The sequence below is a fragment of the Anopheles marshallii genome, chromosome 3, assembly GCF_943734725.1.
Source record: "Anopheles marshallii chromosome 3, idAnoMarsDA_429_01, whole genome shotgun sequence".
Taxonomy (NCBI): Eukaryota; Metazoa; Arthropoda; class Insecta; order Diptera; family Culicidae; genus Anopheles; species Anopheles marshallii.
In genome coordinates, this window is record NC_071327.1 from 35,078,341 (window position 1) to 35,214,487 (window position 136,147).

General features: G+C 40.7%; 4 protein-coding genes across 4 annotated transcripts; 3 read left to right on the plus strand and 1 right to left on the minus strand.

The window, feature by feature from the left end:
* The first annotated feature begins 319 nt into the window (after positions 1 to 319).
* LOC128711728 (cyclic nucleotide-gated cation channel subunit A) lies at positions 320 to 43,391 on the plus strand. The gene is made up of 12 exons (XM_053806613.1): positions 320 to 423; positions 623 to 1,016; positions 27,895 to 28,140; positions 31,565 to 31,727; positions 35,548 to 35,816; positions 35,903 to 36,173; positions 36,720 to 36,838; positions 36,945 to 37,139; positions 37,224 to 37,434; positions 38,689 to 38,829; positions 39,047 to 39,197; positions 43,127 to 43,391. The coding sequence occupies exons 1-12, from the start codon at positions 326 to 328 to the stop codon at positions 43,389 to 43,391; spliced, it is 2,523 nt and encodes an 840-aa protein (XP_053662588.1). The 5' UTR covers positions 320 to 325.
* A 5,178-nt stretch (positions 43,392 to 48,569) lies between these two features.
* Positions 48,570 to 49,177, plus strand: LOC128712535 (uncharacterized). Its single transcript, XM_053807428.1, has 2 exons — positions 48,570 to 48,861; positions 48,927 to 49,177. Exons 1-2 carry the CDS (start codon positions 48,570 to 48,572, stop codon positions 49,175 to 49,177), a joined length of 543 nt encoding a protein of 180 aa, XP_053663403.1.
* A 7,481-nt stretch (positions 49,178 to 56,658) lies between these two features.
* LOC128711489 (lipopolysaccharide-induced tumor necrosis factor-alpha factor homolog) lies at positions 56,659 to 59,194 on the plus strand. The gene is made up of 3 exons (XM_053806367.1): positions 56,659 to 56,887; positions 56,963 to 57,098; positions 59,092 to 59,194. The coding sequence occupies exons 1-3, from the start codon at positions 56,659 to 56,661 to the stop codon at positions 59,192 to 59,194; spliced, it is 468 nt and encodes a 155-aa protein (XP_053662342.1).
* A 2,062-nt stretch (positions 59,195 to 61,256) lies between these two features.
* LOC128712537 (lipopolysaccharide-induced tumor necrosis factor-alpha factor homolog) lies at positions 61,257 to 62,029 on the minus strand. The gene is made up of 3 exons (XM_053807429.1): positions 62,026 to 62,029; positions 61,828 to 61,959; positions 61,257 to 61,507 (listed from the first exon to the last, which is right to left on the minus strand). The coding sequence occupies exons 1-3, from the start codon at positions 62,027 to 62,029 to the stop codon at positions 61,257 to 61,259; spliced, it is 387 nt and encodes a 128-aa protein (XP_053663404.1).
* Positions 62,030 to 136,147: the final 74,118 nt, after the last annotated feature.

Genomic DNA, 136,147 nt, shown 5'->3' on the forward strand with positions numbered 1-136,147 from the left:
GCATCTCTAGTAAATGCTGGTAGTGCTTTGTAATTTGTAACACGTCAACTTGTAGAACCGTTCGGAAAGCGAAAGATACGGGTCTGGCTTCCGAAATAGTTGACGTTGACACCCATCATTAGATTGTAGCAGTAGCAATCTGTCTACCGTGGAAGACATAAGGTGTTTCGTGTAGCACACTGCTTCGTGCGATAAATTTGTGTTCCGCCACCCCTGGAACGCGGAGTTCTATCTTGAGTTGTAACCGTTGCGGAGGCACTGGTGCATGAGGCGATAAGCAGCGTTCTCTTGCATACCGACCCGAAACCCGATGAAATGAGCCGCTATGTGGACCTACATGATGGCAGCGGCCCGAGGTGACCGGGCAATGTCATCGATATCGTCACGTCATCAGAGCAATCGGAATGAGTTTGACTCACCAAGGTAAGCCGGGCAAGATCAGCTGTCCATCTGTAACCTTCAGGCATCTCGATCGGCTTACCGTGCGTGCATTTGCACTAATATCACGCAACTTGGCTCCTTTTATGTACAACCCAGCAAAGCAACCCAACCCGTTCGTGAACATTCTTCTATCGGTCTCTTTCTATTCTTTCTTTCTACCATGGGCTCGTCGCTACCAAAGCATTTACCACTTCAATCGAGTGCAACGACCACTGTACAACACGACGCACCGGGCACCACAGCTCTCCAATGGACCCGTCAGCATTAGTACGACTCCGTTCGGGAGCAACACGATCTATCAGAGTTACATGCCGCAAACCGCCTCACTCGACAGCTTCAACAGTGTGGCCACGAATCCCAGCTTCTCGACCACGGGTGGCACACCGCCGATCGGTGGTTCTGGTCGAGTTGCGCCGGCCACCGGAAGCGGAGCCACACCGACGACCGGAAGGCAAACGGCAGCATTACCCTTCACGACGCGCAACCGCCCTGAGGTAGCTACGGATCTTCCGGTCACACCGAAGAACAACCATCTAAGCCAAGCTGTGATAGAAAGCGAGAGGGGTGATGTTCAGGTAAGTTCCGTTCTGGAATAAATCCGTGAAGGTGTTCAAATCGTATTTGTGAAACGTGTTTGTGTAACTTCAGTATCATTTGAACATTTACCTCATATTACCCCAACTAATTACCTCAAAACCCCTTTTTTATGAATCAAACGATCAGTTCCATTGAATGTGCTTCGTGTAATCGTATCCCTAATTGTATCTTTTACTATACCGTCGAAGTTATCTAATGAGGAATTATGCATTCATGGAACAAAACCAACTGTCATACCTATTTACAGGGTTTAAGAGCTCAAGTTCGGACCCTTTGTTGATTCTTTTAAAGTTCTTGTAGATATAGATTCGTGCGGATCCAATCTGTGAATATTTAGATTCTGTTGATTCTAAATGTATTTGAAATGAAATTGTGTGAGATAAGAAAACTGTGTCCAGAATCAACCTTGCCAAAGCTCGAAAAAAGCAGAAAGATTCTATATCTACCACTGTATGTTTTTCTACCACTTTAATTTGAAAAGAAACATGAAATGGTCGTACCGGGTTCAAGGTCTATCACCTACCTCAACACATTCTACTTGCATGGAATTTATAAACCATACTTCGAAAATTCACAACGGTTTAGTTTTAACAACAACAAAACGCTGTACAAATGTTACAGCATAATTGATAACAAACAGAATATCTATTTATATTTATTTAGTTGTTTGATTATGCCGGCATTTGCGGTATTGTCCAAACTGAAAATACAAATTTTCAAATTTTAAAACAGAAACTTTTATCTGCAGGATGGAAAGTGTTCAAATTCTATTACAAACTGCTTGTTTTACAGTACTTGAAAGTTAACAGATCAGATAAAGCATTCCTCAAAATAGGCCGCCCTATGCTCAAAATTCAAGTAATCAATCTTAAGCTCCGTGTTCACACCACAAGCCTTTACATGTATCCATAATTGATCATCCGCAATCACACGCAATCAAACCTTGCCGGTTAAGCAGTAATCACTAATGGTCAATACATCACGACCGCACAGCATCATTTAAATTTGCACATCATGCTAAACGCCGACTCCATTACCGTGTGATTAATTTCTCACCGATTGAAGCCTACCTCACCTTACCATACGCAATTGCGATAAAGACTGTCCAAGACACCGATTACCGTGAAGTTTCATGCAGCCTTCGAACAGTGTGTGTAAGAATAGCGATGTAGCAGCTGGCATAACCACGGCCATAGGTTATGATGCAAGATGTCACGATGCGAAGTTGTACGGCAAGTAGTACGTCTTTTATAAATTGTATGTGTAATATATATGCTCAAAATGTGCAGATACCAGTGGTGCATTCGATGTGTTTTTTTGTAACAACACAAGGTAGATGCAGTGCATATTTATGTGACGAATAGACACACGCCTCCCGCGTACCAGTGTGGCACGTGTTTTCACCACAATGAGCCTCCTAATGAAAAACATCAATTTGGTAAATTCAACGCCGCGCATCGTGCCGGTTCGCGAAACTGCACAAGACCACACGGTGGAAGGCCGCGATCGTTTCGGGGGTAGCTCCTGATTAGGTTTTGACTGTCGCGTAATTGGTGTGGCACGCTCTGGGTACGACCGCAACGCGTAAACGGGGACAGGGTTACGAGGACACGGGGACGTGTTTGGATTTGCAAATGCAAATCGTAGCATCGCCCGCCCTGAGGCCGATTCGCATTCGCTGGCGGCGGTTTGGTTGGTGTTAATTTGCAAATGTCATTTGTGGCCGCTACCTCACTGAGAGGTGTTGCATATGGTGGCGGGGAGGGTTGATGTAAACCGGATAGTTCAGTGCACGCACTGCAATCAAGCAGCGAGCATGAACGCGTATTACTGTTGGTAACACTAAACAAAAGACAACACAACTGCATCGAAAACACTAATTTAAACTAATCGCAGATATCAATCGAATTGGCACCAAACGCAGGAGGATGATAAATAATCATTTGATTAATCTGTGCCTCACATTCGAGAAAATGGGTCACGAGAAAATTTAATACATCATTTATGATTTATTTCAAGGTGTTTTTTGTGGTTCATTTCTATTTCAGAAATGTATTTTCAATATATTGTGATTAATACATAGCTGGTCAGTAAACTCGTATTTTTCCAATATCTGAAAGCTTCCCGGAACAAATCATCACTGAGTTCTATGCCACTGTTCGCTATTCGCTGCAAAACAGACCATAATCAACCGCATCACGTGAGCTAGGAATTACAATGTCCTCGTTTATTATCCTTGTTCCCGTTAGTAAGCGAAAATTTCCATTCTATACCGTCACTGCTGAGAAGAAAACGAACTGAGTTTCGTTAATTAACAACATAACGCTTGTTGACGACCTCCATTCCAAGACCCGCGTTTCATCGCGCTGGTAGCGAACAAAATGCATAATGAATGACACACGTGATGTTACCGGTTTGGTGAACGCTGCACAATGTTTACATCACACTGTCATCATTTGATTAGAGTTCAAGCAAAAGATGTACGCGTGCAGCAAAAAAAAAACCCACCACTTACCTCACCCACATTGCTATGGAGCTCACCAATTCCGCTGAACCGGCGGCATGCAATTTAATGGGCATAAATTACGACGACATAAAGCATAGTAAATTTCCATCTTTATCCATACCGGCAGTACTATGGTTTCCGACTCCCATACTAGAGAACGGTACATTTTGCAATGCTTGTAATCATCATTTGTATTGGCTTATGATAATTTTCCACTCGAATTTTTCATTCCGTCCGTTTTCTGCTGTATCTCACCCACGCGCGCACACATGACGCCAACCGTGTGCAGGTGTTGACATAAACGGGAAAATAAATACGTGAAGGCATTAACTGACGGTTTACTTTTGATACACACCGTACCTAACCGAATCGATCGATTGATCATACGCAAGGTGGAAACGTGTGGCGTAGACGGACCCTGTAAGTGTGAGGGTGTGAACATAAATTTTCGTTATTAATGTTTCACTGATTTCCGATATTCCATTCCATCTCGCACCATCTTCACGCTACGGAACTACATTGTTGTAACATACTGTTAAGGGTAATCATTCACCTTTTTGAACCGTTGCATCCACTTGACTCCCATACAGACACCACCGAGTGCAAATAACCCATCAGCAGTGTTGTCCCTTTGTCGTGTTTTGCTGCACGATGGTAAAATTGGATGCATACTTTTATGATGTGATTTTGTGTGTATTTGAGCTACCCGTTTAATTTATTATGGAATATTTTATTTTATGAATTCCATTTCAAGGCATCTGCCTTTGTTATGAACGATTTCAGCTCCATAATCAGTGCTCAATTTTTCTTTTTTGTGCTACCATACAAATATGTATCTGTTATTGAACAACTCATTCCGTGATACAGTAGGTCCAATATGACAAGATTTTATTAATGAAATGTTCCTTAATTGCGCATGCTCGTGGTGACATCGCCATTATCTATGTTTTGTTTATTTTTTATTTCTTCGTTGTATTGCTAGCAAAAAAGAAATGAATGAAATAACCAGTTGTTGAATGAGATCCGTTCCAACGATGGTGACATAAATAATCTCCGGTTTTTGTTTGGCATATTGTTTTGAAGATATTTCTATTCTTTTAATACTACGCGTACTTCGTTTTATTCAGTTTTAGATTAATAATTTGCTAATAAACTTAAATAGCATACAAGATACGTAGGATATTACAAGATTCTACTGAAATGCTTCTAAATAATCTTTTGCAGTCTGTTGTAGTCGTTGCGTTGGACAGTCGGACGTTGGGTAAAAACGAATTTTGTTTCCTTTTACGCATTCAAATTCAAACGAATATAAACACGATTGCACTCCACTTGAAAGCATCCTGTTCGTTTCGTAGCTCCGTAACCAAATTGCATTTCATAAACGTGCTTACGATAGCGTATGTTTGAACGGTTCGTCGTAGCAACTTGCTGATATTTGTTTAACAGTCGATGTGATTTGCAGAACAAATTGTAGGTTGCGTATCCGGAATATAAAAGTTTAGTTATTTCCCCGAACAGATCAAACAGCGGATGGGAAAGTCATGATTTATTTAGGCATCATGGGGAAAGCAACAACAACAAAAAACAATATACTGCTTGCGCTAGAAGCATAGTATAATATTTGAATACTATATTGTCCGCAACTCATGTCCTGTTTGTATACACTGCAGGATGTTCGATTTAAATAAAACAAGAAAAAAAGCTGCTGTTTGTTCAGAGTTTGTAATACCAGAATAGATATATTTCCGTTCCCATATGGCACGTTTGATAAAAATAAGTTGAAGATTCATTTATTTGCTCTTGAATACCACTACTTCTTAGCAAATTGAGGATATATAACTACGTGATACTAGAGGATGAATTCAAAACGTCATATAAATGACACGTGCTTTGATTCAAATGGAAAACTCTGGTCTGTGTTTCAATGTTTCAAGGTTTTGTTTATTCTCAGAAATCATTTAGCTGCTCGCAACAGGATTAGTCTCTGTGGTACGCGTACGTATTTTGAACCCGGCCGGAAAAATTGTGGATGAATTTTACCAGGAACACAACGGTTCAATGCTGCAAATAACAATGCCCTTATGTTGCCAGCAATGTTCGTCATTATGCTTCGCTTTCATTATCGTTGTAATTTATGCGCGAGAAAGCATTTGTAGCACGGTGCGAACTATTCTTCACCAGATTATTGATGCCAGATGAGCATTTTGTCGGAACCACTCGACGCTTCAGACTGTTTATACATTCTTCTATCCAACAATCGGACGAATAAATACGATCGATCCTTCGAGCGTGATTATTAATAGAAACGGTTCCGAGTGATGGGAAAATTAGCTGAAGTTTTCGTTCGAACAAACGAGAACATACAGACTGGATGGTGGCTGCTCGATAGATTACCTTTCGTTTAACGTGAGTTGTTGTGTCGTAATACACGCATTATGTCTATGTTTGGATGCTCTTAATAAGTTCCGTGAGGTGTGTACTGTTGTACAGTTTCCAGCGCGTAATACCCTTTACTATAAATTGGTGTTTGAAAGTCTGGATGATGGAAATGACTGCCATGCGGGGAACAGCATTTTTAATAAACACACCATCAAAAGGCTCATTCATCATTCATTGTTGTGGCTTCCTTCTGTTCGGATGATGGGATTGAATCTAAACTGGTGTTTAAACAATCTACCTTTCGTTAAAAATAATTTGTGAAACCGCATTGAAACTCTACACATAAAATTTGGATTCACCACATTCACAATGTGATTCAATTATGCCATTAGACGTTAAACAGAATTACCTTAGACATTGTTCAGGAATAAACAGTATTTTAGACCGATCGAAAGATCGCATTTGTAGGAGAAGGATCACATGCATTTATCCTAATATTTCTTGACAATGAGAAACTAAACTAAAGCCTAAAGTTCGTTTATCTATTTGTTTAGAAGGTTGGCTTTGAATCGTCATGTCTATTACACGGGTAAAGATGTATTCATTTCTGTTTGACGTCAGTAATTTGATTTGTTTCAAATGTATTATTTTTTGTCAGTTTTCAAGTCTAAAACGACCTGCCTAATGCACCATTAAACAAACATAGCCAATTTATGTGATTATCTTTGCGTTTATAATAAAGTTCATTTATATGGTTTACATCCTCTACACCTATGAGTTCCCACAACACAATCAACACACACTTATTTAATTCATTGCAAGCAAACAAACTACCAGCATGAGCGTCTGATACAAAGGAGGTATAATTTTGAACCCATAATATTCACACACCTTTGCCAGATAAGAACCTAAGCAAAACCTCATCTAGACTCATCTTGTTCTAATGCTGTGGATGAGATGCAAAGCTTCTTTGCAACGATAAATTGCGTTTCCTGTTCACCGTCAGACCGAATGTCAACTGAACAGTTGGAACCTGTAGGAAATTGTTGTCGTCACTCGTAAGCCTTCGTTCCATGCAGCTTGAACGCATGCTGTGGTGACTTCTTGCGTTAAGAAGCTTACGAGAGTGTGTCCATTCATGAGTTTAGCCTGCTGGGAGAGATATTTATGGTAACCAGTATCACGTTAACTCGCCCAACCTACGGCATAGTCGTAGCGCTAGTGGTGTAGTGGTCTATTTTATTTCTATGGTACTCATTACAGCCTGTGAAGCTACGTGGCTTAGATGGATTTATTTCAGTGCTAATGATGGCTCTTACGAATGATGTCTGTGTACTATTCTAATGAGTGAAGATCTTTGTAAATACATCCATTAAAATGCGTTTCAAAACTGTATCTCATCTAAATTGTTTACTCTGCATGCATTTGAATAAATCTAATTCTGTAGTAAATGATTCTGACATTGTTAATTAGTTAAACTCTTTTAACTAACTACTTTAAGCTTTGGGTTAGTTATAACTTATTGTTTCACACTGTTTCAAAGGATTATTTAGGACATGGATACGATTAGTTAAGCATCCTTGAATCGATAAAAAAATTGTGTTATACTGTCTACTCCTTTCTATATTGTGTATATAATGTATGCTTCATATCTATTTCAAAGATACTGAGATTTCAAAGATTGAGATAATTACCCAATTGAAACTTTAGTGATGAAAAACACTAATAATTGTTTGCAAATAAACTCATTAATTGAGATAGATGGACATGAAGCGTCTCTTTAGCGTAAGCAGGAAGCATCTCTTTTATCACTGTAAACTAGAACATTTCTATATTATATCATAGTTTTGTTTCATGCGATTTTGAAATGCGGAAAATGCATGGCTTATATCAAAACTGTCAAAATATGAGCAAACGCGCACTCACACACTCAATAACATCCGCATTGAGGATGATAAATAGTAATGGATTGTTCCATTCACGCTTCGCAACCATCACCCAACACCATTCATCAGACAGTGAGTTATCACTTTTCGTGCTGCAAGTGCACTTGCCTCGAATGTTCACCGAAAATCCACCCGCTGGCAGGATTCTTTCGCCGGGAGTGGAAATAGAGATAATTTTAACACACGAACACATTCACGCTCGCTGAATCTGGTGATTGGCTCAGAACACTTTCAAGTCTGTAAAGTCGATAAGAAGCCACCGGATGTTGGTTCCGGCATGGCGGAAGCCTGACTTCCACTCATTCGCAGCTGCTTCAGAAAACCCCCACAATCACTATCAGGAGGACTCAGGAACCGGTGACGCCTTTCCTCAGTGCCTGCAGCTCACCACTCCCATCCGAGCCCAATCCTGCAGCGCATACTGAACGACGAAATGAAACGCGTCCGTTTGAAGGCGAATGTGTAGTTGATCCTTTCTGATGAAGATTAATGTTCCGTTGTTTGCGTTCGATTTTGCACACTCCTACACCGCAAGAGCCACATGCAGCGGTGAGGACAGTGAACTTTCGCTTCCATTCCCCGATCGATGTTTTCTTTACTGTTCTTTCAAAGTCTCCGGAAGACGTAACGTAGGTACTACTGCTTCCAAGCGGTGTAGGTCATGGGAGGCGACTCGCCCGAAACTCAACATCATCTTACGAGAAAGAGACCGGCGGGCGTCCTTGGCTACGAAGACGAAGATTTGTCGAGGGAGGTAGAGATAATTCTACGACAAACAGTGCCTATCAACAACTTGACTACTGCCGTCGATTGGGCCTCAATATTCACTCTCTCGAATCTCCCCAACAGTCGAAAATCGACCGAATCAACTTGTCGAATGAATGGTTATTTCCACTTGCTGGGCAGCCCCGACCAGGACACAAGTTCTACGAAAAGGAAAACATCTCGCCAGTCCAATCGATTCCGATACGTCCTCGAGCGTTAATTGTGTGTCCTTAAGCGGCTGCAGGCAAATACAAGCTGTAGAGTCTAGCTTTACTTGAGAGGGGTTTTCCCGGAAAAAAAGCGCCCATTGCAAATCCAACTCGCGTTCGATTGCCTTGTCCGAAAGCTTTCCGATTGATCGCCCTCCCTCTGTTCTGTTTACCCTGGGTGTTTAGCTGTGTGCGTGTGTTTGTGTGCCTTTCCGATTGTGATCATTTGTGGTAAATAAACTCAAACTCGGAACGCCGCCGGTCGGTGGTGTGGCATTTTCGTGCCGGGGCATTGATTTTTCGGGCGCCAACGCGGCGCTCTTTTTGTTCGCGATGAGATTCGCAAGGAAGAGAAAAAGGAAGGACGAGGAGGGGGCGAGAGATGGCTTTCCCACCCAGCACTGTCCGAAATGATTGACAACAGCTTGATGTGACTGCGGCTTTGCAGATGATGAATTCCTATTCGTTGAGTTGTTTGGGCGTTGCTGTTGAGCTGAATGACCAACCGTTGAGGTTTTGCATAGGTTGGATGAATGAAGTCTGCAGAGAACTACTACATTTTCTATAACCATTTTGTTTATTTTTAATACAAATGTCAATTGAACATGTAATTAGTTACTTTTTATTGGATGTCTGCAAATGAGAAAATACAAAAAAACGAAATTGGAATATTAGCAATAATTTTAAATGCAGTTTTTCTTTAATCTTATCACTTAACGCCATTTTTTACACGCCGCTAACTTCTACTAAAAGCGCCATTTATCCTGCTGTCTCGAATGACACTGCATTCCATAATGCTACTTTATCCTTACGCTGGCACTGATCTTTTGTTTGATATGCTCTCGACAGAATGGGACACAGTCGTAGGGAAGCATTGTCCCACCACTGCACTGCCGCCGCGAGATGTCCCACTTGGGAGCCAGATATTTGAGACGGAAATTCCTCCCCAAGAGGACTAACCACCATCCGCTAGGGATGTAAGCCTTTCTGTACCAAAAAAACGATCATGCTGACCAAATCGTGCTGGACAAAAGTTTCGACTGCTGTCATTGTCTATTTGTCTGTCCATCGGTCTATCTGCCGTTGCCCTGGCGATGAATTTCGGTTGCCTGGAACACACACACACACACACACACACACACACACACACACACACACACACACACACACACTGTTCAATGAGTCGAATCCAAAAAAGCAACGATGAAGAATGGCCTTAAGCCGAACCAAACTCGGCCAGCCACATGGAATACGGCGAATGGCGTGGAAAATAAGTGGTATGAATGGATGAAATATTTTGCAAAGAAAGCAAGCATAAAATATTATCCAACCTTTCCTACGATCTGTCCCGCAACCGGGTTGTGTACCGTGCCGAAGCTCGCTGCGCTAGTTGGAACAAACACCAAGTAGCCATTCCATGAGCCAGTAATCGTAAATCATTTCCAAATTTAACCAGTTCACCCCTGAGCCATTCGCTGTCCAATCGTGGTGGATCGGATCGTCTTAAAATGCTTTCGGTTTAAAAAGAGATGTCTAGCAAAGACGTAGTACGGAAAGCTTGGGCGAGTCAGAACCAAACAAAAAAAAATGTCTAAAAGCTGTCATCCTTTCCTCCGACCCACCAGCCAACCATTCTTAACTGACGACGCATAGAGTTTCTACTCGTTCTAAAAAAAATCATCGTGGCAAAGAAAAATAGTTTGCTCATGCTTTTTGGAGCGATCGTATTCACTGGTACACGCCCGTAAGATCAATTTCAAACTTCCCTCTGTTTACCGGCAGTAAAGATGTCAAACGTTCGCATACTACTTCGACTAGCTCCGGATGCCAAACATGCGGAAAGGATTTGTGCCGAGTGGTCCAAGTCCCAGGCCAGACCGTACAATGTTTTCACTGGCTATAGGTACAGGTCGTCTTTCGGGCAAAACAGAAGTAAAACGTGCTGGAAAACCATCGCATCTAATGGCTGTGGTGAAGCTAGATCTACAATTGCTTGTCAGAGTTGGCGGCCAACGAAACTATGCCAAACCGTTTCACCCGTGCCAAAACATCCGAGCGCCGAGTAGAGGTTGTGGTTTTTGGGGGGAAAGGGTGAGGAAAGTTATGATGGCTGCCAGTCGAGGTTGAGTTGCAAACGGTTATTACAGTTCCGTTAGTGCCATTACCTTCCGGGGTTTTGTTGGCAATCTTGTGTTCCTAATCTTTGAAATGTGTGCTATTCGAATGATATAAATTAGCTGAAAAATATCTATTCATACTTTTTAATTATTCACTTTATGCTCTATTGCTCTTGGATTGCTTTTGAACCGAGGCTCAGTCTTAAAGCCTTGCTTAATCAAAATTGAAAACTAATATCGATATATTTAAACAATGTAGGTTCTCATTGTTAAAAAAACAAATTCAAACACTCAGTGCACTTCTGAAGATTCTCCGAGTGTAGCTCGTTTTATTTAATTCGTTCGTATATTAATTAATGAAACCAAACACGCGCCCGATGCGTCAAGAAATCATAAAACCATACCATAAACTTTTGCCGATTGTAGACGACTTTACTGCTCCTCCTGCAACGTCCCACTGCACAGACATCAAGGACTCAAGCGGCGGGTACATAGCAAATGGATTTTTTATCACTTTTCCCTTGTTTTATAAAATCTGGCTTTTACGGTTTCGCTCCAAGTGCAACCTGTTTCCGTGACAACCGTATCCGGAATTTTAAAACTTCTCCATTCAATTAGAACTTTTTCCTTCACCCTGAAGTGCTCCCACGGAATGGTATGGAATAAAACAAAATGCCATTGAGTTTTCAACCTTTCCTTTACTGTGTTCCCAGCTAGATGCGGGAATCAAGGGTCACATTTATTCAAATGGTGTCACGGGAACGACTTTCCAGGTCTCGTTATCCGCAGGAGACAGATCACCGCATATGGTGGTTCCATGGTCTAAACGGCATAGTTTCAGGCGTACGTATGAAACCCGATTTCAACATCTGGTTCACATTTATCTCATGCATTCGTTAGGCAGCAATGCATGGATTATTAAATTAAATTAAGGAAAAAGAAGCATTACGAAGAATGCTATTTAACTTTTCATGATCGACCTTAAACTATTGCATATTCCTTCACTCGACTTGGAAATCGTATTCATATTATGTGAATATCGCACTGAAGAATGTAGAAAGAGAATATTTATTCTGGAATTACATAATTTTTTTAGATCTAATTTTTGAACACTTTAAAATATCTTAAATACTTCGTACACAACAGCACAGAGACTATTTCAGTGTACATTGTGTCCCAAAATTTTATTAAGCGTTTACATTTGTCGTTGCTTTTAAATCCTGATAATAAACATTTTTTTCTCTCACCATACAGAATGGAAGCAATTTTTCAATTTCAATCACTGTTTCCTTTGTCTTTTTCGTTTTGGCTCCTTTTGCAAGTACCTTTTTGCACCCAATTTTAGACTGCAAATAAAGCAACAACAAAATAATGGTAAGCACCACATATCACATCGCTAAGCGTCGCCCGACGTTACCATCGTAGGATCCCACCGTTACGAACCAACCGGCAGAGATGGGAAATGGATTTATATCGGATGAAACGCGAATGGCGCGTGCGGAGAAGCGGCGCATAAAGTTGCGTTCTGGCGATCCTTGCGTAAACCGTGCGGCGAACAAGACGGAGTCAAACATGATGGCAAATGTTTTGTTATCCTTTGCCGTTCACGTCACACTCCTACGCGCACTCAAGGATACCGCATGGAAACGGTTAACTGGGGTAAGAAGCGTGAAGCCCAGTGCAAGGGGTTTTGTCATTTCTGGTCCGTTTCCCTTCGGTGAAGTTGTTGTTTTTACATCCTTCGGACGCTGATGTAAGACCAGATCCAAACACACACCCAGGCACACAATCTCTGATACGTATCATACACAAGCTCAATCCCAGACCTCGCTCACGTACGAATGCCAGTGTCAAGGCAACGGCTTTATTTGCATACACTGGTACCCTGGCATCACGTGAGACGGACGCACATTATTTCCATAATAATCGATGAGCACATTTTTCAGCTTCACGCGTAATAGGATTTTTCCGGGCGAAAGCTTCTCTTTCGGAGGGGAGGCCATTTTTTGTTGTTGTTGCTCAGCCTTCACGGTCGTTTTTCACGCCGTTGCTTCTCTTGTGCTGTACGATATCTTCGCAGCTGGAAGGAAATACCGTAAGCCAGTCGTCTAGCATCTTTCACATTCTAGTGAGAGTAAATAAGGCTTTAAGAAAGAGCCATACAAGCGGATATTCGCAATTGTAAATTAATCAACAGTTTTTGTTCGAAATAGGCTAAACTAGACCTAGGAAAAATGTTTTCGTCGTTTTGTTATTAAGTTCCTAAACAAATGGTTGTTTTGGTGGTATTTTGGTATTTTGGTGGTAATGGTGTTCGCCTTTAATATTTCGATTTAAAAAATACTGATAATATTCAGCAAAGGTTTCTTTGCAACTCAAATTTCATAGAAAAATATAATATAGTTGTGTTTTCAACTAAGAACATGTTAAAACACTAATATAAGTAATTATTAGCACTTAGGCAACCCAAGGATATATAGTTTGGACACAAAAAATCCATGAATCATATATTTAGAAGTATTGAGCAAAAACATATTGTTTCATTTCATTTACTGAAAAAACGAAAGTTGTTATTAAATTGTCCCTAGCATTACTAGCCCATATATATTGATATGATAATCCTTGTTTATTGTACATCTAATTATATTTTTTTTAAACTCCTCACACCTGCAATTGTCTAACAGAGTGCTAAGAAAAACAGTAGACAAAAATAATACAAAAATTTAGACGAAATCTGACAACACAATTACAAAAGCTGTAAACGTTTAACAAACGTCACTAACGGCTGTTCTATGTCATAGTACTGTTCCTTCCTAATTTCTAACCTCAATTTCCTCGTCAAACCTCAAAATTCCTAACATCTTATAACTTATCAAGCATGTCATGTAGCTTCTACATTGTATCAATATTGATGCATTGACATGACATTCAAGGCTTGCTATAAAATTTTATAGTTCATTGAAATCAAAATTTATAGATGCAAATTTACACACAATCACCACAATCATCCAACAAGAACCTTGTGAAGCTCCGCGCTCATTATGGCATTTGAGACAATTTTTGCTCAATACAATATGCTCCTAACCAATATGCTCCTAACCAGATTGTCTACATAAATTCCATCTAAATACCCATCAAGCAACATCTGTAACCATCGGTTGTAAATGTGGTACAGCATGATTTCAATCGATCCGATGTAGCTGCACGCAGTACATTGCGCACGCTACCTGCCGTCGTGTCGTGTGAGCTGCATTCAAAGTGTAGTAATTTTGCCGTTCATTTTTACGGCCCTCCTGTACCGCTGACCGTCAACGCACGGCCCCCAATGCAGTCGTGCAGTTTTACGATTGCCAATTGCCGATGTCGGAGTGCTGCTGCAGCGAGCATAAGTGCGTTCAAGCAAAAGAAACAAACAGCCAGCGGCTTGGCCTCCCCAGGAAGATCACCCCACCAACAAATCGCTGGTATCGCTGGTGGCCCTCTCCGGAGGTCAGGTTTGCTGGTTATGTCCAACCGATGGACGAATAAATGTTTCCTTCGACTTTACATGACACGACAACACGATCAGCTCTATCGCTTGGTTGATGAATTTATAGACGATTGCCACTACGCTTCAACCACAGTATCGCCACCGCCAGGGACGTCGAACCGGGACAGTTCGAAGGTCGCTCTGGCCTGGTCGAAAGGTAAACATTGACCAACCGGAGGCAACACCCACGCCCCAAGGCGTGCCAGAAACGTGAACAAAATAGCGTCGCGTTCAGGGCACTCAGCAAATGCTTCCCGTCATGTCGCTCACAGGGCGAAAGCACCCTTCGGCAGGATACAAGAAAACAGGCTGGCGATGAAAAAAGATGCGCCTGACAAAGAGTGAAAACAGCAGCAGTACGAAACTTGAATCGTGTCTAGAATGCTGTAATTGAACCGCTGTTCGCGCACAGGCTTTCTATTTTCCGTTCCGTTGTTGTCGTTAGCCAAAACCCGACGAAGAATGGAAAACAAAACAAACCGCCCCATCCGAACGGCAGATAATTAACTTCCGGTCCCATCTTTTGGGCAACCATTTTCCCTGTCCTTCGTCCGTCAGATTGGCGAGGTTTGTGTTTCAGTGCTTAACCAACAAACGCTAAAAGAACAAAATAAAGCTCATCAAGTCAAACGCCCCAAGTCGAGCGCGTTGCTACGGCGACACGTCCCACGAGGGTCGCCTATGACCATCCCGGGGCGAACCATGGGACAACCGAGCGTTGTGGTGAATCATCCGGAGGTGGGGTTGATGGTTGAACTTAGCCCACTTAAAAGCTGCTGAACCCGGGTATGGACGAAAGCGAGACAACGATGGTGACTACTGACTAGTATCGGTTAGCCTCGTTCTAATGCCATCGTTGAAGTCATTCGCTTTTAATTACTCCCTCAGTTGGTAGCCCTGTTTGTTCGTTTGTCCACGCGTAGTGAGCAGATGGGTGTGTACTTTGGGCCATCTTCTTTGTTTCCTGCCAACTTTCCGTTCGAATGTGTGCGGTCAGTTGCGTTGGTTGCGTGCCATTAAATACTCTAATGATGATTATGAATCGTAACTAATGTTTGACGCGTTAATTTTATAGTATTTTATATACATTTTAATAAGTGGAAGCAGCAACGAAGGAATTTTTCAAAATATTTTCACGAGTTGTTTCACAACGAGTTCTACCGTGCGTGCCAGTATCGTCTGAAAACCCCCATCAACGCGACATGACAAATTAACACTTGCTTTGACACAACCCTCATTTGCCATTCGGTTGTCACAGGTAGTGTCAAAACAACCGATTGCGATAAAATGGTCTGGCCCGGCATTAATTGGATTCCATAAATTAATTATCCACCAATTTGCCCAGCAAAACATAGCTTTACCGCGATGCAGTTGCAATCGCAAAAGTGCACACGCACTTAGAAGTCAGCCCGTACCGGTTAACCCAGACCGAAATGTAGCGGCAGGTAGAAAATTATGACTAACACCCTGCCACCTTCAGTTCGTGCGACCGAGCTGATGGGATATAAAATTTTATTACATCTTATTTTCCTACCATCATGGGCGCCAATTATTATTGAACGTCAAGCTCGTCCGTCGTCTGGATTGCCTGTACGCCTGGTCCGGTCTCATCTTTATTCGCTACGTTCAATTCAAACACCACAAATACACCTCAAACACGAAGACTTTAGTCTATTGTATTGGTAACTTTCTACACTGTTCTATCACGAACTAATATTTAAGCAACAGAATGACGATTCTTAAGCGCCATCCTACCTACGCAAAAAGAATTTCACCGACAGGAAACAACCCACCGATGGCTTCCGAAAGTCACGCGCTCCCATCGACATTCAATTGTTTTTTTGCCGCATTTTGTCACAGAAAGGGATACCGCAATTAACTGCCTGTGAGGAGCGCAAGACGAACGAATTTCCGATCGTGTTCCTTCATTTCTCTACCATTTCAGCTCGATTGGTTTTTAACCCCTCTTTTCTTAAGGTTTTGTTGCTCGTCGACTATATTTCGACCCCTCAATCATTTGGAGAATGATTAAGAATTGTGAGCGGTTCGCGGTACGTTTGGAGGAAGGAAACGTATTATAGTTTCTTCTATTCGATACAGACTTGCGTACGAATCAACCTACCCTACCAACACAGAGCCAAAACACCTGTTCGAACGCGCGAATAGCAACGCACTTAACGATCGGATCCATCCTGTCCGCTGCGCCATCTGGGTACACCCACACCCAATCAGCCCCACAAGGTCCGTGCAACCGTCAGGAAGGTCGAATGTCCGTGTCGCGTTTATTCGACAAGGAGGTGAAGGTGTTTGGCCGCTACCAATACCCGGACAACGCCAGGGCAGTTTGAAGACGCCACCTCAAAGGTTTGCGGCCGACAAAAACTACAACAGCTAACGCAACAACGCGACAAAAACTCGCGCCACAACCAATCGAGGGGGGGCTAACGGCGAGGAAGATTATTTGCTTAAACACTGCCGAACAGACAGTGCCGATTCGATTGCGTTTGGTGACGACCATTGCGTTCCGTCGCCTGCGGGCAATGCAATTCATTAGTTTCACTTTCGGCGTGCACTTGAATGGATCGCCGGAACAGCGATGAACAGTGAGCTGGACACATTGCAAAACAAGTAGCGAGGATAATTACAGTTTCGAACCGTACAGTTAGTTAATACCGCAAAGGGAATGTTTTCGAGGTGTATCCTGCCACGTGGGAAATAAGTTTAAAATGGTTTCAAACAGTGTGGTGTTAAAAGAAGATGTTATTTTTACAGCATTTGTCAAGTATTTTCGAGCGAAAGCCGTAGTTTCGTGAAATTTGTAGTGAATAACATTTGTTTTATGTTTTTTTTTAATCGATGAATAAGTGAGATAACTTCGTGTTTCGTAGTGTGCTGATTTTTGCATCCACTGAATGTGAATATTATTCTGCTCAAAATTGAGCCGATCGCTATATTTGCTCCATAGTGTTCGTGTTACCAGTGACGAGTAATTTATCACGAGCTTAAAACTCCTCTCAAACAAGTGATTTATGTGGCACCATGTTTGATGTGCACTCGAAACCTCTCAAAGTTATGCTGGGATACATTTTATGGTGGTTATATTCAATTATTCTTTTTTTTTATTTCATTGGAATACATTGTCTGTTTAAAAGTGTGAAAATGTGAAAAGTGTTTTTACCAATGACAGCAAAAAAAACAATACAATCAACTTCATATCACACACTAAGTAAACGCTAGCCAGAATTGGTTTCGTGTTCGGCAATGTCACACTGTTGGCCGGATAAAGCCAGGAATGGCATGAAGAGATGTCTAAGTGATAGTGATTTACGGGCTAACGCTTTTTCATGTTGTACTACATTGCTGCTACCACAAAAATGGAAATTGAAACATTGTGCCACCGGTCGACATGGGTCCGTTTAAGCTAGGCTGCTTTGGAGTTTGGAAGGAAGAAAAAATCCCACAAGTGAAATGAAAAAGCCGGTGTAGGAAAGCATTTTGCAGACCACTAGGCTGCCACCGAACGATCGTTTTGCTGTGCCGAGATAAATGAAAGCGATTGTTCAGAAAGTTTTCAATGCAATGAGCTCCATGTTTTGCTCTCTTTGCTCCAAACGAAACATTGCTACATTATTAATTGTTTCAACATCAGCTCGCTAAAATGCAGCTAAACGCCGATGCGCAGGTATTCTACTGTACAATTTATGTCGCCAGATCCGCTCCATTGGACCGGTAGACAGTGCCGTAAGAAGTAGGACAAGATTTTTTCCCAGAAACAATTAAAATTTATGATCTGCCATGACAGTTTTTTTTCTTCGTGACAGAAATGAAAACTTATCTCCAGTTACTCCAGTTCTGTCGGACATTCTTGCCTGCTTGCATGGAAGCATGTCACAAAAAAGTTGCTCAGTGGCAGATATTTCATTTGGGGCAGCCTGAGAGGAGAATGACACTGTGTGAGGAAGCCGGATGATTTGTTGCTAATGAATTCTATCACAGGCCAATCCTTAACATGGTTTGGCTTGGCTCAACGATTTTGAGCATAGGATCCTCATCGTCTAACTTCAAGTATTGCCTCTCTGGCGTCAATCCCACAGTGCAGTAAGTGCGGTACGGTGCAAACAAAGTAAAATTGTTGATGCATTTGGCTGCGATAAGCGTTCCGGTAAATTAAGCAAAATCGGCACAAGAATTAAGTTGGACCATTCGCACAGCACATTACGATGCAAGTTTCATGCATACCCCTTTTATAAGTTCAGAAATTTCAAAAACTGAACGTCTAGAGTAGTGAGCTAGAGATTGGTTGCGCAAAACTAACTCAGTTCACAACAAAGTAATAAAATGTTACATTTTTCATGAGTCGTCCTCACCGACCCCATAGCAATTTAAATGTTGTGCAGTGTGATCCAAATCTTAATCGATTTAAAATTAAATCATGTACATACATTCGTAACGACCGACTTACTTCCGAAGCTGAGATAAAGAGTGAAAAAGAGATACGCGCGTACAGTGTGCCTCTTCGCTAATGCATTCGAGATGTTCAAACTGTCGGTCAATATTTGTGCCAAATAGATTGGGCAAACGTTATCTGGCTAGACAAAGTGCCGGAAGTTTGTAACATTGGTTTGTTCATTGTCTTTAATAGTCTTGTAGTTAGTGTGTGTTTATATTAACTCAAAATCAAATAAAAAGATGCTCATAATTGGGAGGTTTAATGTGTAGTTTAAAAAAAAAATGATTTTTAAGAAAATAATGAGCGGTATTTGAATGAGATTTTAATTTGATGCAAAATTTTGTGAAATTCACTGTAAAAATCACGACCAATTATGCAATTCGTGCTACTTGAATGTCCGGACAAGAAAATCAAACACTTATATTCTCAAACATCCTCATGCTAACGAACGGATACGATGAATCAATGATAAGTACGTTATTATCATGGCATTTTCTTTCCCCGTCCTGTTGGTACACGCAATTAGCTTCAAAATCAATCACCACCAAGAAAATACTTATCATGACATTTAGACCAAATATTTGCCACCCACGGCCTGTTTACATTTCGATCGGCCTTTTGTCAAGATGGTTTTGTAAGCAGCGACACACGTGCCATTCTTGAGAAAAGCGTTCATCAAGACCGCCATGATTTATTGCAATTCGATCGTAACAGTATGCCACGGACCCCGGCATGTAGCCGGGTGGAAATGGTGTGTAAATTTGAGCAATTCACCAAGATTAGGCAAGTAATTAATCAACTTGAGAGCGTTGTTCAAACTGTTTGGGTTTTGGTGAGAGCTTTGGTTCGTACAAACAGCATCCGGTACACCTCACACATCACACATCGAATAAACGAGCCTGCTACATGGACATGACATGGGGTGAAAATCGTAAAGAAATCCATCTTTTCGGTCGACAAATAGCTGCACAAGATGGATTGGTTAGTTTTCCTGCGAATATGATTGTGTCAACAATTTCGGGCACAGTATGTATTGCCGTCGGCCATAGGTTGGAGTAAGTGCGGGTTTAACCATTTTGTGGGAGTTCTTTCGATTGCTGATCTCCCATTTGCTAGATATTGCTGGTCGTATACGTATGGTCCGGAATATGGTTGCAAGATAATCTTCCAGATTGATAGAATCGTTATTCGGAGGAAAAACAACATCACGAGAAAGATTTCTGAGAAAGATGTGCGTTTGAATTGTGCGGTGTTTTTTTTTTCGAATAACCCACAAATATATATCGTGAACTGTCATTTATGCAGCCTCTTTTCTAGTTCTCCTTTCCGAGGATGTTTACCTTTGACCCATATTTTCCAAATCGTAACTATAGTACAATTTATCATGATACTATCATTAAAAATGATTTCATTGGGAAATGTTTTTCGAACAACTGTTCTGATACTTACGAGATCCTGCTTGGTGTTCGTTGAGACATCCCCTTTCAGTGTCCACTTTTAGTCATCATTGCAGACTTGCAATAAGAACAATTTAGCTTCATTTAGCTTATGAAAAAAAAAATCACGAAATTAATGTGTTCAGCAATGTGTCAACAAAACACAACCACACACCACAAACATTTGAATGCAAAGCTGTACTGCTAGTTTTTCAGAATTTTCAAATTGAAGTAAGGTTTTTCTCCAAAACAAGATAACAAAATGTCTTACCCTATTGCACTAGATTGTGGAACGCAACTTCTTGACCTTGTTGCGAATAGGAAGCAGAAAAAACCCTGGCGCAGTATATTGCTAGTTGCTTCAAACTTATCGCAACGGTAACGAAACTCATCACCCAACCGTGGGCCAACACTTCCATGTCTAATCACATTGCGAATGCTATTCATGTTTGTTGGCACTGGTCCACCGTTGGATGGTTTGTTATCCATTCTCCTTGCTTCGAGCCGGTTGCTGCTCAACACCAACCGAATGAGCTTGCAATGGCAAACAGGTATAAAATGGTGAAGTGAAAACGAACGTACCGGTTCGAAGCGCTGAGGGAGAGAGAGGAGTAGTTGCGGGCAAAACCCGCAAACAAGACGACGAACCGTAACATAATGCAACGCAACATAAATTGACAATCTTACCTTGTCGACAACGACGTGATCATGTCATTACGCTAGCGAGGTAGCAACTCGCTTGGACAGCCTCATGGGGTCCTGCTGGTAGGAAGTCGATTGTGCTGCCAACGGTTTTTGTAGTCGCTTGTTTGTCCACTCTCGGTTGCAGAATCTGGTATCAGCATCGTGTTTTACCGTGCTTGTTGTTCGCTAATGTTGTTCGGAAGTGGAAGCCAAAGAGTGTCCATTTTATGCGACATCAGTCTTGGTGCAAAACATCATTTTTTTAATATGTAATCTAAGAATACATTGGACATTGGTGGAGCACAGTTAGATTGAAATTAACATTACAGTTGTTCAAATCAAAGCAAATATTTATAGAAATACAAATGATAAAACTTCTGCTACAATTATTCTATAGACTATTAATAGATTCTATAGAAACGCGTTTCTATTGCGATGGTTCTCTAAGATCGCAACAACCATTTACAAAAAAGTAAACATTTACTTTAAACCAAACTCCTCTAATACAGGTAGACTACCATCAGCAAGAACTTCTCGTCGCTTATCACTGGCCACTCGATAAAATATGATTGAAGAAGAAAAATGCAATAAAATAAAACTTTACGACCATTTGATTTCACACAAAACGTCAATGATGGCGTTTGAATGGGTCTCCGTTCCTGATCACGGCACCACGTTGTCCGTCACTCTTTCTTTTATTTTTCCATTCATCTCCCTTCTTGCCAACACCTCCGCTGCTCGGAATGGTTCAAGATGGTCGTTGCGCGGTTACGGTGACATTGAACGACTGTACCAACGGCTCCGATTTGCGTTATGTCCAGGGAGATGATTTTTACGAACCGCGGATTAAGGCCTTCCCTGTATTGCAAAAACCAAAGCGCAATGGTGAGTGGTGTATGTGTGTGCTTGCAGGATGATGGCTGGGGCAAATAATATAATACGCTTTTTAACTGCAATCCTACCTACGCTGCCAGATGAATGGCGGAGACGAGAAAAAAGAACGGGTAAAATGATAAATAAATAGCTACAAAATGGAATGCCTCGCGATGAACATTTTCATAGTAATGTGTTTTGATTCTTGCTGCTAGCCCCCGGTATCGGTTGCCGGGGACTTTTACGAGACTACCACAACAAAGAGACACAATACACCATTAGCAATTTGTGTCAATTTTAATGTTTATTGGTTTATTCTTCCGTCCCATTTTTATACGTTCGATTTGACGTGTGGTGCCGCAGTCTTATCATTCGCATGCTTATGTTTCGGTATCTATAGCATTGTTACTGATTCATTGAAATCAAATTGATCATTTTGAGGTTGTAATTGCCTGAAGTTGTAACGTCCCCCAGCCTCTTCGATGAATGGTAAATTGTGTTGAAAATGTTAAAAATTGGATGAACGAATTATATTGCCATTTTCTGCATCTCTTCGATGCGATGTAATTTAACATGTGCAATGTTCAGTGAATGTTCAATATTGCCTGCTTTAATGCAGCACACAACTTTAAGTATCTTAGCTTGAAATGTCTTTACTTTATTTTAAACCATGATCAAATGCATATTCGTACGCATTAATTGGTTTGAGAGAAGATTTTCACTTTATTGTTTTTGTTTATTTGCGCATGCTAGAAGCATCAAATTATGCTACTGTTTGTTATTTTAAAGCACAAAATGTATATAAAAATATACAAACAAACTTGTGAATAGGGATACTTAAAAGAGCGGAATGCACAGGGATAGTTGAAGTGTGTGTGGTTGTTATTGCATACTTTTTATTTATTTTATTTTTACACTATGACGGTCCAAGGCCGTATGGTCCCCAGAATTTTTCGAAATTAAACGTCGCTGGGCGTATCATCCCAGTTATGAGCCATATCCCGGGCTTGTTCGGTTGTTTCATAAACTAGTTTATAACTACGGATTGTTGTGGCGAGTGGCATATGGTGATGTGGGCTGGGTTATTGATCTTATTATTGCTGGATTGGTGGTGTGGATGGTTGAAGCAATAGTGGTGATGACAATGGTGATTTTGTGAAAACTCTTTACACTCTTTTCAGATATTTTGTTGTCTGTTGTCAGTATTATATCTTATCCTAGTGTGTTGGCATTCACTAGGACATGCATTGTTGCAGTTTTTGCACTATGAACTGGAAGACTAGAATTAGAATTAAATTCTAATTACACCAGTGAGTCAGAATTAATGTTCCTAATCCTAGCCCCTTTTATTGCACCTCTCGTGAAAAATATAACTCGGTCATTTGTCTCACGATATTAAAGACATGCCTTGATATTATCATCATATTTTTAAAGCAATAAAACAAATATATGCAGTAACGACAGCTGCAAAATGTAACGGTCTTTGTTAAGAATCCAACAAACCACCAGCCAGTGTTGTTACCATGCACTTATCAAAGCTTTTTTCATCACACAGCGTCCTATAGTTTGCTACTTCATAATCGTAATGGTTCATTCAAGCGACTCCATGAAGTGGTCCTTCCGATGGAGAGATCCATTTTCTACTCCATTTGACGTCAGCTCGATTTATCGCCTGCCTGTGACAGAGCCGACAAAAATCCAACCTAAACCTAAAGCTTATCCAAGTTGTCCACGGAGCAAGTTTCCCGTTACAAGAGAAACGCAAGAAAACGGGAAGAAAAACAAGAGCCTTAGCCGTGGAATTCAAAGTGATTTGGCATGCAAATGGATGGAGGCATAATCACTAGTCAGAAATTAAGCGTGGAGAAGACATTGGTGCTATCAGTGTCTTTTTTTTTTTTTTTGTTACAAGAAGTTCGTTGTTAGCATTGGGAATCGTTTGTGATGATGGAGTATTTCAAAGTGATGGAAATATTTCAAGATAATTACCTGATTCGATGGCGTCTTGACGAAGGATTTGGGGAATGAAATTCAACCTTAATGGAGCCTACAACAGGATTTAGACCGCGAGCGAATCTGCCTGCGGTGGATTTGGTCGTTTTCTTTGAAGTTGAAGAAAGTGTTGTATAGGTGAAGAAGTCGTTGGTTTCAACTAAATTACAACCTGAATAGTATTTCAATTTTAATGCAGCACGGTTATCTCGTTTATGACAAATGTTTGCTTCTGACTTATTTATTGGTAATTAGCTACAGCCAACTGAATACGTCTACTATGAATATATGTACTACAGCAACTTGCCGGACATGCAAGTGTAACTCATTCAAACAAAGAAGAAGAAAACACAGCCGAGTGCATTAATTAGCTTTTCCATTAACAAAAACTCAAACCATCCGTTTACCGGAGTTAGTGCAAACGGAAAACGACACCAACAGCACCAACAATAGCAGTACAAATAGCAGTGTGTCCAAACGGTGTGCCAAAAGTATCACGCAAGCAGATCCACCCTTATATTTTTACAAAATGGTTCAACGGATTGACATATCTACCATCTCCGGAGGTGACAAAATTCTGGTATGAAAAGTTAAATTATGTTACTAGTGTATAAGTAATGCATAACATATTTGTCAAAATATTTTTAACTCATTACATAAAAGTACTATTTATTCAAAGAAGTTTATTGTGCAATGCTTGTATGTCCTAACGATCAACAATATTTGTGTTTGCTTATTTACCAGTGTAGTCGAATTTTGAATAAGGATGAAGTATTCAGCTTAGTGTTTATCGGGTCAGAAGTTAGAGTTCAAAAAATGACATAATCTCGTTAATCCCTCACAAAGGAGAACATAAACTGTCTGTTATCCAATAAATAAAGTAACTGCCTTATACTAATTAACGCTACACGTATTTATACGAGATTTTGTACATACGACAATCCCAACGGGTATCTATAACTATCATATTTGAGAGATTTATAATTGCTAGCAATTGATCCACAAATAAAGGCACAAAAAGCCTAAGAGCTTCCGCGATTCCGAGAACGAGGAAAGGAAATCAAACAAACGGTAATACTCTTTATCTTTGAACGAATTTCCCTTTGCGCCTCCAAAAGTCAACACAGATGCTCTGAACAAATCCCAAAGACAACCGTAGCTGTGAAGAACACTAACTTGTTGTACCGTGGGCTCTAGTCGTACCCAGCCACACATTCTATCGAGCGCGCAACATAGTTTGGGAACGGATCGTTAGAGGTGATCAAAGTTCATTGCCATCCTTACAATTGCTCTCGACTGGTGCTAGGGTGTGTTTGTAGCGCGCTATCATCTAGTAACGCCCACCTCTACGTGGCCTTTAAGGCGAAATCCCGGCGAAAGTTCGACCGCCCCGATCGGAACTGAGTGTGTATTCGCTTAATTAAAAGTTTGCCGCACTACAAAGAACGCAAGACGGCCTAATTGATTAAATATACTCTTGAATGGGAAGTTACTTACACCTAATGCGCTACAGCTAAAGTGGGCGCAGTGCGAAATTAAGTAATTATGGCTCGTAATAGGACTTTTTTGCACGAGTTGTGTGCATTAAGAAATTAGGATAATTTTTATTTAACTAAAAGGGGTTGATAAAAATGTTCAGTGGATGAAGAATCATACAGATGAACGGAAAGTTTAAAATGTTTTTGATGCTATGAATCATGTGGTTTTCGAAATGTTGCTACTTTATAGTGTTGAATATCCCCCATTCTTCCTCATCATCACTGCAATTTGTTGAATGGAACCGTCAGCCTATCGATCAATCATCATAACGTGCTTCCATTCATGTAGAATAATTGCAACGAAAACATTGAGTTCGGCATCCGTATTCCAGCACAAATTAACAACATAGCTTTAATGGGCCAAAAAGTTGTTGGTTTATCGATATGCTCGCTTTGGGCGCTATTTTCTCGTTTGATACAGTTGGTGCTTCTCCATACACACTTCTAATTGTCTTACTCGGTGGGTGGAATCGTAATCAAACTTAATTGAGCGTACCTAATCAGGTGGGTGCAATTAGGAATTACTTTAGCACGAGACGCTTTTGTTGATGGTTGACATTCGCTCCGAACGGCCATTGTTGATGGGTATGTAATGAGAAGCGGCAAATAATTATCTTTCTTTATCATGATTTTACTTAACTAATCGATCAGAACGGTTACGGTTTACTTCTCATTCTCTTCCTACACCAAATGCCTTCAATAGAAATATTAACGCAATTAAGGCAATCAAACGATATTTAAACGATTCAAAATTGTTCGATTCAAATGCATGAAATCTTGCTGTGAATAAAAGCTAGATTGATATTATTTAGCATATTATTTCCAATAGAGGTGAATGGTAACCACGACCTAGGTCATACGCAAATAAGAATCCTCAATGGCATTCCTCACATGTTTCAAATTCTTTAGATTCCATGCACATTTCGTCTGAGATCGTCAGCCTTATCAAAGTCTTGGGCAAAAGGCTGTAAAATTCCATTGAATCATCACACTACGCAACACCACTCATGGTGCCACGAGTAGCGACAATGCCATTGTGAGATAATACCTCTCGCCGGAAACGACACGTTCGATTTAAGGGTCATCGAAAAAGGTTTTCCATCGCTACTCCCATGATTCCCGCTCTCTCGTTAGCCAAAACCGCCCACACTTGCTAAGCATAGGTGACGCTTCGCTTCATGTGGTTTCGTGCAGCTCCCGAGACCAATTATTCCGGGCACGTCTACCGGTGGATATTCGAGGTCGTGCGGTTAAGCGGGACTTTCCAGGCCCGCCAAAAGCAAAACAAGAAAAAGAAATAACCTAACGAGAGCAAGGTGTTAAGGGTGTTGGTTTCGCATGTAAAACGTGTACTTTGGGCTAGATCGAATTGAAGACACGTACCACCAGTTAGCGTACGGCTGATATACGAGGAAAAGAAGGGATTTATTATTGCGCCCAATGTGCACTGGCGTTGAAGCTTTACTGTCACGTACCAATATTTCAGACACAATTCAGCAGGATAATTTTTTAAAGTGTCTGTGACCTTCATAATTGCTTTCATCGATTAAATGTAAAGCGTATTTTTCGAGGTTAAACAATGCGCTGCATTGTTTATGTATTGCCTTCTAAACTAATTGAAATGTTACTCAACACTCAAAATAATGTCTGAAGCTTTCAAAACCCGCAAACAGCCATGACTCTAAAAGCTTTTCCTCGGAACCGCTTTTATCCGTTACATTCCCATCTATAAACTGGCGCTTTTATTATTTAATGACAAACTCCAAATGGGAATTTTTTAAAATGCCACTAAATCGTTCCTTGCACATTCGGACGAACATTCGGATGTCAAAATAATAAAACAAATACCAGAAAAGCCTATCGCAGTCCTACTCCCTCGCAGGGATCAAGCAGAGTCCGATGACAGAAACGTTCCATCATCCGCGGAGGCTACTAATGTAGGTTCGATTTTGCCATCATGAGTTATATTTTATTCAACGAACTCAAGTGGAAAGTCCGTCCGATTGTGGAAAGTTGTGTAATGAAAAGAAATGGAACAAGAGGAGACACACTGGCAAGGCTAACGAAATTCAGTTTTATGAGTCAATTGCGCCAGCGGAAGTAGTGGCGCTCATTGTTTGACGATAAATTTCATCAACGTTCCACTTACCCTCTCTGCTCCCGGTTCAGTGTCTCTCGACAAGGCCAAATCGCGTGCTGTCGTGTTTTGTTGAGTTTTCCCTTTCCGAGTCGATTAAATAAATGCCTCCGAGTGGGATTCGAACGAAGCCAGCGAATGACAACGGGAAAAATGATACGATCTAAACGAGCGAAAAGATGAACCATTTCCTTTCGTACCATTACCTCGGTGCTGCCGCTGTTGTGTAGCATGGCTAGAATTTTCTCGACTCATTTTCTTCCTTATTCCTATCGTTTTTTGTACCACTTTCCAGGAACCATCCACTGGCCGGCGGGGTAAACTTTCCTCCTTACGCCGTTCGCTGAACGCGCTCCGCTGTAGGATATCGAAACGAGGCCGCTCGAAGCCACCCGACCAATTTCTGGACAAATTTTCCGCCGCTTCCGCCACCTCCGATACCCGGTTGCACCAGGCGGGCTGCGTTGCGCCACAGGCAGTCCCTTCCGATGGGGTGTGCAGTCGCCTGTCGGTCGATCCGTCCCTTCCATCGCACTATCGGGTAAGTAGCCAACCAAGCGCAATTGATTCGCACAGTCCTCACTCTGCGACTTAAGGTTTACTGCCCGTGAAGTTTGCCATTGTCGCGTTCGCTAATTGTGAGTTTAATTTTTATTTTTTCACTCCCATCAACACCTCCATACCTCATTAAACGCCGTAAATGAGTAACAGCCTGATTGCAGTCATTTCAATTAGAAGAAATCTGGGTAATTGGTTTGTCACTCTACCATTGTATTCGAATGAAACGAACTGAAGCAATTGTTGTGTTTTATTTGCTGGTAGGACGTTGAAACTAATTGACGTTCCGATTTCTTCAACAAACAACGGCAAACAATTCTTATTGTGCTGTGGAGTTGAAGATGTTATATAAACCAAAAATGTGCAATTGATATAAGCTTTTCTTTTCATAATCGTTGGCTATTCAACTATTCACACAGTTTAACACAGTTTGAACATGGTCCAGCATGTGCGAAGATTTGAAATTCTACTACGGCACATTATGGTTAAACTTGAACGAAATCCACGAATTGATCCTACTTTACCGTTGCTCTAGAAACCCTGTATCCATCTAAAACCCTGTATCATCTCAAAAAACTTATCAAAATGCAAGGAATTTTTATTTTGTGATAATTGGTACCTTTTCTAGTTTCTTTTCAACTGCTACTAGAATCTGTGGTGATTGTTGTTGAATCCTTCATGTTTTCTGGAATTAACTTCGTATGTGGAGTTAATTTTGAATAAAGCTTTTTCAACTTACATATCTACCATGTCGAAAAGTTTAGCAAGTGTGCGAGTTAAGAAAGGTTTGGGTATGTAGTATGTATGCAGGAAAGTATGCACACAAATATTTATGTACATATAAGGTATTTTTATTATTGTAGGATTCACATTAGTCCAAATTAAAAAAGTTCTAGTACTACTTTAAAATTAAGCAAAAATACAGACTTGAATTATAACATGCTGTGGTTGTATTCATTAACAATGTTATTAAAACTCTGCAAACTACTCAGCTTCAGCATCCTCTTCTATTGTACGATGGATAATAAATGATATCCAAACTAAACAAGAACTTCTATGTAAAACATTTTTCATGCAGTGTGTTAGGCTCACTGTTTGTTCTAAAGGCCATGGTCCTTTGGAGATCATATTAATCTTGCTCATTCATAAGACGCACTGCAAAAAAACGACCCCATAAAACACAAAAAATGAGAGTAATTTTTCTTCGAATGCAGTTGAACCCTCCCTTTCATCGTACGCCTACAGATCACTATTAATTTTGCCTCAGCGTAAAGCACATAAGCAAAGACAAGCTTGCCAATTGGAGAAAAATAACATCAGCCCTTTGAAAGCTACAGGCAATGTTAGCCTGAACACATTCGTAACCACGGCGAAGGATGTCCGTTGTTGTTCTTCACCATGCATGCAGAGTGCAGAGTCCCTTTTTTGCCAGTTTTTATCGACCGGAACCCCTATCCGGTACGGGCGGACGTGTAGTTCCGTTGTAGGCCCGGTAACGGCAACGAAGCGTGAAATACCGATTTCCGGATTTCAGCGCAACAGCCAAGGAATCAAACGATGCCTTCGTATCAATTTCATGCTCGCTTGAATGGATTAGTTGTGAAGCTGGCACCAGTTCTAGCAGATGTGAAGCAAAATCTTATTAATTTCACAAGACACATTAGACAACAAATGGATAAGTGGCTCAATGTCGTGGTAGATACATGCTAAATTTATTCACATTAAGGAACGTTTTCGCATTTTTCAGCGTCATGTAGTTACTGAATAAACATGGATTAAAAATGAAAAATAATTTATTAACATGACTCGTTTATTGACCAACGGGCTAATGTATAACTGAATATAACTCAATACATGTTATAAGATTGACATATTCAAGTAATTCAAAAAAAAATAATGTACTTTAGGATCGAGAAGATCTTATCTGATCGGTCAATACTATGATTACACCAATAAACGAGATACATTCTACTGAACAATGATTTCATTAACTATATGGAAAAATCAATTAATAAGATACTACTCAGCCACGAAGCATCAACCTAAGCAAGGAACCACCAATGCTTCTACACAAGGTACCCAAATTCCACCGCCCACCAACAAAATACAACGCCCCGTTTCCAAGCGAACGCGAAAGCGCTGTTAAAGTTTCCCGGATACCTCTGGTCTGGGTCGTCAAGAGTGCGGTAAAGGTGGCAAGAGTGCGAAGATTCCCTCGTTCCGAAAACATTAGCAAATAGGAAATATTCTCAACAAACTCATCGACATTGATGGTCGCTCGTTCAGTGGTATAGAACGTGTATACGGTTTGGTGGTAAATAATGAGCGAGAATTAAGTACCCTACGGCTTAGTCGGTGCTGCTTGGTCGACGGGTTCGGTTTAAGAGGACTCTCACTGGTTTTGCGGTTTTGCCAGCTGCGCTATCGTCTGTAACACTCTGCACAGCACCAAACGGTAGATGGAGAAGGTTTTTGAAGTTGACTTTGCTCACTTGTTTGTCTGTTCAAACACAAGAAGTCAAAACATTGGTCTGTGTTTCGGTATGGTAGCTTTACACTGCCGCGAATACACCCAGTGACGGTGGTGTACGCAAAGGGAAATCCCCATTTGCGTAATAATATTGTGGCCCACAGATACTTGCGTCTTCCAAACATTTATAATGAAACATCAACGAATGCGAACACTGTGTCGTACCTTAGGCAGGATGCTCCACATAACGCATCTTATTCTTGGAAAATCTTGGAAGAGTCAGACAGAACCGTGAAAGAAACCCGTGAATAGGGATTTATGTTAATGTTAGATGCACAATCATGATGGTTGAAGATTCGCTTTATTGATTAATCATGCCAAGTTCGTCAGTTTTCGATGCTAGTGAATACTATCCATTATGTAGATGGCGTACGCGTACGTGCAAAATGTATCGTAATTGAGGTTCATTACCCGTACTGAATGCAAACAATTGTAAAAACTCGGAGCACATAAATAAATATGTAATACAAAACATTACGAGAATATAACGCAATGTAGTAATTTGCGGTGTGCAAGAAATTGCAGTGAATATAAGAATAGGATTAAAAACTGTAGAATTTAAAATTTAAAATGCATAATGTTCTGAAGTTCAAGGATTCTGTACAAGGCTATGAGGATATTAAAAAAAACACGTGCTTTTTTATTGGGATTTTCCTTAAAACTTTACATAAATTCAAAATCATTTTTCACACACAAATAGATGTGTTAACAATTTTGTTTTACTCTTTACACTCACAATTTATTTTTCACTTACCCCAAGCAAAAATATCTGTAAAATAATATTTAAACATTTTCAAACGTACCATGCTACCCAAGGTCTGCCCATTGCCATATCATGGACTTATCAGATAAACACTTCTCTTTCATGGTCGTCTAGTGGCTGTCCGTCGTTTCGCTGGCTGTACTATACAATATCATATTTGTGATAGGACGAGCGGTCTTCTGGGAGCTGAACAAACAAGCCTCCGTGCTTTGGTGGATCCTAGACTATCTGTGTGATTTCATCTACTTGACCGACACGCTGGTTCACTGTCATGAGGGTAAGTACAAAACGAAGTTGCTACGATATGTGTAAATAGTCGGAAAATTGCGTAGATAAAATCTTTTGCTTTGAATGTCTTCATAAGTTTAGCATCGGAAAAATGCATCCAAATTATCTACATCTACAGAGCAGAAGACGATCTTTCAAAACGTTCCACCGGCATCTTTCTTCATAACCCCATAATCAGTGTAATCCCTCGATGATCACCTTTGTTATGCGGTAAAATCGTGGCTAATGCTTTCTTTCCTATCAAGCACTAGCATCATCATTGGCACGCGCTCCAACCAACCCGTCGTTTACCGTTCATTTGCTAAAAGCTGCAAGTCTTTCACAGGCCCATAAACAACAACATCCCACGTTCAGCGTTGCTTCTTCGCATCGTGATACTGCAGGGAATCCTGCACGTATGGTTTCGTCCATTCGTTCACCTCGTTCCTTCGGCAGTGTCGAGAAAAAGTTGGACAAACCACAAAAACCATCTCCGAGTGGGTGTGTACGGAACGGGCACCGTACGAAGCTTATTTTCGTCTCGCAAAGAATGCGCATGGGGAAAGTACACCAAAATTCCCCGTTCGGCCGCAGAATGTGGCATAACTCACAAATTATCTGTAATCTCGATGGATCTTGCTTTAATTACCGCAACAGCCATCATTTCCACGTCCAGTACCCTAACGCGGGTACGTGTGCGAAGGCGTCCGGCATTTTCAAGGAGCTGCATATTCCCCACGGACGACTTGGTGCCGTACCTACCGAACGATAAAGTCACGGAAATACTTTGCTCATCGGTTCGGGATACATTGACAATGCGCTACCGGAAGCACATTTGTGCCTTTTTGTCCTGTTTGCTTCCGACTATGTTTTGCCCATCGTTAGACTTTCGATCAAGCGCACCCAGCGAAACTCGACCAACGAACCCGAGAGGCTAGAAAAAGTTGCTTGCCTTTGAAAATTATACGAAAACTTCTCCATTTTCGGCCACTCCGATGGCATCTGCGACGCGCCGCACACTCCTATCTTCCCAAGACAATATGCGAGAGGCTCCGGTGTCCTTTTGTACGTCCGAGCGCTCGTGCGTTTCCTGCATCCATAGCTACCACGACATCCTGTTCGGTGTGCTCGAGGATTGGCCGGTAGTCCCCGGGGCCGGATCCAAGAATTTGTTGCTTAAGCTAGAAAATAGGTTAATCGATCGCCGGGCCAGATAATTTATTTCCTGCTAGCACAAATGTTCCCGCCCGTTTGCACCATTTGCCGTGGGAACGAAAATGTTGGAGACAGGACATAGCTGACAAGCACCAGCAGAAGCCATGCCAAGTCCGGAAGGTCATGCCGGTTTCTGGATTGGCTCGCATTGCAGAGATCCGCCGGCGGAAGGATCCGACATTGGCCTGACTTAAATGCAGGCAACTATTGTTCTTCCGCCACTTTCCGGGTGGATGCTGCCCTTCACCGCAAGCTTACGGTTGTAAGGCTCTCTTCGAAGATTAGGAAAATGAGATTGGGTTAGAGGCGAACAATGTTGACGTCGGTTTCCGGGGAGAGACACCCGAAGGTGCCCTCTCTTTATCATGTTGTCTTACTCAAGCCAAAGGAGATGGAAACGAGTAATTCATTAAATTGTACCCCGGTCAGCTTGTAGTATTGGTACTCGGTTGGGAAATCCTTCTTCCCAGCATCCAATCAGATGTGAGGGAGAACAAGGTGTAGCGGAACATGTAGTGATTTGTGGTGGCTGTCTCCCCTGAAGGGATATGCTTCGATTGCTACCGGACCCTCACGTAGCATGGGTACGAAAAACCCATCTCAATCGCTGGTAGGTTGGGAAATGTTGTTTTAGTAGCTATCAGACGACATCCCCAGCTGCTTGCAGAACTCAACCGTACGGCCATATGTAATTGTTTTTTTTTTTCGATCGTTTTCATCGAATGGTTCGTAATTGTTATTCCTGCCCTTGAGATGTGGTACCGATTGTAAAATACTTACAAGGGTTTATAGTGGTTTAGTTTGACCAACGCTAAAATGAAACTGGCCCGACTGCTGCAATATTGCCCAGGGAACAGTTGAACCTTTACCGACATGTGGGATTTCTTATTCGCCCTGAGATAACGAAATAGTGTTAAAATGTCCATGATAGATTTCCTATGTTCGTCTTATTAAAAAAACGGGCGTATTGCTATAACTCTAATACTTGCTCGAACATTTATCTACACCGGAAAACGCATTCCCCGGCAGACAAGAACATTTCGTAAAAATGATCTTATGGTCAGTTTTTTTTTATTAGCACATTGTTTTGCTTATTCTTATCCGCTTATTTTTATTTTGCTTTAATTTCCCTAGAACAAGCATTCGTATTAAATTGTGATGATCGGACCAACACGTCGTAAAAGGTCACATCATCATCGATGACGCGTGTGAATGATACGAAAAAGTCTCCAATTACATACCCGGCACCATCCACGCCGTTTGCCACGAGTTAAGCTTTCGTTTTCAATGCTGCTCACACGCGTCGATCTTTCCCAGCTCCGTGTTACGCGTTGCCTGTTCTTGCACAGCAAACAAGCAACCTCAGGACCGGTGACGGCGTGGTTACTTGATCGAAATTAAAATACTACACGGAGGGGCTGCATGTAAGTGGGAAGCAAACAGGAAAATCAATCAATTTATGGATGTGGCTCCCGTGAAACATCGACCCCCATGCAAAAATCACCCCGGTGCGGTAGCATATGGAGAGCAGCCTTTTGTGACGCACGAGATATATTTTATTGATTATCCAATCGTCGAGGTTGGCTTCCACATTTCATCCCTGGCAACGGAATGACTTTAGGCGGGACCAAAACGTTAACCCTACCGGTAGTCTCGGAAACGTTAAGCATGAAGAGGCATGAAGTGGCCCCTATCCTGGAACGCGTAAGTCTTTTACCACAACACTCGAGATACTTTGCAAAGGCAACCTCACGCCACCACCGGTCTTAGTCATCTGTTCGAATACTAGAAATAAACCAGTAAAACACAATCTTCCTCAAATCTCGTCATTTCCCGAGCATGTGCTTCGTCAGAAATAGCATAAATCAAATCAACCCGAAATTCAATTCATGATAGGGATGGTGAACGACGAACGTGAAGGAAGCAACAATTGACAGACTTCAAGCCCACATCGATGAACAACACGATGAATACATCGATGCGGTAGATCCTGTCGCTATTAGGAATCTGATTTTTTCTTCACGTCGCTGAGAGATCAATGCAACGGCTTACACTCATTGTGATTGAAATTCTCTCTTTGATGGCAAGCATTTCCCGAAAGGCATTCCAGTGCTTGAAGCATTTGATATCTCCGGGATGCAAATCAAAAGAATATGTCACAAGCAGCTGGAATTTGGACTTCCCTTTTCAAGGAAGCCATTCATCCACTTGCGGACTTAGGATACTACGTGTATATCCATGGAAACGATACATGTTTGCTAGTGGGAAGTAAAACCTTTCCATATGTAATAACAACATTAAGTCAGAAGATCTCGATCGGATATTTAAGTTCCTTTCATACTGTAATTCGGGCGTGAAGAACTTCACTTTAGCTGTCAGTTACAAATAGCTGAATTGCTGTGTTTACTATTGAATACCGCAAAACATTACTTAAATGGTCTGGTATTCATCAGGAACGCCATCAAAATTCGCTTCGCCGTAACGTCTGCTTCCGGAGGAATTCTCATTTCTGATACAAAGTACTTTGTTTGAACTAGTTTACGTGTAGATTAAATCATTTGTTTGGCGTGAATTAATATTAACATTCCATCAATACCAACTACTTTCATCCACAGGGTACCTGGAACAGGGCTTGCTGGTGCGAGACGCGCCCAAACTACGGAAGCACTACTTTTCCAAACAGCGCTGGTGGCTCGACATCGTCTCGATGCTACCGACCGATCTGGCCTACATCTGGTGGGCGCCGAGTTCCTGTGCCGCCACACGGCTGCCGTGTCCAATTATAGTTAGAATTAATAGGTTACTGCGTCTTCCAAGAATGTGGGAATGGTTCGATCGTACGGAAACGGCCACCGGCTATCCGAACGCCTTTAGGATATGTAAAGTGAGTGTGCATACCGTACCGTACCTAGCACCTAGGGGTTACCTAACGATACGTTTCCAACCGGTATTGCCAATGCCGACTTGCAGGTTGTTTTAGCTATTTTAGTACTCATCCACTGGAACGCGTGTCTGTACTTCGCCATCAGCTACGCGCTCGGATTCAGCACCGACAACTGGGTGTACAACATCAATGGGCCTAAAAATCTGACCCTGTCGCGGCAGTACATTTACAGCTTCTACTGGTCCACGCTCACGCTGACCACGATCGGTGAGACGCCAACGCCGGAGAACGATGCCGAGTATCTGTTTGTCGTGGCGGACTTTCTAGCCGGAGTTCTTATCTTTGCCACCATCGTCGGTAAGTGTGACGAAAAGATTAAGTGGTGAAGAAAAGAGAAGATTTTGGGCTATTAATTAAACCTCTCAAATTAAAATGACTGCCGGTTGATTTGAACAAATTGCTACAAATTTCATCCACTTCGAAGCATTCAAGTCAAGAATCAAGAACCACTTTTCACCTTAAATTCCTTAACAGTAAAAGAGAAATGGTTCAATCCAGCTCCATGTTCTACTTAGTAAATATTGATTTTCTGCTTCAAACAACAAAAACCACCTCAAAGTCTGCTATATTCATTGTCGTCCAATGCTACAAAAGTCGTTTCTGATGAGCGTACGCCTCACTACTTCGAAGCAAACAAAACCTCGCATCCCAATCTGACACCCTAACCCTATCCTACTCGTCCCTAAAATCTACGCGTAGATTAATCACACTAGAAGAAGCAATCGAGACCGGATATCTCCGGCTGTATGCTCGTAGTTGTTCCATTGCATTCATGTGCACCGTATTCCGTTCTTGGATGTGTCAACTTACACCTTTTGCCAATGCTATCGCTTTTACCCGTAGGAAACATCGGTTCGATGATATCCAACATGAACGTAACACGGGTCGAGTTCCAAAATCGGATGGACGGTGTGAAGCAATACATGGCCTTTCGGAAGGTTGGCGGTGAGCTGGAAGCACGGGTACGAACACTAACCGAGAGCGATGTTTCGTCCGGCTTATGATCTTTACATTTTTTGTCACCCACCGGTATGATGATGTTCGGGTTCGCGCTGTATCTACCCACAGGTCATTCGTTGGTTTGCCTACACTTGGGCGCAAAGTGGTGCACTGGACGAAGAACGTGTGTTGGCCGCGTTACCTGACAAGCTGAAGGCCGAGATTGCGATACGGGTACACATGGATACGTTGCGGCAGGTCCGCATCTTTCAGGACTGTGAACCGGGTCTACTAGAGGCACTTGTGCTGAAACTCAAACTACAGGTATGTGCGAAAGAATCTGACGAAGAACTAGAATCTTGTGTCATGTGTAGAGCCAGCATGTAAGTATCCACTTACTCTGTTTAGGTGTTTAGTCCTGGTGACTACATCTGCCGGAAGGGTGACGTCGGCAAGGAGATGTACATCGTGAAGCGTGGTAGCCTTTCGGTGGTCGCGGATGATGGCATTACAGTGTTGGCTACGCTAGGCGCTGGTTCCGTTTTTGGAGAGGTGTCGGTGCTAGAAATTGCGGGCAATCGCACCGGAAACCGTCGGACAGCTAACGTACGCTCCATCGGTATGTATTAGTTTCGATAGTTCATTTCAGAATTGTCTTAATTACATTTAAATTAAGTATAATGCATAAAACCACTTATCCTTCAATAATGCACTGCAAACCAGTTATTGAGCTTTGCTTAAAATACCAAATCTCAACGTTGCGCCTCACTACCTCTATACAATTTCAAGACCATTTATAAAGGACATCGTACCGTAATTTAATCTCCAATCAAATATTTGGAATTAATCTTAACGTAACAACATGACTCTTGGGCTTGGACATGTTCTTGGAAAACTACAGACCAATTTCCAAGAAAACAATAAATCCTCTAATTACAAACCATTCCAATACGACCATGGCTTCAAGTTCTTTAACCATTCTGTGTGAGGACAACGCAATCTTGTTACGTAGCCAATTCTCTTTTTCTATTTAATCGTCATCCTCATTGCGGGGTGAATAATTCATAAGCAATCTTGGGCACAGTTTACAAAGAAATAAGAAGGAAGCATAGAAAAAGATGTGACGAACAATTTCAACGTGCAGTCGTGTCCATTGACCCGTTAAGGGCCTTAATTTTGGAGAGCGGACGTGAAACATTTAGACTGAAATTTTGTTGAACGATACGCAAAACGTAAAGATCCTACCCTTTACGTTGCTACTGCTTCCTGCTGAAATCAGTACCTTGCGTAAAGTTTACTTAATTTAGTAGCTCGTTTTTATAAGCTACTCTCATTTTCTTATTGAAGCTTGACTTTGACTGAGATTCTTGATTATTTTTGCCTTATTTACTGTTACTCTTAAGAGAGACGATAGAGCCCCCCACGACGATCTAAATGTAGATTTATAGAATCACGAACAAATCAATATTACATTCATGTGGATGCATTTTTCGCTACTCCCATGTTCAGCTAATGATAAAACGTAATTATATTTTTATGCAAAATCCCTGGTACCATCTTACTGAGGATTGTTCCTTCCCCATATAACACTGATGTTCATAGTAGAAAAAATATCATAAATAATTATAAACATCAGAACGTGCCTGAAGCACCATCAACGGTCGTTCGCTGACATCGAGCATCGGATCAAAAATTGCCAATTAAAGCAATCGAGCTGATCGATACTGTACATCCACCTCCGTTCGTTGCTGGTTGCCATCCTGTTCAAGGACTAGGATAATTGAACTCGCAAGCAAAATCCTGTGCATCACCCCGGACGATTTGGAAGTGTACTCACCTGTACCAAACCGTTCCGCTTACTCTCTTCCCGCAGGCTACTCCGATCTGTTCTGTTTGGCGAAGCGTGACCTCTGGGAAACGTTAGCGGACTATCCGGAAGCCCGAGCATCGCTGACCGAGCGTGGGTGTCAATTATTGCGAAAAGATGGCCTGCTGGATGAAGCAGTCTTTGCCAGTGAGTAACCGTTGCCGTGTGATAACATTCGACATTTGCATAGTCTCTCGCCTACTGTCGTCCAACCCGCTGGACAAGCAAGAAGCTTTCTTTTTTGATTGTGTTTGCTTCTCTCTTTCACTTTCTCTCTCTCTCTCCCTTTCCCTCTCTCTCTCTCTCTCTCTCTCTCTCTATCTCTCTCTCGCTTTCATTCGCTTTTATATCACCCTCCCAACAGATGCCCAACAAACGCAAGATTCACTGGAAAGCGGCGTAGCCCGGTTGGAGCAGACGGTGGAAAACTTGAACCTCCGGTTAGCCCGCCTGCTAGCCGAATATTCCGCCAGCCAGGCGAAACTGAAGCAACGCATCTCCAAGCTCGAGGACAAGCTCGAGGACAGGTAAGCGATGGCCCCGCATAAGCTGATGGGTCCACGAGACGTGCCAGAGCTCTGGTTCACCGGTGGTCTTTCAGCTTTCATTAGCATTAATTACTCCCGCACGGTTCGTTTGCCTCCTCTTAAATCTCATCAAAGCTCTGTGAACTGTCAAGTGGCAGTCAAAACTCAATAAAAATGGCCATCATCATTATCATCACCAGGCCACAGATGTCCACGGGAGTTTGTTCATTCAGTGGACCATTGATTGTGTAGCGGGTGAAGGGATAGTTTTCCCCCTCGGAAGTGCTTCGAGAATGTACCCGGAACGTTCGAGCCACGAACGCGCTCAAGGATTCCAAAGTTCAACGCTCCACGGTCATTGGACATTGGACACCTTCACAAAAAAGGGAGGTCTCTGAACTGAAAGTTGTTGATGTTCCATTAGTGGTGAGCGGCTAGTGATATTAAAATAGGTTATAAAAAAAACCCCTACGAACCACATCCTGCAGTTTGGCCGGTCAACGATCTGAACTGTTTGGACGAGGATGGTTTTTAGGACTTTCGTTGCAGTCCACACTGAGCTGTAATCTAAAAGGTCAAGAACAATTTTAATTTCCTAAACGACAAAGCTGCTGGTAAAAGAGTCTAATAGGTTCTGCTGAGGTTATAAGCGCAGTAGGAGCGATCGAGAGGAATGCTAGGGTTACACCAACTCCACGGAAGTGTAGTTATGTTTCACCTCAATCCGGACAGAGTGGTGGAACTCAGTACAAAGTTTTAACGGACAGCGGGGAACTAGATTTGTAAGAGCTTAGACATCGTAAAACAACGTAGAAGAGAACCAATGTAGCGCGGATTTGTTCTGAAGCACGTGATCGAAACTGTATTTAGAAGCACTGCAACTCGCGTAGGATGCCATGAAACGAGTGCTTGCAGATTCCTACAATGTTCATTCTGGACGCCTTGACTAGAGCTTTCTTCAACTGTAGGCAGCTATTATTTCGCGTATTTTTCACTCAGTTTCGGTCCATTGCCTTCAACGGGATGTAGTTTCCACGCAAAGCTCCCGTTAGCTGGTCTCCATTCCTACAACGTGCCCCTCACTTCAGGGAGCTGTAAAAGCGTAACATAACCGACGAACATAATCCAGGCTAAACGTGTTGGGTTGGGTTTATTATTCGATGGCCAGGCACAGGTTGAACTGGTTACAGCTCTTGATGCAGGTCACGTTCCTATAGCAAACGGAGCGCTCCTGCAGCCGGATGCGCCTGTTTCTGGGTTTTTTCTCCCCTTTTACCTTCACCGAGTGCATTCCACCAAAATGTAATCGCTTTCAAAAACGGAACGAAGAGTTCTGTTAACGACACCAAGCGCGAGACAGGGGAAGCGAACGACGGTGAACCAATTCGGTAACCAAAGTCCTAACTCTGGAAGCACATTACACGAACGATGTGAACTAGCCCTTGCACCCTGCTCTTACTACTTTCCTTATGACACACTTCTACCGGAACAGCGGCGAACGAGTAGGTATGAGTGAAAATCCTTGAAGACGAAAGGAATGATGAGAAAAGGATTCGTTTTCTGTGAAAGCAACCTTCTTACATAAACTTTGCAACGATTGTTTCAATCCTGCTCACCAATCACATTAAGCACAGTTGCACCGAACCAACCCCACAAAGCAGAACCTCTTCTGCATTGCAACCCCCTAAAACCAAGCGGAGCTTACACGATAACTTTTGCGGCCAATTGCGAAACCCAGACCGCAAACGATCGGTGACAATGTGTTTTACGAGAATGTCTTACAATTTGCACGTTATTACTTTCAAGCTGTGCTTTTTGCAAAATGATTTTTCAGCACTGAAGCCGTAGAAACGAACGAATCATGCTCCCACGACTGTTGATAGCCGTGTTATTACTATCGTGAAATGCCTGTTTCGGTCGCAATTGAAGTCAATTGCTTCTCCATAAATTATGAATATTATTCCTTTTCTATCAATATATTGCAAGTTATTCATCACGAAACTATGACCTATGTTCTCCTTTTACTATGAAGTATAAGATTCTTCTATTTATTGCAAGTATTGCAAATATATTTAACTAATATCTTCTTTATCTTCTGTAACTTGGAATCTCTGCATTATGTTCAAATTTAATTCATTACCTATTTGTTTCATTCCTTATTTATTACTTTATACATTTATTTCCTGATTATTTGTTTGTTAAATTATTTCATTACTTATTCAATATTCATTACTTTAGCACATTCTTCATATTTAAAAATTGTGATGAAGTGCACTCAGTTAACAATTTGTAATCGTGCCTCCATTTTCATGCAACGAACAAATTATCCAGACTGATCTCCATTGTGAACCTTTCAACAAGAGCTGTTTCATGTTTCCATAATCTTGATTTAATTTTTTCATATTTTCCAACCGTTCAGTGGCTCAGAATCTAAAGAATCTTAAAGCAACAGTGTGGCGAACAATATGATGGAAAATGTGTCTGTTGAAAGCAGATGAATTGCTTGACAATAGGGAAAAACTTCAGCTCAAAGGCCAACCAAAAACAAGGATAGAAAAAAATGGGAACACCGAATGGTACAAAACGAAGATTAAATCGGAAAACGAGCTTCGAATTCTAAATCATGCCTGCCTGATCGTACGGCACGCGGGGTGACAGCATACCGTTGGGAGATAGACTTTCAAGCAGCAACACAAATCAAGAGTGCTTTTTCGCGAAAAGATCCGGAAGTGAAAGAATGTTATTTTTGCTGGCAAGAATTTGCTAGAGATTCTTTCCCTGCCGATAAAGCGCTCGGCTGTAACATTTTCATTACACCTCGCTGTTGAAGCTACTTTTCTTGGTCAACTATTGAACCTTAATTGAGTTTAAACTCATTCAATTATTCAGCGCCACCTGCCACAATGATTTACAGAGTTTAAGTCTTCCTTATTCAATCTCGGTCTTAATTTATGGTGCTCTTCCTTGAAGTAGCTTATTTCTCATTGTTTCATTGGGGTGCACAGAGTTTAATAAAACTTCCAGCTTTCGCAATCAATACTGTCTAATGACCGATGGTGGTAGACATATCGAGATCAAAATGGGTTGCAGTACAATAATCAAGCATCAGGAAGCCTTATTAATCACAATTGGTAAAGGGAATTTGCAATCATTTTGAAATTAATTTATTGGATTACACTGTGAGAAAATTCTTGAAAATATGTTTTTATTTACAACTTCACTTTAATCAACCTTAAATTGTTATTTATCCTTATGTCATAGATACATTTTTTTTGGAATTACATTCATGAGTTTGATGTATTATTAAGTTAGCGCTTTATAAATTTCTTATAGTAATGGCTAAATAATCTCTACTCTAGATCATGATCGATACCAATCGACTAGACTCGTTGCGAATGGTTTCACACAGCGACGTTCGTTTGCTTCTTATTTACGGTTCATGTGCGGAAAAAAATCGCCCTGAAACCCATGTCATCTAACCACTTCTAGAACGCGGAACCGCATGGAGCGTTGACGTGAAACGTGAGCGCAATAATATGCGAATGCTGCACATTCTTCTGTGTCAGCGGGAGAGTTCCCGATATAAAAGAGACGTTTGGTAGCAATAAGATTGCAATCATTCCTAACCTACTTTTCCTACTAACCATTTTTTTCACCTCATTTGCAAACAGTTCTATGGTGTGAATTTTTCATCTTCTTACCTCTTTGTCTGCTCTTGTTCATGATCGTTCTTTTTTTTGTCTACCCTTTTCTAAAACCGCTGGACATCCGGATGCTGCCGGACCATCGTCATGGATTATCCTGCTATCCCGAATGAACCCAAACCCAACTTGAATACTGTTCCCTGCACTGTGGGTGGTTGATGGCATAATAAAAAAAACTAAACTCAAATAAACGAATACAAACCCGCTGCACAGAGTGCAAAAGTCGCCATCCAGCAAAGGCGAAGGCAAAACACATCTCCAACAACAGCTACAACATCCCGGTTCCTCGGTATCCAATGCAGCGCGCCTCCGAACGCAACGACGCAAATCGCACTCGTCAACGACGACCACAACGGCCGCGGACGAATCCTTGACGACGGTGACGGCATCCGGGACGACACCGACGGTGACCGGTGCGGGGGGTGGTAGTACCGGCAGCAGCGGGAACAGTGGGCCAGGCCGACAGAATACGTTATGAATATGCATTCACCATCTTCCGTCATGGCACATTTACTGCTAACGTGCACCGGGTGACGCGTGACGTGAGGCGAACGATGAGCGAGCGTTTGGGTTTTGGAGAAAAAAAGAATGATCGAAGATGTTTTGATTAAATATGGGTCCTTGCTGAAGGGAGTGAAATTCAAAACGGGTTATACCACAACGGCCAAACACAGCACAACAAGGCAAGTGGAGGCAGTCCAAGATCTGCTGTAGATTCTTTGATACCCCAGCAGGACATCGAACGTGCCGGCTTCCATTCTCACATTCTGGTACGACTGCGGTAACTGCTTCGATTGGGAAAGTACGCAGCAGAAATTAAAATCATGCACAGATCCTGGAAAGAATGGAAAATATTTTTGCCTGATGCTGAACCTAATATTATTGAATGAATTTGAATTGAAAAAAAAATAATTTTGAACTTGAGTTTACGGCTCCATAATACCATTCTAATGCTTTATTCAATCATTCACATTGCTTTATACATATTATATAATGTTTACAAATACCATTAGGACATTTCCACAAACGTATATTATATTTGCATGCATCACAAATGTGTGTGTCTGAAATGAAGAAACTAAAAATATGTAAAACATTGGACAATTTTCATACGTTTTCTAATGTTTTCTTTTTTTTTACCACACTACACAGTGTCAATTGAAGTAAACGCTTCTATTGAGTTTCATAAACGTTAAATATCTTCCTTAAAGTAAATGCCGAGCTATGTATCCTCGATTTTCTATACTTTTTGTCCACTTCTTCTACCTTCACTTAAGCTGCAAAATCTCTCATGTTTTGTTGATGTAATTACTTCATATTGCTTGAGGCAATACATTCAATTACAACTTTAACGGAAACACTAAGTAATATTTGAAACTTGATGAAATATACAATTTCTTCCTTCTCCCGTTGGGTAAGCATTCACTAAAACAAAATGGCCATCGGGGCGAAACTATGTAACCGTAATGTAATTGCTTGATTTGCATCAATTCAATTCAAACCCCCTGTGACTACCTAAAGTTAAGTTGTAACAAATAAAGTTAGCTAAATAACTACATCTAGCCAGATTGGCGCTGGTTTAAACGGTAAAGGTAGACAAGAAATGAAACAAAACATTAAACGTGCCTCGAAATGACTATTTAGTTTTTTACTTAATGATTGTGATAAGAGAAGTAAACCAACCACACATACACACAAACACATACACAAAACAAAACAAAACAAAACCCATTAGTCGTAATGTCGGTATTGGTGGTAGCGTTTGTACCCAAGTGATGAAAGTGCGTATATTGATCGCACGTGTGAAAGATGTTTGATTAAATCTAAAGCTAACCATCATTGGTATGGAAAACAAATTAACAAAAGAAGCGTAATATTAAAATAAAACTTAACTCAAAGCAAAAAGACACACGGAATAAACTATCGAACATTAAACAAAGAGAAATTAACTAATAGCGTTAAACGAATGCAAAACCCAATGTTGATTCTTAAACATTTTAAGAGGAAGAGAGATGAAAGGAATTTGATAGAAATCTGATTTCCAACAACATCGGTGGGTTATTACGTTGAATGTTTATAATTTTGCCAACATAGTTATGCAATTATCAGTTAGTATTTTTTATCGAAACAATACACAAAGGTAAAGTTCATGTTTCTTTTAAACTATTATTGTACTAATGTGTAACGAATACAGTCAATATACCCATTAGGACCGAATTAAAGCTCACTTTCACACCTCTAATTATCTCTCTCTATATCTCTCTATCTATCTCTCTTTCACTCTCTATCACCTCTCTCCTTCACCAATGCCCACTAGCTCTCTATTACCCTTCTAGTTATACTATTGTTAGCTAATATCAAAACATTAACGTTCGGAAAGGGTTGAAACTTTTCTCCATAACACTATACCACACACTGTAAGAACAAACATCAAGCAAATGCAAAACTTAAACGCGTTCAAACGACGCCCTACGAAGGCTTGTCGAATGGCCTGAGTGGACTATTAGCTGTTAGAAATCAAGTAACAACAATCACAATCGCATCACCACTTCGCACCCGGCAGTCTTTATCAACAGCCCCCACACAACAGTGTAAAATAAATGTAAAGTAAATGCAAAATTTTAAGCCGTTCCTCAACATAGTGGAAAACAACATCAACAATGAGCTCGTTGGCAGCATTTCCACTTGAATGCTCGAGAATCGAGGTGCTTAAAGCGCCTAGCACAATTTTCACTCGTAACCTCCGTTTATGACAGGTTACATCAATCTTCAGGAAAAGAAAAATCATCCTAACAACGTCTTTGACAGTGATGTTGCGCTGAAAACCCACAGAAAAGGGAAACAGTGCAATCATTCCTAAAATGACAGAATCCACAAAAACACGCACACCTCAGCACGAATGGTAAAAACAAAATAGTTGAACCATAGACCTCATTGCATAACGGCGCACCGTAGCCCATTTTCCATTGCCATAGTAACGGAGATTTTCCATCAACACCGCACGCAAACGTTGGACGGTCGATTCCGAGTCGATGATGCTGCACGAATGGGGAGCATATTTCAACAATAACCTAACAATATATTCCCATGAATGTCGAAGTAGGCTCCTATTGGGGCGATGAGTTGTACATTTGGCTTCAGGTCGATTTCATCGGCTGAACCTGAACGTTCAGCCACGTAGCTATGGAACAAGGCCCAAGGAAAAAGGAAAAACATTTTGACGGCCACTCGTTTTAATACGCAAATTTTAATAATGCACATGCTTTATCATTCCATTCGGTTGGCTTTCGAGTGACGTTCAACTATTCACCTCGGTGGATGATTAAAACCTTATACCATAACACCCGAGTGCAAAAAATTTGGAGAAGCGAACAAGGTGACCGTGAACCAAAACATATTATCATTGGTGCTTTTGCTTTCCGACCGAAAACTTTATGTTTTGCTATCATTTTTAGTTTTGTTGTTGTGTGGTCAAAGCGAAAGGGTCATGCGGTGGCGAATGTTGTTGCAGTTTTTAGTTTGTAAGAATGAACACAATCTATCGGTTAAACCCCATGCCCTACCGGGATGATAGATTAGTTTTTCTGCGATAAGCGACGGACATAGCTTTACGGCGACGATGTGCGATTTGAATTTATTGTATGTGTTCCTTTGCTGTCGCTTTCAGTTTCGGCAATAGCTTTGGAATATATAATTCATCATCCGTAAGGTAAGAGGTTAGACATGTTCTGGCTTTCTCTTCTCCAATGTTTTTAGCATCGAATCACATATCGGTTAGCTGTGCTAGAATTTAGATTAGTGGATTGGTGTGATATTTAATATCAGGGTTTCTATTTTCTTTATAACTATGCTTCCTTTCAACATCCTTAAAAGTAATTGCCATAACTGCAGTAAAGCAGAACGCATGTTTCATAAGTGTCATAGAATTTGTATCTAATGATTCACGATGTACACAAAAGTTCACGTATACAGTTCCGTACTACAAAAAAAATGTGAAAATTATTAGCAACGTTTTTCAATGAAAAGAAAACCCCAGAACTAAAAGAAGGTATGCGCAACAGAAAAAAAGAACAATTTCACACACAATGAACGGCTAAACAACCCTAGCTACAAATAATTTAGTTTTCTCGATAAGCCAAGTAGTAATATCACGAAACACTGTTGGATTACACTCTATCCAAACCAAACAATGCTAGCGTCTAACTGAATAAACACTTTATCACTAAGAATCAAAACACACTTTTCCTAACCTGTAAGCCATCGATAATGATTGCGATACGATTAGTAACCCAAAAGAATACTGTGAAATGTTGAACAAGTTGATATTGCATACCCACACTAGTACGCGATGTCCTCGTTCGATGTAGTTTTTCCTTTTTGTTTCATTATAGTTTATTCCATAAAACTTTATAGTTTCACCATGAATTCCATGAAGTACATGTGTTGTGCATAATTATTTGGGCATTTTTAGTTATAAGTGACTTCCGTTTCCGTCATACCCAGTTGAAGGACAACGTGAAGATAATTGGAGGTATAATAATCTACTGTTTTTGACCTAGATTGATATGATTTTCTTAAAAGAGAAACCACAACGTCTTAATAGAAACTAATGCATTAAAAACACAAGCAAGCAAGAAATTTAGTGCTAATGGTGGTAACACATTAAACAAAGCCCTGCTGCTCGTGTGAACAGCATGTAAAACTCACCACACCCCGAGGGCAATGTTCTCGTGGCGATTGATACAACAAATCAATTCCTATTTAGCAAAACTACTAACACACGATGAAGGGGAAACAATTATTGTAAGCAGCAGTAGCGGAACAGTTTACACAGTATAACAGCACACTAAAGTGCAGCATACACTTTGTGCGGAGGTATAGCAAGGGTTTAACGAACGATGACGACAGGAGCTTTGATGGTCAAACAGAAGAAAACAAACAAACAAATGAAGCTACGGATGGTGTGCGTAGCCGAGAAGCGGAACTAACATAGGGTATATATATTTTTTAGCTGATAATGAGGCATTAGGGACGAAACCAATTGTGTTAAACACGAATATGAAGTTTGGCGGAAAGCTGAAGACACTAATTAAGTACTGAGATGCAGATGCTTTACTATAACAATTTAGTAAAGTGGACGTCCACGAGAAATCGTCTAGGATGGGGTATGGTATGCGTTCGTCCGTTCGCGTTGAACGTTGAAGTGCGACGTGGAATGATGTAACGCAAGGTGAAAGCAAGTATTAGTGAATTGTTCTCAAAATGTTGGATAATAAAAGTCGTGTTATCGGAAAACATAGCCATCGTCGGTGTAATTTACTTCCGTGCGGGAAAGACGAATGGGAAAGAAAGTTAAATATAGCAAAAGTCATCATTAGACGTTGAGAAGGGGCATATTTGCGAAATCGTAATTGACAATTGTGGGAAAATAATTATCTTTCGGTAAGTGTCATTTAATATCTTTTTAGTGTAAGCTTTCGAAGCCGAGACATTCTCCACAATTTTTTCCCATATGCGATACCCTTCATCAAAGTAACCAGTGATACATCGTACCTTCGCATAAACCGCCAATTGCTGAACATTCAAATAAAGCTACAAACACGCTGCCAATTCGTGGCAAAGAAGACGTTATACAACTCCGCACGGCCTGAGTATTATGAGCCTAATTGCAACCTGTATCCTCTGTCAGACCAAATTGCCGTACGAAAGTTCGAATACGTGGATACTAGTGCGTCATTTGCTCGATAATCATCCGATGGAAAGCATGCCGCTGGCGTCCAAACAAAAATCGGAACGCAAAACAGGGCAATGTATCGAGACATCACCACCACGGCCAATGGAAAATAGCAATGAACAGCAAAATACCATGCCAAGTATCTCTACTAGGCCAAAAACTCGTCCAAAATCTGCACTACTGCGCAATAAGAAAACTATCTACAAAACTACTGGTAAGTTCAAACCGATGGATCGGTCTGGTACACCCGGAAACGCTTATCCTTGTTTCTTCCTGCAGTCGCCCAATGGAAACCGGCACGGTTCCGTGTGAAATGTAAACAGTGCGGTGGACGCTTCTATCCAACAATCCGCAATGCAACGAGTCGCATCTCTAACGGCTTTGGTGCGGCCTGTATGCTTTCCTGCTGGCCTTTCTGTTTCCTGCCCGCCTTGTTTACCACACCGACGAAATATCATCTACACTGCTCGAACTGTAATGCTTACCTAGGCCTTTATGATGTACAGCGTGATTGTGTACAGCAGGATTAATATAAATCAGTTAAAATGATCTTACTGGGAAGTTGTTGTGATAGCTTTAACCTCTAATTCGATGGCAATGAGTAATATTTTTTGCTTTTAAATTCTTCTTCTGTAACACATCGTTTAAAAACAATAATATATGTCGAACCACCACATTGTAACTTTATTCATATCTGCCAGGTACGGATTGTTTCACAAGAGCCTTTCTTTTCGCAGATATGTTTGATTATTGAAATAACCGTTTTTCCCGTGCTGTGCAATAGTTTTTGAATCTCATGTAATGGTTTGTGTCTTGGGAGCGTTACGTGTTTACAGCGCCATCTATTGGATTTTCTGTGACGCAAACCGAAACCACAATTAAGATAACGTCAAGGGTTATAACGATATTATGTTCAGGGAGAGCGTGGAAGATATATTGAATGAAAAACAAAATCGTCTACCAAAGAAAACAAATCTTCTGTTAATACTACATTATCTAAAGTTTATGAGGTATTTTTTTGAAAGTACTTCTTCGCTTGTAGCTTCTGTAACTATAACCATGTTCATTATTGCTTTATTCATCAATGATGTGGAATTTATTATGGAAGTATACCCTTGATGGGATTTGTTACCGTACCCCCAAATTATCAACTTATCTGCTGGATTGATATGTATATTACTTATGAGTTTATGGACTTATATCCTGTTTACTTTTGTATTCGTAAAGAATGGCTGGGCCATATCGCTAACCTACATCCTATAAATGATATAAGAACACAGCATATAAAATCTTATCTTATCTGTGCCTAAATCTATTAATAATAAATTCTCTATTCTAGTTCAAATCATAATAATTTATAAATAAATGTAAAATGTAAGTAATGGAACAAAAAGAATATTTGTCAAAGTTTTTCATTTGTTACTCCATACAGCATAGCACTCCGGTATAACTCCATGGATTGGGATTTATTTTGTGTCATTTGAATATCTTCATTTATTTAGTAACATCTCTATATGGGTTTTTAAACATACAACAACTAGGCATGCTTTCATTGTATTTATGTGTTTGAGACGTATTGAATAAGCTGTGAAGTAAATTCTAACAGTGCATAGAATGTATACCAGTGGCAATTGATCGTAGACAACAAATATTATCACAAATTCTTATCTTTCGCATCACTAAAAGCAGCAACTTCTTTTCACTATTTAAATTGAAATTCAACATGCCATTAACTGAAATCTTGTTCTTGTCCCTAATGAACTTATTCTACCTTATCTTATATCTTGTACCTTTTACCTCATGATTATGATATTTTCTTTTTTTATGCATTCAATCAATTGCATCTACTCCTGATTATACTCACCATTTAAGTTGCTTAAATTTTACCTAAACTATTTAGGTTAAACAATACTTTAAAAAGCTTTTGCAAGACTTCATCAAGTTTTTTTGTCTTTGTATATCTTATCTGAGACTTATGACTGAGATGGACAAATACTTTTAATTAATAAACCCTGTTTTGAATAATCAATCCTACCTCCGAGGGTCCGATTAATTAATCTTATGCGGTTTATATAGTTTCTTAATTACTAGCATTTCCATTTGCTTTGATTTGATTAATTATTAAAAATAAAGCAAGAAGAGCAGAAAAGATTTTCTACCAAACTATCACTTCGAAGCAACCGATTCAAGATTACATTACTCGCCCACTCACTTTCGCTCAGCTCAAGTTCCGTTCGAATCAAATCATGCAGAACGTCATGTATACGAACTGCAGTGGTGGACTGCCTCACTGCAAGGCGCCCTTATGTTCATGTTTGTCTAAATCAAGAACTAGTTCTAGCCATAATTTGGCACAAGGCTGGTCAATGATCGGTGGGTCCCTAGCAGCAAATGTAGCAATGGTTGCTGCTAGTTGTGGTCCCACCACCATTAGAATGGCACACTGCCTTTCAAGCGTTCGAACGGATGTGAGAGACATCGATGCTACCGATCACACGAACCGACCCGTGGGATTACAGGCGCAAAGTAGAGACTGAGCGTTGGACACGAATAGAATTGTGCTAAATTTAATGCGAAAAGAAACTAAAGCGCATCTCCTATACAGATTTGTTTTAAACAAATCGTTAGATAACCTTCGAACGCAAATATGTTGTTGAAAAGCGAAAGTGCAAGTCAAATTTTGTCATACCTGCTTTCGTCTTGTTTCGCCGTAGAACCGGTTTCCCCCCCAATGAAATGTTAAATTTTCCCCTTTGCTAACCATTATATGGCTCAGCGAAACTGATTCAGCATTCCTTCATGCCTTCGAGGCATACTTCTTTCCCGTTTCCTTGAAGAGATGCAGTTCTTGTTCTCGATTGGCCTCGTGCCTCGCAAACTGGCCAGGTGGATCGTATCGCAAACGATGTAACTGCATGCAAAGCTGTAGCTCGCGATTGTGCAACAGCGGCGACGATGCATCGCGTCAAGATCAATTCCATTTCGTAATCGAAGTCTGAACTCAGACGCCGGTCGTCACGGTCAGCAGTGAGGTGCAAGATCTAACCCTGAGAGCTGCTGTGGTAGCACCGAGCCTTTAAAAATAGATTATCAATCTGTAGGAGCGTGTGGTCTGCGATTAGTAGCGGCAGCATATAGCAGAAAGGTGATGAGAAAATTTGTGTCAGTGTTTACATTGTGCGAGCTTTAGCTGATTAAATCCTCCATATTCGCAGCTAATTCGCTCAAAAAGTAGTTAATTAAAATAGTGAGAGATTAATCGAAACGTTAAGAGCCATCATAATACATTTCCAAGAGTAGTAAATAAAAATGGTAAAAGGTGCGTGAAATGAATGAAAAAGGTAATTCCTGGTTTTCTATTTTATTAACATCTTCATTATTCTAACCGTGCACCAAAATCGTCCTTGAGTTAATCGGTAACTTCTAACACCGGAAACACCCCATGGTGAATTTGTTTAGTGAAACAAAAACTACTAATAACATGGAACAATGGTGTGGCGAATAGCCAACTACAAACTTCATAATGTGCGTAACAATCGAGCGATTATTTACCATCAACTTTTGTTGCAGACAGAAAAAAACAGTACTATTCTACCGCCACTGACGGCCACAGAGGGTGCTTCCCTGCCATGACGCACTCAGTTCAGAACAAAACAGAACTCTTTCATGTGTTTCTTTTTTGTTCTGCTGGCAGTATGAGCGCGCGAAATTCGTAATAATCTCGCCATTACCAATGGGTTCGTCGAAGTGTACATCAGTCTGACCTTCTGGAAGGGGAGGTAGGAAGAGAGAGAGACATAATGGCATGTAACCATCAGCAACCCCTTCCGGAGTGGTCAACAGATGATTACGAAAGAACCGATATTAAGTGGAGCTTCAGTGCTAGTGAGATGAACAACGAATAAAGTGCGCTCAGGCCGGCAGCAAATCGAGATTGGGAGTTGCGCACTTAAAACCAGACGTGACGTGACGTCAATGACCGTAGGGTAAGTTTCAACGTTAATAATGTAAACCCATCGGCCACTGTAAAGCTACCGAAGCGTTCGATTTCATGTCCGGCAAATGATACAAGCAAAGCATCGCACATACGGTTGACAAAGTGTACCCATCTAATCACGATTACTGTTGAAAATGATTCATCTTTTAGCGGGCCACCTCACCAACCACCACCTCACTAAAAGACGTGCAACTCATCTACCACTATCACTAAATAAACATGTTAGTGGCTTGAAAGCTGGGAAATGAGGTTATTATAACGCTTCTTGGGTTCCAGACTTGTAGCTCTCGCATGGTCAGCCCAACCGCAACGGATCACAATTTACTGAAGGATTAGTACCTTGACACGGTGCGCTATTTCTGATGGCATTTGACATTTATAGTAGCGTAATGTGATCTTTTTCACGTTCTTTACATCGCGTATAGGGATGCACCTGTGACAAACTTTGTGGTCGTTAGATCAGTTGTGTTGAATTTATTCTTTCGACTCTTTTGAATTGAAAAAGAATGTCTTTGGGTCGAATCGATAGGCCAGGAGATCATAGAAATGAAGAAGGGATTTCCCTTTTCTGCACCGATAGAGACATTGAAATTTGAGCACATGAGCGAAAAACTCATTATCTTAAAGATGTAAAAACTCTAGGTCAGATGATCCAACTCAATTTATCTGGTTTAGGCTTAACTCGTTCTAATTATATAAACTTTCAGATGACTTTACTTGCTTTATACCAAACGTGCTACACAAATGACCTTGACCTCCAGAGTTGTTACCTCTTTTCTCATAACAAGAACTGGAATATCCTATCTTTCTTCCTGTTCTTCTCTGTTAACATCGAAATGTTGTTTAGCTATGTTGCTACCACTTGGCTGTCGGTTTCATGTTTGAGTTGAGTGAGGTATTTTAACTCCTTTTTATACGAGTAAGATATTTTCTGACTGCGTAAAAGTGTCTTATTCTAGTTCCAAACTGTACACTCCATGCGAGGAATGAATATTCTGGCTGGTATACTTCCGGAGTAACAGTGCAGGTAGGCTTAGATTCCAAGATTTTTGGTGCAAATGTTACGAGAGCAAAAACCAAACATATTTTTATTTGGGTCCAATTTGGATGTAGAAACATTCTTCGCTGCCGCTTTTGTTTTGCTACCAAAACCTGTTGCATTTTTTAATGTCAATCTAATGTCAAAAACATTTGCAAACTTTTGGTACTGACATCTAAAACGTTAGCCAATCTACTTACGACTGTGGGGCGCTCAGTAGACTGATCTTTTCTAGTTTTATTTCACAAAAATATGATCTGTTTTTAGGGGTAAACAATATGGATACTTAAAAACTAAATTTCGGTGGTCAAGGAAGTGGATAAATAGAAAACAAGGTGGTCACAAAGAAGGATTTGAAAATGGGATACCGGAATATTTATGTCGAACTGTTTGTGCAGACAGGGGGGACAGAGATCTGGGAGACAGATCAAGTCATCTGCCAAAAGCAAAAAACCATCCGGACCAAGTATAGATACACAACCGTTCACAAACAATAGGAATTGCAAAGAATTGAGCATAATGCCCACAAGGCGGTATCTCACAGCATTCACCATTGAACTATTGATACTTCACGATTTGATGGAGGTTTTTCCATTAACCTTTCTGAGTTTGTATTGGCCACACTGCGTCATTTCAGTATTAATTGTAGCCGACTTGGTGGTCCCAAACTCCTTTTAAAATGTCTTTCAAAGTCATGGATTTACTTCTAAACGGTCTATCTTCTTCTTCTATATCGTCACCGCAACCTCAATAGGTCTAGGCCTGCCATTTCAGGCTTTCTTTGGCTTTATTTACCCTTAGACGGATAGTCAGTCCGTCAGTCAGTTAGTCCGGATGGGATTGTCGGGTGAGCCTGTCGGGTGAAGATTGGCGCTGCTACCAATACACCAGGCCACCCATAACAAACGGTCCATAACACAGGCAAACATGATGCAAAATAAGTTACATAAAAAAAAACAGAAGCACTTTTCACTTTTAATTGATTGTCATAAATAGTTTTTTTTCCGGAAGCAGTGTCTTTGCGACTATGTTTCATGCATCATATTATTTTTATTCGCTGATGTAACACTTATTTCCTACAGCCATGCCCTTGTAGAACTCTGTTTCTGTTAACCGTCGTTATTCTGCTGTTGCTTTCCTACACGAGAACTTTTATCCGCGGTTCGCTTCACGTGTGTATCGTCATGAGCGTTGATTTCGGATTGATTCCCATCCCTTTTCTCTACGAAATAAAAACAATCGCTCAATCGCATAGCATGTTTAATCATAAACAACAACGTTGAGATGCGTGTTCAAGCGATACCAAAATCACAATCTATAAAGCGAACTGCAGCGGTCACGAGTGTTGCGATACAATCGCCAAATCATGGAGAGAAATGCCTGCACCGCACATTAGCACGAAGGTGGCCCAATTACCCAACCTGGCTTGGGTTGATGGTAAATGTAGGTGTATAATTTGCCACCGACGCCGCTATCCCATCCGCCCATCGCTCAAACATTTTCTTCCGTCCGTACAAACACACGTGCCAAAACAATGTCCCATCGGACGCGAAACGCCCAGTCCAAAAGCGTGGGGTTGCATTTTGAAAACAGCTTTAGCATTTAATGACACCAGCATATTGTATCGATTGCTAGGGGGAGTTGTGTCCAATACACAAAAAAGTAACTGAAAAAAGCACTCTTCACACGTCATTCTCACTCCGGGTTTCCGCTACTGTTACCACCACACTGAAAGCCTTTATCAAAACACTCGAAATGAATTACAAGCGTGTCACATTGTTTCGTTATGAAATGTAAGCTGTTTTCCAATGGTTTTTTTTTTTTGTTCGAGTATACAGATAATGGATGAGTAATGACTTGACTCATGTACATGCAGAACTTTCCTACACTGCTGTGTTCAATGTCATATTAATTTTAACAATAGTAATAAAACTTTCATCAGGGAATAGTAGACGCATTTCAAAGCGTTTCATTTAATTATTCAGTTTTCATTATATGCAAATTCAATTTTCATTATACTTTACGTCGATTTTGTGTACATGATTAAATTAAGTTAAAAAGTGTGGATCCCAAAAATTTTAAACGAAATCTAAACGATTGGAATATATGTCCACTAGACATCAATTTTCCACTTTGATAAACTCCGCAACTAAGACGTAAGAACGAAACAAACATTTCTGTTACAAATGTAAAACAAACTGAACAAATAAAGCGTACCAAAATATCGAACTCGAACTCCCATAACGACGTGTCCAATCGCGCGGTCGACACAATCTACCCCACGTATCGTGTGCCGAGCATAAAACTCTTCATACTACCACGCATCGCATCGCACCCCAAAACGCACACTAGCAAACCGGTGCTGCCCCTACAGTAAAAAGCCACCATCCATCAGGTGCCGGTACGACTTGGACGCGGCATTCAGTGAGCAACGAACTTTTGATCGCGCAGCACGACGACCGGGTGTGCCGCTGGAAGCAAAAAATCAACCATTCGACTACACCACCAAAAAAAAATCGCGGTGCATCTAGTGCAACTGCAAGTGAGATTACAAAACAGGTATGCATACCTCGTGGGTTGCGACCCTGTTTAGGATTGCACTGATATGCTGAAGAGTGTGTGCAGAAACGGAGTGAAAAGGGAAAGTGTTTCGCGAATAGCGCCATACATAAACCGGTGCATTGGGCTCGATCGGCTGAAGATCACTGCCGAGTTTGCAATACCGGGCACGGAGTGAAAGTGACGAGCAGTTTGGTGTTTGTGTGTTTGTGTACCATCCGCATGTGCTTGTGCTGTTCCTGTACATCATGATGGAGCTCTTGCTTTATCGTTAGATTTTCTCTCAAGTGTAGCTTCTAAGTTCACCTTTTTCAGTGTACATGCAGCATACTCACGTGCCTATTCCGATTCGTTAACTTACAGTTTGGCATAGCGGTGGTAGCATTTACAAGAAAAACACACCCTCACATACCAGTATGAACCCCGGTGGTAAGGGATCCGGTCCGGAAGGATTTCAAACGCAGCCATTAAATCAGCCACCCTACCCTGCACAGTCCCCGCCCTACCCGGGCCAAGCAACCAGTGGCTATCCTCATCCCGCAGCCAACGTACCCAACTATGCGCATCCACCGCCCCCACCACCGTACGACGCTAACTCGAACGTAATCCCGCCGGCACAGAATGCATCCACGACTTATGTGCAAGGTAAAAAGGAGGGTGATCACACATTTTTACGCCGAACTATTGATTACGATACATTCTCGTTCCGTGCCAATACAGTTGTAACCAGCCCACAGGTAGGACCAGATCCGGCCTCGATGGTGTGTCCCTCCTGTACCAAGCACGTGATTACCCGTTTGGACTATGAAACTTCTACCAAAACGCACATCGCAGCCGGCCTGCTATGTCTTTTCATGTAAGTTACCATGGTGTTCCGTAGATGTTCACTTCGGAGTCTACTAAATAAGCTGGCAATCAATCCGTTATGAGGAATGTACTGGATCTTATTAGTATGCAATACGTGTTTACAAATACTACAGCAAGAGACAGTTCGCTATCGAGATAAAGAGAGCACACAGTTTAATCTTTAAATATACCTTCATCCAAGCTTGACTAAGCACTGATAAATGATAAGTGTGAACAAATCATGAGAGATTATGGTACGAACAAAAACAATGGCTCATAGAGCATTCGTACAGACGTATTATATTTGTGTTGCTCTATTTAGAAAGAGCTTCCTAATACCACATTTGGTCGTTCTACTGCCGCTCTATCAACTTCATTTGATAACTGCCACGATTCCGGCTGACACAGCTAACGCCCTCGAAACCGGATCTTAAGGGAGAAGAACACGCCTGTTTAGCAGTCGATAGAAAAAAAACAACAGACCCAAACGTGCCGCTCCGCTCAAGACAATGTTCTGACGCTATTTACAGACTGGTATTGTACGACGGGACACCTCGCTGGTAGACGACCCGTCTACGCTCGGGGGGTAAATCCGGTTTAGATTGGAGATCGTTAAACTTTTGTCGTCAAGCTTTTATGATCGTACATAATTTTACACCACAGCTAACAATCAAAAGCCGAACAGAAGGACGGAATTTTGTTTCAAATAGACTTTTGTTTCCATTTCAATACAATTGCCTATTTCGCAGTACAGTTCCAGCCACGTTCCAGTGGCATGTGAGCTTCAGAACCACTGAAGTAGTATGGTTGATGCTGATGGCAAATGTTTACTAGAAATATGTACACTGCAAGAAATGAGTTCATGCATGAGTATGAAGTACCCGTTGGTGCGGTGTTGAACCAAGGCAAATAAAAATACCACTCGCACTCCGTGTGCGAAGATGGTGGACACTATTTCCTGTTATCTAAGTACCGTCAAGTGATGCACAGTGCAATTAAAGGCCAGCTAATACGCAACCTCCCGGAAGGTTTTTGCAACTTAAGTGTTCATTCTGATAACAGTGGACCGGAAATTTCCCGTTGAGTAGAACGCATACAGCTCAGCTTAGGTAGTGTAGTTCCAATAATTTTCTAAAAATCAGAACACTTTAAATACTTTTAATGGGTTTTAATCAGTCGCCACGAATAGTCACATTTTGAAGACCTTTTCAAAAAGGTCTTACCACAACAATCATTGTGATATATAACGTTTACACCAACTTTGTACCTATTGCAAATGTTAAGTACAAACGCGACTGCTCTGTTATCTTATCTTATTTACAAACCTACATTTTTCCTTTTCCCGTTGGTCCATTGGTAACAGCGTGATATGATATCAGGCGACGACAAAGAAGCTTTAGAGGTCAGTTGAGTTGGAACAAAAAGTACCCCGTCTCATTGCCTACCAGCTATTTTAACATGGTACAATTTGTGCGATTTGTTTCCTCCGCTTCAATTTACGAGATAACAAATTCCTCTTTCACCACCCTCACTAAAAGCCATTATTGCCTCGACCAACAGAAGGTGGAGTTGGGATAGAGTGGTGTGTTAAGTGTTGGGAAAGTCTCATTAAACGGAAATGAGCAGCCTACCCAATCGTTCATATTGCACCATTTGCGATCGTTATTGTGTACCCTGTGTGAGCTGTCTGATTGATGGACATATTGGTGTGTGATGAATGGTACACCAAATCAACCGTCTGTACGTTGACAGGGACTGACGTATTATCTATCGAGGAGCATTAATCCTTCCTTAGGTAGTGGTGCACATGGTTATGTTTGTTTTTTTCTTCTTTCGTCAAGTTGCTATTTCTGGAAATGCCAAAACAAGCGTGCATTTCTTACATTACTTCCCATTTATCATAATCTTATCGAAAATATTAATTTTAGCTTAAGAAGTATCATAACGGCAAGATGCTCCATAAACAATAATTCTTCTTTGCTTTGTTTTCTTTTTTTTCCCAGATGTTGGCCATGCTTCTGGATTCCGTACGTGATCGATTCGTGTAAGAACGCTAATCACTATTGTCCGAACTGTGGGGCCTACATTGGAACATACCGTGGCTAGGTTTGTTCCGCCGTGTTGCCATGTGTGAACAAACAGCACAGCTCACCAGCCACCAATCCTTCTGCAGATGCGCACCACGTCTCCCATGCGCCCATGGTCTCCAAAAACTATTATTATGATAATCCTGATACACACTGGCACCAGCGTGCCGAGTGCGCGAGTATTGTGATGTAATTCCCACCTTTTCCTTGCGTTCCTCTCAGTACCAGCACGCAATCGAAAGAGGATGATATGCGTCACCCAGAGTGTGATGCAGTGACGATGGTGGAAGAGTTAACAAAAACTTGAGAAAAAAGAAAGTGCCTGCAACGATAACGTATTTGTAAGAGTAGGTCGGTAGGAAAAATAAACAAAACAAAGCGCAAACGGGAGAGCGAGAGAGTGCGTATGGAACAGACGCAGCAAACGAGCATAGCTTTGTCAAGACGACTGTTATTATTTTTTATTATTATGTATTGAATATTGTTGATTTCTTCGTACGTAAATTGCATAATAAATGTATTTACAATATCAACTCTTCAAACACGACCCGGATTGCGTGGTTTTCGTATTTTTTTTTTGTTTTAATTAATGGACATAATTTCATGTTGGTAAAACAACATTATTCAAATAATTTATAAGAACCGGTCAAAATCCATGAAACAAACGGAACCCTACAAATATCGCCGGGTTCGTGTCTTGGATTGCGCACATCACTTGAGCAGCAATATGTTTTCAATGTTTCTCATTACACTGTCTTCTTTTTAATCCTGGCCGGAATGAAAGTGAAAATTGACCAACATTGTATGCCTAACACTTTCTGTGTAATAAGATATACGGCCCAGCCGTTCTCAAATGAATTGAAAAAAGAATCTTACTGAGTACCACATGTTTTCAAACAAAGCATACGTTTGATGTTATGACTTTCGGTTGAAACATGAAACAATTGATTTACGATCACCGAATGGGTAAGGGTGTTTCCATTTATTGTAAACAGATGTCACACAATGTTTGAACACTGATGTTTATTTAATTTCACATGTGATCAGTTTTAAGGACAAATCTTGGGTGACGCAGACTTTTTTTATTTCACATGGAATAAATCTACAGAGACTACAGGGACCACCCCTGCGGTCAGGCTTCTACTGATTAAAACCTACATGAGCCTTCACCACACATGTCCAGTTTACCAGCTAGGGTATTAATTCGGAAATGGCTGGTATAGACGCTTCATCTCGCCTAGAAAAACGTCTCGGCGTCGCGCTATGACTACTTGATTTATTTAGTCGGGCATCTATGCTAAGAGTCGTGTGTGACGCAAACTACAGGCCAGTACCAAGTTTTTTGTTGATTGATTTTTTGCAATATTTGTTGAAAGTTTACTAATATGATTACAAAATTAATTTATTGATTGAATGAAGTCTGACGATTGATGGAGAAATTTTTGTTTTTATACATTCAATGTAATGATATCCTACCTTATAGGTTGGTACAATAAATGGTAGTTTACATTAAGAATTCCTATTCGGATATCCACATAGATAAGGGAGGTGGAATAATGGCGTAAACGGGATTGCCAAAACGGTTAGGATAACGATTTGATTGCAGGCGTTCGATCGTTAGTGGTTTAGAGGACTAATACAGCAGGACAATTCCAAGATGCGGTTGTAGCACTGGGTAAATAAGTAAGTTACTACATTCTACAAATTACCACGGGAACTATTTTTTTTCCAAATATCCAATTGAGCCTTATTTTTTGTTACAAATCAATCATAACCTAAGATATGGTACAAATTTCGTATTCCATCGGTATAGTAGCTATCGTCCTGTTGCGTATCGATAAAACTGTTCCCTATCTTATCTACAAAATGTGTCGCAATGTTGATTTCACGTTCCGCTTTACTTATGGGTAACGATCTTGAACTCTCAACACGACATTCACTGATAAAGAGCCATAAGCACTGTGCGTACACTGTTACGTACAAAGCACAAAAACACACACACACAAACACATATTAGTATAAAGAATGGGTTTGGACTTTCCCTAACGTAATAGTAAAATCGTTAATCGTTGCCATGTTCCCTACTTTCGGTACGTGCCGATAAAGGATCCACAGTTCGGGCAGTAATGGTTCGCATCTCGGCAGGCCGTCGAGCAGTAGGGCACGAACGCACATGGCCAGCAAAGGAAAAGGCACAGCAAACCGGCACACAGATGCGTCTTGGTGGTGGTTTCATACTCCAGCCTCGTTACCACCGTCGCTCGACAGGACTGACAGATGATGGTGGTGGGATCCGGACCAACCTGAGGGCTCGTGACGATCACTGTGGTCTCTGTTGTGGCGTTCGCATTAAGACCATCGATTAGTACCGAAAACAAAAGAAAAGATAACATATAGTACTTTATGTATGCCGCACCTACGATTAAGCTACGAGGTTGGAGGTTCTGTTTCTGTTCAACAGTACCACAGCACAATAAGACCGACAGGTCTGTGACCAGATCCGCGCATCCCCCACGTCTACGACCCGGCAGGTTCCACGGCGAGATCCAGGAGTAAGTTTCACTCTCACGAAGCCAACATCAAAACAATCCCAACCACAACTTCATAAAAGAGACAAACAAACACGATTCACCAGTAGTGTACGGAACTTACGCAACGATGGCGGTTCCTGGGTGTGCAAGTTAGCGGACTTGAACGGATCGGCCGTTTGCTGGTGGGGATAGGCAGCCGGTACGGGGCGATTGATCTGATCGTACGGCGGCGGATCTGCCCTGCCCGTTCCATCTGATCCGAACGGTTGTTAGTAATAGCGCAATTAATCGGCGTATTTGTTCACAAGTCTACACTCACCCATGATACTAGCTTTCGACTATTTCCACTGATTACAGTCCACTGGTCAAGAATGCCTCCGATCGAATAATGTCCAGCGTCCCACCGGCTCGTAACGTGAACTTCCCCAAGTGAAATGGTTCGGCAAACTGACGTCCGTGTCACCTGTGTAAAAAAGGCGAACGGAAATATGGTCTAACTTGTCTCGTCTAAATTATTTACCAGTCGGAACACCTTCGGGAGTTCTGGTACGGGGTATATGGAGTCCGAAGGTGAAATAATCACAAGCGATAAGAATGATAAGATTGCATGTTCGGCAAGTTTTTCCCCGTACCCAAAAGCATTTGAAGCCGGTTGAATATTTAAGCGGCTGTATTTGCCGTACCGCAGCTCGGTGTTTCATGATTCATTGATTTGCACGCACCCAAACACATACCTGTTTTCGATTGTGCTCGACGCTGATGTGAGAAATGAATGTGTGGGCATGTTAACTACTGCAGTCAAACTGTTTCACTATCTCCATTAATTCATTTACAGCTAGTGCATTAGGTTTGTGTTTATTTTGTACAGCGAACGAAATAAAAACAAATGCCACAACTACTGTTGCACGCTGAGGGTCATCTGTATGGGAACGAACACGCTTTACTATATTTATTTTTACCATGATATTAAAACGTATTAATCAAAACGGCTCATAGTTAGCTTCGTCAAAGTGATGTTGCTATTATTTGTGATTTGTGAGCTTCATAATTATTGTTGAGTCCTTTAAAAGACAGATACGCGAAGAGAAGGACCACTCCCTTTAAAATATATATACCGTAATCGAGGTACGAGCGATTTATACAATGATAACCTAATGCTCACCTTTAAACCCCCAATTGATAAATGTTTGCCAGTAATCATAAATCTGCGTAGATAGGTACGATTTATATAGAGATATAAGAAAAGGAATTGGTAGAAACAATTTAAAATTCGTTGAAACGTTCAAAGGAACAAGACGTAGAATCCTTTCGATTTGTCGTCAACTTTGCGACTTAAGTGACCATATTCCAAGATCTCCTATGCAATGTATGGGCCACCGTTGATTTCTTTAATCTACAATATATTTCTATTTATACATTTATTCTATTTATTTTATATTTTGATATATATATATATATATTTACTCCTAGTTTATCTATATACAGTTTTGGTGAGTGATTTATTTAAGGTTTGAATCCTCAATTTACTATAATATTAATTAACTTTTCCGTATTCATGTATCTAAAAAAATAAAGCTTTTCTCGGTCGAGTCCCAAAGCATGGGGAAAATAAATAGCACACATATTGCTTAGTGATCAATAATTTAAACCACCGTCTTCGCTTAGTTGGAATAGGCTTAAAAAAATGTATACAACTACTGCAAATGAATTACAAGAATATTGCTTTTAATAAATCCTTAATCGAGTATAATTCACAAAATGTGTTAATATATCTCATCAAAAATATAAAATAACTGTCTAATGTGAAAGTATATCTAAGATTTTTATTACTTTGCACTATTATACAAACAATTACAAAAAAATCATTTTACCTTAACGAGCGATGAGATCTTTGTATCTTATCCCAAAGTTCCAGAAGGTTGGACTTTATTATAGCTTATCAGATTTAATTCTACCCTGTGGGTAACAGTTGAAGATTCCCATTTGTGTATTAAAGTTAAACCTGGCGTATTAAAGTTAAACAGATAAGAGATACCAATAAATTTTGTTTGCCAAATAATAAATACCCAACAGATTGGCTGTATTCTAATCACTGCAAAGAGACAACAAGCGGTTTATTGTACTAGACTATCATATACGGTCATCGACGACAGAATTAAACTCGACAATCGACATGCAAAGGCATTGCCAGCGGTGTGGGTGGGTTATGTGAACAGTGTGACGTATATTAAATCTGTTCGCTTTACAAGTGATAGCCTGAGCGTATGGGTTGCAGATTAAACATGCTCTCTAACCTGAGCCTAGGGTCACGGTCAATAAATGAACGGCATAATATGCCCTTGTCTCTTTGCAATAAAACATTAATCTGTTGTTCTGAACATGCACATCAGTCGACAGACCATTGACCAATATAGATCAGTATTGGAATGGGTTGTTTCCTGGTGATATAAGACAGCAAATAGTAGAGATGTTGAAGAATTTAAAAAAAAATATGCATAATATGGAAATAAGCGGAGTGAATGAAAAAGAAGTGAATGAGCTTTAGCTTTTTCTTCAACAAATGTTCGATCAAATGAGGATACCAACCGAAAGACACCTAAATTAACATTCCCAACACTTGCAGTCATCGACGAATGAATTATTTTGGGCCATCGTGTACGTGCGCTTCCTGTCCAAACGACTATTCAGTGCGCATCTAATCAAGCACATGATTCATCGACGGATGCTAAATGACTAATACCAATTTTGACGCAGAGCACATCTTTGCATTGAAAATGATTCCAACGTTTTCGAAATAGAACTCCACAACAGTCGTATTTTGATAGCCCTTATCAAAATGCGCCGTGAGAACTATCTTCATTCAACGACAATAATGAATCATCGGACTTGTGGAGTAACGTGCAAGAGTGTATTTGTTTGAGTTGGTTATCAACACAGTAAGATTGTACGTTTCTCTGCTGTTTGAGAAAAGGTTTGGTAGCTGTTAACACCTTTTATGAAAATTTTCACCTTTTTTATAACAATCTTTAAGAACGAATCGACCATACGGTTCGCTGTATACGGTTCCATTTTGGATTGAGTTTATTTTTGGAGGGGCTGTTTAACAGCGCCATTGCAATGGATCGTGAAGCAAACACACGCGAAACCGCTAGGTGTTTGGCATAGAAGCCTACGATAACCTGCCGTACAATATAACAGACGCTATTTACAGTCAAACGACCTAGTTGATGTAAAGCTACAGCCGAGTGCACAACGTAAAATGAGTAAGTATATCGTTCCGCCACCAACGCGAGCTTTTTTGCTAGTGTTACAAGCGCATCTGTTTGTCGGTGGCATTGCAACTGTTTACATTTTCCCACACATCCACAGCGACCATCGTAGTGACGAACCCGCAGGTCGGCCCCGACCCGATGATGATCACCTGTCCATCCTGCCATGCTACGGTACGCACGAAAGTGAAGCACGAATCGACGACGTCGACTCACGCCTGCGCCCTACTGCTATGGATCGTGTGTTGGCCCTGTCTCTGCTTACCGTACTGCTGTAACTCGTGCCGGGACGCCAACCATTACTGTCCAAGATGCAACACATTCATTGGCTCGTATAAGCATTGAAGGACGATCGATGTTAACGCAAGCAAAACCCTTACCTAGCCGTAAATGAGAATCAGCAATCATTATTTTGTTGCCTCAGTTAAAAGTGAAAACTGTATCGTTACTTGAGGTTATTTATTTCATTACCAAGCCGTCATGGTACTAGCCGGTTACTGATAAAAACGAAAACTCGTTAGTGATTTTGATAACAAAAATAGGTGTACGATAAAACAGGAAACTATTACTTTAAGCTAGAGAAGATTCTTAATTCGCCTAACATGCTTTCTTCACCTTGCTTTGTTATACAGCAAAATAAATTGTTTCGACTGAATCACATGTTCTCAATGTTCATTTATTTTTATGGATAAACCTGTTATTTTGTTTATTGATTCGTTGCAAATATTATGTACTTTAATTATTCTAAAAACTATTTTTCGCTAAAAGTTGTTTATCTGAAGTCAGTGTTTATTAACACTGTATTTGTAGAACAACAATAGAGATGATGATACAACGACTATCTCTATGTGTTCACTGATAATGCAACAAATAGACAGCAAATTAAATTCGACCCAGTGGGCCTATCATATCATTTTACATTAAAGTGTTTCCTGTTTTATTACTCCCTCTGTTTTATATACACATGTTAATTGCTCTGTATTTAATATTTGCATTAGTAAAATAACCGATATTAAATTTGGTAACACCTGTTTACCCAACACATATTTACCAAATCTACTAAGCGTACTAAGTAATTGTTAAATTAACTTTTATTACTGTAAACTATATTGTTATATTCATCGTTTTGTCGAAAACCCGTTATGTCCTTCAAAAATAGGATGATAGAGTCATTACTCCCACCAATTTCCGAACGATCGATTGCATTTAGTTTTATTTAGATTTCCTTTTTATAACCATTGCTATTCCAAACACTTTGATCCATATCATTGTTTAATGTTTCCATCAACTGTTGGCCGCTAGTACTCCATTCGCCTGAGTGATTGTTGTTATCATTTTGTTAATAATAAAATGTATTCGTAAGCAGATAACTTTATTGTGAGTTTACTCAATCGATAGCATTGACACTGTTAGTTTCACTAACGAACTGCCTCGATGATGTGAATAATCTCACCATGGTCGAAATCACTCGTAATACCACGTTCTACTATTTTGTTTTGTAGATCGCCGTATTATCAACCGCATATGGGCTTAAGAAAAATTTCACAAACAAAAACAAATTTCTCAAGGTATTTCCTTCTTATCTTTTGCCTTATCCCGGGCATGCTCGATTAGTTTCAAATATAATTGTTATCAAATTTTGTTACACAGCAATATTATAAAGACAATACGGTCGATACATAATCGATACATCTCTTCGTAGAACTTTATACAATTTCCTTTGTGAAACATATCCTTCAGGCATCATTAACACGACAGATGAACGGTTTGATCGTTCTTACTAAAGGAAAACAATCCCTTCTCCTTCTAACTACACGCATTTCATGACGTACCAGTGAATAGTTTCCATTTGGTACAAAGTCACTGGATAAAAATATACAAAGCCAAACCCAGAGCACATTCAAGATTAACTTATCATTTATTGTTTGGTGTTGTTATTGCGACTTTGAGAGTGACTGTATGCATCACTTTTCAACTTGGCAGTTCCGATTGTAATACGTTGCCGCTCAAGAAGAAATACATTGTAACGATCACTTTGTGCTGTGCAAAGCATATGCTTTTTCCTCTTTTTTTATTTTCGTTCTTGTTCGATCGGAATAGCATACTTGTCTCTTTCTGCCACAGTGAACTTTGCATTTACAAAACATAACATTTATTTTTGTCAAAACCGCTGATGCAAGTGCTTTGCAGGGAAGTTCTAATGCTGGAGTATGAGTAAAACACTGTATGATGTATACAATGAAACAGGCGTAAAAAAGTCTCATTAAATTTTCACAACTGCAGTTGTTCAGCGTCGCTCCAAGAGATCAGATCTGTTCTTCCATATTTCTACACGATCATTCGTTAAGCCTACGATGGATAAAATTGGTTAGTGCCGAGTGTGATGTGCATCGTTGTGCAAAGTGTGGTTTTACTAGTGCTACTAATACCAAGTATTTTATTTTAAGAAACCCCTCTCGCCTACATTCCTGCTACACGTGTAGTGTCAGCTTCGACGGGTCCTGAACCAGCCCAAGTTGTCTGTCCAGCTTGCCATGCGGAGATTGTTACGCAGATAGAGCATCAGCCAAACACCAAAACGCATATCTATGCTCTGCTGCTGTGTTTGGCATTGTGCTGGCCCTGTGTCTGCCTGCCGTATTGCTGCGCCTCCTGCCGGGATACTGTTCATCGTTGCCCTCGCTGCAAATCATTTATCGGTGTGTACCGGCGTTAAAGTTAGGCGTACTGCAGATTCATTGCAATGATGCCAACAAAAAGCTTGAAAGTGCCATATTTTCGATAAGGGTACGCTGGATATTTGCTTTCATTTTTCATAATTATTAGAATTCTTTACGAAAACAACATTCATGATTTTTTATTGTTTCAAAAATCAACATTCAATTTTCATTGTAACAACAAAAGGTGTTTTTATCCGCATCATATTGTAATAAAGAATTTCAACATATAAACTATTTCAGATTTATCAAATAACTTTAAAAAAACACATGATAACACTTTGAATAACGCTACGACACTGTCTAACTTTGTTAATTACTAGTTAATCGGCCCGGTTACAGGGCTACGCAAAGCAATCTTCATGGCATACGCAAATTCAGAGGTTCACGCCATGTACCATGAACTGTAGAATTGTTGTCCCAGCGGCGACGACGGTACTCTGTTTGTCGCTTGCGGTTCAACCGTGCCTTCCGTGCTGCGGGCGTCTCTTCGGGTGGGGTGGCATATCATGCCATCCATTCTAAGTTTGACCGTACCGGTTCTGACATTGACTAAAACCAACACCAAAGCTGATTAATTCGTTTAAGTATGAATGTGAATTTCTCTAGCAAACTTACCTGTTTTTGGAATTGAGCAGAAATATGTATCAACGAATGAAAATATCTATGTTCTATACGTTTCACAGCAAACAATTGAATTCGCCAATAATCGATTGAATTTCGAAGAATTATTACTGAGCAGAATAGTCTAACTCGCTTGTCGCTATGAATGATTCGTGAAAATATACGATTGTTCCTTATCGTATAGCACTGCATATGCGATTCATTCATTTTATATATCCGCCATGTATTATGGTGTGAATTATGGTATGAATTATGTAGTTTAAAGTTTTGACATGAATTAAACAATTTTCTAAAATATTGTAGAATTTCAAGGCAGTATTTACTGAAAGTATTAAATTTAGAATCGGCATATTCTTCCACGAAAGCTTTTGTTCGAGCCTGTTGCAGAACATTTAGCAATAAACGTAAATTTATCTTAAACCAAATCATATTCATATCATCCAAGTAAGATTAGATTTGTACGACTACCAAAAACGACAACAATCTAGTTTGCATGCAGGGTTTGACGACCGAGCTTACGTAGCACAAATGCATTGGAAATTTAATTTTTTTAACTTTCTCATTGAAAAAACCTATACCTACCCTGCAGTAACGCTCCGTTACTCACGAGTAGAATTTATATAGCGACTAGCTAATAAGACCGGTTGCAGGACCGGTAACGTTACCATGGAAACGTTACGGCGTAACGTTACTACCAACTACAATTTGTATAGTGCGGTGCGATCTTTATTTTTTATTATTTTTTCATTATATTGATTTACATTGATTAAATACGACGCACGCTGTCTTCTCGAGGAAATGGTGTTCCCAGGCAGCAATTCCACCGTATGTGAATTGTTAGTCAAAGTCTACACACACGACCATACAATAGTTCCAATCTCTTGCGACTGTTACTATTATTACCAATCACTGGTAGTATAAATGCAATAACTATCCATCCTTTACTCTCAGGGACTGGTCACAGCTTTGTCGCAGCTGCATCTGCCGCATGCCTTTGTATAGAATTTGACGTTCATGACAGCAGCTCTCATGTTGCCGTACGGCAATATCAAACCAGTTTCATATGAGCTGCATCCGGCGGATGCGGAAGATGGGCAGTGACAAAACTGAAACCATTATTGGCTGATAAAAAGCCGATTAACTAACCAAATACCTAACCGAAAAGGGTAGTACTAAATGCTAATATTAGAAAACTTTCTTGCTCGAATTCGTATTAACTTCTCCATTCAGTCAATTCAAGTTTCTAAAATTAGATAGACTTTGATCCTTGTATATTTAAAAGCAATTTGAAATCTAATTTTGTCTGTTTGTCGAGGGTTGACGAGTATAAAATCCTTTCATTAATTCACTGAGTGTTCAAGTTCAAATCAATAGTCAATCAAGCAATACATTGTCAACGAGGAGTCGCTGAACGATACTACAACTCTCCTGTATTTGTTATGCTGAAATGGTTGTTGTCTATGGTGTTGAATGGTTGTAGGTTCTAGTTACAATAGACCTCCGTGTGGTAGTCGGGTACGTTGAAGTTTCCTCTCCAAAGCAGGCAACGAACTGCAACTTAAGTGAATCGTCGTTGGACGGATTCAATCTTTACACAAAACTAAACTGTTGTTTTAACAGTTTTTTAAGAACGCCACACTGTGCAACTATACTCAAAAATAGATATTGCTCGTCTACTCGCACAACCCATCTTCACCTGCTTTTGTCCACTTCGGATCGAGAGTACTAAAGAGATCAGTGGTTAACTACATATACGTATCCTCGATAAGACCATAGCTGGTGAAACAATACACATTTTACAATATAATTGTTGTTCTTGCCTTACGTATTCTTTTCAATCTTTGCTTTATAATGCGAAAGTTAGTGTAGTCATTACAAATTCATCTCAAGAAACAATTCAGAACAAGAAATTTACTGCGTTATGCATTAATTGCCATTATTTTTTCTATACAACCTGCATGCACATACTATGTCATAAGTATACCGAAATTAGAATACAGAAGAAAACAAGAATGTTTCAATAGTCCGACTGTATGGGGAGGGAGACAGCTATATGAAACAGAAGAAAAAACGTAAGTTTTTCCATTCACACTAGTTTAACCGTCGCCTGGGAACGCCGGCTACCCACGTAGACAGTGCGTAGAAGATCAGCAGAACGAAGATTAACGCTCGAGCATGAGCAACAGCTCGAGCATGTCCATAAACGTTTTTGCTCACTGTAAACACTAGCGCTAACGCTCACATTTAAACACGCCTCGTTCGAGTAGACGCTTGTACGTTACTTGACACAATACAACTTACCTCCCCAATGCCCTTCATTTGCGTGGACGTGCAACTGTTTGGTTTTCAATATGCTTCAATTTATTAAAGATATAGTGGTGATCGTGTGGTTTCGAAAAAAAAACATGAATGAAATGGCATCAAATACAACTGTGCAATACTACAATGCCGTGCGAATGGTGCTTAACATTCCTGAATTAAACATATGCAAACGTAATGCAAATCTAACAGAGTGCATTCAAGGACAACTTATCGGGTTTTAGTGCTTGTTTCGATAAGGATTTGGAACATTTGGACATTAGTGATCAAAACTTCAGGAATAGAGAAACACATTGTAGTGATCAGTTGCTACTGGTTCAAACAAACTGGCTCTTCTACGTCTTTTGGAAATGGCTTGCTCATTCCGATCTCGCATCGCGTTCACAGAGCAGAAAATTTATTTCTGTTGGAATCTATGACTCAAGTGCTTTTCAGAGAGATTTAGTGCTTGCGGTTGCTGGTGTGTGAGTATAACAGGGTTTTCCAGTACAATTGCAAATTTGAAACCACTACTGAATTCTGCTAAAATTGATCTTTAATGCATCTAGGTAGATCGGAAATACTTGACAATTACCGGAACTTTTGCGAGCCGTAATCGATTCTGTTCCAGCCTTTGCAATTTACACACTAGAAAATATGGATCAGTGGGGAAAGCTTTGGAACAAATCAGTTTCAAAATGCATAAAACCCAAAAAAGGAAAGAATTCCAAATTTACATCGATGCATTCTAGTCAAACTGGAACATAATATAAAAAACAGTCCCATTTTTGCCATTTGGTCTTGAAAACCCTGCAAAATGCAACACTGGCACATGCGTAGATAAGTATGAATGGATTTTTAGCACTTCAGTTATTCAGCATTGCTCCAAGAGATCAGAACTGCTTCAGTACGATCATCATTCGACAACTAAAATGGGTTAGTTTCGAGTACTATAGTACAGTGTGAAGTGATCGCTTTCTTGTACAGTGCTGTTAAAATCGTACTCATCCCTTACTTTTTTAAGCATCTGGTCCTGGTTTCATTTCAACTACATATGTGGTGTCGGGTGTGACCGGTCCGGATCCGGCCCGTGTTATTTGCCCTTCGTGCCGCGCCGAAATCGTTACTGCGACTGAACTTCAGTCCAACACCAAAACGCACATCTATGCTTTACTGCTGTGTTTGTTCCTGTGCTGGCCCTGCGTCTGTCTGCCATATTGCTGCACCTCTTGCCGGGATACTGTTCATCGTTGCCCACGCTGTAAAACATGTATCGGTGTATACCGGCGCTAAGGTTAAGGCATATTGAAAATTGTTCACAATGAGGCCTGCAGACTCACACTTTCGATGGAAATTTACTAATGTTTATGATTATTATTATTTGGCTTTTTTGCGGAAGTTTTATTAAAAAGGTAATGTTGATTTGTGTTGGTTGTTCAATGTTTAAAACAACCAAAGATCCATAGATTTACATCACCGATCAACCATCATTGAGTCACCGTGCCACCGTGAAGCATTAACAGCGTCCGAATTATTTTGCATTTATCAAATAAAGTAACCAAAAAATGTAGTTACCTGATGTTTTCCATTACATCTGAATAATATCTAAATATTCATTACAAAATGTTTAGATAGAAGAAAATATGAATAGAAATTAGTTTAAGAAGATAGTTTAGCATGATTTTAACTCTGTGCTACTGCAGTTAGTTAGTTACCCAAAATTGTTGCAAACTATAATATTATTGTAAGTTATAACATACTTATATCGAATATGATTGCTAAAAGTATTCAAACAAAAGGCAAAGGATTGATTTTGGATTTGAATGTAAATCTTTACATGCGAGTGGTATAATTCAAATTCAAGATGACTGATTTTGAATGCCTGCTATTACTTATGAAGGATTTAGTGTTTATGCGGTAGAAATCATTGTAGTCTATAATGTGTACGTATTTTTTCTTTCAGATTTCATCCATAATTGACACGATCACGCAGAGATTAGATTTGTTTGAAATGTAGCATTAGATCACGCAGAGATTACGACTGTCAGGGAAAGCCATTGCATCGATGGTTGCATCAATTTCCGCGTATTCGTACGACACTTATCGCTGAATCGCTTCCTGAGTCGATGCTTGGCTCAATTTCTAGTGGGCTGAGCTGCACTTAGAAATAAGGTTCTGTGCTAGTTGGGGTTGGATAAAAATGGGTTTTTTAGAAAGGACTATAATATTGCTATTTCAATTCAACACCCTCTATATATTGATAAAAACCGCCTATTCAAGGTTAACCGGAAACTGTTCTTTCGATCATATTTTAGAAACCTTGGGAGGATTTTGCATCATCTCTTCTTGGTTTCTCAGCATAACTGGAATAATGGGGAAAAAGCAGCGACAGACCAAGCAATCACATCCTTCTTATCGTCATATATCCTGACGAAGGCAACAACTGCCGGAAGAACCTTTGAATCGAAGAACACGACCATTTGTCCGTAAAGAATAGACATTGTCTAGAACCGCTAAACAAGCTTCATTAGTAACTTCTTATCTTTCGGTAGCACCCGGGCACCCGTTCTCGACTGCAATCTTTCTCATGCTGTGTTAAATAGATCTCGTTATGTTTTAAGACCATGACATCATGCGTTCATCTGTAAGGATTTTTTATCAGAATTAACATCCGTTTCTTGCATATCTTTAAAAAAGCAACTAGTTTGAAACTGCACGGTAAAGTAATAATGCAATAATAAGTGCAAGCAATGTGAGATTAAATAAATAATGGTGATTTACATCAAGCTCAGTAACAATATTGCCACACCATGTAAGCTACTTATATCGCTCGCCCTTGCAAAACCTTATACAAAAAAAGGAAAAACGAAGTACAAAAACATAGGAACTCAAGGCGTAAATAACTTGTAGAAAAGAGCTTAAATTTCAAAGCCTTGGACCCTTCGTCTATGACTGTTAACACCCATTAACAGGCATTAACATATAAGTGAAATAGGTGAAAAGTTTAAAATTAGTTAAAGTAACAAACATTAACAAAATGAATTCTGCGAACCCTTGGGGCTTAACCTTTCGGCAAAAGCTAGCAGAGTGCTAAGGGTTAAATAAAGTTTTCAGAAGCGACATCTAGCGGCTATTGCGGGTAAAAGCACTCGAACCTTAAAAACTTTCGCGCATGAACAGTGGTTCGCTCATGGAAAAAAAATAATTCTATGTGTTTTAACAATTACGATGCTAGTATAGGATATTGGAGGTTTAAAATACTTTAATAATATTGTTTTTAATTTCATTTACAGAGATTTATTTTTGTAGATTATGTATCTCATAAAAACTCTACCGCTGAATGTCTCCAGAGAAACAATTTTGATTGTTGTTTTACACAGAATGCGTAAATGTTTAATTGCTACAAACGACGTTTTCATAGTGTAATACAGAATACTATTCTTTGGTACGTTTATTTTGTTAATTAATTCAATTAACATACACCAGTTAATTAACGTAAATATTTCATTTGAAACGAAATTCAACTCATTTTCGAAAAAATACAGCTCCGAGGAATTAACTGTTTCTTTGATGCGATGTATAGCAATTATATACATGCCATTCGTAAAATGTCCTCTTCCAATTCCTTTGCCTGAATAGATTAAAAAAGCATGAATTCTTTAAAAAAAAAAACATTGCTACTTTTTCCCATGGATACGATTAATTGATTGTTCAGTGCTGGATTCAAGGTACAACCTCGCATTTTTTCATTCGTTTGTTCTTACATTATCGACACTCAAAGCCTTATTACTCCCATCATCTTGTGCATATTACACTTTCCGTGCCACTTAGCATGAGTGTAAAATACACCAGAATGAAGGAGGCTTGTCATGGGAGTTTATTGATCCATAAAAATAATTGATACCTTCCGAAGCGGAAGAGCAGCCAAGAAACAAATCGTAATTCAATCGTGTGTACACTCCCAAACGCATTATCATTGCTATCTTACGGAAACTGTGTTAACTTTAATCTAAACTCGATCTGCTTCCCAATTCGAACCGGTCCGATAAACCACCGGGCGTCTCCATTGGCAGCTACTCACACTCTTCCGATTTTCGGGATCGGAATATTCCACCCGCGCTTACAAAGTTTCTCACCCTTGTTAAACATTGCATTCTTTTCACTGTTCTTCCCTAATTCCGCGACCAATGGTGCTGCTGAAGGAATCGCAAGACAGTATATTTTAATAAAACAGCATGCTGATAAAAGAAACAAAAACACAACTTCCAAATACATAATCAAGTTTTCTAATGCCTCCCTTCCGTTCGCTCCTCGCCCGACGCGGTTCATCCTCAACTTAGCTTTTAGCAGAGGGGGGATAGGAGCAAAGGAAGATATGAAAATTGGAGAGAATCGGAAGATCTTTCTGATTTGTCACTGCCGCCCACCGCGGGCCTGGCTTCATGCGGAAGGTAGCACCAACACCACGAACAATTTCTAACGAGATGTAGCGAAAAGAAACGAAGACGGGATGGCAGGTCTAGCTCCAAAAAAGGCTCGTTCATCCTTGCAACAGCACTGCTGGAATATTGACATGCAAAAGTGGATCAATAATACGAGCGTTTCGTTCATTTTTTCTCCTTTTCTTTGTCTCATCACAGTCTCCGTGTTAGTGAGTACCGTTATTCGGTAGTTGTGGAAATGTTTCACCAGCAGCACCGTTACTAACTGCAAAAGCTGGCCACGCGCACAACCACCGCATGTCGAAAGCATAGCCTGTGATGGTGTGCGCGAACTCGCACATGCGCTCTCGATCCATTTCCCACACGCAAAGAAAGGGCAAACGAACTAGGGAAGGACTTTCACCATCTCCGAGAGGACAACGGCCATATTTCTGTGCTTGATGCCTCGCAATGTGCAGGTGTTGGTGCGATCGACGGAAAGTTGCGCAACCGACCGTACCGACCTGTTTACCGCACCTACACCCCTATTCCTTCCTGCATCTGCTCTCCCCCCCTCCCCCTCCCTCCACACTCCACCCGTGCTCCCATGGAGAAATCGGGAAAGCTGACTCAGCGAAACACGTGCCACGTATGTGTTGGTGTGTTCGTGCCATAAGCTTTTTATGTAATCGATCGAATTCATTTCGCCCTGCCCGATCCCGGTGTGTGTTTTCACCCACAACCTCCCATAAGCGCAGGGAGAGTGGAGATAATTTTCAGCACGACTGTTAAATTGTGCCTTATGTAAAACAAGTCCGCTTACTTCTTTTCGCATCGGGACCTCACCCGCCTGTTGACCTACTTTACGGGCACCGCAGTGAACGACACCACTACACCGGAGCGGGTGGAAAATGTGACAACGAATACGGTTCGTTAACCACCACCGACCGTTTGCTGCAACAAACACACCCTATCTTTCGCGAGTGTTCAGTAGATGAGGTTCGAAGCAAGAACAACGGAGGGCGGAAATGGGGCGGAAACCGGAGGGACAGTTCCCACTCGTCAGAAGTCATCCCGCTAAGCTAAAACTCACACAACGTTCATATGTTCCTCTGATGGCAATTACTTTAGTATTGCCGTTCGTCCTTTCGATTCCATTTCACGTTCGTCCTATTTGTCCTTTCTCGGCGCTCGGGCGATGTTCGGTAAAGTTCCAGTTTTGCTATGTCCTGTCCGGAAAAATAAGGACACCGCCTGACTGTCACGACTGTGCTGCCGGACTTGTATCCCTGCTGTTGGGATTTTCAATTGATTTCATTTTGTTCTAGTTCTATCCTCCCTTCCCAACGCCCACAGACTGCCCGTTATGATACCAAGGTTCTTGTCGCATATGGGGGCGTTGGTGAATGGAAATAATGGTTATAAATTGTAGCTTCGTGAAGCACGAAACCACCTACCGTTTTTGTCCCAACTGCTGCATTTTCCATCGAGCTTTCCGTGGCCTGTTTATCATTTATTTTAAGGATAAAGTTATGACCATTCCAATTGTGCCACAAAAGCGGCACAAACGATCGATTCATTTCGATGTCGCTGTGAAGACTACATGCTAGAGAGTATACAGATGAAGTATGCCAACGTGGCCAATATAATACTTATCAATGTGTGCGAATCTGCTTCTAGCACGTGTTTTTCGACCTGGTTCGTACGCTCCATTCCGGAGGCCGTCCAGTTGACGGTTATCGGTAAAGCGGAGAATTTTCCCATGCACGGAGACGATTGTTTTCACTAGACAATAAATTATCTGTCGCGGTGCTTTTTTGTGCCAAACCAATTTAATGAATTGATTCTACTGCAGGCACAGTTGTTCGTTCACTTTTGCAACTCTAGTTCGTTGTGCGGTCTATTCGAAAACAATTTACCGTACTGTTTGTAGTATGGAGTTATATTATGAATATATGCTTGCATATCTTATGAGAAATTGAATCCCTTAGCTATGAAAACTTATCTGCTCCACCATGCAAAACGATTGAGTCAGGTGAATCTCATCAGTAGGAGAATTTATTTGAATAACCAAAGAGCAATTCGTATATGTGCGTAATGCTCACGACAAATTTTTCGTGGTTTGTGTTATTTCTGAGTTTTAAAATATATTGTGAGTTGAAAAAAATGTGTGACTTAGATTGAGTATGATGAGCCGATTGAATTATGATCTCTTTTCATTGACTAAAACTCATGCGATAGGTAAATAAGAACAATTTTCTTGTTATAACTCTTAGGTGTTTAAATACCCTTACCACGTATTATAGCTCTTCACAGACATGGATCCAGATTAATTTTGCTCATAACGATAGGCTTAAAAATATTAAAACTCTCTCTTGATTGGTTCTGATAGCCTTCTGAGTTGTAATGCTCATTATTATAACACACTTACTCTGATTTAATTAACTAATTCACAAGATTTATTTTAAGAAATGGAGATGGTGGTATAAAATTTCATTTTATGATGTGGCAGGTTAGTAGTGGCACCAATTTTACACATTTACGCACATAACTTTGAGTAAATATAAATCCAGTCCAACAGATCAAGACTCGCGAGATTCTATTGCCATAAATAAGAATAATCAGCATTATGTCGAGCAGTAAGTCACTCATGATAGATTTAGATGTCCCGACTAACATGACGTCCTATCAAAACACAAGACCAAAATTATAACTAGATGATATTTTCCCTACTTTAGTGAATAGTTATAATAAAAAATTATTAATACATTGGAATTCTTGTTTCGCATTTGTGGCCCAATGGAACTCATCAATATTCCTTTCTATCACTGCAACATCTTCAAGCCGAGCATTCCCAGAATAAGGTGCTCTTTTACATTTTGAAGAAGGAAAAACAGGGCAGCATCCAATGTGAATTGTTTTTAATTCAGTTTTAAGTTTTAAACAAAAAAGGGGCGTACGTAATGAAATAAAAAATAACTAAAACTTCATTTGTCTTGACTAATGGCTGATGGAACATGTCTAGAATGGCGAATCAGAATAACATTATTTTGAAGAATGTTTTGTGATGTACTGCATTTTTTGAATTACACAAAGCCCACTATCATTATGGTTAAATGTAGTAACATAAAATTAATAAATGGCGCAATCCTGTGCTTAGCAGACATAACCTAGTAGACCATTAAGCTAAGATTAAATAGATGAGAAAGGGTGTTACAATATTTGAATAATTCAGTTTGTTGCATCTAATGTCTTTTCCATATTATCAATACATCCCTCGGCACAGATCTTGCAAAACACAAATTAATTAAACTTATTAGAGCATCGAAAGACATGCATCAAAAGGCAATTATGCGCACCACCATCTAGCAGAAAGGCTCGTATCAATATTATGTATCATCCTTCGCTCTTTTATTTGTCCGTGCACTGTTTCAAAAACACATCTTACAACCCGCACTGCCATGATGAACCGAATGGCTACGTGACATAATCGCAATATTGCTCCCTTGTGCGAACATGCTTCACACCTCGGAAGCGCTCAAACTGTGCACAAGCTGCCACCGAAACCACCGTTTCGAGTGTTACCATCTGTCCGTACGGTGTGCCCACGCCAAAGTGGCGCCCTCTTCCGGCTTGTTGTGTCCTGCTGCATCGTTCTCGAGCACGTTCCGGTACCCAACGCACCATCATCATGATCATCGTCAGCACCATTGCCATTATTTGTCAGGGTGCTGGCGCAGGACCATCTTCAACCAGCACGGCCACCGTTAGCCGTTCGCTAATTAACCGAAAAGCACTCTTCTTCGGGATGACAACGTAAACCCATGTGAGAGTGTGAGCTTTTTTAATGACTTTTGTGTTGCTCCCGTTTGGTGGCACTTCTACCGATAGCAGTGAACGAGCGGTCGTCTTTGTGCTGATTAAAAACTAACTCAAATATTGGGCCAACTTTAACAAGTTTGCACAGCTACGAAAATACGACGCTGGGCTGCTGCACGTACAGTGCCGGGCGCGATTTCGCTAATGATAGGGAAATTTCAAATTTGCCAAGATTTAACACTTCAATACCGTAACGCAGTCCCGTGGCAGGTCCAACGTTCATGGCTAGTACACAATCGGAGCATGAAATTAACTGCAAACTTTTGGTGTGCCCGTACCGCCTGCACGTCCAAGAGTGAATAACGAGCTGGGCGGGTGGAGGTTAATGGGAAACAATGGAAGATAATGAACGGTTGGGTCTGAAAAGGCATAAAATCCTTTTGAAAAGCCGGGATGCTTCCGGGCAACACAACACAAACGACTTTGCCGCAGCAAAGACGCGAAACTTTACAACCACTTCCTTCTGCAACCAAATCAGCCTGTCGCGATATCACGTGTGGTGTTTCGTTCGGGGCCGAATGTGAGTTGTTCCACTGCATTAATTTATTTCGCGAGTATTTTCAGCATTTCCCCAATATTGTAATAAAAATATATTTTGTTTTGTTTCAGTTAAGTTATTCTTTCTTTTGCACGATTTCCACTATTCAATGCGTTTCCATTTAATTAATCAAACAATACCCAACATTCCTTCAAAATCGTCCACCAACATTTTCTGCTCTGTGCGCTCCGTGGCCACACAGGCGGCTTGGGTTGGATGGGACGGTTTCGGATGAGGTCGAACGAAAAACATAACCATGGCCATGCTCCATCATAATATGCTACGCGGCTGCGCACCAGGCCACACAACATCGTCGCTTCCGGTTTGCTGTTCGGCGAGCTGTATACGGAGGATTTGAATGGCAGCAAAACAAGCCTCCTCTGACCATCCTTTTGTACAGTGTTGGAAAACTGTTCACCAACCACTTCACGCACACTCGAGAACCGATTGAGGAACGTATGCAAGCGATATCGAGCTGCGGAAGGAACACGTCATTCTGTGTCTCTCTTCCTGTGGTGTCATCCTGTGCAGTGTGTGCCCAATGTATCTTGCTTGCCACGGTGGAAATGCAAAAAGCATTGTGCAAAATCCTACACCCATCCACGAACACTCCGACGTCCTGCTTAGCGCACAATAAGGTGTGACAGTTTATAACTCGCATTTCAATCCATTCGGCTTAGAAATGCTTTACAAAACAGACAAACGGACAAATAAAGCAAAAAACAGCCAGCAACAAAAACATTCAAACGCTACTTACAACGATGTCCATTTGTACGGTTTCTTAAATCCCGCTTGAATGCCTTTTCTGCATACGAACCGGTATGAGGAAGACAAACATGAATGGATGAATCGAAGAACATGGGGATCAAAGTGAAACTGCTTAACGCTTTTCCATGGTGTGATATTACTAACTTTGCACTTGGATTGGGTTGGCTCCCTTGATCCCTCTGTATGCAAAGAATGGCGCATTGCTAACCAGTTCCGTCATACGACAATCTGCACACAAAAATCCCCATAACACAATAACTTTCATTTCACCTGTACTCAGTGCCGCTTTTCTTCCAGATTTTCGTTACATCTGCAATACAAAAATAATAGCAGCAATGCCGTACCATGCCACAGCATTACATCGCTGCAGGTTGTACCTTTTTAAGCAGTTCTGTCGCAAATGTTTGCAGGCTTTACACTCACACCAGACGCAAAAGGTGGTACCCGTAACGCGGCCCTGCGTTCCCAAGTGTTTCGTTGTGTTTGCCAAAAGCATTATGATGTTTGCAATCGACTGGCCGTCAGTGTACCGGGGTCTCCTACTACACGAGTAAATCCTTGCCCGTTCTTCCTCGCACCGGATTTTCATGCCTCAAGCCAGCTTTATTTAGATGGGCCACCATTCTGCTTTAGGTTTTTCCTCCTCTATCTCTCTTTCTCTCTCTTTTTCTCTTTCTGTTTCTCTTCCCTTTTTGGGCAGGTGTTATCGATTTTTTCTCTTTTTTTATAAATTCACTTTCCGCACGATTACATTTGCCGCAAGCAGTACTGTTTTGATATTTTTTTTTCTAGTTTCGACTTTTTTCGACGCTCCCAGTCTTAAAGGGGGCATGGCACTCACCTGCCCTCACTTGCTCCGATATCCAATCAACTCAAGCCCGATCGACAACGGTGGGTTTGCGAGTGCAAACGCGTGTGTGAGTGTGCACCTTCTGCTATCCCTCGGGGTACGGATGGCGAAATGTGAAACATACCATCGTGCAATTTAAAAGATTGACAAGCAATATGTACCATGCGCCTCCATTTGGGTTTTTGTATGGTTTTCTTCTTGATACAAACCTATTCTTCAACAATATTTTTATTATAGTATGTTTATGAAAGCTGTTTAATGTCTTTTAGGATATGGAGTTACGCTATAAACACATGTTTAAACAATTTATGAAAGCTAATACCTGAATACCGTGAAAAAGGCTCTCTAAACTCCAAGTATCCATTCGTTCACTGTACGAAGTAAATATGTAGAAATTCAATCAATAATTGGCGATTTCTACTAAGTTAAGGTGATACATTAGGGCTACAACCATTTTGATAATTATGCTATACTGAAAACGTTTTCTTTTTATTCGAGAGTTTATTTATTCGTTTTTATTTCGAGTTCTCGACCGTTACAACTCATTTTAAATGTTACATGAAATGTTACATTAAATACATTGCCTTACAGAATATTTAATGCAGGCAAAGAAATTATATCGCATCAAAGACCTATCAAACGTCCATACGCCAACTGACGGATTTTTTAGTGTTTTTATGGCCTTAGATATCAACTGTCACTCCAGTTGGTTTCAAAGCTCAAATTCTGTCCACCACCATAAGGGTGATTGGTGGTCTTCAGTTAAATCTTATAATTTACAATTCTAAGCAAATTTTAAACACTCACTCTTCCTGGGAGATCCCCTGCTAGCCAGAAGCTATTGGTTTTGACAAACACTTTCACAGAATAAAGTCCATCTTGTACAGGGACTTATTAACTATTTGGCCGATTGTTTCAACCTTCAAAATTCAAGGATCTTTTTAAGTTCTGCTCCACGTTACGATGGTATCTGCTATCGCGGAATTCTAAGCTGTGTTGGCCATAACGTGGTATTTTGGCTTTTCTGAAGATAAGGTAGATAGATAAGTAGAAGAAGACATGAAAATCCAGATCGAACGATTACGAACATTTTTACCAAGCAAGACTTCCTCGCTTTCGCGTGTGATATATTCAGTTTGAATAAAACCTGTAAAACAATTGACTATTATTTTTGTAGTGGCATATAAAAGTACAGCCATAAAACATAACACAGTGCTGGATTTTCCACTAGGTTGCAGAGTATTAGCATGCAAAATAGTTTAAATTTGTACATTTTTTCACAATATTCACCGCACAATTTTTACCGGACTTAGCCTGTGACTTCTTTGTGACACAGAATTGAAATTGCCACACTGCGAATGTCACTTCGTGTCGATTAAAGTTATCAAGAAGAATAAACCGAAGAAACAAAAGTATGGCAATAATATGAGGGAAATAATAAATGTTTCAATGAAATAAAGATGGCATACATGCATTGCTTCTATTAACGTCACATGACACAATAACATTTAAAGAACTGTTTTAAGATTTTCGAATTTCTAAACAGAAAACCTGCCTCGTGCATTGGATGAGAAAATATTCCATTTGAAGGTACATTCAAGAGTATACAAATTTTAACACTAAAATTAAAGTTTTTTCATGCTTCTATAAAATAGTACATACTTTCTTCTAAAAAATAGTACATTTTTTTTACTTTTCGGATCGTTATTTGACATGTTCAATTGACGAAACAATTTTATTCATCAACTCATTCTGACAATAATTACCATATTTATTAAGTTATTTGTAGGAAAACATTTTCGTATATACGAATATTTTCGGTTTATGCAAGGGGATACTGGTATTCTTTGGGCTATTTCTTCGTTTTCTGTGGCAGAATAAAATAGAATATTGACGAAATAGAAGAAGAATAGAGTAGAAAAATAGAAAATATTGAAAATAGAAACCTAGATTTATTCTTGAAATCCCGATAATCCTGAAATCTTGATCTCCAAGAAAACACAATAACATAATTCCAAAAATTATTCACTCATTTTTTCTCATTTTCCGTAAAGCCTGGCTTTATTTCTCCCTTTCAGTCACTTTTTTCCTTCGATCATAATTCAAATCACGCACAGTCCCCTAAATTTACTTCAGCCAAGTCGATTACTGGAGAGAAAATATACCCAGAGAATTCGTACCCATTTATGATTAGGTGAAAACCAATTTTGTATGCTTAGAAATTGTTAAAAATGGAATAAATAACAATAAAAAATCTCCCTCTTAGTTCATATTTCTCGTACGAATATTAACTATTTTATATGTTGATTTTTAGCAAATATTTCTTCTCTTAAATGTGAAAATTAATCTTCTCTTAAATGTCCAAGAAATGTTTTGTTACTATCCGAAAGGAGTTACACTCGATTCACAATCTATGCACATCACGCCTCCCATTACATCCCTTTGACCGTATCGGATTTTTTTCTAAGAACGAACTCGATAGGCCAGATTGCTAGCAAAACTGCCTCTCATAGTTAAAATGCATGTGCAACGCTAGAAGAGAAAAAAAAACACACATTAAGCGAGCAGTAACGTAATGTAAAACAAAAAACACTCAACAGATCTTAGAAAAGCCCCCTGTGTACGTTTGTGTCGTCACCTTTGCTGACCTTCCGACGCAACTTCACACTCCAACTTCCCGGCTCGCACATTCTCCTTGGTGAAATATAATCATCAGATAATTAATGCTTGTGACGCGGTCGCCTTTAAAGAATGCTTGTGTAACGCTTGCAATTAGCACCGGGTTCGGAGTCAGTGGTGGTAGTGGTAGTGGGGTGTTCGTCAATGGGGGCTACAGCTTTACCAGTTTCCGACGATGACACGATGCCATCAGCACTTGGTTCATATGCACAGGCAATCTTCATCTTGCAACGGTCGCGATTCGACACAAGAAGGAAGCAAACGTTAAATAAAACGTACGCTCAGCTAACAACTGCGACCAGCAAGCAAACCATCTCGGTTCCATGGGAGAGCTTCTTCACGAGTCAGCACTAATTAGCGGTCGCCAATCAGACCGTCTTGGGCGGCCCACCGACTCGCTGCATTATGCAACGCTTGATTACGACTCATGCCAAGATGCTCCAAATCGAACGGCTCAGCAACCATTTATCCGGGTGTCTTTTGCAAAATATACAAACAAATCGTGGAAAAAGAAACACGCGGGCAAAGATATTTATGGAATACGCGCAAGTGAATTCATCGGTTAGTGTTTAATTTATTTTTACTATCCCCACCAGAGATCCCACTGCACGGCAGCCCAAGTCAGATGAAGCTCCGAACTGCAGCGCTTGTGGCACGTTTGATGGGACGTAAACAAACGATACGGACAAGGAAATGTGTTACTTGAAGCACATTAATGCCTGAAACATCTCCACTTCCGTCAACAACAGCCCTGATGCCTCGCCCATGGACGTGTATCGTATTCACACTCGTTGACGTCAACAAGGTTGCATTCTCCAGTTGTTCCCAGTGCATCGATTGCACAAACGACCATTTTCCTCGCAAATGTGGTGGATGCTGGTACAATCGTTCGGCTCGCAAACAAAACGACGAAATGAACACCATGCAATTTGCATCTCGCACACAAACACACGCACAACACCGTTCTTCACGCGCGAAACAAACGATCGCGATCATGCGGGATGCATTGCATCATCGATGGAAATTTTATAATTTTTATAATAATTTACACTTTTAACTGGTAAGTCAACATTAATTTTCTTCTATCTAGATTTTAATTGGATAACTGTTGGTAAACAAGAGAAAATACTTATATTAATTATTAATTATTTAGAATTGCCTTCTGTTCAAAGTGGCTTGGATTATTATATGTGCCATAAACGAACTAATTTCAAACAGATTGCAAAAAACACCTCTTTAGCTAAATTTTATAAGACACTGTATAAAACACCAAAAGGTCAATTTCAAGGTGATAAAACACTAAGGGAAGTGTATAACTTCAGTTTTATGTCGTTGAAATGGTTGTGTCAAGGCTCCAACTTATTTTCCTCATACTAAATATTTTATCTGCACAAGCACATACATCAAAAGAGCGTAAATTAATGATTACTTAATTATACACTCACACACACACACACATTCATCCATACTTTCGATATCGAAGCAAGTTTTCATCCCAAAAAAGGGTTCTCTCAATCAATTCCCTCTCTAAATGGTCACGTCTTCATTATTATGCGTTACAGATCCGAAACGGTACCACATACTAATGTCGTTCCATTTCATTCTCCTCCCAAACTAACTCTCAACACGATGAATCGCTGTTCTTGTTGCTTCTACACTTCCAATACAAACGGCGCAAAACGAGAGTTTAGAACAATTTAAGCTTAATAGGCAGGCAACTCCTAAACTACAGTGCTCAACCAAACCCGCCGCATACCGATCTTTCCGTACATGAAACCATGAACCAAGGGTCGGTTTGAATGGGTCGAATAGCATCTTCGTCGATGCCATCGGGGTGGCACGGGTTTGGCCCCGGGATCGAATTCCGATACGCATTCAGGGCGTGCACGCAACCACGGGAATGCGGCATGTGACCGGAGTGCGGTGGTAGTGACGGCATGTGTTAGAGATTGCTACCAGCGTGCTCGGGTGCTCGAGTACGACCCGCCAGAACTATGTGGCCATCTGTTAAAGGTCACATACGGGGAGGATGGTTTGAATTACGCGGCACTGCACACGCGACTCTCGCGCGCGTACCCAGCTACGGGATTCGATTTTATAAGTTACGTATTACGTCACTCGAGACATCAGCGTGAATTCGCTGTGACTGGGCATACCGCCATATAAAATAAGTAATATTTTGTATTTTTCTTTGATATAGCAACCATTTGCTTTTGATTAATGTATAGTTGATGCTTCAGTATATAAACTCGTCTTATGGAACTCTCACGTAACATTTCTAATAATTTTTAATAGTTGAAACAATTTTATTAAACAAGTTGCAAGATTCGAATATCCGAAGTACATGTTTTAGTTAGGAAGTAAACAACAATTCGTACAACAATGTTGTACATCTCACCACATGTTTTACAGTGTGTTCCAAAAGTATGTATCATATGGTTTTTGCCACTCATTTCCCTCTAATATAAATAATCGTAAATTACAAGTCAAAATCATTCATTATTCATTAAAGTTTCATAAAATAAATTGTTGGTTGTTCAAATAAAAGACAAACCTTATCGATTAAATACAAAATGCTTGCTGCTTAGAAACGGTACGAAATCATATTGAACTTTAAAGTTGTCATCATAAATGTTTGGCAGTATCCGTTTATTTGTGCTTTCTTTCTTGAATCATTTGTATGTATGATGCAACGATTTTTCTAGTAATTACTCGTAATGGTGAACCCATTGATTACTACATCATTACTTTATAGTATAACGAAGATCTTTTTTAACAATATCAACCTATAACTTCAAATAAAACTTATATTTTCGGACATCTTTCAAACAGGTTTTCATAAAAATTACATTCTGAAAATGTTTACTAAATCCACCCAATCATGTGTAATTACCTAGAATGCTTCTATGCTCCATCTTGGCTTCAGATAAAGGAAAAAAATAATGTGATGCTATACTTTTGAAACGTACTGTTGCATTAAGTCTCAGTTAAAAAGGGAAAACCATGGTGAGTAATTTTAACTTTCCGGATAGTAAAGCAAAAAACACTAAACTTTGATATAATTCATACAAAAGTGATTAATAATTGCTCATTCGGTTTACGCTTCTTTATCTTCGTGGTGTGTAAATTGAGCCTTCGCTGCTCCACACCACCGCTTCCTTACCCTGTGTCCCTTATTGTACTGATAAATTTCACAATCACGAGAGGTCAACGAACCGGATAATATTTCGCGCATACAGTCCGCGGTGCGAGCAGTTTACTGTTTTTCGCTTTCTCGTTCTATTCACTATGCTCGCACGCGTTTGTCGGACTTGCAGTGCGTTCGGGGCGCGTGGGGCAATACGTCTTACTCTAATTGTTGTTCCACTTTTGCTCTATGCGAAAAGCGGATCGTATCCATCCTGCTCATACCCTTGTTGGGTCCTTGTGGAGGGACCCAACAGGCCTGCCCGCCACTACACAACACGCGCGCAGTATTCTTGCTTCAGCCCAACCGTCCCACCTTCAAATAGCGCCAACGGTAACTTATCTAAAATTAAACCCTACTCCGAGGGTATTATGAGCCGCGCGCAAATATTCTTATCTATTCTAACGAACAACTAATGAGTGCGTCCCATCCCATGGTCCCAGTGCCGTTTCCCATGTCGGGATGGCGAAACGTTGTACAAATACATGCAGCTCCCGCAGATCTTGAAGAACGAGTTATAAACTACAGTGCCGGGTGTGTGTTTAGTAACTATTTTGTATGATATAAAAGGAAATTAGGAAGTTAATAAATAAGAAGTGTCACAAATATTTACAATATTTATGAAATGCTGATTTTAACGAACTTTAAGTAAATGTGTGAATTGCAGGTCAACACGATGGCTTAAATATGACCTAGCAGTGTATGACGACCTCTTCGCTCATGCTGCCATTTAACGACGCAAACTTCAGCATCCGGCTGGTCAACAACGACTCTACCTCGGAATCGTCCCCGACTCCAAACAGCTCGCAACGACCATCCGTTATCTAATCATGGGACCTCCATCTGCAGCGATATTGCATGCACGTATGAGCACGATAATAGCAGTAATAGCACGGTAAGTGCTGGATGGAAAATGAACTTGTCTCATACTTTCCAATGGTTCGCTTCATGTTGAACCAGCGGTAGAATGCGTACACCCTCCTCGCGATTCCATATCATCCGCTCATTTATTTTTATTCTTTTTTGTGCCTCATTTGCATTTACCGTGCGCGAAAGGTACTTGAAAACACTTTGGGAATCTACACCATGTTCTATGGAAACACGCCACCACGGGGAATGTGATATATGATCCAGCGCATTTTGGTCGATGATAAACCGATGAAGTAATGTGAGCTGCGAACGGATGAGACGATGATGTGGTGATGAAGTGACGTTGGGTACAACATCACTCTTTACTTTCATCCCTTCTTTAATGCACCCTTCAACAGAGGGTTAATGAGATTTCTCTATCTCACGCACCCTGACGACAGGCAAACACGGAAGCAAAGTGACAGTACGATTGACGCTCATTTTGCTCCGGGGCAATTACTAATGCGGGTGTTTTTATAATCAGCCCGCTGGCATTAGAGCTGAAAAATGAGAAAGATTTTGCAAAACTCATTTCGATGTGCTCAAAATGAGCCGAAAACTTACCCATGAAACATTAGCTCCCAAAAGCTAAGCAACGCGAGTCTGCGCGAAGGTACATAATTGAAAAATAACAACTTTTAGCCAGTGTGAAAAAAAGAAACTCCCACACCTAGCGCTGGCCATGAGCCGGACGTAAACCCCTCTTGATCTACGTACGTACCCAAGGAAAGGAAGAAGAACGATAGCCCCTACCGATAAGGGCAAATAGATGGAAGGGTGGCAATCCCTGGGGGAGGAGGAAGGAGGAAGGGGGTCTAAACGAAATGAAAAAGACGCATCCGTTAGCCGATAACAAATCATAGGTTGAAGAAAAAGGACGGAACCAGCGAGCCAAACGACCAGTCTTTGCTCGAGCAATCGTGTTTAGTTTGACCTAATTTTGAAGCCGTTGTTCGGCTGGTACAGCTTAGAGCTGGTGGATGATGGGGGCGAGGGGGGTAGAAACAAGGGTAGCAAGGGAGTGAGAAGGGAAGTTGTTTTTCACTCACATGCACACAAACACACACACACGGTCCCCCCAAACGGTGGGGGCCTAACGCACACCGAGGCTAGTTCACAATCGAGTATGTTTACGAGCTTTGTGTGAATTTGATTGCCCATTGGCTTGAACGGCTGCGTTCTAGTGCGTTGTTGCGTTTTTGGCCTCGGAATATATTTTACATAGCAAAATTTCCGACATTTATGTTATTTTTTTCCCCTACTTTTATATTAACGCATATTTAACGAGTGAAGTTTGTGCTTTGCATAGTCATTTTTTTTGTAGTGTAAGATTTTAGGTACTAATGTGTAAAACAACCATTAAGGCAATGATTAACAATATAAACAGTTTGAGACGATGTGTATGCTGTGTTTAAAAATTTGTCCTCAAGAACAGATTTTGCAGAATCGTAAATACTATTAAAACCGTCCATTGAAGTGAAACATTTCAACGCATGTTTGGGACAATTGTTGGCTTTCGGGGGCTTAACATAAGAAACCATAATGTGGAGGCCATTTAAATTCAACTAAACTGTTTTCTTTTTGGCGAGATTTAATACGTTCTCGTGATTTAATTTCAATTTATTACTTCTCTATTATTCGTACTTATATAAATACTAGTATTCAAAATTAATTAGTTAGATTCTTTTGTTTCGGGTATATAATTTCCAGATAATTCAAAATTTATCGAGCCGTAGATGACAAATTCTTCGATAGTCCCCATCGTCTCCACGCACAGCACACCAAGAAAAACATATTTAGAAGTTTGTTCTGTTTTGGGAGAATCTTCTGCCGGAAAATATGATTTGATTTGCACCCTCCCCAAAACACGCGATTCCCGTAATGGGGACAATTTTATTACCCACCCAGCGACTCCAACGCGAAAAGGGAAACGAATCCTTTCGTACAACTTTTGGGGTTTCTTATTAATTCTTCCCAGTGCGATGAAGCTGCTTCTCGGCGGTGAAGAAGCAACAAGCACGGGTGAAATAAAGGGATGCGAAAAGAAATACGAATCGTGGCGTAAATAACGACATCTTGATCAAAACACACAAACCGCACACAAGGGTCCCATCTTTCGGGAACAAATGACGTTTTACGACGCGGGTGTGTCGGTAATAAACGCCTCCGACTTCGAAAGCTTGTTAAGGAAGCATCTTCTCATGGTGAACGATCTGTTTCTGTACCTACTAAAACCCGATCGAAAGATGTCATCATCATTCTCATCAACTGTGGGTGGCTTCCTGCGACGGTTCGTTGCACGGTTCCAATTGTCGTAAAATCTGTCACACGCCAACTGACACCCTTCCATTAAAGCGTATTGGTGTTAATGGGTTTATCTAAATGCTATCCGCGGATATTTTGCCGAAACACGTGCTGCAGAACATGATAAATTCAGCACGTTGTGTTAGGAACCCATGCAGAAAAAAACATGCTGCAAATGATGTCCTCATTCAAACACACCGGATAGATTATTAGCAAGTGGTTCAATTAATGTAACCCCACTGATAGCTAGCAAATAAATTATTTGAAGAATATGTTGAAAATTATTTCGAGAGTTATGCCATCGAAAGTAATACTACAAACTCACTGCATAAAATAACAATGTCCTACCTCCAAACAGAAACCAACTTCATAATCGTGTTCGCTAAACCCAAAGCGAGAACGAACGAGAATTTCCGTGAAAATACAGCGTCCGGTGTGCTCGCATTTTCCCAATTTTTTCCATGGACGCTTCCATGGATCGGCGGTGATGAAACTTTTCCAATCGCCAACCAGTCTCAGGCAGGAAGGCGCCAGCGAAGATAATAAATTTAAACACCCTAAATTTGTTTAAATCAGTAATCGTAAAATCGTGACCACCCTCAGAGGGGAAAACTTTCCCCAAACCGAAAACTCGTCCGGCAAACAGAAGCCAAAGCAATCTACGCCATTGAGTAGATTAAAAAGGCAAAGGAATGAATCTGAGAAACACTGGGAATACGATGGGAAAGCATTAAAACCAAAGAAAAAAAAACCTAGAGTCCACAGCAGCGAGTCGCATGGATGCACACTAAACGCTGGCTTACAAACTAGCCGACCGTTGGCCGCGTTTGGGAAATGTTTATTTCATGCTGTGGTTGGGACCCTAGCCGCGAACGGAACGAGCCAAACTATCAACAATCGCACCATGCTCGTCCGATTTTGCTGTCTCATCGCATTCGCTCGCTTTCCGAGAAGAGAAAACATATCCCGAACTCAGCGATCACAACTTATCCGCCTAGCGCTTCAGCAACTTCCTTCTTTGTGTTACCTTTTCTAGTGGAGGTTTTTTGTTTTGCTTCTTTCAATCGTGAAACATTACCCTTCTGATGCCTTCCCGCCATATCTTCGTTTCCCTTCGCGACAGGGGATGACAAATGGCGACCAAACGTCGTCGCTGGGTGGAAAAATGGGTCACGCGTAGATTTGACCCACTTCTGCCTATTCGATGTACCAGGTTAGGGGATGAACGAACGAGAGAGGAAACGGAGCAGGCTGTGTAAAGCACCAATTCAGATAAGTAGGAAGGAAAGAAAGGAACGGGATGGTGTAAGCAAGACGGTGAAAAGCTTGAGTAAAGCTTATTTGTTGTAGCTCCATGGTAACAACAACATTAGACAATTATCAGTAGGTAACCATTTCCTTGTTTCTTGAGGTTACGCATACAAATGTAATTTTATTGTGAATTTCGTGATATTGGGACATATAAAAAATAGACACGTTTCACTACAATAAAACTCTTCAGTTACGACAGTTTTTCTGGGCAACCTAAGCTTCAAATAAGCGAACAAAAAGCTCACCAAAATTCTGTCACTTCTGGCATCCGTTTCAAACAATACGTTTATTCATTTTTTTGTGCTACACATAACCATCACTACGCACCTTCATACTATGGAGCCATTCAGTTTGGTGAGTTTGTAAAAGAAAGCTTTACCAGTTCGACCGAACATATTAGTAGTCATGGACACGGCGTGAAGTTTTGTCTAGCCTCACTCACGCTTACCCATCCCACCCGACATATGCTTACGCCCTAGTGGCGAAAGGCTGATGACGATGACACCACCTACGCGCACTATTCGACAACGGCAACGTTGCGGCCATTCACGCTACTAAACCACTAAACACCGCTGTGGTACGCACTTTGGCGGGTGTTTGTCTATACGTGCCGTTCAATGCCAACCGAGGTGTTGCTCAAAACTCAAACAAAACGTTTCGAATGTGGAGTTTTATTATGAACCAAACATGTACACATCAAATTTCGAGCTTTTTTGCTCGATGTTATGAAATTCGTTGGATAATTTGTTCATGGTGTAGTTTTTGTTTTCTTTTGATGTTTATAATGTGTTATGAACTTTATGAGTTATTAAAAAACACATTTTTACAATACAAAAATATACAACTGTTCGCATGTTGATGTTCCAGGAACACATTTGGTGGGCCATCATACACTATAAGCGAACCTACCTTTTACAGCATCATCCCGTATTGGAGTGACCGCAAAGCGAACGCGTTCGCGCTCTGTGATGCCACCGCACCAAACCGCCCTAGTGCGTTGACACAGATGCAAACACACGGCCACAGATGAGCAACACGGCCACCGGTAAAAGCGTTGTGAGCATTTGAAAGCCATCGCAACATCGGTACGAAAGAAAAGCGGAGAGTTGTGCATGACGGAAACGAAATAATAAGCGATTAACCCAATTCGTACCAGCGGGCAATGGAAAGACGAAGACGATGAAAAGGGCCCGTTTTAAAACATACTCCAAACAAAGATAACGACCAAAAGGGGATGATGGGGGTGCGCGCAGAAAGGGAAAGGTTTGAAATCGAACCCGACATTGTCACACTACGCGTACGTGCATTGCCCAGATATATCCCCACAGTACATGACGTACGACTCGTAGCCTACGCCCATCCAAACATCGATAGTAGATTTAGTAGGCCCTATTCCACACACACAACACACCACCAAAATGTGTCAGCTGACGGCTATTGTTGCATTTTGGTTCGACAGATGTACATTTTGTTCCCTGACAGCTCATCCGTTTTTCCACTTTTTAATGCACCGAAGGAGACGATGATTGACTTTGTTTGTTTAAATTTTATTTCTTTTTTTCGGTTGCTACACTGAATTCAAGGGGCAGCATAACATGTCAGCGGAAGCCAATATTTAGTTTAATTTGCCAGAATCGCTGCTATTGCTCTTCAATATGGTAACGAATGAATCTATCATGCTGAAGTTCCGGGAATGATTCATTCTTGTGTTAAATAAATTGATATAAAAATGATGTAAAATGTAAAATTAATAAAATGAAAAAATATTGTGCTTAAACCTAAGTTCAAGTTTAGCTGAATGCTTTATATTACACAAAATTAGCACACAATAAATTAGATTGTTTTACTTTTTTTGAAGTTTTGTATAACTTTTTACAATAAATCCGTGAACAAAATACAAAAACTTCGTCGAACATAAACATAATCTATCTCTGTTACTCTATTCGTGGATGATATGAGTTTAACTGAGTTATGATTTAGATTTAAATATGACTTTTGTTAAGTTATGCACTGTATTTTCTTATTTTGTTTGTAAGGTAGCGTAGTACTCCGTGTAACATTGCTTTACGAAACAAACAAAAAACAATATTTCCCATAATCTTGAACTTCCTTCAAAAAACACATTGCATTGTGGGATGATATCCAGAGTCACCGAAATTCCCATAGCAAAAAAACGAAATGTATAGGAAAATGTTACACAGACCAAAATGATTTATAGTTTGAATATGTCAAGCATTTCTAAAAACGAATGAATTAATCGTGAAGTACACCGTCATAATGTATTCGATTGCTTGAGGATTTGTGTAACCCTTAGCTGCAAAACCTTTTCCTTAGAATCAGTAACTGCATGAGTTCTTCCGGAGATAGATTTGTTCTGTTAGGAACTTTTGAATGATATCGTGCTTAACTCTAAACCCTCAACTATTGGAAAAAGTCACAAATTCATTAATAGTTCGTTGTGGGAGGGTATTCGCCTAAGCAGCTTCCGAATATTCCAAATGAGGTTAAAATTACTTTCATGTTCCGACTTCGACACCAGGGGGGTATCTGGGATCCCAAATTTTCGTAATTCCCAGATAAATGTAATGTTATCTCGTTTACTCGTTCCCGTTCTTCCTTCACCAATTCCTACTCCCTATCGCAGCTTCAAGTTAACCGTGCATCTGTTAATAAGGGGGGCAGCTGAGTGTATGGCTTGACTCTGATCTCACCTTTTTACATCACATCGACTCCATAGTCGGTATGGCTCGGAGGACACTTGGTGTGCTTAAGCGTGTTGCCCGAGACATCACCAACCCAATGTGTATCAATCCCCACGTTCAAGATCCACATTGTTCGCATCGAGCGAGAGCACAGGACCTTTAATAGGTTTGCCTTCAGGTCAAATTAAAAATCCAAGCTATTAACTCCTCTTCTCAGCTCTTCGACTTCCATCTCTCTTTAATCTCTTATCGTTTCCACTTATCCCCTTCCCTTTGTTCTGATTTTTTTTCTTCTTTGGTTAGTTTTTGTCCGAATAGGCTAGGTTCTGTTCAAGTTGGATTACGATATCCTATTTATATTTGTATGTTGATGCTCTTTTTCGTTCAGCCATTGTAGCAAACAAATACATCAATTGAATTGAAATTGAATCGAAAAACCTACTAGAACTAAGAAATTCGGTCAGGCAACGAAATGACAACCTTTACTACAAAATCATTTTTCCATTCCCTATAAAGTTTAGATTTAAAAGCAGTACGGCCCAGTCGTTCCACAATATTTTTTGTCATGTTTTCTCATGTTTTTCCGCAAGGTTATCCTAAACATTGGTTTTCTGATATTCATTTCTTTTCCTATCTACTTTCAGGACATTTAGCCCATATGAAGTAATATGGTATCTTTAAACTAAGTACTCAAATGTCCATTTTTCGATCCTTCGATCCATTTTTTTTTTCAAACTATTAATATGAGCTATGCCGTTAGCAAACTGTTCCTAATGATTACTCCGATAACGTAGCCGGTGGTGTGTTGGTAGCGAGGCGGGTTTTCACATGACAGGACCGGTCCAAAATCCCATCCACACGTATCCCTCTTTCTGACTGACTATCCTGCTACGTAGTAAAATTAAGTATAGTAAACCATAAATTGCAAGCATGATCTAGAAGGTCATTACGTCAGGAGAGATTACTCCGATTACTGCCGCTACGTGTCTTACACTAAATAAAGGAAGCTCTATTTCCATCTTTCTCAGCCCACAAACGCAATGCAAAATCGCATTCTAAGTCTATTGAGTGAACCTACTGAATGATGCAATAGTGTCGGTAGCAAATACGACCGATCGGATTTGACCTACATTTAGAACAGCACATCTTCCGCTTCTAGCAGCTTATGCAAAGCAGCTAAATCCATACCGGATGGGATAGAATTCAGTGAACTACAAATTTCGTACCCAAATAGTGTCGTTCTAAGCTAATCTCGGCACCGCCAGCAAACTACCCCACTGCACATGGAACATGGAGAACCTTGCTTAACAAACATTTATTGTTTTTTGCTATGCCGAACTTCCTGTGCCAACAGCAAATTATCAACACAGTTGCGTGCATGCCAATCTTGGGTGTACTCTTTTGCTTAGCATAACGCATTTGCCTGTCAAATGAGAGGGCTTTTTGTGTGTATGTGACGTGTGTGAAATGAATTTCCTTCTTGTCGGATTTGAAGAGGAGCGAGTTGATGTGCAGAATACGTTTTACTACGTTTTTGGTATCGTTCATTTAAACCTCTTTTGCAGATGTTGAAAAGCAAGAAGAGACGATCACACCCGGCAGATAATGTAATGCCGGCATACGAGTCGTATTGCTTCGACTGCATGATCAGCAAGCGGGCAGAAGATTGACCGAACAAGCTCGCATCTTTTCAGCTGGAAGCTGTTTCATTTGGTGCTTTCCGTGCCAGGAAGATGTCAATAACCGTACACTGGCACAGTTTAGACCGGTAGGCATCGTCTGACAAATGGGTTCGATATTCCTGTTTAATCTGGTTACGAACATCCATAAAACATTATGCAGAGTATCAATTTCGACAGCCCATCGATGGTTGCGCAGAACGCCTTGGGGGCAATTTTGAATTCCGGAGGCATGTGACAGACATTAAAGCCAGCTTGCCTTAAAGAGAGGCGGCAGAGGTCCTGTGGCAGCCACTACCCGCTCACACACCATGGTATGACAGTATGTTAATTTGCACCTTTAATTCGGACCAAACGTCATCAGTAATCAATAAAACACCCGCTGGACATCGTTTTGTGCTGACAAACGGGAATCAATCTTGTTTTGCACCGCAACGAAGCTGGCCAGTTGTAGTGCTCGCCCGAAGTAGACCATCAGGATGTTTAAAATACCCAATCTTATTGTGGAATCCTGGGTGATACAGCACTGATCTTGATGGTATAATATTGCCATCGAAAGGACAAACCTACAGACACACACACACACACATACAAAACTTCAAACTTAGAACTCGACCAACTCATAAAGCAGTTCGTGCCGGTTCAAATCCAACGCATTCGACTTCAGGCTGAAACGAACCGTGCTGTGCTTTGATGTCGGTGAAGAGCCAAGAAATAATATTGTCTAATTTCATGAATTATGACCGCGTAGCATCATTAAACTTGCATGGTGAACCATTTGTGCGGAAACAAGATTCCGTGCTGTGGAGAACGTTGCCCACCAGCGCACTCGTGAGCGAAGGTTTGAGTTAGGACCAGGGACTGGGGTTACTAAAATGGAACCGTCCACCTGGGTCGCTGGGATTCATGAGTGAGCATTTCAAACCTGGGGCGGTGGCAAAAGGTACCCTTTACGGTGCAACAGGGTATGGAGGGCAGAAGCGAACGAACACTCCACAGCAATGTCTTTCGAGTGGTAGCTGGAAACGTGCTGCTATATGACGACGGTACCGGCCCCAGGCAAGGATATGTTTTATTCATCCGAATCATTTTCGAGCCCATCCAGCTCCAACGTCCGCAGAATTGGGGTGCCGGGATTTTCCATCGTGCAGAAGGATTCGCACTGATGTGATTCCTCAGCATGTTGACTTCCTTTGAAAATTACCTGCAGCCAAAGGAAACACCCATAACTCGCACGAACCCTCTAACTCTTGCGTTCGGCAAACGGGGTACAATACCTCTGCAAAGCTGAAACATAATGGTAACCTTCACATGATCAACACACTAGAAACAGCTGAAATGACTCGTCAAGCCATTTGGCTTTACGATACACCATTTATGGGCACCCAAAACAAACAAACCCCAGCGGTCCGGTTGTGCTGAGGGACGTCATTGCTCAATGTGTAACTTGATATTAAAGTCCTGGTGATGTTTTCCGCAGTACAAGAACCGTAAACTGCACGACAGGCGGAACAACATACATGGCAGATTGTAAGGAATTTTTGCTGCAGTCTGTTCGTTCCGCTTTTTAGCATGTTTTTATTAAATTAATATGAAACGGCTTTTTCATTATTCGTGTTGGAAAATATGAAATTGCATTGTAATGGTTTTGATAGCAAATATCAAACATTTCTACATGTTTCTCAATTAATAAAAGCTCTAAAATTTGTTGCGAATGCAAGGACATTCAGTCAATCAAATCCTTCTATAGTCATGTTTATTTTAAATAACCGTGCCAACCTACAGTACGAGTCGGGTGATCAAAATAGAGCTGCCTTGGTATTTTTAAACATTTGCTCATACTTTGAGCACGCTACGCCAAGCGCCCTTTACTTTGATCCGATTACGAAAAATGTGTTATTACCGTGGTTTTTACGGTGGTATGCTTCAAAAAGTCAAGCCGCTTTGGCAGGGACCCGGCATAATCGGCCATTTGCCAACTGTGTACCGAAACCGATGCTGACCCATTACACGCTGCAGTTGGTGTGTTCTTTTTTTCTACGCGCAGCAACCTTCCCGTTTGGGTCAGTACCGGGGTGCGCGGATATGGATATTTAATTTAATTTTAAACAAAACTATTTCGATTACACTCTCCATCTGCGTGAGTCGTCTAGTTTCAACCATGGCTTGAAGGTAAATTTCTATCCCGCCATCATGTGTCGACATTAGCGCAAGCATCAGCTAGCTGCTAGTGTGTCTGGGTGTCTGGTTTGTAACCCAGTTATTTAAAGGTTTTTGGATCAATTTCGGCAGCAATAACCGAGCGCTACAACTTCGACGATAGGGAAATTGATGGAAAAAAAAGCGTTTCCCAACTTCACATTTCTCACGTCTGACGTTTTCGTTTTCCCAACACCGTTTGGCTTTGATTTTATTACTTCCCGAGCGCCGAGAATGGATGTGTTTGGGATTGTTTTTTTGTTTTATTCTCAACCACTTGAAGACGACTCTTGTGCAAATTGGATTGACCAACAAAATTGTACTTCTGGATGTTTTGGAATAGCCTAATGCTAAGATTAATTGTTTGCTCTGTGGCTTTATTTGTTTTTGAATAATTTATCATTTAACTGTTTTTTTACATTAAAATTTATTTGCTGTTTTTAAAAAATCCAATTTGATTTAATGTATTTTTTCCTAACATTTTCTAAACATTAGTGCTTTAGAAATATTGCTTATGCAAAATGGCTGAAAGATGCGTCTTCATCGAAATGGCTTTTGGTAAGTGTGTTGAACTTAAAAGCAATGTCTTTAGTTGGTCAATTTCAAAATAATCTCGTTGAAAATGGTTTCAAGTATCTCAACCACACACTGAATGATAATGACAAACCGAACGAAAAACTCCAGTTTATTTGAAATTTAAGAACTAACGAGCATTGTTCTGCACTGCACGCCTCGAAACGGTCTCATTTTTCACACAAATAAAAGCTATTGAATTCAACTCTTCACTTTGATTATCCCATTTTGCCAACAGCATGTGGAAATATGCTAAAGCAATTTCAGATCTTTCGCACTGTGTATGGAAATATCCAACACCTATCAAATCAAAAAAAAACCCAGCTCGGGTTTTAATGCCGTACAGATTGTTTAGATAGATATATCTTCGTTTATCCGTTTTTACCATTCGGTTTAGTATTGCACTCGTATCGTTTGCCGTCCACTAGTTCGGTACCAAGCAAATCCACTCCAGCCAGGCCAGGGCGCATTCGAGATATGCTTACGTGCGCTGGCAACCGATCGTGCCGGAAACCATCACCGAGAGCCATCCATTTGAAGAGAATTTTAATGATTATTTTAATTGAAATCGTACTCATTTCAACATAGTCCTCATACGGTGGCCATTCGCACAGTAGGATTTAGTGCTTTATATTCGTTGCTGAAAAGTGTGCCAGTCGTTACCGTTGCGCCACACCACTGCCAAACATTGATAACTGTTTTTCACTATCAAAAAAGCACTTCTAGAATTTAATCCTTTATGGGACGAGAATTTCGAACATACGAAAATTCTTATCTCGCAAAGACATCGTGCAACAAAAATCGGGCTATACGCGCACAAAGAAAACGTAGTTTTTTCTTGCCATCATTTCGATTAGATTATATCAACCCATATCTGGTAGCAAATGCACAGAATACGTAACAATATCTTGCTTAGCTTACTTACGCTTAATTTATCTGGAATGTGTATTATTTGGCAAATAAATTTGTCAAGATTACGCAGCACATTTGTTATGCGCTGCTGCAGAGAGCTTTCTTTTCGTTCAATCTCACTTTTTGTCGCCCCGAAACGACATTAATTAAGCGGAATGGCACAACATGAAAAAATGAATTTCATTTTCATTTTCATTTTGCTAAGCCATTTTTCATTGTGTGTTTTTGTTCTGTGTCTATTATTATACACTTGTGCACGTTGTTCGAAATCCTCCGTAACTGAACACTGTTGAATAAATATCAATAGAAACCCGTTACAAATTCTTCATTGTTCTTGCCTTTTTGCAGGTTAATTTTTGATTTTCTTCCATAATAATTTATTCTTTCGGGACATCAGTACAGCTCCCTAATTGCATGGCTTAATTTCATACAAATTTTCCAGCGATTCTTTAACTGTTAGATACTATCCATGTTTACAATAACTTGTTTATATCTTGATCATAAACTCAAAGGCTTACGCAGCAGCCTTTCGTCGTACGTCCCATTTTCTCCGTCGCGTAACTGAAGCCACTTGAAAGTTTGGCTATAAATTTTCCGTTGATGGATTTTTAGAAAACTCATCACAAACATAGCAATAAAAAATATTCAAACTCATTATAGCTCCAACCGGAAGGGCATCAGTAAGCGACCTCTTAATCGCATCGCAAGAAGTAAGCAGATCGTAAGCGGCTAAACATAAAACGCTGAACGGTGCTTATGTTGATATTGTCTTAAGTGTGTGATACCTAACCTTACCACCCTTCTATAAAAATTAACTTCAGTTAACCGGCTGGCCGCCAGATGGGAGGTTAGCACCGTAAAACGGGAGGGTACGCATGACGAATTGAGAAAGGTTTTTTTTTTCTTCAAAATTTAATCGAAATATGATCTCTCTAGGCTTTTCTCAACTGGCCAATAGACACTAAGCAACAGTCCAGACGAGTAGTGGTAGCATTTAGCCAGTAGTGAAAATACCCAAATAAACATGCAGCCAACGGATCCAAAGAAACCAATCTAAAGCAATGGAACCGATAGGAACTCATCGCTCTATCGTACATTGTCACACTCACACATTGCAAACAAAATGCTGCTCCTCCGTACCGTGTTAGGGCTGGTTTGACCTACATTTTCGTATCTCTCTTCTGCTGATTATGCGTGCGCATTAAATCAATACGCCCGAAATGGACGGAATTAAATCAAGTCCTCGTCTTTTGCGTCTGGGTTCTTCTTGGCTACGGTGGCGATAGCATGACAACAGCGCCACTCATAAGATTACTTTAGAGAGAGGATCCCTTACGTCTTCAGTGCATCGGTGCGTGTGTGTATATTAGATTATCTTGAGGAGGGAAAAAGAAATCCAGCCATAGTATCCAGCCAACACCTACTTACAGATTCACGAAAAGTAAACTTACCCTTCGTAAGGATGTGTGCTGACCATGTGTAAGGATTTGCCCCAAACCCATTTCCAGTGCCATTTACCGTCTCCTAATGTCCTTTTTGGGGGGTGTTTCTTTGACCAACGTGCTTAGTAGAATCTTTGTTTGTATGTACTATAATCGCTCATTAGATACGCAGGTTCTCCAGCAGAGGCAATTAATCTTACCCAACAAGGACACATGCTGAAGGGTGCTCGACACCATCGATTTAAGGACTCAGCAGTAATCGGATGGATTAGATACACAAAGCTACGGTAGCAAAAGAATCTGTCCACATTGAAAGCACTTGGCGTTGCGATTGCTTCTATTGATCGGGCGGTAAAGGAATTTGACCAAACAAAGAGTGCAACATCTTGGGAGGACTGGATCATTCCGAAGTGATTATCAAACCGGGCGATAGTTGGAACGAAACAATTAATGGATTCCATTTAAGAGTCTAAAATAAGTTTGCTTGAATGTTGAATATTTTGAGCGAGTAATGGTCATAGATTTGCTGAAGGATACATCTTCTAACTTCTTAGATATACTTTTTTTCTTATACTGTAATTCTTCATAATGCTTTTAATAATATATTTCAACTTTCATGTGACTGTTCTACAGTAAGGAAGCACAATGATTTCGTAAATAACCGTAAATTTTCGTAAATAAATTAATTTACACAAATAGTTAGCGGATCTTGGTAACTTCAAACAGAAAGACCCCCTTTACTAATACATTTTTTTTAACATCCCAGTTGATATGGTCCATTTATTCGCTTTGTACCACATATCTTTGTTTGCCTCGATGTTATGCTGCGCTGTTGATGCTACTGCGCAACAAAGGCGTTAGCGTGGTTCACGCTGCACGCAGCAAATGGAGCAATTTATAGGTCAATCGATATTTGTCAAGCCAAGCTGCTAGTCGCCTCAGCCTATCTAAAAGCATAATTTGAACTCACTGCGCCTCTTTGTCTTCATTCCGATTCATCCGAAACGTTACCATGCCCTATTACGCATCACATACATAAACATGTGCGTACATTTCAACTAACAAAGAACATTTGGCTCCCTCTACGGTGCATTTTTACGCATAATGTTACAAATCACGCCTAACAACGCCATCTCAATCTACTACGTCCCGCTGGTCCCGGGTCACTCTTCATTTTCGGCAAATGCCACGCAACCGTTTAAAACCCCTGCTTGCTAACATTTTCCTACCTAGCATATTGTGTTGCTAGTGCGGAATCCGATGGCAAGCTGGAAAGGGGAATTATAACTCACAACGCACTACTACACCTGCCCGTAAAGGGTGGCAGGTATACGATGCGCAATACTTTTGCATTTGGGTTAGTGAAACTAACCACCCCAAATCAACAAAGCTCAACCCGATACGGTGCAAGGCGCTTAAAGGTGGATGCGCGTTTGTTGCGCAGTTCTAAAAATAGGCCTGCACCCGTAATGCACCCAGTATATATTAAGGATTGAGATGGTGAAGTTGAGCGGTGCATAAACAACCGCAAAAGGCGCGGCGTGCTGTAAGTCATCTAGGTGGCAACGTATAACTTAATGCGTCGATCGGTTAAAATATGTTTCCGCCTAGCTATGATAAACGATTAACGCTGTTGGTGTGCAGTAAGAAATCCTTGAATCTACAACTGAGACAAAAAAAACACATTCACCATCTAAATGATGGTGAGGGGAAATCAAACTAAACGAACAAATCGAAGGTAGGTTCGTTTTTGTTCATCGGCAAGGTGCTCTGTATTATACCATAGCGTGTACACCAAGTTTTGAGATTGATTTCTATGTTATTATAATTATTACAATCAAATTAGTTTTTGATTCCTATTTTAATATGACTTGAAATTTGGGCTTAATCCAGAAAAATATTTCAAATATGTTCTATGTTATCAACAGTGCAGTGCTTAACGAATGTTTCAAGAAGAGTCAATCATATGGACCTTCATTGTATAAATGGTTCGAATCTTGGGAGGCTCCCCAAATTTGGATCTTTCTTTGGAGTTTCTGAAAATTCATAAGTTATCAATAACTTGCAATATTCTGGATATTGATAATTCTCGGAATATCAATGAATATCAGCGGCATCAAAACCTAAATTGTTCTCTTTTCTTTGGCTGAATCTTCATAGATTCAAGCATCAATCGCCATGAATCTTTAGCGATGCGGGAATCTTCTTAAATTTATAAATCATTAAAGATTCATCAATTGCCATGATATAGATTCAGAATCATTCATAAGGTTTAAAGTTTCATTTAGATTCATGAATACGAATCAGATTCCACAACTCTAGTTGTTAGTAACGCAAGTATTGACACGTTTAGCTCAAACTCAAAAGTATTTTATGTTTCTTTCATAAAAATGTAACTATACTATAATACAATACAATTACAACTTATCCAGGTATTAGGATAAGTTGTACAAATGAGCTAGGAAATTTTTTTTTTCAGTTTTTTAAATAAAAAAAAACAAACAGTCCTAGCAATTAAATAGCAATAGACAATCATTGCTGATCATATAAACAACAATATAAAATCCCAAGACACAAAATCAATCGCTTATCGCCCCACCAAAGTGAGGTTAAGACACAAGAGATGAAAACGAGGAAACACACGAAAAAGCTAGAGAAATAAAAGTAAAAACCGCGTCCGCGTCCAAAAAGTGTCCCAGATGAACACCAACGGCACAAATACACGACGATCGAGACCTTACGAGGGTCTTTGAACTTTCACGCGCGACAAACGGCGTAATGTTGTGAGTGGAACCTACAAAGCCTAACCCACATTGGAAGCGTCGAGGTGCCTGGAGGATGCCAGTCAAACAACAAACGCATCTACGCGTGTCTACGCAACCGAGCAACGTGTCATGTTGCTGCCGCTGCGTAATGCGTAACGTGGCTTGCGCAAGCGGCACGTTTCGTGGTGCGTTTCGTGAACTGGTGAGCATCTCGCGATGAGTGAAACGCTAGGGCGAGTGGAGTGGTATGTCGTGAACAAAAGGCGCGCGCTCACAGCCAGTTCTTGCCTTGCAGAGGATGAGCCGCGATGCTAGATGAATAAGAAAAAGGGTTGATGGGAATGATCAGAAGGTCGGAGGTTTCGATGATAGATGATGTTTTCCACGATCGTGAATGCATTTTTCTTGTGTGCCAACTTTCACCATAAGATGGGGAGAGATGATCGACAGTTTTGGGAAGATATCGTTAAGTTGCTGCGTTTGAGATGCTCCGGTGTGTTTAGTTGTACGTGCCCCCTATTGGAGAGACGCGAAGACTTGGAGACCGAAAGACGTATAGTTGTTTAGCACTTTCACCAGACTGTCATTACTGGAAGTGTGGGTTTTATAGTAAAAGCTATGAAAATATTATTATTTTTTATCATTTCCTCCAATATGTTTCCATGTTGAATGTTTCCAGGATGACTGGATAACACGGATAATAAGAATATTTTCTTTTTTATGATAAATATTAGCGATGGGTAAGCCTTATTTGTGTATAATGTATGATTTCTGTGTGTTTTATTGAATTTAAAGAAATTGCTGTTGTTTTTTTTTAAGAATTACAGCTAATTTTGTATAATAAATTTGATTCTTTCATTACTTGCGTCAAAAAATATTGCAGGGAATACGTCAATTTCCTTTGCAACTGTCACTTCCGACCTGCAGGGATAATCAGACACTTGGTTAAATGGTACTCCGATAATCGGTGCACCATTGCAGTTTCATCTAAAGAGCGTTTTGATAGTCCATAATATACTAACATAATACTAACATCATAACTGATGACTATCCAACTTCCGCACGAATTAAACAAAAATGAACAATTTACATGACAAGGTTTTTTTTGAGCACAAAGCACACAACTCTACTCGTTATGAAGTTTTTTCCCGTACCAATTTTATTCCACTACACGCTTTTAGTCTGTCATTACTGTCACCACAGCTGGTTACTGTCACTTTAGACGAGTAGTAATAAAGCAAAACAACAAACACGTTCAAACGCTTTAGCGTGGAAACAGTATCAATTAATACAAACGCTTTCTTTGTCTGTCCATTGCGTTAAAGTGCCGGGAGTCGCCTTTCTTTGGAGGAAGAAAAAAAAAGCTTTCCCATTTCAACATACATCGCTAGCGATAGAAAAACTACGTCCACTTGTCGTCTACCGCTGCAGGCACTTGTCATCACGGCCAATGGAAGGGCCAACGATCCAAGGCCCAACCGATCAACGGGAAGCTACTTTTCCCATGGAAACATAGCGTTCGATCGGTTCGCGTCCGGAGACACATTTTCCTCCCGCGTTTGAAAGTCCCCGTGTCGCTACGGTGGTCTCCCTTCCCAATTAGGGTCATATGTCAAAAAGTGCGTACAGCGAGCCGATGGTGGTTGGAGTTTGTAGTGGAAAAGTGCTAGCAAATAGAAAAGAAAGGAAATTTGAACGCAAGGGCATTTCTATCGGCGTCGATGGAGGGAAAAGCGTGCACGGGGAGGGGGAGGCAGTGTGTTGGAATTTTCCACCCTTGCTCTTCGCCGCAGTTCTCCCCGTGACTTCGCACAACAGTGTGTTTCAAACAAAGAAAAACGACAAACGCGAACCAGCGGGTCAATGTGTGGTACCCAAGTTGTGCAGCACACGTGCGTTCTCTATTTGTGAGTTTGTGGGTAAAGCAGAGGGGGGAGGGGGGAGAGGTTTTGGGTAAAAGCGGAAAGAGTGAGCGGCGGAAGGAGGCGAGAAGCGCTAGATAATAAACTCGTTTCTTCACACAACGCTGTCTCACTTCTGCATGTGGTTCGAGGCATGGGTTAGATACGTATCTGACGTCTCGCTCGTGCCACTAAACAATGAACAGTTGAGCAGTTTAGTAGACCGCACGATTCTCGGTGCCGCTTGCGATGCGCGATGTTGAAACACACCGTGCACTAGTGAAAAAGTGGTCAACAAGGGACTGTCAAGAAGAGAAGAGTAGAGGAATGAGAAAGGAGGAAGGGGGGGACAACGATTAGAAGGTTTGAAGATGAGTGTGTGTGTGTGAGTCCGCCACATGGGCGCTGTCTCTCTGTCCACGGTGAAATATATTGATCCCGTCTCACTCTCCCGTTCCGCTCTTTCCCCACCTGGTACAACACTAACTCCCATTGTACATTGGCACAATACGCACGCATACCACCACAGGGCAAAACTGGAACGACGGCGACGCAGTGCGAGCCCACCCTGCATACCATTACGCTTTTTCACTGTCCCTTAGTGAGATCGGTGCAAATCGTTGGACCAACGTTGGAGACACAAGGGGAAATAAATAGGCGAAAATAGGTTGACTTTTCGGTGTTGTGTTAGTGTTTCACGAGTGCTACCAAACACACACACACACACACAGACGAAAGGCACTTCTTGAAATATTGAGCACACTGCGACACGCGCGCGCTGCTGCAGTCCTACAATTGGGTCCGGTTTCGTCGGTTTCTCGGTGAGATTGATTTCCCTTTTTTCTCTTTCTTGCACCCGCCCAAAACACCCGATGCCATTTCGTGCCGATACCGAAAACGTCGCTCCACGGTCCACGCTTACTTCGGTGAAAATTGTGTTTTCGTCATCAAACGGTGTCTTCCCTCGGTTCGTACAAGATGTGTGAGATTGGTCGTTTGGCCGTTTTTGGCGGCCTTTGCTGTGCCATTAGTTGGATAAGTTTAAACACTCAGGGTTTGGATTGAGAGTCGTGTGCAGGAATTAATTAATTAGGAAGTGTACCATCGCTTTCTGCAATAAGTACTGCTTGTACAATAATTTCCTTAATTTATACAAATGCGCACCCGTGTGTAGAGCAGCACTATATCGTCACAATACTACAATTTTTTTGTTACATCAAATCAAGGGAATCGAAGCAGTCCGGAAAAAAGTACGCGAAGTATGAAGACACGTGGAGCAGCGCGATAGAAGACTGCGTTTGTAGAGTTTTTTATTGCAGAAGCGGATTTTCGAAATGTGTGTGTGTGAAAAAAGTGCGCCAGTGTGTGTGTGTGTGCGAACGAATTAAATTACTTGGACGAAAATCAAAATCATGCAGTGTGCGCGCGAGAAGGCTGGCACGCAAGAAAGTGCAAGACAAAGAGACACTATTGCACGTTTGGTAGTGTGTGGTGTGTGTGGAACAAACACTGGGTATTTTGTGGTGTTGGAGCAGGTTGGTTTGCCGTTGTGGCCCGAATTGAAGAGAACGTAAAAAGAAAGGAGAAAGAGCGAGAGAGAAGGAGTATTACGTAAGGGCGTAAGTAGTATAAGAGCGAACGCGCGCTGTGCGTTGTAATACAATTGCTATTGTGGGCAAAAGGTTTTTTGGTCCCCACCTCCCTTTTTTATTTGATCGCATACATTTATAGACCATCATTTACGCCAAAGGGGGGTTTCGTTCTACCGTCACCTACGCTTTTTAACGCCTTTGCTTAATTATAAAAGAAATTATGATAGCCCTTGTGTAAACATTCTCATGCCATTATTAACCTAACATTCTAATTATATTCCGTCACAAAATGAATGCCTTAACTTAGATTAATCAAAAGCGGTAAAGCACACTGCCCAGAGCCCGAACGGTGTGGTGGTCGTCACACTGCAGTGTTTGCCGATGCGGTAGAGCGCTCGAGTGTGTGTGTGTGTGTGGTTGTGTGCGGAGGAACGCGCGCAATGGGCGTTTGACACACATTTGCACTTTTCCGTTCCCTTGTGGGATCCCCGCTCCTGTTCCACTTTGCGTGGCATTATACCATTTTGCGAGAGTGTGCTGAAGGAGAATAAAGAAATAGGTTTTATCACAGGAAGGGAGCTGGGGTTGGGGTGTGTGCAAGAGAGCGGTAACAACGATTGAGAGGGAGAGAGAGAACGTACGCGCGCGCGCAAATTTGAATATGGATTGCGTGTAGGCTTACCAATACACACAGCCTTAACATCACTCGTCATGGCACACACCACCGTGTGTTACGAGGTTTCTATTCCCATTTTCAGTGTTGGATCCGCTAGAGCGTAATTCGTATGGATTGGTATAAGAGCAGCGACTGTGTGTAGCGCGCATTAAAATTCCAACACACTCGCAATGTGTGGTGTGTAGAAGTGTGCGCAAGCACCATTATTCCCCTCAATCCTCTACATTGGAGAATAGCCTTACCGAAGCGTAAGCGAGAAGGTTGTTCATTGGGTGTGTGTGTGTGAGTTGGTCTCTCTTGCTCTCGCTCACTGTGCACACTGCAAAGTAGTAGTCTCATGCCGTTCCTGTTCGCATACCACCACAGCCCGTTCGAACGTCGTGTCGTAACCGAGTTGGAGTCCTACGCCAAACCGTGGATGAGTCGAGCAGTCGAGCCGTGTGTCACGGTGACCGTTATTCGTGTTCGAATAGTCGTGCGGTGCGGACGTGTTCTTCCTGGTTGGTGACGGGAGTAGCTTCTCGGTAGGGAAAAGCAGTTGGAGCTGTCGGGTATTTCGGGTGGACTTGGTGTGGACACACAGTGTGTGATTTCGAAGAAGAGCATCTGCTGTAGCAAGGGAATTGTGAGGAACACTTGAAGAGAAATACACCTATCGAAAGTCGCTGTGCCTTCAGAATGTTGGATTTTTGTACATTAGTGATCAGTTGTTGGCTGTGCATCGACTACTTCTCCCAAAAAAAAAAACGATTTGCGTTACACAAGTGTCGTCCAAGTGTCGTGATGGGAACTCTTTCAGCAATTGCTCAGTAGCGGACGAGTCAATACGGGTCCCTTCTGTTGTTAACGAACTGAGATTCTGTTTTTTTTTTGCTGACGGATTTCTACAAGTGCTGTATTTTATGAGCAATTGTAAATCGCGAGTTCCAGTGTTGCTCCCGCATTCGTAAAGCAAGTGGACCAATAGTTAGAGTGCACCTTTTTATGTAGAATTTGTACATTTGTTATAACCAACGAAATTAGCATCTAACATCTAAGAACTGGACTTCTTTCGGTCATACTTTTTCGCCTAGCAACATCCATCATGTGCCACAAACCCGAAACGGACGGTTAGTCGCAGCGTGATTGAACGAGCTCTGGGAGTCGTACCGGACGGTGATCTTTGGTGTGTACTGTGTGTTGGTTCATGTCAGTCCACGCTACGTCTACACAAGTTTCGGAGATTAATTTTAGAACCGGACACGATGATAAGTTAGTGGTGTTTTGCTCCACAGCGCAAGTTTATAGCAATATTTTCGCCCCAACAAAAGTGTGAGGATGCGATCGGACCATCTGGGATTTCGAATATGTTTTCCCCCATGAAAGACATCTGTTTCGAATATTATTTGCAAAAATCAGAGCAACACCGAATTGCTACATGATCTAGCCAGGCCAGGCCACTGTACTTCGAAGCGTTTGGATCAGGCAGCTCTTGAACATAACTGTCAAAAATAAGACCCCAGCAGCCAGTGTGATTTCCGAATCGACTCGAACAGAGCGCGCCAACAGCTAGCTATCTCTTTCCTTCAGCCCAAATATGCGATTGCGTCATCCACATCCGACGTTTTGGGTATCACTCCACTTCACGCACTGTTGAAATGACACGCTGCTGCCTAGTGCGCTTGTGAGATGGTGATGCTGCTGTTGCCCTGCGGCAACTTGTTGTAGACTTTGTACTTCTCAAATCATAAATCAACGAGCAAGAACCACTCCACATACAATCGTGCACGCTAGTAGGTGTGTGTGCTGTGTGTACGGAGGAGCAATCTTCGTACCGTTTCTCAACTACTGCAGTTGCGAGTGCCTTGATCTCCATTGCGGCGGTGCTTCCTTCATTCTTCTTCAGTTCGCCTAAGATTAACTTTTAACACAAGGCACAGCATAATCATTCCACTCTGCAAATTGGGAAGCAGTCCAGTCAAATGCGGCGGGACACACCATTCACACGTCATCCTTGCATCGTCGTCATCTGCCCTTCCTATCAGTGGGGGGAACTTTGAAGAATTGTTGGAATTTTATTGGAACCCCTCATCTCTCGCGCGATGTATGCTTGATTACTTCCGCTCCAATACAGCAGCGCACCAGCCAATTCCTCGTACGTGCTGTTTAATAGTAATCATCCGGTGCTGCCGTGACGACGACGTGAAGAAAACAGCAGTGAACCAGATGCTAGTGGTTGTATTACCCTTTTCCCGCGCCCCGTACACGCCCGATAACGCCTGTGGGAGCGAGATTAAGGCTTGCTGGTTATCACGTTAAACGTAGTCAGTCTTTTTCTCTCTCCTATCGGTGCCACGGAGCTTCATCGTACGTGCTTGCAACGAGGAATAACAACAGTGATGAGCCGTAAATGAAAAAGGAAATCGAAATTCCTGCCGTATCGCGGACGCCAAGCTGTGGGACACGAAATTATCACCAAACATCCGCATCAAGTCGTGCCATGTTGGACACGCACACTTCTGGTTCATGTGTGTTTGTGTTTAATGCAAACAAAATCGTTGTTTGTTTCGATCGGCTCTACCTCATAAGTGTTGGTTAATATCAGCTTACCAATTGTTTACCAATTACATTTTTCTACGGAATTCTAAGGACGAAAAGAAGGAATCACCCAGCGTGGCGCCGGCATACCTAGCGAAATCAGCGTTGTCAAACTCTGCTCACGATTGTACTCGTTTCGGGAATAGTTCGGTTTTGAAGGAACACCGAAAGTCATTCGTACTTCGATCGCCCACCACCAGAGAGCGCTTGTAGGGCACATGCGCGCGGTTGTATTTCTTCATGGATGTTTTTGAATATCCCCATGGAATGAACGATGGAAGAGAGTAAAATAGAGAGAGAGAGAGAGAGAGAGGGAAAGGAGCACTTTTTTTGCACGGAACTATAAAAGAGGCACTCTATATGTGTAATATATTTTGATTAATTTATGTTTGTTAAGAAAGTTATGCCCTATATTAATAGTTGTAATGAAGAGTACCGAGTAACATTTTTATTTAATGCTTAAACGCTTTGTGGCAGGCTCGTAGTAAAGAAACATTTTATTATTGCTCGTTCTCTTGCGCGTTCTTTCTCAGTTGGAGTTGGATTCATTGGAAGTCTTTTTTTGCGCTTACGTACATGACCGACTGACTGACTAACTTACTCTTGCTGCTTTTGCACATTCTCATTTCTCAAGCGTCTTGCACGTCGTCTTGTCGTTCCCGCTCCGTCCTTACCCTTCTCTTCTGTCCTCCTTTGTGATAGATCGGTGTCATCACGCGTTTTGCCCCCCTCTTGTCTTTCGATCGTAACTTCACTCACGTTCTCGTTGGGGAAGGGTGGGAGGTCGAATTTGTTGAGATAGAAATACCCAGCTTCGATACCGAAAGAGGAAAGACAGAGCGAGAAAGAATGGAAAAGCCCCACTAACATCCATCTCCATTTGTGGGCCTGTGTGTGTGTGTATGGTAAATCCCCCACCATCTCTTCCACTTGTTTGCGTGCCAGGGGTGTCTTCTTCTCGCACACACAGCACGCGTTCACATCTCGTTTGCTTTCTCTTTTTGTCTCATAAGGGGGTGGGGGGCTCAAATCTGTTTCACTTCCACGTTTTCCCCACTCCATCCTACTTGAATCATTTCGGAAAACTAGCGCACGCGAGATATATTTCTGCTCTCTATCGCGTCCCCCACTCCCTCCCCTGGCCCAATATCGCTTTCCTGCTCACACCATAACTGTACTGTGACCTCGATCGCGCTCGCTCACTGCTTGGATGGATGGATGGTTGGATGATGATGTGATCACAAGCGGGTTTTGCCTTACTCGCTTGCTCCTTCTTTAGGTGTCCGTCACGGCTGTTCCCTCACTCACTCTAGCAATCGCAGTAACGCGACGCACCTCGATATCTCGTTTGTTCAAATCGCAGAGGGTTTTTTTTTCGCTCGCTCTGGTACTTTTGGTGTCTCGCACACAAAGAGTCACAATGGCACCAAAAGCTACTAGGAAGTTTCTCGTTAGTTTGGTCGTTGTCGCGTTGTTGAGGGAAGTGTTAGCTGTGAGGAGCGGTAGTGTGCTGCCGCATTTAGTTGCAAGTTGCGTTCCTTCCACAAGCCACCCCCTTCCTTCTTGATTATTGGGTTGTGTTGGTGCGTACTTACAGGGGGCTCGAAGGGTGGGAGGGCGTACAAGAGCATGCTGCGTAAGGAAAGGGGTATGGTGGGCGGGAGAGGGAAGGGAGTGGGGTGAAAAAATAACAACTGGTAGATAATTAATACCCGCGTAGCAGCCTGGTTGGCCGATTGTTGGTGGTTCACTTGGAAGCGCAAAGACTTTGAGGGGAGAAGGTGGATCTGTTCGAGAATGGAAAAGGGGAGGGGGCGAGGGTAGGGAGATACGACGGCGTAAGGTGCTAAGGGAAAGGCGTGCAGTTGAAGATTTTTCTTTCTGGGCTTTTCGTGTGTTGTGGCCCTCCGCGCTCCGCGTGTTTCGCAAGTGTGTCTCGCATTGCTTTGTTGTGCGCACACCGTGGTAGAAAGATGCGGAAAAGAAAGACAGAACGCAGCAAGCCGGGGTATGAAACACACCACAAACCTACTTTTCCGAGAAAAAATGATGATGAAACCACAGCGCGCACATATTCATTCTGTTCGCTCGCGCTGCGCCCAGCGTGTGCACACATCAGCAAAAGATTATCGTATGGAACGAATCTGCTGATGTTCTTTTGCAGATATATCGGTAAACTTATGTAGCGTATATGTACCGAGAAGCGCTGCGATGGGAGAGAATAAATTTAGCTGACGAATAATGGGGTTTTGCTTAGAAATTTAGTTAGCCTTTTCTATTCTACAAGCCAATGTCCGTAGAAAATGGCGTGTTGGAAATAATTGATGATTGCAGTAGTCGATGATTTACGGAGGATCATTAGTGAGAGGTATCTATCGAACATCTCATAGAAGGCGGGGAGATTTTAGCTTACAAAACTATCCATCAGCATGTTGAGAAACTCTGTCGTTTGTCATTTGTTTTGATTTCGATACTTAAATGGCCATTTTTCATAATTTGTGAGATTATGACCTCACCCCCTACCCCAACCCCTTTTGCATCCATCCTTATTGTCTCCCAACCCAACCAGTGTGTACTTTAGGTAGGAGAGCACCATAACAACTTTTCAAACACACAAATGTGCGCGAAACTGACCGCGCAAATCGTGCGGTCCGCGCCCAGTGGAAAACTACTAATAATAGCGCACGGGATGCGCATCACGTGTGTTTGTGTGTGCTGAATAAACGAGTTTCCGCATATAGACGACGCACACTCATACACAGATGGGAGGGGGGAGGAGAACGCTACTAAAGCTTCGCCTTTTCTGTTTATTGATTGGGGGTGGATTATTCGTAACAAAGTAAAGCGAGTTATTCAAGATTAATCATTGTCCGCTAATAATAGTTCGAGTTTTGTTAGTTTGTGTGGTAATATATTTTTTTCCCTTCTGCAGTAAAATGCAACAGTTTTGCGCGTTTAATACCTATGCTTTTGGATATAAAAGATGTTCGCACAAAATGCAACAAAACCACCACCGGAGAACCGATCAGCAAAATAATAGTCCCCGCGAAGTTGTGGAAACAAACATACGTGGAGAAGGAGCCGGAGAGGACAAGCCTTGGTTCAGGGGGATGGAACAACGTTAGCGTGTTTGAGCGGGTAAGACCTTGAACACACCAAACCGAACGCGCGCGCGCCTCGAACACGACGTTAGAAAAAAAACTGAGAATGAACAACGTGTCATGATACAATCGCGATACACTAACACAATCGCACGGTTCGCTCCGTGCTTCTTCCGTACGCATTCGTGTGTATTATTTGCGCAACAGCGAATTAATATAACAAACGTTTGCGTTGTGTCGCTGGTGCATATGTGTGCCGCCGTGCCGGATCCTCCCGAAACACCCCTATTTTGGCACATAAAAATGTTTGGCTGTATGCGGACAAGGTTGTGCTGCGCCACGCACGGGCACACAACAGAATATGGATGGGGTTGGTACGATATTAGTTCTAGCGTGTAGTTTTGAACCATGGAAAACAGCAAGGATGAGTGTGAGAGACCATGAATCGACCCGAATTTGACATGGGACAGGGGGTCGCACAAAGAAATACATTTGGGTTACGTAAAATGAGACAGTAACAATAGAAAAACCCTGCCTCTGTACAAGAATTCTCCCCAATAAAGCGTTCCTAGCGTGAACGATGAAGAAGATGAATGTACCGGGGCATTTAAAATGCTAGCAACGAACAATGTCATTCCATCTAAAGTCGCCTATGAAACGAACCCGCACACAGTCAAATAAGCCCGTACTACGCTCACGTTGTGCCCCAAGGTTGACAAGCAAATTCGCGCGCGCAGCCTACTGGAATGTGCTTCACTTCATGTGCAGCGCGCGCAACCTTTTTTTTACTAGAATTCGTGCGAGCAACTCGCATTAGGTGGGGTCAAACGAATTAGAATGACTGTTGTGTACCTAGAACCAACTCTACCATCATTCCGCTGCTCTTGGGGCAAGAATTGATGCTCTATAGGTGTTGTTTATCGTGCTAGCGAGATATGGAGGTTGAGGTTATAACAAGCGATTAGTTGCCCGTTTTTAGGTCACGTTGCGGTCACACAACTTTTTAGGTAAAATCGCTCTCTCTCTCTATCTTCCATCACGGGTGTTAGTTTCGCGTGCTTATCCACCCTCCGTTCCACCCTCCAAAACACACATACGGTCGTGAAACAAACATGAAACACCCCACCACTATAAACGCGAAGCGCAGCATTGCTGCGATGAGCCTTAAAACGTAGTCACGATGGTAAAACACCTTTTTTATTCATCATACAGGGTTTTACAGCTCATTTTTAATTTATTGATTGAATGTGACTGTGTTTCTAATTTCCGTAAAGGACTCTTTCAGCATCCAATAGATGCCTCTGTTATCTGTCGTTATGGCTTTCATTTTCTTCGCTCTGTTGCCAGCATCTTGTATTCAATTTTATCCTTTGATTTCTATGACCAAAACTACACCTTTACATCTATAATCCCCTACCCGTGTAGGGAGGTTGCACTTCCATGCGTTAAAATAAATAAATTTTCGATTTTATCTACCGTAAAAGCCGTAAAAGAAAATATAAAACTATTAGAACGGATGAAAGTGTAAATATACGTATTTCAGCGCAGAAAAGTATAAACTCTCAAAAAGAATCTATGACCTACCTGTACCTGTGTACCTGTAAGGGGTTATTGAATATATTGAATTAAAAGCATACTTCAAAAAGTTAAAAAAAAAAAGAATTTTCATTGACATAATATTAAAAAACATGTTTTTATATGCATACCTTAAGTTTCAAGTCAGTAGCACTTTTCTATCAAATATTATTTAAAACTAAAAGTGCAAAATGTACTCGGGTAGGTGATCATTGAAATGATGATTAACGCTCTACTGTTGATCAAACAAGTCATACAGAGTATTTTAATCGTTTACAATGCTGTTTGTTAGCGTTCTGTTCGTCTAATTCAACTAAGAAGAATATAGTTTAAAAACGCATCACTCTGACAAATTGTTTCTTTGCATTTTCATTCGTTTGCGGTTCGGACAGAAACAACATATTTAGCAAAGAAAATGTCTTCAAACTAATGTGAATGGATCCTTGGGTTAAGATTCCAACAGTTTTCAGCGATGTGACCTAGCCGTTCTTTATGACACTGCAAAAATACGGTACAGATCATTTAAAACTTATTTACAAACCCTGCAATACGCGTATTAAAACAGACTTTAATATAGGGGTGTTATGCGCGCAGCTGAGCGAAAACATTTAAATTATCTTTCAACTCTTGGTGATATAATACCTCTCCCTTCCCACATTTTCTCTCTCCCCTTCTCCAACCTAATACAAATATCATGTTTATCAGCATATGTGCGTTTTATCGGTCACAAAAATCGGACAAAGAAAGGATGCACGCGCACAACACGGCAACATGGAGGCCACAAGCAGAATAGTGTCGCATAAAATGGCAAACAATGTATCGCTGGTGGTAGTGGCGATTGCTTTATCTCTCCAACATGCCAAGGGGTATACTTAGATAACGAAATTGTGTTTCACAAAAATAAAGGAAAAACTGAGTAAGGAAGCGAATAAAGATACACGTGAGTAACGAACGAATGCGTTAGAAAAGATGTTAAGAAAGAGAGCATTTCTGTTGGAAAAAGAGGGGCCAGTCAGCCAGATCAAGCCAAAGACGAAGCGGGAAGTGACTACTGTGCGTGTGTTGTGTGCCCCAAAAGTTAGAAATGTTGTTTAGGAGCACAAAGAAAACGGAATGGGGTTGAGAGCTTTCTATCTCGCTCTTTCATTCGTCAAAAACCATTCGCTCCCCATTTTCCCTAGCCTCGGTGGAGACCTCCCCTTCCTTCTTGCGTCGCATGTTGCGTGCGTCCCTTTGTGCGGTTTGATTAGATCGACCATGCTGCCGCTACGCTAGTGTTAGTATCTCGTTTGTTGGTCGTTTTCTCTTTTTATGTTGTTTACAGAGAGCTCGAAACAATTTCTAACTCCAAAGCACATCCCGCGCATCTCATCACCACCACCAGCACCATCCCTTCCTTCATCATGGTTTTCTCAACAAAGCTCTTCGCTGCGATTGCTGCGACTGCTGCTACTGCTGCTGCAAGCCTAGCGGTCGATGTGTTTCTATCACACTGGCCTACTTCTCGAGTGCGAACGAACAGCCACAAAGCCGCGCACACACAGTGACGTTCGAAAAAAACAACCGACGACGAACCAGGGTGTGTTGGGTTCTTCTTTGTGGGTGTGTGTTTTGCCTGTTGAGATGGAGTTTTTGAAAGTTTGTGGCGAGAATTAGAGAGAAAAAAAAACCCCAACTGAAACAACCGAAACGTCGCCGCCATTGTGGTGTGTATATGCCCAAGGTGAATAGAGAAGGGTAGCAAATAAGGAGAAAATGTGTTCCTTGGTAGGCCGTGGTGCACGTGGTATGGGGTGGTGAGCCGTTAGGTGAGTTTGGGGTAGAGAAAAGATTGAGAAAAAGCTATCTTTCGATGGTTTCGATGGGTATCGTTATAGGGTAAGTTTCATTATATAACAAACTCTATGGCCACTGGAGCGAGTAGGCAATTGAATTAGGCCGCTATTTCCAAACTGACACAAAATCATACATTTAGTTGCATTTATGTTATTGTTTAATTCAATATTTACTACACATACTTTTAGTAAATAAATGTTGGTTCCAAGTTGGTTTGGTGTTGTGTACTATTCTCTTCACACTTATCAATCCATATTATGTTTCTACTCAAAACGCACGGAACAGTAAGTAGCCCCTCAAGTAATGCTGCTTTGCGGAGTTGCATAGGATATCCAAAACCATCCACCAAGCAGAAGAGGCATAACGTGTAAGTGGGAACGGGATAGCAACACAAAAAGTGTTAGAAATTGTGAAGATACAGGAGAGGCCGTGGGAAGAATGTGTTACGCAGGTTTTTGTGGAGGGTCGAAAGTACAAAAGACGCGGTACGAGGGGATACTGATTCAATCATGCGCATTGAAGTTGACTCCTTCCATCTTTTCCTTCCTTTTTTTATATCGCCCCAAAAGCATTAAAAAACGAAAATGCTATACAACGAATGTGTGTGTGTGTGTGTATCTCTGCGTTTCTAGCTCCTTTGTCTTGTCTGGCTGACTCGTTTCTAAACCATCCAACGGTCTTTTGTTGTTGTGTACGTTGGGAAGACCCAACCATGGTATAATATCAGTCTTCACCTGTCCTGCAGGATCGCTGCTGTGGAACATAATATTGCTCCACTCTGTCCCTTCACTGACCGTTGCCAGTCAGTAGGGCAGCTTTTCTTTCCGCCTTCCTTTTTTCCCTTTCGCTATTTTACTGTGAAAGGGATTGTTTGAAATTGTTCGTCCCATTCTTGTTTCTACTCCACCAAGCGGAGTTAAGCGGATCATCTTGGCCAGCCAACAAAGGGGGAACGGTCGTAGATGCCTAATGAATGCATGCTCCTTCTTACCTGGCGCACGGAAGTAAAGGGTTTGTGCCGTTTTGCAGTAAATATGATGACAAGTATATCTATTACAACCCGTCTTCGTGTTGTGCGAATGTCCGTCAAATGATTGACAGGAAATGGTTTTGTTGTTAATTACTTAAGGACCTTTATGAGTTGTCTGCGTTTAAATGGAGTTGCTTTTTAGTAAAATAAGATTTTATTCAATGTGATTGCCAACGTCTCCTTAATACAAACATATCGATAGCGCTTGGTTCGGTCTAAATTTCTAAAGTTGGGAATAACATACATAACTTAATGGAGTTTAGGACTGTTTACTTCAGTAGAGTTAAAAAAAGATTTAAATATTATTTTTAAATATACAGAACTTTGTATTAATTCGCGGATCACCCAACGTGTTAATCAGTCTTTAGTATAGCAAATATAGAAAAAAGGATCAAATTTGTAGTTGAAGTTGACTTTTAACTTTTGTATTGCTACTCGTTTTCGTGTGAGCGTTCTCATTCAAATCTCATCGACTGTTTTCTAATTCATAGAAGCATTACGAGATCGCAAAGCATTATCTTTATGGTTAATTCTCCGAATTTTTTTTTTATCTCAACGGAAATTATATACAGACAACAACGAAAAAATGGTGAAAAGGTAATTAATATTTAGAATTCATAAGTAATTTAACAGATTTTATGAATTGTAGGTTCGATATTAACAACTGCTGAAATAAAAAGATTCGTACTTAAATACACCTTCACATATTTTTACTTTAACGTACATCCTGTGTTCAATAAACTAGGACATTAAAAAGTAAGCAAACACTGGGAAAGAGTATTATCAAAACTTTGCTTCGTGGGTATCGTCAACGGACAGGCTGAAGGACACAAAACAATGCGGAAACTGAATGACATTCGAGAGTGATGGAATGTTCAAAATTTATCCTGGAATGCTCGCACTTTCGCAGTTGCAAACACATGCGGCCAACGAGACGCCATGAAGAATTTGGTCATAAAGAAAAAGTGCAGAACACTAAACGTAAGGTGCTGATAGAAGCATAGAAAAAGATTAAAAATTCTTTGTTTTATGGTGTTTCAGGTAAACTTTTTTCATTTGATTAAAAAAAGTGTTTCCACACAGAAAATTACACTACACATTAAAGTTTGGTGAATTATTTAAAAAATGTTTGCACATTTTCATACCAACTTACTATAACACTACTGAAAAAGTGTGATTTGAAGAGCATACGTTACAAATCCATAAGCAATGCTAAGAAAAAAGGTCACCTAGCTTGGCTTGTGTTGAAATGGGAAATGTAAAACGCGTCTCATCAAACGAACGCGTTTTAAATGTGGCGCCTTTGGTAATGTTAGCTCATCTATCAAATGGATGGCATTTAGCTAATGAACTATATACCAAAAAGAATCAGAGAGCGACAATTATGAATCTAAACATTTTCATCACTGTATGCTATTCTTTTAGATATTAGATGACATTCTATTATAATAATAACTATAATAACATTTGGAAACGGAGAACATAATAATGAATAAAACAACAGGAAATACCTGAAGATAAATATTATTTTCAAATTTTAGGACAAACGACATACGGAGAAAAAAAGGATGACAAACAAAAGAAAGCTTTAAAGAATTCTATTCAGGACTGGGTCCAAACTAAGTAAATGGAACAGGTTAATGATTGAGGAATTACCTGATAACCAGAACTACCTGTTATAGGCGATCTTGCCTCAATAACATCTTCTCCTATTTAAAGAACTGCTAGAGTACTATAACATAGTTTTGTTCTGGTAGCAGGATCGAAAGATTCGTTGCTAAAAGATTGAAGCAATTAACCAAACATGGAAGAAGTACCTGGCCAACTGAAGGTTCTGGAAATATTACATATCTTTGCGACTGGTAAGAATAGCGTTTTACCAAAAATAACCTCTACATGATACTCAGTTGGGAACGACAGAGATTGTAAGTAGGTAGTCAGTTCTCCACACTCGAAGTTGGTGTAGTTCCTGAGAGATGGGCAATCAATGCCATCATTTCATCTGGTTCCACTACATCACCTATCATGGTTTCTCTGTCCATGTGGATTACTCAAAAATACTTTACTCGTCTAGCATCATTATACTGACATAACCTCCAATAATCGAAACAGTAAACCTATGAAAATTTGTAGAATGTAACATTTTGTGATCTAACTAATAATTAGATAAATGAATTCCAGTATAAAAACTAGATTTTAGACAGGATGCTTAACAACGTAAATTCCACCAATTCTCAATGACACCTGCCTTAAACAAAGAGACCGATAGAATCAATCTCGTCATGCATAGGAATAAGGCCTGCGATCGGCACTAGTTCACTATCTACACATTCACACTTTGTCACTATATGAAGCTGCACTGCCAATAGCCAATAGTAGTGCCCTTTTCACCTCGTAAGTAGTGTGCAGCTAGCTTCACTCTGCCACGGAGGTGAAGGGAGTGCTGGCAAATGGCGTGCATGCTGTTTGCTTCATTAGCGCTAAAAACAAAGCACCGATCGACGCGGCAACGGAACGGTCGAACGGTGCACAGCATTTTTCAATTTTTACCACGCTCAAGGTGAAGCACGAGTTAAAGCCACTGGTGCAGTGTCGTTTACATATTATTTTTAAATTGCACTAGGTGCTGCTGCGCTTAGTATCTCCCATTTCGTCGTTCATGCCGCTGCTGCTGCTGATGATGATGATGGAGGTGGTGGTTCCAAGAGCTTGATGGATCCTTACCCGTTTAGCATTTGGCAGTATCGTGGGACTCGGGAGTACTAACTAACGCTACCCATCAACATCAACGCACGGCCCGGTGGACGAGGCCAGGGCTTTGATTTACGATTGCCATTGCATGATGCACCAAACCCTTGCATACTGCCTCGCCAAACGTGAAGTGATCCCCGAGCTGCTGCTACCCGACGTTTGTCCCTCGCTGCCCGGCCCTACCATCAGTGTCCACTGACCACATGGACGGGATTGCGCAATGCAAGTTACGGCGATTGGCATCTGGCGATCTCGAGTAATGTCACATGGTTAGTTTAGCTAGATATACGTGCACACACCACTCTCGTGATGTATTTTGGTTCGGAATTGTGTGCATTTTATTATTACACTTTTGCACAATGTTCATTACAATTCGGAGAGCAGATAATGTAATCAGTTAAAGCACAATTTAATCTCTAAACACAAAAGATGCACGGAGCGTACTAAAGCGTACTTACAGGATGTATCGTTGAAATTGATTTGATTAAAACTATTTAATCACATTGATGAGCATTACTGTGAGTGAATTCAGTCATGTTTTAATTTTATTTCAAATGAAAATGATAAAAAACGTGCACAATTTTCCACTTCATTGAATGGGACAATATGGGGTACTTCAAAGATGACTTTTTCAATAGCTACAGGTTGATTAAAAGAGAGCTTCTTTAGGGTTTTTTTTATATTTTATTATTAGCGGGACATGATGAATAGTATGATAATTTAAACGTTTTATTCTACATTTGTGTATATTTATGCACATTTGTGTTTGAAGTTAGTACGACCAAACTTTGATGCATGTTAAGTAGAGTACTTCAAAACATTCGTAAACTTGCAAAAAAAAAATCAACTAATCACTCTAATAATGGCAAAATGCGACATTTGTCCCCCACTCGGGGGCATGGAAAATCCCCCGGAAGGTATTGCATGCCCATATTAGCACTATTCTCTACGGGAAACCCCTAATTTTATCCCCTCCCCACTCGGGACGGCGAAAACATTGAAAATGTGTGCGAGTTTGCATTTGGTGGATGCGTCATGCGGCCAGTCAGCCAGTTGTACATGGATCGGGGGGAGAATGAATTAATTCATTTGATGACAACATTTACCTTCCCTTCTTTTTTTCCCCCTTTCCATACCCATTCCTCTCCAACCGACTCAACCCCTCCCCCATTTCACATCCATATCCGCTGCCATGCACCATGAGCACGATCAGGTCATATGCTAATGTCAAACGACTGTACGTCCGTGTATGCTTGCGTGCCAGAAACGACTCATGTCCATCTGTTGGGTCCGCAACGTTGCTGCTCCCTGCGATTTACTCCCTCGGTTGCAATTACCACTCAGCGGAATGAACAGTTTAAAGCTTTAGGTACGTCATTTGCACGCTAGTAGCCAGTGGCACGACGAGCCATTGGAGTTATTTGTGCAAATAGCAAGGAAAAATAGAATCATCCACCCATCGGTTTCCTTTGCCGCACACGTTAAGGGTGAGGTCTAAGCTCTCTTCGTTCGTCGCGACACGGTTCTTCCCGCTGCCGGGCAATGGAAGGGATTCGCAGGACTGTGCAGGACACTGTCAGCGGACAAGCTGGTGCCGGTCGCAATGGTGCACCACACATCTGCACCATCCGGAGTGCGCTGCGCTTGACAGCAAAACATAAGCGTTGTCAATTTTCATCAGACCGATGCATTTTATTTAGATTTTGACACATTATTTGCAGACCAGCGCGAAGCGAGGATGTGGCAGGCACGGGAGGTCAAACAAATCAGGGCCATCCAGGTGATGGTCAGCAAAATGGTTTTCCCTTGGCAGAGCGACATTAGGCCGCAGTGGGGTGTGAAATGATGCAAATGGGCTTGCTTTGCATTATTCGCATCGCAACCCGAATCGATAACATTATTTTCTACCAATACCGGGTGGGTGCGAGATATCCAAGCACAGGGATTGGATTGGATCCGGGAGGTCGTTGAACCATGCGGCTTGCCGATTGTGGTTGGTTCTGTGAAAAGCATCGGGGGTTTCATGTTGTCTACACTAAAAAAAAAACTAACAACAGTAACGGTGTCGATCGGTGCGGATAATTTGCGGCAATACTTCCGGAAATGAATTGTTGTAAGCAATTTGTGCTGTGTGAGGGTATGATTTATTTTCAAAAACATCCTCACTATGATAGTGTATGATAGGGACAACTGACAGTGTGAAATCGGTATATTTAGTTCATTGAAATCTAACTATCTAAAGCAAGGCGAGGTTTCAAAAATTGCTATAGAAACCCCTTGGGATAAATGATCTGACAAAAGTGCGAGGATATAGAGGATGCCAGACCGAGATCCGGGCACAGTGAAGAACATCATTACGCCAACACCAAGTCAATGATGACCTGAAATGTAACAAGGGACATAGTTCTCTAAGATAGACTAGATGACCTCTCATGTCCGGCGTCATCATTTGATACTTCCAGCTCCCACTTCTTTACCGCTCACCGGATCCTATCCAAACCTTCTAGCTCAATTGGCAATCAGCGGGAGATTCTTCAACATTTATCGAGACCTCCATGTCACAGCATAGCACTTTTTTGATTGCAGAACACCTCAAGAATCAGCCACAATGCATGGAAGACAGGATAAGGCTAGTGCGTCCAACACCTGAATCTCTTCGGGAATCTAAGCGAATAGACAACCAAATCTGGTATCAATGCTTTGGTATTCTCTGTTCTGATAAGCTGCAGTTTAAGATATGAAATACGGGCTTCAACATCCGATGCTGTTGGTAAGTTTTTGGTTTCGTAGATGATAGCATCAAATAGAAATTTCTAAAAATTATAGGTCGAACATATGGGCTGCGGTGGAGTGCTTGGAAGAATTAGAGGTCTCGTATCATAGAATCGTAGGATCAATATGACAAGGACAATGTCAAATTCTTTAACCCATTACATCTCACGATAACTTTATCTAAATAGCTTGAAACGTTGTAGTTCTTCTAGTAACGAATCAAAACAGGGAATATGAGCTAATTTGTATTCGACCATCTTCAACAAAAATTCACTGTTTCCATACAAAATGTTGACATTTATGAGTTTATTCGTGTTTTATTAGAAGTATATTCTAACGCTTGTCTATTATTGCCTATAAATGAATGTAAAATTTGTTAAAATGATAATTTTTGAAATTTTTGATGCCCACCATTTCGAGTCGATTTTTGCTAAACTTGCCACACTAAAAAACCCAACATTTACGACCAATACTAACCCATGAAGTATTCCCGGCACTAAAATCTCGCTGAATTTGTCATCTGATACCAGTAAAAGCAAATTGTGCACTTTAGTTTCATAAATACAGAGCATTTTTGCAAATGAAATTTCATACGAGTTAACCGTGATGCTTAAAGAGCCTGCCAGGGTAGCAGAGAATCAGATGGCAATGATCAAGAAGTAGTTGAAAAATATCTTGTACGATCGTTTCATGACATGAAAACCTAGGCAGCGAATTCCATGTAGGCATATTAGTCTGACGAATCGTGTATACTACTGATATATATCATACACTGATATGTTTGATAGTCCTATCTATGGATACGAGTCTTGGGCTATGTTGACAAACCACGTCCATGCAGTCGACAATTTTCAAGTGGCGAGTTTAAAGAACAATCTCTACATACGAAGGTAGGACATGTCTTAAGCATCTCGAGGATAAGGATTACTAAGCACCGTACAGTGGATGATATACGTTCGCTGGGTGAAGTAGAGTATAATCTGTTGGAGAAAGAATGCAACCGTGTGTGCAACAGTGCAGCATGGAACTGGGTTTCCCGACACGTGGTAAGTTATTCGGTCATGTGTTCGGTGTAATATACCAATTGTCTCTCAGATCAGATCGATCAGATCGTGAGAAACAGAATCTCATCTAGTGAAAAACGTAAGTATGATTATGGAACCTTTCATGATTTTCAAATAATAAGATGAACTCAAAGAACTTCTTCTGTGCAAAGAAGAAGAAATTTAATCAGATTAAATAAAAATTCAACCTGCAAAGTTCCACAAAGTGGAATAGCAATAGCAATTTTTTATTACTTTATGGATTTATGGAAAATTTGTTAATTCGTTAAGATTAGATGTAAAATCTTTTCATTTCATTTCAAACTATATGTAATTATGCTCGTTGTAGTTATTCACCCTCCGATGTCCACCCTATTGAAGAGTGATAATTATATGGCTGAAAGAGTCCCACCGTTAATCGAAACCCGTCCAAGGAAAAGGTTCACTTTAATCCTGTTTCAGTCCAGTTCGAAAACAAAATCTATTTGGAACCCAAAATTTGTGTAGAGGTTTTTTTTTTTGCATATTTCTCCGTTTTGTGTATTGTGAACCAACGAAAAAAGTTTGTTATTTATGTGCTTTACCTCATTGATTGTTACCCTTGAGCTTTTGCAAAAACATTAATGAGCAGTTCGTTTCATTCTGCCAGGGCCCTACTAATAGTCGAAATTATAGCATAACACAAACAACAACACTAACACAAAATGAACAGAAGAAAACGGTAAGCATTAAATTTCGACTTCAAACAATCTTACGGCACTTTTCGTTGGAAGAGTAAAATAAACCTTGCGCGAAAAAGCATCTGGGGACCGCAATAGGAAGAGCTAAACAGTTTACGTCAGTGTTTGTACGCTCGCGCGTGTGTGTGTGTACGTGTGTTTGCTGCTGGTACCATGAGGTAAAATAAATAAATTTTATTTAGAAACTTTCACATCACACGCAATCGGTTCGCTTGGGAGACCAGTTGGATGAGGGTCTCCCTAGCGGTGGACACACCGCGACCCACGAAACCGCAAAAAATGCAAGCAACCTTTTTTTTTTTTGGTTCGTTGCTGTTCCCCTCCCGTCCAGGCCACCATGGGAATAGCTGGAGACTGACCATCGGTGGTATTAGGTTAGGTATGGTTTCGAAAAGGCAGGGAAAAGGAAACAGCCGGCGGTCACACACCAAATAGTGGGCAAAAGCGCGGGAAGAAAATCAACACGCGCACAACCCGGGACGTTTTCGAAGACGGACCGCGGACAGCAAAAGAAAAAAAGGAAGGTAAAAATGTTACGAGTCTTTTACCCGTACCCCGTGTGGCGTAATCCTGTGTGTCCAACCGTTGGGTGCGGGAAAGAGTTTTACCCGTGTGGGGTGGTAGACGATGGGAACGAGGGAGATGGTTTCACAAAACCACAACAACGCGGTTTGGGGGCTGAAATGTGGCGTTGGAGTTTTCTAGAAAAGTGACATACAAATTAGAAAGATTGCCTTTGTGTTTGGGAAATCTATTCAAATTATGACACAAACTTCCAAACCGTCCAAAAGACCATTTTGGTGCACAAAATTGCTTTAGAAACGATGATTTATGAATTGTTGTGGGTACACCTGCATGAGATACTGGCATTGGAAGGATAAATGTGAAATAAAACTAAGTTTCGTTATAATATTAACAATTTTGAATAAAATTAACTTAACTTAAAATTAAATTAAATACTTGTATTTCCATCTTCTGTGTCCATATGTTTCGTATTGTTTTTATGTTTTACATAACTAATATTTTTCCAGTTTGTTTTAAATAAAAGTAAATTTTACCAATACATTACTTTGAATTTAAGTTGCGTTTTTTTAAACTAAGAGTTGATATATTTTCAATTAAAATAAATCTTTTCCATGTTTGGTTCAAATTAAACACATGTGTGTGAACGGTATGTAACTGATCCATTTTCCCTACCGTCGTGATTCGATTGAACCCGAAATGGCAGTACAGACCTAAATTTTAAAATGCAGTTGCATAAATTACCTCCCTAGTTCGGTTGGTCCCGAATAGGTTACCCCGATGGTGGAATTTGGGCGCAAGACAATAGGCCATACAACGAGACAGCAAAGAGCATAGGAGCGTAAATGGACGGGCAGTGGACTTCGGTCAGAAGTTAGGTCTGGCAGGTGAGCTTGGTGGAAGGATGTTAGAATCCGTGCGGCATTTGCAGATAATGTTAAAACAAATGTGTTGATGGATGGCACGGATTAACTGATGTGTGAAGGACCGGAGACAGGTGCATTCCGTTAGACGCAAAATAGGCCCATAGTTGAGTGATTTTTTGACATATTTTGACCTCTTTTTGTTGTTAATGAATTGTTAATCTTCGTTGTGCTATCTACAAAACGTCCTTCCTTGATGCAGTCCGGGATTGTATTTGGTAGCAGAGCCATGATCCCATCCGGGCCGTTCCCCCGTAAAATAACTCGAAACGATCTGAACATTCTAACGGAAAATTGTTTAAAAAATCGTCCTTCCTTCTTTTTTTTGTTTTATTAGAAGGGCCTCTGGCTGACTTATTTTACGCTTATCGACTTATTTTACCACGTAGCCGGATAGTCAGTCCTTGTTACGGGGGATTGGTTTGGATAGGATTTTGTGAAGATCGGCACAGCTACCATCGGGCCGTCCCTGGCATGTCCTTCTTGCTGGTTCTTATAAACCAAAATGAGGAAGTTCTGGTACGAATGGTCAAGAAACACTGACACTAGAACAATCAGACCAGCTATTTTGACTGGTACACTTCATTTTTGCTATTGCATTTTTTGAGTTAAACAAATCACTGCAGTTGACTTTTACATTTTTTTCCAAAGTACGAACAAAGAAATGTTGGGCACTGCTAGTGTTAATATATTTAGGGACAAAAGCAGACAATAAATACTGTAAATTGAGTTTCCGCACCTTTTCTTTTCTTTTTCAAAGTGTTTTTTATGTTGTAGAAAAATTAAATAGTGTTATTACTTATATCTCTTGTCTTTTGAATGTATCAAAGGGGTTATTTTAAACAATAACTTACACATTGAAGTGTATGGTGAAAATTAGATCACTTAACGCAAGACCAAGAACCGCACAGCAGATTAGTCAAGCTGCGGCCAGTGGCCGGGAAGAAACCGTCCCTTTTGAACGGAACACGCGCGGGGTCAATGAGAGTCACACAAAGCAGATGGAGCGAATGGGGCCGAAGACCGTTCCCCGATGGCAACGGTATAAAAGCTTCACTAACCTACTTTCGTTTGGGCATGAAAATGAGCTGTTGACCCACAAGCCCCAGTATATGTGTACATGATGATGATGATGATGATGGCGGACCGGAGAGATTGGCAGTCGCCACACAGACTGCAAGAAAGAAACGAAGCGTCCAATGGTTGTATCAGAATGGTACACTTTTGGAGTTTATTGAACAACTTTTCTTACATGGTGTGTACGGTAGTTTGACTACTTTGAAATGCACACAAGAACGAACTGAACAATCATTTTTATGTTTATGTAAAATTAATTGTTATGTTCGCTAAATATTGCCCTGATTTCAGTCAAAAGGTGTGAAGTACACGTTTATTGTACAATTACTTATGCATTGCTGCTCCTTTCTTTTTCCACCTTCATTTGCGTTTAGCGCTCGTGTGTCATAAGTCATCAGCAACAAAAAATACACACTGACCGAGAAACAGCCAATCGGTAACTGAAATGAATGTTCGAGCCTTTTAAAATTAGTTATGAAATTGTATCCCGTTACCTCGCCCGGGGCGGCATGCCAGGCTTTTTATTACACTTTCCATTTCCAGTACGTCAGCATTGCGTAGGCCGCGTCCCGAGTACGCTGCATTTTGGGCGGTAGGTTTGGTGTGCTTGTTTAGTGTATGTTTTTTTTTTTTCTCTCTCTCCACTAGACGCAACGTTGCTTTTTTATTTGTTACTTCAATTTACTCGAGTTGTAGTAACAGCTCCGTTTACCGCGGCCCTTCCATGTTGACAAATCGCTGTCCACTGGCCGTACTGCAAACAGCTACTAGCGCGACAGGTTGTACGATGGTGCCTTCCCCTTACACCTCCATAAACACCACCGAATGCTTTTGTTTTGTCTTTGGCCCGGATCATTTTTCCGCTTTGTTGCACTAATTTCGGCCACAAACATATTTAATGTTGTTATCGTACATCGGTGTATGCTTGCTAGTTCTGCGTGTTCTAGTTGTTCCCTATTCTAGTGACCCTTTGCCCGCTTCATGTGGTACAGTGTGGTGTGGACGTTTTGCAACATAATTTACTGTACGTTAAGTCATGTGTTTGCAGTTTTGCTTTGAACCGAACACATTTATATTTCATTTAATTAACGGGGTTTGTATCAACGCTATGGCTCAGCTATGACATAAAATGCTGCTTTGTGCGTTAAACCTTATTTGCCTTCTACCAATTGATTTTAAGATCTGCAAGTATGATATGTATGATATGTAATGATATGTATGTAATATTCCAGCAAATTTTCTATATTTTTTACCTTTTAATGTATGCTATTTACCATGTGTAAATGATACGAACGAACAGGCAGGATAGTTTGCACCGCATAAATAGTGCAGTGTCACTGTGTCGCAACATTATGGTCACGTAGCTTACGTGCAAACAAAGAAAATCTTCAAAGGAAAGGAGGTTACTCGTTTTCGGTACATGACATATGTTTGTTCGTGAACATATGGCATAAGCAAAAAAGATGCTACGACCGACATACTTCCATTGAAGTGAGAGTACATGGCTAACTATTAACTCGGAGCGGTTGTTTTGTTCTGTTGTTATGTTTGCTGCTGTTTTATGAGGTTGAGCTCATTTCTTACATTTCATTTCATTTTAGCATTGTTAATTTGAATGTAAGGTGAATGTACATAATTATGAATTAGTTTTTTTTTTATTTAAACTATCTTAAATATTTTTTTGTTTACGGCCAGGGCGTTTTATATCTTAACTATTTGTTAAGGCAGAAGAAAACATTTAAAAACTAAGTAATTAATAAATCAGAATATCGCATATAGAAAACATAGAAATTTACATCAATATGTGCAGTATATTAAAAAAGAAGTTTCAAAAAAGTTGAATTATTCGACTAAGTTCAATTAAGCCTAAGCAAGTACGCTAGTATATTTTTTCCTATTTTGTCCAATATGCTTACCATGTTTATTTGTTTTCTATTTAGTATTTAAATTATTATTTTATTGTGATATTGCATTTAGATTTACAAAACTTTTAAGTTTGAAACTTTAATCGTTAAAAATAGTTTATACACAGACAAATCTTTACAAAAAAACAAAAATAGATAAAGCATTGTCAAAAACAATAACTGAAACAAAAGTGGTACTGAAAGGGAAAGAGAAGATATTCTTGGGTCATAATTAGTTATCTTAAATCAAAATTAAAAAAAATAACAGTCCCTTTCATTCCGACAATGTTTCAAAACATTATAAAAATTTAAAAAAAACTTTTATTTCATTTGTACTAAAAATTTTTATGTGACGTTATTTGTTATTTGTGTTTCATTACTTTGATTGGTTTTATAAATGATAGATAAAGAGTAGCAACTTCCTGAAATAGTCTATTGAACTTCCTAACAAAAATGTCATACAAAAATGGTACCACGAATTAGAATAACATTACACCAATATAATGTACATTGATTAAATTTGCTTTGAAACGCAAAATGTGAAAGATCTAGCAGTGTTTTGGGTAACAGATAGCCATACCGATAGGCACCCTGTTAAGGCCATTACTTCCAAAACCTGATTCGAAAATCTAACCATAAAACATAGCAACCCACGCTCCGGGTCAGGTCCGAGGTGACCTACATACTGTTCGTTTCCTCAATCCGTCCAAACCGCCGCAATCATTAGCTTCACCGCTTCATGCGACTAATAATTTATCCATCGCCAATGGATTCAATCAAAATGCTGTTGACGGTTGTGGGCTCGCACGTATGGACTGGACCAAGCAACGGTGCACAGAACCGCATTCTACGCATCCGACTCTTGGCACTGGCGGCGGTGCAGTACCCAACCGGGTGGTTCGTATTCGTAAATAAATTACTAATATCGAACGGGCTTGGGTAACCTACATGGTGTACACTGCTGCAGTGAGATGTCCGGCAAAACGTGACCAGTTCCTGGATTTAAGTGTATGCAGACCCAGGCCTTGTTTCATTTTTCTTCTGCGCACGTTTTATCTCTTTGTTTCGTTGCTTAGTTCAGTTAGTTAGTTAGCTGTTAGTTTCATTTCACTTGTAGGTATGGAACTTTAGCTTCCAAATGTTTACAACTACATATTGTTTTTTTTTACTAATTATGTTAATAAAGTATTTAAAAGTTATGCAATTGAATAGTTGATAATAAAGAGATGTTCAATAGAGACTACCTAGCTTATTGTGATGTGTTCGTGTTTGTAGATATAAACTCACTCAAAAAAATCTTTGAGTTGTACATTGTCATGGTAAAAAATTTACAATAAAATGAAAAAGCAATCCACTATCTTCTATCGCTTTTCAGAATTTTGAAGAGCAAGAAATAGCCAAGGGAGTGAATGTGTATTTACATAAACAAGTAAAGGTTTCAACAGCTGTATACGTGGGGCTGCGAAGTCATGCATTTGAAGTGCACTGTTTCAAACTGCATATCTAGCGAAACAACTACCAGCCATGATTTGCCGCAAAACGGAAAGATATGTTGATGCAATCAAATCTATCCGGGAAAACTGTTTCATAAACAATAATTTTATTCGCTTCAGCACACTATTTATAAACATTGCTAGACTGGTAGTTGGGGCAAAATGCTTGTTTATATTTGATGAAAAGAGTATTGTAATGAAATGCAATGAATATTTGAAGGTTAGTTGCCTTTTTGCCAATTGATTATATCGTTTGAGAACATATCATTTGAGGCATAGTGTCGAAGTTCATTCTTTTCAAATTAAGTGTATTTAAACTTTGAATAATACAAGTTGTAAAACGAATTGAAACTTTCATATAAAAAGCTTAATGATTCAACGGTTGGGTAGAATGAAAACAAAAGTTTCTATGCTCTCAAGAAAATAAACATTAGTTTTTGTTTTGTGCGATTGAACCATTCTCAATAAATCGAACCATTTATAATAATCAAAATTTGTTTTAAAGCTACGTCACCATTTGTTAATGATTGTGAGAATGAACTTATGCAATAAGGTATGAATAATGCATGTCCCATTTTTGCTAAAGTCGATCAAATACTATTTTCGTGATGACATTCAACACCGAAATGTGGTGTGTTTAAATAATTTATGCCACGTTGTAAGCAAATTTTGATTTGGATTGTAATGGAAGGAAGCAGTCATGTACTAGTTTAAATTATTTATTCCAACATGCTGTTCCATTATTTGGAATAATGGTTTGCCATAATAATTGAGGAGAGTGTCTTACCGCCAAAGATAACATTTGATTGACACATCGAATTGAATGTACATATTTCAAACCTAATGAACTGTCGTTTAGTTAATTAAAGCAGAAGTTAGTTAACGTTAAACTCTACCGAAAAAAACTCTTTGTTTCACCTGCATTTACATTCAATTCCAATTCCAACGAGTTAAGAATCGTTACCCGGTATGACTCATCAGTCGATGGAAACTCCCAGTCATCATCACCGTTAACGATATGGCCCGGAGAAGTTGCGGCGTAATTTTCAGAAGGAATCCGCAGCGATTCATTCGACGCAATAAGCCCGATACGCTTTTGTCTGTACGCATCACCGTTAACATCCAAGTGCCCGATATGCATTGAAGACGTAATTTTTCGTATGTCTTTCCACCCCTCTCACTGCGTTGCAATAGCAGGTTGGTTGGTGCAAGGGCTAGATATTCGCCTCCGGTGGTCGGATTGCATCAAGCGCGAACCAACATCAAATACGACGTCATCGATTGCACTGCGACAAAGAAAATATCCTAGGGGAAAACATGCACAGTGTGCGTGGAAGACGATCATTACTACGCTAAGGGGAAACCCAAGAACGAATGCCTACTTTGATTGGGCCGTCAAGATTTTCCCCGTTTTCCCACCTTCCCTCACGACTGGTTGCTTTGTTACGGCACTTTGTTCTTTTCTTTTTGCGTATCAAGCACGTGCCATTCCTTGCGGCAAGGAATTCTCATTCATTCCGGGCGAGTATGACCTACTGATCTAATTCTTCCATTCTGCTGGAGTTCTTCCCTGTCTGCTGAGAGAAAAGTAGGGATTAACACAAAGAAAGTGCCATTCAATGTTTGAATGGGTACGATTGCATTCTGAATAGCTGTCATATACTGTTCTTTGATAAAATCGAGAGAATGAATAAAACCAGATGTTTTGCTTTTTATTACTTTACTCTTTCAAGCCTCCAACTTGAGGTGTACTGTAACTGGGAATAAGACTGGGAATGTTTAAAATTGATCCAGTTAATTAAAGTTTATGATAGGAGCAAAACTTAAAAAGTAAAGCATTTACTTAAGTATTTTCATAAAGAAACTCGTTAAATATATGTAGACATTATTTGAAAAGAAGTAATCCTAACAAATTGTACATAAATGTGGAAATTAAATAAATTTACATTGTACATCAAATACGTGTCTTATTTTTATATCAGTGCACTTAAAATATTTTTTTACACCATCCTAATCATAACGGTTACTCTTAAAAAGTTTGAATTTAATTTAAATAAGTTGTATACCTGCATAGATAACTACAATGAACAAAATTGTTCATGAGTTTTCCACCTCTTCCTTCAAATTCTATATAGATTCGTGCTGCTGTAAAGAAACGAACCAGCAGTGTGCTAGCATTCGTGGCAGTAAACCGTAACAATGCCATTTATGACAAGTAATGCGCTCTTCCAACACTTTAGAACATAACAATTGTTACGATGTTACACATGTTCCTGTTGGTCATTTGTCGATTACACTTGGTATCAGCGACCCGAAGTGGCTCGCAACAAAAAAGCAAGTGCTGTGCCTTTTGTGAAGACTATGTAATTTTCACCATTCAGCACAAAAGGAAAGCGTAATCCCATGTGAAGCATAATACTTCACATGTGGAAATAAAACGACTCATTCTCAATAATGGAAGAGATAAAACTACAACAATGAGGGACAAAAAAGGTACATGAGGTGGTACAAAGGTGGATGAGACCAAAACAAACGAGGGTTGCAACACAGAAGTGCTAAATCTCAATTGTCAGTGCGAACAACACATGAGCGTGCTGTATGACCTAGTTTGACTTTGAATAATGTTTTATGCTAGTGATGCGCTGATAGAAATCATTTCACAAAGAGCACACAGTGGATGTTCCGGAACAGTGCAGGAGTACAGTGTGGTCCGTATAAGTATGGGAGAACAATTATGTGAAACGAATTCTTTTTGGTAAGGTATGCTGCCATTTGCTGTTCTTGTTACCTCTTGCCTAAAATATTCACCCCATAAAGTATCTGTAGGGTTGTCTGGTGTTGTTTACCAGACGTGGACGTGATAGCCGTCGAAGCCGAATGAGCAGTATGCATTGCATGATAGTGATACTATTGTACTGCTAACAAAGTTCGAGCAGATATCTCCACTCGAAATACCTGTCGTAATCATCGTGGTTAAGTTAAGAGATGTACGATTAATTCAACACCGTGTAATTAGTTAATCTCGACAGGCTCCGGTCGGTAGACAGACCCAGCGAGTTCTTTTGTCTATTTGGTCAAAGGAGGTCCTAACTTGAATGAAGGCGTCCACAGGTAAATCGGAATAAAAGATCAGAAGGATAAAAATCAAACTGTGGCACTTAGCTGTGAGCGATCGTCTGTAGGAATCCTGTTGCAGGCCAAGACCTAAGGTTGTCAGGAGTAGTAATATTATACGAAACATTCCGACGTAATCGGAGTAGTCTGAAGTAATCTGAAGTAATGGAAGTGGTCGCGAGCATTCCTGAGTAACTGTGGTAGTGTAGTATGCAGCCCGGAGTAATCTAAGAAGTGTGCTGTAGTCCTGAGTCGATGTTTGAATTTTCTCAAAGTAGGTTTATGAAGCCACTACAGATTTCCTATCACTCCACCTCAGCTACATCCTGCACAGGTGGCACAAAAGACGTTTCTCTTTAATGCAGACTTGTGAGTCTAAAATGTTATATCTACTTGCATCAGACATAATACGATGTTCATGGCCAATTCAGCCAGCATGATAAGCGTGCCCAACATTAGTATCGTAGAGTTTTCCCATAGCGACATGATGCGTGTGTGGTTTTCAAATGGATAAAGAATTTTACTTGTTCTGTTTGTTTGTACAAAACACACCGTCAAGATTGATTCACAAAATATGCTGTAGATACACCTTCATATTTTCTAAAAATGAAGAACCTGATGTCCCTTAGACTCGTTGTAGTACCTTTCTCAGTTTTTTTTTCGTTTTTATCGGCGCAACAATCTGAAGAGGTCTAGGGTCTGCCATTTCTGGCTTTCTTTTGACTTTGTTTACCCTTAGCCTGATAATCAGTCCTGCGTACGGAGGATTGGTCCTAATGGAATATTGGATCGGTCCTGTCGTGTGAACATCGGCGGCGCTACTAATACACCACCGGGCCCCAACAATATCTTAAATAATCGTCTATTATTATTGCTACAGGTCAGGACTTTTTACTGCTGTAATATAAGGAAGCTGTTCATATAGGTGATCCAAACATATGAACTCCAATATCTTAAAATCTGTACATCAATGTATCACGTTATAAAATAAAAATTGTTCAGAAATTATTGCAATATTAAATTTTTACTCATATTTCTTATTACATCAACGTCTGTTAGCCATTTGTAGATATAAAAGTGAAATGTTAAATTATATACTCTTTTACTATTGTTTTATTTGCTATATTCCAAGCGTTTTAATGATACAAGGCTTGCATGTATTTTGCGTAACTATGTACTTAGTCCATGCTGGAGAAACGTCTCCTTTGAAATGAAGATGCTTTGCATTACACATTTTTTACAAATTGTACGAATTGTAAATCTTTGAAATTATAGATAAAGAAACCGTCCAAAATCTGCTAGCATGGAATAAATTGTACCATCACCACAGACTTGTACTTATACAATACACTGTAGGCGGATAGAACATTTTCTACGCTCGCTTAAAACGATACCTTCGGTCACTTACGATGGCACACAAAACACGTACCGTAACAGCTAGCCGGCACCAATGGAATGTTTTTTTTTGAGGACGGATCACGGCTGCATTTCTGGGTCTGCGAATTGAAACTGCAACCGCCAAGCATTTGGCCATTGTGATTGGGGTCTGCATTTGGCTCGATCGACCGCGATGCCCAAAATCGTTGACAGGTCCAAAATTGCACTAAAGAACCATTCCCCGGGGAGGGACAGTACAGTTATGGGAGTTTCCGTTTTCAATTAACCTGGACGATGCGGGTTGGAGAGACATATGAAATTAAACCACAACAAAATCATTGTGGTTTGACAAATTCGCAGTACCGTACTCGGAGTTTGAAATTTGTGGATGTTAATTGATATAAAATGAAA

Excerpts from the sequence above, each read along its gene's own strand:
- LOC128711728 (XM_053806613.1), top strand. The coding sequence starts at position 326 with ATGTGGACCTACATGATGGCAGCGGCCCGAGGTGACCGGGCAATGTCA. Across the intron at positions 28,141-31,564 it reads CCCTTCCATCGCACTATCGG|TGGCTGTCCGTCGTTTCGCT; the intron begins GTAAGTAGCCAA and ends ATGGTCGTCTAG. Across the intron at positions 36,174-36,719 it reads TATCTTTGCCACCATCGTCG|GAAACATCGGTTCGATGATA; the intron begins GTAAGTGTGACG and ends TTTTACCCGTAG.
- LOC128712535 (XM_053807428.1), top strand. The coding sequence starts at position 48,570 with ATGAGCCTAATTGCAACCTGTATCCTCTGTCAGACCAAATTGCCGTAC. Across the intron at positions 48,862-48,926 it reads AACTATCTACAAAACTACTG|TCGCCCAATGGAAACCGGCA; the intron begins GTAAGTTCAAAC and ends TTCTTCCTGCAG.
- LOC128711489 (XM_053806367.1), top strand. The coding sequence starts at position 56,659 with ATGAACCCCGGTGGTAAGGGATCCGGTCCGGAAGGATTTCAAACGCAG. Across the intron at positions 56,888-56,962 it reads ATCCACGACTTATGTGCAAG|TTGTAACCAGCCCACAGGTA; the intron begins GTAAAAAGGAGG and ends GTGCCAATACAG. Across the intron at positions 57,099-59,091 it reads GGCCTGCTATGTCTTTTCAT|ATGTTGGCCATGCTTCTGGA; the intron begins GTAAGTTACCAT and ends TTTTTTTCCCAG.
- LOC128712537 (XM_053807429.1), bottom strand. Across the intron at positions 61,508-61,827 it reads CCAGGAACCGCCATCGTTGC|AGACCACAGTGATCGTCACG; the intron begins GTAAGTTCCGTA and ends ACGCCACAACAG.